At 41.0% G+C, this 140,580-nt stretch overlaps 2 protein-coding genes across 2 annotated transcripts in view; both read right to left on the minus strand.

The window, feature by feature from the left end:
• Nucleotides 1-26,505: 26,505 nt before the first annotated feature.
• Sim1 (SIM bHLH transcription factor 1) lies at nt 26,506-90,987 on the minus strand. The gene is made up of 11 exons (XM_055616060.1): nt 90,473-90,987; nt 81,763-81,845; nt 78,581-78,670; nt 78,003-78,111; nt 77,790-77,875; nt 77,015-77,214; nt 76,711-76,817; nt 75,917-76,064; nt 50,941-51,109; nt 29,196-29,595; nt 26,506-27,236 (listed from the first exon to the last, which is right to left on the minus strand). Exons 1-11 carry the CDS (start codon nt 90,645-90,647, stop codon nt 26,506-26,508), a joined length of 2,298 nt encoding a protein of 765 aa, XP_055472035.1. The 5' UTR covers nt 90,648-90,987.
• Nucleotides 90,988-130,986: 39,999 nt separating this feature from the next.
• Ascc3 (activating signal cointegrator 1 complex subunit 3) overlaps nt 130,987-140,580 on the minus strand; it is a 312,705-nt gene continuing 303,111 nt past the window's right edge. The window contains exons 40-42 of the mRNA XM_055616194.1: nt 138,763-138,972; nt 132,067-132,242; nt 130,987-131,763 (exon numbers count right to left, since the gene is read on the minus strand). Coding sequence (XP_055472169.1) covers nt 131,616-131,763; nt 132,067-132,242; nt 138,763-138,972 — 534 coding nt within the window. The 3' untranslated portion in view covers nt 130,987-131,615. The remainder of the gene's footprint in view (nt 131,764-132,066; nt 132,243-138,762; nt 138,973-140,580) is intronic.

Consider the following 140,580-nt stretch of genomic DNA (forward strand, 5'->3'; position numbering starts at 1 on the left):
TGTGTGTGTGTGTGTGTGTGTGTGTGTGTGTGTGTGTGTGTGTGTGTATGTGTGTGTGTGTGTATGTGTGTGACCTGTGGGGTAAGGGCCATCCTCATTCAGTAATGCCATGCTCTTTCTTTGCTGTGGCCATGTTTCTAGTTTGGCCATTCTGTGCTGAGCAGGTTGCTCTGCTCCACCATCTTTCCTTCTGATTTCATGAGTCCACTTTTTGAAAAGATAGTCCCATACTACTTTTCTTTTTCACAGTTGTTCCAGAGATGCTGTGGGCTCTGCCGACACCCCCCACAGCAGGGCAGCGCCCCTCACATATGGCACAGGTAGCTCAACTTACTTTCCTTATGAGGTAAAGTACATGTGTTAAACTTTAAAATTGTAACTGAAAGGGCTGGAGAAATGGCTCACTGATACTTCAACGAAGACCTAAATTTGAATTCCCAGCACCCAGGTGAAAAGCCAGGCCTGGCTACATGTGTGTATAGCCCCAGCATTTGGTGGATGGAGACAGAAAGATTCCTAGCTGAAATGGTAAGCTTTGTTTCAGTGAGAGGCCCTGTCTCTAGGCAAAATAGCAGAGAACAATTGAGGAAGACACCCAACATCTTCTTCTGGCCTACACACACACACACACACACACACACACACACACACACACACACACACTCTTAAATCAATGTTCCAAGAAAAGCTACAAAACAGAAAGTTCACCCAAGCATTCATGCTTTACACTATCGAGAGACACACTCAATACACGGGTCCTAGGAATTAGATTCTTCTTTGGTTTATGCATGTTGAGGAAGAATTAAAAGAGTTTTTTGTTAGAGGAAAAAGCTTTCCAACCAGGTTTTGCTCACTGAAGTTAGGGAACAGTTAATTTTAAAATATGTGCACTTAAGAGCAGCGTTTGATCTGCCAACAAGTAAACCAAGAATTCAGTAAAATGGAAAAAGTTTTAAAATCTGGAAGTGATATAAAATTGTCTTGAAAAATAAAATGCTTTAGTTGTGTGATAGTGGCATCGTTCCAGGTCTGATGTAAGTATAGGACCCAGAGATTTCCCAAACTAAGGTTATGTGGCTAGAGAAGTGTTACATGTGCTGGTCCTCGTGGATCGGCAACAGCCTTTCAGCACTGACCCATTACCAGTTTCCTTTGGGAGTTGGGGCTTCCCATAGTTCAAAGATAGTGTTAGTGAGCTGCTGTGTGCCTTTCAGAGTCACTGCTGTCATTTCAGCCTTCTCCATGACGTGGGTGGGGTCTTAAAAAGATGCTCTCAAATTGCACACACAACTCCCGAAGAGGTGAGTCCTCCCTTAGCTTAGCCTTCTCTATAGAGCCCACTCTGTATGGAACTGCAAAGGTCACTAGTGTGTCAACAGATTGGGAGCAAGTTCAGAGGTTAGGATAAACTGGAACTGGAAACAAACCCAGAAGGAGTCCTATGGGGCTGAACAAAAGCATTTGGTAGAAGAGCAGTCTGAATGTGATTATCACAGTACTTTCTAAGGAAAGAGGCCACCTGGAATTTGAGGAAGAAGAATGCACAGTGGGAAACCCTAAAATATGCTTTTCCTCTCTGAAGTGAGCAAAGGAGTCTTGACATCCTCCTCAGATGCCACAGCTAACTCTGCCAAAAAGAATTCTGCTTAGAGATAAGAAATAACATAAATCAGAAACCTAGAGTTCATTGAGTAAAAATTATTCATAGTCTTATTACGAATAAAATTAATAAATTGGTCGTAGCTAATGAAACACCATGCTTATTGTATATTCTGTATTTACTTGTTTTAATATGTGAATTCGTATCTTTCTTAAGCATTGGCACCACCTGCAGCAATCAGAAGAGCTGGTCCTGAGGCCATAAAAGCAGGTGAGCTGGTCCTGCCCCTTGCTAGCTACAGCACTCAGAAGAGTGTCCCTAGTGGCAGGGACTCAGGTGAGCCAACCTGAGGGGGAAAACATAGAAAGAGCTGGTCCTGCCACCCATCTGCTGTGAGGTTACCTGGTTAGAGGGGTGATGCTTTCACTCCCCCCTCAACAGCTGTTGTAGTAGGTAGTTGGGAGAGCTGTTCCCTAGGGCATGAGAGAGGGAGAGCTAGCCCTGTCCTCTCTCTGGCTCTATCACTCAGGGGAATGGAACCTAAACCTCCCCTGGACAGCACAGTGGAGCTGGCTCTGGAGGCATGGGTGAGGTGAGCTGGAGAACTTACCCTGCCTCCTGACACCATTGGGTGGCCTAGCTGGAGCAGTGCTGAAGAGCTCAGCCTGGTAGTGCAAGTAAGGGAGAGCTGGCAAGCTGAACAGCTCAGCTGCCATCCAAACCCAGATCCACCCCAAAGTCTATACTCTCTGTGAATGATTGGAACACGCAAAAGAGCCAGTCCTGCTGATTCAAAGCTGCAGGATCTTCATGACACAGGGCAACAACAGGGTAACCCGGAGGAGGCCCGGTGAGGATCCAGTATTGATGGTGTCACAGAAGTCAGAGACCTTAAACCAGAACAACTACTCATCATGTCAAACATTTGCAAGTAAAGATATATGGACAGAGGGATATACTTTACACACTGTGACATACTACAGCTTCTACGATGAGATGTTTTTCTATGCTTTGTTTTCGTGTATGTGTGTGCATGCCTGTATGTGTGTGTGTGTGTATGTGTGTGTGTTACAAGAGTGAAGGGTGGATACGAGGGGACAGGAAGATGAGTGGGACTGAGGTGCATGATGTGAAACTCATAAAGAATCAATACAAAGTTTAAAAAAAAAAACACATGAGTTGCACCAACTATTTCAGGCCTTCTCCACATGCATGTATTATGTTTATTAAACAGACTACATTTTTCTTTCCCTTGCTAGTGTGAGGGGCCTCTGAGGAGCTCATTCTGTGGCAGGCGCAACACCAGTTAGCACCATTTATCATCTGGTTGAAGATGTGTGAAATTTCTAGTTAACACAGCTCCCTTTGACAGTCTGGCATATGAAAAACCAGCTTCCACCGTTTGCAGTATGTGTTCTATGTATAAATTAACATATTATGACAGACGTCTAAACCACAGCTAATATTGACATTATCATATTATTAGGCAATGGTTCATCATGTGTTAGGAACTCTGTGATTCAAGCCTGCAAAAATGACACCCGCTTTCTATTCCTTCTTGCTTCCTCCCTCTGTTCCAAGAAGGCCTTAAGTCGCCCTTGAGCATTTTGCCATCTTACTGCTGCTTTGGCCAGCATTCCTTATTATGCTTTTCTGATATTCCTGTGGATTGTGGCCTATATTTGCTAAGTTTGAATGTGAAAATAACTTGAGAAAGGAAACTGTCAGAATATGATAGAGTACTAAACATCATGAAAGAAGGGAGGATCTAACGGCTTACAGAAAGAAAATGTACCTTCTGTCCCAGCAGAAAGCAGGACCCATCAGCATTCTAAGCAGGCTGTGTGAAACTTTCAAACAATGGACTTGCCCCTCTCCCCAGGCACACATATCCCAAGAGTTCCTCCACCCAGGTGCCTCCACACAGGAAGCTGGCACCACATCTGAGTTTTAATCACCACAGCAGAGAATGAAGCCGGACGGACCCTGTGCCGGCGTCTCCAAATTTTTCTCATGACTGAGTGGTTTGATATGCATTAACTCACATGGTTTTCTTTGTAGTTGATTTTTGCAGATATTTGGTCTTTTGACACATTCGTGTTACAAAGGAAAACACATGTCTTTGCCAACTATTTCTATAAGTTTACGATCCAGAGTTTTCGTATCTTTTTGTTTCTAAGTTAGCCTTTCTTTTAAAAAACGAAAACAAAAACAAACTCTTTTTTCTATTTTAAAGATGTTTTTCTATAAGGGACATATAACAATCACACTTAAAATTCCTTAAGATCAATGGCCATGTAGTGAGTATATTTTCACTTAGGAGATAAAAATGATCTTTAGGAGGATTAACAAACATAAATTGTGAGAAACGAATTCCTGTGGAATGAAAACGTATAGGGATATGTTTTGTCTACAGAATGGCTACTCCTCTTTTGCCGTTTCTGCTACTCTCTTAGCTCTACACAACCCATTTCCTCTGACAACTGGAGTCCAGAAAGAGAGGTAAATGACGTGAACCAGCATAATAAAGAAGTAGTCCAGACAAGTCAAAAATCAAATAGAAAATCCATAGATGTTACGCCTCAGCTAAGGTGGCCTAGTCCCGACAGCTTGATCTGATGTGTATTTACATCATTGTCAGTGATGTAATAATTATCCAATTATCTAAATTATTTTCAGTTATGAAAGTTATAGCATGTTGTAGCTGCATATCTTAAAGAGCAGCCAAAAACTGAAGTTCACCTCATTTTGTGATGTATTTCTGGAATCCATTATCAATATTGGTCCAACTCAGTTCTTTGTGGTTTTAAGATTAAAGTTCATGGTTCTACTTCTGGCTATCAGTGTAGATTCAGTCCGTTCCTAAAATCTGCTTTCATTCCTTGCCATGCAGCTCTGTCCATCTTCAAAATAGCCATGGCACACAAAAATTCACTTCTACTTTAAACCTCTGCCTTCCTCTTCTGGCACCAGCTAGAGAGAACCCCTGATTTTAAAGGGGTGTTCTGAGTATGTCCAGACCACAATCCTCTCCATCACGTGAACGTCAATTGGCTTGTAATTACATCTACAAAATCCCTTTCACAGTAGGACGTAGATTTGTTTGAGGAACCAGTGGATGGGACTTTTGATAAATACTGGGTCTACATCTTTAATTCTTTAATTCTAAGGAAGTTTAAAAGCCACCATTTTGTGACACATTAAGTCAAGCCTTGGATTTCTGCTCAGAGGGTTTCAAAATGATGCTGCCTTGTAAAAAAATGAACCATTCAGTGCTTTTATCAGTAATTTAAAATAACTGGTCACATAGTTGGTAAAAGGAAGAATATGGTCTCAAGTGTATTAGATGAGGTTAGGTATAAATAGTTTTCTTTTGTTGCAAAGACTAGTTAAAATTCTGGAAAGAGGTCCAATTTCACAGGCCCCATCCTTTCAAAGCCACACAGGCCTCAGAACCCAGAACCTCCCCCAACACAAACAGATCTGCATACGTGCTTCCCCTCAGCCATTTTTCTTCATTTGTTCTGCTTCTAGTACACATTCTTAGTTCCCGAGGAAATCATCAAACTATGCCATGGAAATGAAAGAAAAGTGTGAACTAGTTCTCCCTCAGGGACAAACGCTTAGTGGGGCTGTGGTTTCTAAGAACGAACCACTAGCCGGTAGAATGCCTTGTGGAGACCTTCCAGAGCCCATTGCACAAGTCTCATGACTTAGAGCTCCTCAAAACACTTTAAAATTAGCCCATTTCTTTTCTCTCCCAGCCCTCAGCTCTGTCCCACATATACACTGTGTGAATAGTTTTAATTGTAAATTTCCAAACAAATGTAATTAGGCTTTTCTTTCAGCCCTTTTAGGACATGTTTTTTCTAGCCTCGCGGTATCTGCCTCTAGCTCTTCCTCTGCCTCTCCAGTGCTGCATTGTAGATAGGCACCAGGATGCAGAGCAAGACAAATCTTAAAAACAAGGAGCCAGGCACGATAGAAAGCTCTGTCTCACAATACAAGCAAACAATACAAATTATATTTTCTATGGTAGAATGTACCACGAACATGATTTGACGTCACTGACAAACTTGCTCAGTTCTCCCTAACCAAAGCACAGGAAGTCATTTAGGAAACTCCCTGTCTTGGTTTCTGCAAAATGGTGGTTCAGATCATGAGCTCCGGAAACGCAACCACATCAATGACTGTTGTGAGGACTGGAGCAAGAATCTAGCCTCACATTTTTTGGTGTATTAAGTCCTCACAATGCCTGTAACAGTGGGACCTAATTCACAGGCCTGTAGTGAGGATCTGAGAACACTGCATTTAAAGTCCTCACCACAGAGTTTTCCACAGAGTAAGCTTATTTTTCATTATACATTACACCTTTTTTATTACATCATTTTTATTGCATAGAGGGTTAGACTGAAATTCCTCAGCGCCTTCCTCCACTAACAGGCTATGATGAAATTAGCATAATGTGTTACCATTATTTCCATTTCTTAAGATATGTTTTAAACATCTAAGATGTCTAATTTATTTTAAAAATTTTTGTCCAGAGTCTGTAACATGGCTTCCTTTCTCCCACTTTCCAAAGAACTTGTGGGTAGCAGACCTATTGCTGTCTTTGGTGACATGCTAAGCAAAACCAAGCACCATGTCCTTGAACCTTGTTCTTTCTCAGACCCTGGAAAGAAATAGAGTGAGAACGTTCCTGAGTTCTCTTTTGATACCCGCGCGACTCTCTCACAAACCCTTAGCTGTAGAGCAGGTAGGGAAGACCGCAGAGAAAAGAAGAGAAGTAACCTTAAGCGGACACGACATTGGTGGAGCAATCACTTCAGAGATTCATGCTCACATACATCTTGATTACAGCACCTCCAGTCCCAAACACCTGGTCTGGATCCATTTGTTGGGGGAGTATAATGAGGATCCAGGGGCAGGCAGGACGAGATGGCTGTTCCAGGGAGGGCTCTGTCCCCTCCCCCAGCCCTGAGCATCGGCAGAACTCCAGCTCCCGGGCAAGCCGCGGAGAGGATATGCTTTCTTGCAGTGTGGGATAAATGAATAACGGATGGGTGGCAAAAGAGGATATTCAAATATTCTCGGTTCTTTTTACTTTTCTCAGTTGGTGTTTGCCATGCAAAGGGTGAGAAACTTGTTCTTTTTTTAGTTCGCTGAAGGGTATTAACGTTTTATGGAGAGAAGATGGATTGGTCTTTTTGAAGTGCTTGCTTTGCTATTATTGCTCAAAGAAAGAAATCAGTTCCGCATTAAGCTGAGGCTCTCGTGGTAGCCTGGGAGGCCAGAGGGATGACATGTTTCCACTTTCTGAACTCAATACACACCCGGCTAGGAGAAAGTCCTGGGCTTCCTTGGGTCTGCTTAGAGCCACTTGCAAATTAGTGACTGTAATTGGATCAAAACTACCCAGCTGTGTTTGTTATGAAATGAGTAGAGAGAAGAGGCCCTCTGCCCCCTGTGGAACCATCGGAGAGTAGGGAAGCCTCAATCAGACTTCCGATTAGACGAATAGTGCCATACTCTCCCGGGCCTCAGAGAGCCCGCAGCTTTGACCTAAATGTTCCCTGGTGCTAGGTAATGAGAAAATGAAGGCGTCTTCAAATATGCACACAGATACTGACAGCTTCCATCGGGCTTCCCAGACATCATGTCTGAAAACCGGGTGCTTTTCCCTTGTTGTAGCTGAGCAGGCTACATTCCAAGAGAACACACGAGCTTTTCAAGCTAGCTCACCTACCCCATTCTCTCCTTGAAAGCTCTCTGGCCATCCCCCTAAAAGCTCCAGCGCTAATACTGTCCTTATGGTAGTTTCATGCCTTACATAAGCTTCTTGGCTCACGGCTGCTATGGCAGACTGGGTTTTCCCTCTGCATTCAGGCAGAAGCCTACCACTTTATCTATGCCCAGAGCCTCGCCTCAAATTACCTGACATCATTCTTACCCAATGAAAAGTCTAGCTCCTGGGAGCGGTGGCGCATGCCTGTAATCTCATCACTCAGGGAGGCAGAGGCAGGAGGGATCTATGTGAATTCAAAGCCAGCCTGGCCTACAATGCAAGTCCAGAAGAGCCAAGGCTACACAGAGAAACCCTGTTTGGAAAAACCACAACAACAACAAAAAGAAAAAAGAGTGAAAGAAAAGAGAGAAAGAAAGACAGATGAGAAAGAAAGAAAGAAAGAAAGAAAGAAAGAAAGAAAGAAAGAAAGAAAGAAAGAAAGAAAGAAAAAAGTCTAGGTCATGTCTCAGATAAGCTAGGTTTGGTAGTTCAAAAGTGTTCAAGCTTCAGTGTGTCTATCAGGGCAAAGGGGATAATAGCATATATGTGAAGAGCAAACATTAAAAGTGCCTTCAAGCCCCTGCGCCTTTGTCCATTGCTAGGGTCACTAACACCACACTCTGAACACTGTGGAGTTCGTATATGTCGGGAAATATATCCACCCAGAATGCCCAGCACCGTTAAAGACACTGACCAAATCTTGGCTACTGATTTGGACTTAAATGATCATTGATTTTTTTCTTAAAGTTCATAATTTCCGCAGCAGAGTTGTAAGTCACGTGAAGTTGGGAGACAGGTTAATAACATCATTCCTTCAAACTTCACTCCCTATAAAGGGTTTTATTCACTGGTGACATCTTAGCTGAAGCATCTTAGTCCTTCAGAGGACTCTTGCACTGTAGCCTGGAGGGAACAAGCTTGTACCCCACTGCTCTTTCCCCATTTCCTTTTGGAGGGTTTGAGTTTGAGGCTTCCTCTGGGACTCCAGGTCAAATGTATCAGTAGAAAACGGTGTATTTCTGCTTTCTCTCTGGGCACCAAAGCAGCATATTTTATAGTGAGCCACAGATGCTAAATCATTGGAATTCTTCTTCAGATGTTGCTAATTTACATTGTCTGTGGCAAATAAAAAGATAAGTACAATCATATTGCAAATACATCATGCCATGATAAATCTGTAGGCTTCTTTCCCTGAGTCTTCTCTGCCTCATGGAATTTATATTGCAGTCATAATAATGTCAGACCTACACTGTGAATATCTTCCTGCTAATTATGCCTAGTTTTTAAAACAGTCCCCATTTATGAAGACAGCATTATGGTATTCTTGATTGTACCCTAAATAATTCTGTAAGCATAAAACATGCTGAATAATGCTGGATTCCCACTAAAGAACTGTAATAAAAATAAAGCTATCACATACATTTCAATGTCATTTTCCTTTTTTACAAAAAATGCTTTCAATAAAATGCAGTGTCCTCTAAACCCTCCTAAATTAACAAACCCACAAATTTCCATTCTTTTAGGGCAACCTTAGAAACAGACATTACAGAATTCACACCAAAGAGAAAAATGTCAAAGTGATATTTCTAATAATTAGAATATTAATTGCAATAAGTACTATTTATTGAGTGAGCTTATAATCTCTCAGCTTCCATGTTTTGATGACATTGTTTTTACAATTCTTTATTAACTCTTCAAAGTGGGTATACTGTCCCCCATATTAAAGTTGAGGATACTGACTTGTGCTCTAAGTACTTTGCTAAGGCCCATTGCTAGGGTGACAAAGTAAAATGAAAAGATCTTGAGATCATAAGTATTTAAGGTATGTAACCTAATTGCCCAGATCCCAAAAGCTCCAGAAACAGAAATGGAAGACATATAGGTTCTCAGCCTCTCTACACATTAACTTGTTTTTTGTTTTGTTTTTTGTTTTTGTTTTTTTTTGTTTTTTTGTACACATGCAAGCCAGAAAGACCTAGTAGGCAGTTACATTGGGAAATTTTTTTTTTCAGAATTCTTATGTCAACTTCATAAAGTAAATGTCTAAGCGTAGTTTTCTAGTCCAGGTCAGCTGCTTCGGTCTGAAGAAGCAACAGGAAAGCTACACGCAAAATCTGTGCAAAAAAGGCTAATATGCATCCCTTCCTTAACTCATTCTCAGCCACTAAGGCCAAAACTTTGTTGCTGAAGGGTGTCTTAGAAAGGTAACCATAGCAACAAAGTCTACCCTCTAAACAAGGTCTTTCATGACTAGAGCAACCAGTGGCCACTTTGCTGTCCAAACTGTTTTTCTGGCACTTTAAAACCTTAATTCAGCTTTCAAAGCTTAATTGACATGCAGTTTGTCAGTGTTCAGTTCTAAAGAACTTATCTGGACCTGTAGCATGTGATGGCATCTGGAATGGAGGATAAGATTGAAACTCCTCCATCAGAGCAGTCACCTATGGTGGGATCTCAGCATGAATCTGGGTCGTCCTATGAGTGGACAGTAATGTCAATTCTGGGATCAGCTCACCCAGAGTGAGAGATTCCATTTTATTCAAGTGGACCTACAAACATAAATAATTATTATATGCTGATGATGCTAGAGTCTGATTGTTATCTATTATATACCAGAAAAGAACAGATTATATTTCTCTATAGTTTAAAATTTTTAATCTGGTGCTGTAAAAAATTGAAAGGCTAATAGCATCATTAAAAACTACATTTATCCCCACAAATATAGTCTTAAGTCTTACTTGAAATAATTAAGTGATCTGGCAACTTCTATATAAAGCATCCTGAAATTACATGAATAGCCCTTGTGTAATTCCACACCCCAGGACATCACCACCAACAAAATCTCACACTTAACAAAAAGAAAATTACTCCATGTGCCTTGGAGGAAATTGGAAACATTAGCTCAGATCTGTACAAATGAATGCTTTTCTGATCAATTATAACTTATTACATAGAATTTGGCCTGAAATTAATACTACAAGGTTTGGAGTATGAGAATTCTTTAACAGTTAAAAGATTTATATTCGTCATAGCCTTCACAGATTTTTTTTTTTTTCAGAGAGAAATGAAACAGAAAATCCAGTTCAATTCATTTCCTCCATTATAGCCCTCTTGGACTGACTGATTTAAAGCACAGATAAAGTCCCCTCTAGTCTCCTCCTCCCTGGTGCCTGAATCCAGAGAGACTCTCTCAATGTATGCTCAGCCACCAGCTACCGCAAGTCACTTAAGTAAACACATCGGCACCTTGGTGAAAGCAATTGCATGGTCTGAATACCATCAACTGACACTTCTAGCCAGTGACCCTCTCAGGTCTCAGAAATGGTCTTTTCAGATTCCGGGTCTTGAGGTATTGATTTCAATCAGCAGCTTTTCCTAAGAGCATCATTTCAAAAATAGCCCTGTCACAATTCTACTATCTCATCTTCGCTTCATCTGGGCTTTGTATTCCTGTTTGAAACCATTTCATGAGATGACACCAGAGGGTTTTACTGAGGCATTGATTGAGCGTGAATCATACATGAGTAATAGAATTTATTCTCCTGTATATGAGGAAATGTTCATATTCAACTTTAGTGGAGGGAGGTTTGAGATTTAACAAACAAAACATTTTTTCTCTTGAAAAGTACAACATTGATTTTAAATTCCACTCGAGCTTGCTGCTGTCCTGATGGTGACAAGTTGGTATCAATTTTACCTTTATGTGACATATAAATGACATTTAAGAAGAAAGGCCTAAAAGATGTGAGTGTGTCTATCTGTCTGTCTTTCTGTCCTTGTGCATGTATATACAATTGGCTTAAGTAAGAAACATAATAATTTCAGTATATTTTTTCATAAGGGTCACTGCATCTATTCTTTTCCCTAAAGTTGTAATTATAAGCTCCCCGCCCCCCCCAAAAAAAAAGAAGATAGAAAAAACAAATAAAAACCACACCTTCATTCAGTGAAAATCACTCCCAGACTTTTACTATGGGATTGCAGAGGTTCTTGGCTGGTTTTTCTAATTTTCTGGTGACAGAAAATTCAAACTTTTTTATTTATTTAAAGGAAATAAGTCAATTATAAATGCTTTTTTATGTCCAATGAATATCATAACAAATACTTTATATATGTTTTTCCTTTGATCCTGCTATGGACCCTTTGAAAAGGTAACATGGCTTGGAAGAAAAAACAAGTATAATAAATGACTTGTCTGTAAGGAACTGAAATCCAGGTCTTTGGGAAACAAATATATGGACAAGTTTAGCATTTACATTATTTGTTGTATGAGGGATTGGTGACTAAATGGTAGTTATAAGGTTTCTGTCCATGCAGCCACTCCTGAAGAGATTTGATAGACTAAGATCAGAAGGAAGGAGAGGAGGACCTCCCTTATCAGTGGACTTGGGGGGGGGGCATGAAGAAGGGGGAGGGAAAGTGGGAATAGGAGGGGAGAAGGGTGGGGTTTATGGGGGGATACAAGGTGAATAAAGTATAACTGATAAAAGTTTTAAAAATATTTTTTAAAAAAGGTTTCTGTCCGTATAAAGTCAACAACAAGAAATTGAGTTACAATTAACAACATAGTGGGAAGTATAGAGTTAAACAGTACAGAGCCAAATGTACATATACTTGTGTGTGTGTGTGTGTGATGCCAGTCATACTCATTCCTTGTTTAAACACCTATACTTGCCATATTATTAATCTTGAAGGTTTTCCTAAATTAAACTAAAATATATATGAATATTCTGAGTATCAAAAAGCACTTCATAAAATTTAAGCAATCGCCCAAAGAGAATCTATAACTTAAAAAAATTAAGAAAATTAGTTTTTAAATTATGAAATAAACACTGCTGTTTACAGAGACAATCAATAAATGAATTAAAACTGTTAAAATTCATAATATTTTTTAAGATTTATTTATTATTTATACAATGTTCTGCCTGCATACCAGAAGAGGACACCAGATCTCACTATAGATGGTTGTGAACCACCATGTGGTTGCTGCGACTTGAACTCAGGACCTTTGGAAGAACAGCCAGTGTTCTTAACCTCTGAGCCATCTCTCCAGCCCCAGAAGTCATATTTTAACAAGTATTACTTATATAAGTTAATTGTACAAAAAGAGCACTTTCTGTCTATTGTTAGTTCCAAATTAAACAAACAAACCAATAAGCAAGCGAACAAACAAAAATCCCAAGATAGAAAATGTCTATGTGATCTTTGTAAATACCTTAGAAGAAATTTAATACTACAGAAGCTAGAGAGAGGACCCAGCATTTTCTGACTTGATGACTCTCGCTGCTCTTTTCAAGGACCTGGGTTCAGTTCTCAGAACCACATGGCAGCCCACAACCTTCCTTAACGGCAGGGGATCCAACACCGTATTCTGCCTCTGCAAGCACGAGGCAAATATTTGGTGTAAACACATACCTCTAGGCAAGCATAATACACAAAATACAAATTTTAAAATACATGCACATATGTATACACATGTGAATCAACGCATGAAACCATATTACTCATCACAAGAAAGTTTTCTGCAGGCCTCCACTTAAAATCCCACCTCTCGGCCTGTACAACCAGGGCAGCGTTCAGGCTCCAGCAGAGATGTCTGTGCAGCGCACAGTTGTTAGCACAGAAGCTCAGAACTGGTCAAAGTGCGGTAAATAAAGGCTCAGCTACAAATATGACATCTGTCTAATACCTCTTCCCCAAAGTACAAGGGTACCTAAAGGTACCTTAAAAGTACTTAAAAGTTACCCCAAAGTACCTTAGAAGAGAGAGTAGAAATATTATAAAAAGTCAGAGGTCAGAGATGGCCAGATCCAAACAGTGTCTTTTGGATACGACAGGACTCTCTGCGCTCATGAACACACAGCAGCTGTGATTGTTTGTTACAAAATCTGCACAAGCTGGGCTCAGCGTAATCCCAGCACTCAGGGAGCCAGAGGCAGGTGCACCTCTTTGAGTTCGAGGTCTACAGAGCAAGTCCAGGACAGCTGAAGGCTACAAAAAGAAACCATGTCTCAACAAACAAACAAACAAAAAAGCAAAAAAAAAAATCTACAAAAGATCAACTCATTTAGCATTCTCCAAAAGTGTGAAGAGGCTCATGAGCCTCAACCCTAAGGAGGAGCTATGTACTGTTGGGGGCTTCTCGGGGCAGAAGAGTAATTTTTCTTTTAGAGTGGGTGTGGCTTCTGGTGTGTTAATCACACTCCAGTGAATGACCTCACACCCAAGAGATAGAATTCAATGATATAAAACATGGAAAAGGAATAATGATACAGTAAAAATTAAATGTGATAGGATATAGAAATGCAGAGGAGAAGAGAGATTCAGGAAGAGGTAGGTACCATTAAAGGCTTTTTTAAAAAAATATGTATACCTGCTACTGTAGAAGCTTCCTAAGATACATATTTATACATATACATATATATATATATACATACATATAAATGTATATAGATGGAGAGAGAGACAGTGAGGTTAAACTGAGTTATCCTATAACAACACGCCACCACGTGTTAGCAAAGAAAAGCCCAGTACTACAAATTGGCTACCTCTTTTTGTTGCTGGCCAATGCAGACTCATAACCCCCAAACATATCAGGCTATTGCCACTGCTCTTGGCTGCCTTCCAGAACTTCAAAATAAAACTCTCTTGCTGAAGATAAAATATATATGAATCATAGAGCATGAAGACATGAAGCTGGTGCTGGTCTCAAAGCTTCATCTCTACTTGATAGATTTCATAGTGCTGGAAAGTGTTATGAGAAGAGGAAAATAACCATCAGTCTTATCCAGTGGTGAACCTTTGAGTTCCAGAAATGACAAGTCTGGCAAAATATGCCCATTGGTGCAGTAGCATTAATTGGTATGGAAGTATCAACCATTTTCTGATTGGGTTTAACTCTCCATAAGGTGGATCCCATACCTGATATTGTTACCAAGAACTTATTGCTACCTAGGTCTGAGGCCCTAGAAGGGAACCTACTACTATTACCCTGATTAATGAACATTGTACTAAACCAACTACAAAGGACTTATCCCTAAATCCATAGGCAAATCTCAATCCTCATCAGAAAAGTTTCTTTTTGCAGTAGATGGCAATCAACAGAGACCCAAAATGATTCAACAAGCAGAGAATAAGAGCCTACAGAGTGTTCAGCCCTAGGTAGGACATCTATATAATTTCTTCTCCAAAGCCTTTGGGGAATCATTGGGGTATATCAAGCAGAAAAATTGTAAAAGCCAGAGGCTGTGGCTGACTCCAACAAAATCGGGTTTTCTGGATACAACCGGGCAGTTGTACAAATGAATCCACAGTGGTGATGGCAGCGACCTGGAGGAACTCAAGGCAGACAAAACCTAACCGTGGGATTAGGGGGTGGTCAGAAAGTCCTACATCCAGATGACAAGATATAGATAACTGATAGCAGCTGGGGGAAGGAGACAGAAAATTAGGTTTCTTTAAAGGTGTAGTCCCTTGTAGATAAATCAATGTGCAATGTGATGGCCTCATATCCAAGAGGACATGAACAGCACAAATTGGACTTGATATTATTTTTTTTTTTCAAATAAGGGAGATGTAGACCTGGGAAGAGTTGGAGGAGGGGGTAAAAAGTGATTCAAATATATTATATGAAATTCTCAAAGGAAGAGAAATTATTTTGTGCAAAGAAAACATGAAATGACAGGGGGCAGGAAGGTGCAGGAGGACCTTAGAGGGAGGAGAAAGGGAACATGATCCAAATTCATCATATGAAATTCTCAAAGTATTATGAATTTAAAAATTAAAACATTTTAAAATATAGGCTATAAAATATTAATAAAATATTAATAAGATTTGTCACTATGGAAAACAATCTATTTGCTAAGATATTTATTGCCCTAATGTAAAATATTATAAATTAAAAATGGGGGGAAAAGTAATTACTTACCTAATTAGTAAGTAAATTATGGAATTTCTATCTTACCAAGTAGCATAAAGAGAATTAACGAGGAATGTAGAAATTAGAAGCAATGATCCCATGACTTATTGTTAAATAAAAATAAAAAGGGCTTTTAAAGGAACATTTGTGTATTATGTCACTTTTTAATTTTAATTTTTATATTAATTAAAGTTATATCACTTTGTATCCCAACTGTAGCCCCTTCCTGCACCCTCTCCCAATCCCACCCTCCCTCCCTCATCTCCTCCCATGCCCTTCTCCAAGTCCACTGATAGGGGAGGTCCTCCCCTTCCCTCTTACCCTAGCCTACCAGGTATCATCAGGACTGGCTGCACTGTCTTCCTCTGTGGCCTGGTAAGGCTGCTCCCCCCTCAGGGGGATGTGATCAAAGAACCAGCCACTGAGCTCATGTCAGAGACAGTCCCTGTTCCCCTTACTTTTTACATTGTTCTTACAATTTGTCTCATTTGTTTGTATTTACAGTGCCAGAGATTAAGCCCAGTGCCTTGCACATGTTGGGCAAGCACTCTACCTGGTCTGTGTCTGTGGTCTAATGTTTTAAGAATCTTAGCAACTCATAGCACATAAGCCAAATATTTTAACAGAAATATGAACTCTGTGTGTGTGTGTGTGTGTGTGTGTGCATGTGAGAGAGAGAGAGAGAGTATGAAATATATAGTGAGACAGCCCAAAAAGGGAAGAGAAAAGTTTCTCAGAGTTAACGTTTGGCGTTTTCGTGAGAGCTGTTTCCAGACAGCAAAGTTTTCCCTTCAAAGAACGGTCCTGAGTCACTGCAAATGGAATACTCTGCGCAAGGACAAGTTTGGCACGTTACAGAACTAGCCAAAACCACTATCTAGTCCAGGGCTAGCATGTCCAAGCAGACCAAAGTAGCCTCAAACTAGTAGTCTTACAGCCCCATTCCCATGGGCTGAGACCGTTAGCATGAGTCACCGAATCTTGTTTACAGCATTCTAAGGAAAACGATGACAGAAATTCTTTAGGAAGAGGATCTTGAGAACAGTATTGGAGACGTCTTGCACAGAAAGTAATTGAAGAAAATTGGATTAAGAAAACTGGAGGGAAGAATGAATGTGTTTTATCTGATGAAATGATAGAAAGACTTGAGAAAGTTGTGTTTACCTTCTTTTCAAAAGTTCTATTGTATAATATAAATTAGAGAAATACATAATGTTTATCAGAAATTTTTAGATGTGGGGGAAAAAATTACAGGAAAGGGATCTGAGAAGGGAGAGGAGGTAGGACACAGATGTTCCAATTCACCAAAGGCGGGAGCTGCCAAAATGTCACATACATCATATCCTTTACTATACAAACAGCAGGTGAAAATCATTAACATGGGTCAGTCACAGAAGACCTGCTCTTCAGCTCTTAAAGTCATTAGGTTGAAAACAACTCCAAGACTCTTCTCACACAAAAGAAAAGTAAAGGCATAATGTTGCCTTACAGTTCTTGTCTTCCTGAAATAATTTGATATTTCAATACTTTAGAAACATACTTAAATCCAAGTTGTCTGGGTGTTGGTCTATATATGTCTCCCTATTATCAGAAAAGTTGTTGACTTTTCTATAAGAGATATCCAGAAAAAATAATGTTTGAAAAAAACGTAGCTTAGAAAATTGAATCTGTAAAAACAAAAGAGACAATATAATGTGTCCTACAAAACAAACTTTGTCGACAATAGGAAGAAAGACATAGGGTGACAGGCAGGCTATTTGGATATTTTTAAATTTTATAAATATTGAGATGTCAAATCATTTCAGGAAGAGAAGAGCTTATAAAGTATGGAGGATTATGAGGACAGAATTCATGTTGCTCTTTGGATTTAAAAAAAACATGCTGCTCTCCTATCAGTGGACTAGGAAAGAGGAAGAGGGGAGGAAGAGGGAGGAAGGGTGGGGTGGGGAGAAGATGAGAGAAGGGGGCTACAACTGGGAAACAAAGCAAATAAATTGTAAATAATAACAACAACCACAACAACAATAATGGAGAAGAAGAAAAAAGCTGCTCTGGGGTTGAGTCAAGAAGCTCACCAACAGGCTTTAGAGACTGACTAGAGAGTGGGTTCCATGTAGATGCCTGTGCATGTGGCCATGAGTATAACATGTATAAACAAGACAGCGACATAGATAAAATCTGGGAAGGAACAAAGGTGGACAAAGGAGGGGAAACGCACTGAGGAGGGCCTGGGAAATTACTCAAATGAGAAAAGTTCCTGTCACATAAGCATACAGACCTGAGCTGATTCCACTAGAGCCGCTATATGCTTGCCTGTAATGCCAGAGCTGGGGAGGACAAACAGGAGGATCCCTGGGGATTTCTGACCATGCCAGTCTAGCCAAACTGATGAACATCAGGTTCAGTGAAACCCTGTCTCAAAAAACAAAGTGGAAAGCTCCTGAGGAGGTACAACATCCATGGTTAACTTCTGTCCTACACACACACACACACACACACACACACACAGAGAGAGAGAGAGAGAGACAGAGAGAGAGAGAAAGAGAGAGAGAGAAATGACAATGCATTCATTACTGACCTATCCCATTTTTTGAATGAGTGAGCTTTGGTTGGATTTTTAAAGATTTTTTAAAATTTCAATTATGCATATGCATGTGTGTTGGTTTTGGGGATTGTGTACATAAGTACAGGTACCTGTGGTCAGAAGACGACATTAGATGAAGATGGAGTTACAAGCAGTTGTGAGCTGTACTACTTAGGTGCTGGGACCTATGAACTTAGGTACTCTACAAGAGAATCAATTTAGCCACTGATCCATCTGCCTTTAGTTGAATTTCTTTTCTTTCTTTCTTTCTTTCTTTCTTTCTTTCTTTCTTTCTTTCTTTCCTTCCTTCCTTCCTTCCTTCCTCCCTCCCTCCCTCTCTCTCTCTTTCTTTCTGTCTTTCATCCTTTCTTTCTTTTTTCTGTTTTTCAAGACAAGGTTTCTCTGTGTAGTCCTGGCTATCTTGAAACTCACTCTGTAGTCCAGGCTGGCCTCAGACTCAGAGATCTGTCTGTCTCTTCCTCCCAAGTGCTAGGATTGAAGGCATGTGTGCCACCATCTCCCACCTCCCAGCTTTGGTTGAATTTTTATACCAAGAACCCCTGCACAGATGTAGCCCATGGCAGCTCAGTCTCCAAGTGGGTTCCCTAATAAGGGAACAGGGGCAGTCTCTGACATGAACTCAGTGGCTGGCTCTTTGATCACCATCCCCTGGGGGGTTGGGGAGAGCCTTACAAGGCCACAGAGGAGGACAATGCAGCCAGTCCTGATGAGACCTGATAGGCTAGGGTCAGATAGAAGGGGAGGAGGACCTCCCCTATCAGTGGACTTAGAAAGGGGCAGGGAGGAGATGTGGGAGGGAGGGAGGGTGGGGTTGGGAGGGAATGAAGGAGGGGGCTCCATCTGGGATACAAAGTGAACAAATTGTAATAAATAAAAAAATAAATTTATAAAAGCCAAAGAAAGAAGGATAGAGAAAAAGTGGAAGCCTTCTGTGTAACAAAACAGAATCTTTAGTGGTAATCATGAAAAGTCATACTTATGTTTGAGCTCATAACCTGAAAACTGTACAATTCCTAATTACTACTTAAGTTAATTATATTTTACTAGTTGAAAATGCCTCCAAGAAAACAGGCAAACATCAGGGGCTAGGGACATGGTTCAGTGGTATAGTGCTTGTTTAAGCACACTAAGTTCTACCTAGTATCACAATTTTTTTAAGTCAAATATCACAGGGATCCTGTTAGACACTTGACTACAGACATATTAAACTCCGGACACCAGAGCAGAAAGGCAGAATGTAGCTGAGGAGACCGCAGTGTTGGCCTGGCTCTCTTAAGGCTGGTACTTGCAGCAGGGTAACTGGAGAACAGAAACCCCAGCCTCCAACCCAAAGCACTGGGGCTGCTGGAGTCACCTTTCATTGGGTTGACTGATTTGTTCCATGCAACCATCACTGAGACGAGGGTTTCCTTCTTATATGTATTATTATTGTTGTTGTTGTTGTTACTCAAAGAAAGCAGAACAAAACAAGGTAATGTTCTAGATCAAATGTGCTAGGTTCAAACTTTCATCTCTGCCACGTCAGGTTTCATGACGGAGAAACTTCGAGGCTCTGAATCTGTGTTCCTTCAGTGATAAAACGGAGAGCGCTGGAATCTTCCTCTCTGGTGGGAAGCGATCTCACTGACTTCTATAATAATCGGAGTTAGGTTTTAGTGATTGACACACCATGACTCAACAAGTGAGCATCACTCTTCTTCAGAATAAGTTTTTTCGGAATGAAAATATAGTCACCTCTACCATTTCTTCTGAGGTGGAGGCAGGGGCCTGGGCAGGTTCAGAAAGGTGCTGCCTTTGAATACACACGAAGGTGTCTTGGAGTGAAAAACCTTCCCTGGTAGCAGTGTCAAAAGGCAGGTGGTAGTTCCAATCTGAGCCTTAGAATGGGACAGGGAATATTCCATGTTATGACTATTTCAAAAACTTACATTTTTTCAAAGCACATAAGAAAAGTTATGTGAGTGCTTTTTACGCTTGTAATACCCTACAAGGAGGAAGGGTATTGATCTGTATCTACTTCGTCATGGCCCCTGAAGTCCCTTGAGTTAAAAGGGCTTGGTGTTCAGCTTAGGTTTATTGGGAAGTGACCCTATTAAAGAGGCGGGGCCTAGGAGGAAGTCTCTCAGTCAACTGAAGGCAGGTCCTCAACTCCAGCCAGGATGTGCTGCCTTGCTGAGGCTCCAAATCAATGGAGCCAAATAATTCTCAACTGAAATCAAAAGGAAAGTAAAATAACTTTTCTCTTTATAAGCTGATTGTCTCAGGTGTTTGTTATTGTGATGTAAGGCTAATACACTATTCAATAAATATTATGTATTAACTCGGAAGTGGTTATTTTGAGAAATGAGACAGTTAAAAACAAATTTATTGTTATGGCCAAAAGCACTAAAACAAGTGTTTGGTTTTTTTTGTTTGTTTTTAAACCATGTTGTAAAATATCTGGTAAATACTATAGTGATACATACCATATTGAAAATGATGGTATTCTGATATCTTGTCTAGCTTGTTTTTTTTAAGCTTTGCAAAACACAAACAGTATCATTCCTATTGAGTTAAAAGAGTACTGTCTAAGTTTGTTGAACTAGTCTGAAACACACTGTTGCAAATCATAAATTTGGGGTGATAAAACAAGAAAACCATGAGAAGCAAAAAATACTAAAGAATTACCTAGGGGAAAGAAAAACTCCTGGTTGTAGATTTTCAAAGCCCTTGGGATGCCAAAACAAAAAAACATTATACAGATGTGGTTTTTCACGTGCTTTTGAATGACCACAAACAGAATCATCCTGAACACTAGGGTGTTTTTCCTGAACACTAGGGTGGTTTTTTTTTGTTTGTTTGTTTTTTGGTTTTTTTGTTTTTTTGTTTTTTGTTTTTTGTTTTTTTTTTTCCTGTTAGACAGTAAAGAAGCACAGTATACCTTTGAGTTTTCCATTTAGAAAAACAGAGTGAGAAGTTCCGCTGATACAGAGGTCCTGCACAGGTCTGCACCAGACGGGTCCTAGAGCTACGGGGAGAGGTGGACACAAGCCCCGTCCCTAGCCCAGCAGCAGTTTCCAATTGATAAGCACTTGCAAATGAAGGTTTAGTTTTTTCAAAGGTAGTCTCCCTGGGAAACAAACCACTCCTAAGGGCAGGCTGATGCCCAGCAATAGATTGACACCACAAAACTAAGTCTCTGGTATCTTTGCAGGTCCTTCCCTCATGCTGATAAATCGGCATATTTTATTGTTGCTGTTGTTTTGGGTTGTTTTGTTTTAGTTTTTGGGGTCCCCCTCCCATGTTATAGGTCCTTTCTATGTATATTACGGCTTCCAGCTTGGAGTTTTTATGAGATTCTTTTCCTGAGTATGTGAATGTGTACGTCTCTGTGTCTATATGCAATTCTTGTGCTTTTGCTTTACTTGTCTTTCTTCTTTGCTTTTCTCGCATTCTGATTTGTTTGGTTTTAATTTATCTTACTTTAGTTTATTATCATTCCTTTAGATGACTGTTTTTCAATGAGAGAAAGTATGCTGATCAGGATGGCAGGTAAAGTGGGGAGGGAGAAACTGGGAGGAGTCGGGAGAGACATAATCAGAATATACTGTGTGAAAAAAAAATTAGCTTCAATGAAAGAAAAGAGGAAGTTCTGCCGAAACATCCTGATGACACACTAAGAAACTACACTTGGGGTCTAACAACATAGACCCCTTTCGGGAAAGTTACTGTGTGTGCATAACCTTCTGCTCTTGTGTGTGTGGCATGGTGTGTTTTCAAAGTTGCATGACCCCACCAAACCTGGAGCTAAAATGGCTGTCATTTCTGGAGCGCATCAGTCTGGATGACAAATATGTTTTGTCCTGTAAAGATTCTTCTTTCAAAGAATAATTCAGACCCCAACTGCATATTGGTAACTATATTTTAAACCAAAAGTTCCTCACATAATAAATACATTTTATGCACATTAACTTCAATTTTACTTCAGAAAGCTATTTACAATATAAATAATTATAAATGAGGACACTTTGCAAGATATCATTGACATAGCTATTATTTCCTACTTTACATTCCAAAGTAAAAGTTCAGATTACAAGTTTATACTACAGTATCACTAAAAACTATACATTGCAAGAGGGTATTTCGGAACCAGCATCTTCTCTCACAAATATAATCCTTTTAATAGAATGTCAGTCAAAAAACAAGCATAAAATATTTTATTTTTCTTGAAGTGCCTCTTCTTTTTTTTTTTTTTTTGAAATCCATTCTTTTGAAAAGAAGTTACAATTATTGTAAAAAAAATTTGTCCGTGCCAATTTCATTTCTTTTGAAATGTAAACACATCATAATTTTGGGGTAAAAACTGATAGGATGTGTCTAAGGTTAGCAGATTAGGACAAATTCCTCTTACTTAGTTTATGAAGGCAAGTTCACACAGCAAACCCCAGCAAAGGAAACTACAATGCTTAGTTTTAAAATTACCAATTGCAATTTCTTGTGCGAATCATCATACATTCACATTGCATATAGCACATTTTTAAATTCTCAAAGTAAGATAAAAGTGATTGTGTGCGTGTGTGTGGGTGTGTACTTTCTGCACACAGACTTAGAGAAGGAACTCGGAACAAATGTCCATGTGGAATTGACTGTCATCTTACCTTTAGAATTTAAGCACTACCCGTACAACCTTTGTACACAAGAAATAAGTACCACACAAAACTTTCCCCCAAGAACATTTTCAATTTATGATACACTTGCATGTATCCACAGCTGTTGTCACCCACTTAAAATTTAGAACATCTTATTTAGCATGTATTTTCACAGTAAGAGCTAGCCAACAGATTTTACCTACAGTGAAATTCTTATTCACAAAATAACCCGACATTTACATGAATGCTCAATTACTTATTTGGAGGAATTACATTCTTTTTTAAGTCAGTCAGAAAACCGGGATGTCTGCATATATCATTTGAGTGACCTAAGAATCCAAATCCAGACATTCAGTTTTTTGTTTTTTTTTTTTTTTTTTTTTTAACAAGAAGGACTGCATCACAGTGTAAACTACACCAGGCAAGATTTCCCAGTCAAATACTCGGTTTTCACTCTGTCACTACCAGGTACTGCTAGTACAAATAGATTAGTCGTTAGCTGGTTTTGAGAGAGGGAGACACAGACAGAGAGAAAGAGCAAGAGACATAGTTATAAAATAGCAAGTCTGTATTCAGGATGTTTCCAGATGTACTGTCACTTACTTTATCTAGATGTTGGGTGGGGCCCCTTTCATTTTATCTTAAATATCTACTCATATTTTCCAAATAATCTCGTATTAAAATTAAACTCTATGTAAAAAAAAAAAAAAAAAAAGAAAGGGAAATGGAACATATTATTTTTATTAGGAGATCCCATTAAAGCTTATTTTAACTGGGATTCTTTGCCCAAAGGCAGTATGTGGCAGCAGGGGCACAGGCAGCATTACGAACAGTGCTCACTGGGAATACTCTAGCCCTATAAACGATAACCTGGAAATAATAAGTGGTTTTCTATTTAAACACTGAAGGAATCGTTTATTACATCCTGTCTGGTTTTGAATGTCCAATCGGTTCTGTTGTAGTGTCTTGTACAGGCAAGAACAGTTTAGAAAAGCTGTCTCATTAGATTTTGCATGTGATATCAAAAGATTTGTGGGGCTGAGGCACACACAAATGTCTGGCCACGGTGTCTCTGACCTTAAGACTACATCTGAAAAAGAATACACCAACTGTATGTTCTCAATAATAATTTTAACAGATTTTTTTTTCCCCAGGAAAATTTAGGGAAACATGTATTGCACTGGTCATACACAGTTTTAAATTTTATCTTGGTAGAGCAAGCAAATTGGCATCAAAGATATTCTTACTATTTCCAGATAGAATGGGCTTTGTAGAGACCAATGAGCTGTGTGTGTTATAGTAGTATAATTGAATATAACATATTTTTATGAACTCCCAAAGTGATGGAAAGAAAGATGCTTCTCAGGTTTTCCATATTTTTTTAGTAAAGATAGGAAAATCAAGAATTAAAATGAAGCAAATTTAAGTTTAATTTTAATTGAATAAGTTATTTGAAGTGTATTTATTTTACACCCCATATTTTTAAGACACAGATAACACATTCTTTATGAGAAAATTTGTTCCTCTACAGGACAAAATAATGTGGATTACAAATACATTTTATATATCTACACCAACAGCAAGAAGTCATCTAGTTGTAAAAGGTCAATTAATTTTGGGTCCTTTATAATAATCATGCCATTCTGTAAAGCAATGTAAGCTATATATATTGTGAGTCTATGAGGCCCTATATGCAACATTATAAAACTGCCACTGCAAAATTGACATTTGTTTCATTAAATGGTTTATGTGTTTTAAGTGGGCCAATCTACTAAGATTTTACATCAAAATGTAATGTAGATGATTCTGTCTTCCTTTAGGAAATATTAGTTATGGCATTCTGGGAAGCATTGTTCCTCCTTATTAGGATTTGTCTGTTGTGGTCACATTTTATTCTTGTATGAGTTATCCTCCACATAACTACTCAGCTGGCATTCCTTTACTGACAAACACCTCTCAGAAGGTACCTCTGAGGCACCAATGTACACCTCCCCAGAAATAGGACCTACTTGTACAGATTCTTCTGCCCAGAATACATATTCTTCAGATATTTGTGCCTGATCCACAGAATTCTGCAAAACCTTCACCATCCTGAAAACATTTTTCATGTTGATATTTTATTCAAATTACCTGATCTTTGTGTTTCTTGGAAATAGTTTTCTCAAAACTACTAAATATTTTTCTTACGGAATTCAAATTTTAATTTTCATTGTCCTTTGAACATGTTGAAAGCATATTGAAGAACACAAGCTGTTTTCTCACTGCCTTGCACCTGTCTTCATTTTCACTAACAACATCACTCTGTTATACCCAAGAAGTAGTTGTTTGATTTTATGTAGCCTCTTCTCTCATGTCCAAACAACCCAATGTTCAACTCTCAATTTATTGTCATACACACTGTCACCAAAAATGACTGTGTTGAGCGATGAAAATACAGTACTAATCCCTGAGTGTCCAATTCCATGTAATGTTTTCATAATTATCAAGTCCTTCCAGTACATTCTCCTCCTTAAATATGGCAAGAGTAACAGGCATGGGGATTCTAAAAAATATGATCTATGAAGCTTTTCTAACCACACATGTCACTTTTCTTTGAATACTAGAGAATAGTGCATTAAATAAATTTAACTATTTTTTCTTCCCCCTCATAAAGTTCTACCACCTACATTTGGCTGCCATCTAAGAGAAGGTTGACTGCAACTCTTCCTGCCTGAAAGAGCCCACATATTTCTTAAGTAACAAAGTATCTAGACCTCTGCTAGGGTATGAAAACTCCGGAACCACCAGTCTTAACAACTCATAGCAGAGCTTTAACTGCTTAGGAGTTTGCTTTCAGCGGACCAGTGACTCACAGAACCGTGGATAGGAGCTGCCCTTCAGACAAGAAAACCAAGGTGCATAAACTATGAGTGGTGCATCTGTACTCCCAAAATTAAGTGACACGCAAGGTCGGAATTCAGATCCTGCCATACAGCTCACTGGATTTTCCACTGTGCCACATGGACAAATGGGCAAGTGTGTCGTTTTCGTCGTTTACAAACAGCGAAGGAAATCAACATTTTCCTGTGGCTTCCCTGTGCACCCTTTGAGCCACCTGTGTATCTCCCCAAGCTTTTATCTTAGGCTCTCTCATGAGGCTCTCCACTTGCATATCTGTGCTTTGTAACATTTTAAAATACTTATCTCGTTGCTGTGTATCATTCTACTACCCTGTAGGCCACATTTTTTTTTTTAATGTATCTCCCAAAATTTCATTGCTGTGACTCAGAAAAATCCTTATTGTTGTGTCAGTGCATTCCTGGTCCCTGTCTAACTCAAAAGCAAGGTTGAGTATCACCTTTTCCTGGTTGCCTATAATGGGTGCCAGGTGAAAGCACATTCGTGTACCATCCTCAGAATCACCTCTCTAATTTACGCCTGAGCCAAATGAGTGGACTAGTTTGAAACCATGAAGAAATTTGTTTGCAAGATATATCTCTCTTTTCCTCATTATTTTGGGAACGGATACTTCTTTAAGAAGCTTTATGTGGTAGGTAGAGAAAAGTACCTATTTTGTGTATTTATGCATGAGAAGTGTACATGGCGGTTTGTGAGCAGCATATTATACACATATATATGTGTATAATAAATTCTACTAGATTGTCACAACACAGTGGTTTCATTCATAAGCCCTTCTATGTGGTATATATGCTTAATTTGTATTAGTTTTTTTTTTTCAATTCAAACTTGTCTATAATTGTTTCTCTGTAGTATGTGGGCAATTTCTGTATTCCTTTTAGCTCATTTATCTGTGTACAACTGAATCTTGGCACTATGTTTTCTTTGATTTCAGAGGAACGCATGTCAAATAGCCAGAAATTTTAACTTAGCCTTTCTAACAATCTGTGGCATGGTAAATGCTGCTAATGGGGTATTAAACGACAAATATGTTCCAGAGACCCTTGAAGAACAAGATCGTTTAGAAAAACATCAGCTTCCGTTGGTTATTATAACAGATGTTCCCTTGTGTCCTTGCGCTGGGTCTGGCTGCATCCTTAGATGAGAAGTCACATCAAAGTGTGAGCCATTGCAGCCCAAGGAATAGTTTCTAATGGTCTCACTGTCATATAAATGTTCCAGGGCATATCCAGTTAATGTATAGGCATGCTTATCAAAATACTGCCGGTGGGAGCCAAAGCAGTTTGGAGAGATGGCAGGATGGTCCCCTGCTGTCTGATGAGGAGACATATCTGAGTGTAGATAGTCTTTAGCCAAGATGAGACTGGACTTTGTAATGCGATCAGAACTCGGGCTACTTATCCGAGACAGTGCGGTAGGGCTGTTGTCATAGTCATTTTCATGAGGGCTGAGCATTTTGCCCTCTCTCTGCTGCACATGCTCACATGGCGAAGTGCTGGCAAGAGCTGAGCTGCGGCAGACTTCACCTGCCGGTGGGGGCTGTTGATAGTTTGCAAAACACAGAGAGTGCTTTTTCCCGGCTCCGTTAATGGAGGCCAGTTGGTCTGGAGGGGCTTTCCTTAGCTGTAGTCTGTTCTCTTCCTCCTTAATCATCTGCTGGGTGGCTCTTATGAGAGTTTCAATTTTGCTAGGTTCATGAGGGCTGTTTTGATACTGTTCGGTGCGGAATCGGTCACCTGATTCACTGGCTGACCCAGGGTCTGGAGAGCTGACCACACTATCTTCATCCCAGTGACCTCGACCTACATCACAAAAAGTAAAAAGTAAGTGGTGTCAAAATTCACACACACACACACACACACACACACACACACACACACACACACGTATTTCTTTCCAAAAACAAAACAAAACCTTACATCTTTCATTTAATGCAATATTGGAAACAGAAACAAGCCTATATGACACAATATTCACATTTGTACTAGAATTCAGATATACGTTAGATTCATATGTAATTGGTGGGTTTTCATTGCAGATAACATTTATAAAATGTTTCTGAGAAGAAAAAAACCCATGAATTAAAATGTCAATTAGTGAAACAGTAAAATACAGTCATATTTTCTCCATTTACATATCTTATTAGACCTACACATCTACAAATACTATGGGGAAGATGAATACAATTTGGCTTGTGCTATTTTCTAGAGAACTGTCATGTTTTACGGATGCATGGAAAAAAAAGTCAGTTTAGTTTAAAGAAGACAATTGTATAATCTGAACCATTATATTTTAAATAAGTCACTGAAATTTTTAAATAACTCTCGGTTTATTTTAAATGAGATTACACTAAAGCTCTAATGTTGTTTTTAAAAAAAATAGGAGTTGATAAAAATGCTTGTATATGGGTGTATGAATGGATGGATGACATAGCTGTAGAGATATGTTGTAATAAAAATAAATAAATATGTTGCTGTCAATAGTAGAGCACATTAGCTTCCAAGGTAACAATGGAAACTCTGGTTATTGCTGAGACAGAAATAAAACTACTCATTTCTGAAACAAGGTCTGGAATAAATAAATATTAACATTTTTATAACAACTTTTTTCTGAACCAAAGAGGCAAGTCTGACACTGACAAGAAATGCATGCAAAACACATTTCATAAACTAAATTATCCGAAGTCTGAAGTAAAATAGAAAAGGCAGGGACATTTGAGGGAATGCTGCAGAAGAGCCTCGTGTCACCAGACCATTACTTTCTGCTTTTCTTGTTTTATTTCTAACATTTTCTTCCAGCCCATATAGGTTAAACCAGAGTTTTACTTTTCACCTTTATCTGCCAAGTAATTGCCCTTTGCTCTGGGTTCCTAATACCAGACTACAGAAATGTTTCTTGGTTCATAACAGATTGTTTACTCAAAGAAGGAGCAGAAAAATAAAAGGCAACAATGGAAAAAAGTTAAAATTGCTCATAGAAGTCTCTGCAGCGAGGACTCTGTGTGAGGGCACGTGTTGTAGCACATTTCTCAGGCTAAAGCAGGGAGAGTATCAAAAGGGCTTTTATAATGTCACTGACTTTTAATAAAATGGGGAGATTATCAAACACCCTCCTAGATTCACATTTAGAATGACCAGAATAGACTCTTCTTAACTCAATTTCTTTGAAGAAAGTAATTACTAAAAGTAATTTACTTTGTAATTTACAGAATAATTTAGTTTGAAGAAAGTATTACCAATTATTAAAGCTTTAACACTAGTGTTCATTTCTCTGGGCTGGTGAAGCTGTGTAACCACCCCAAGGTGAATCCTGGTGGCTGCTCCACCTCTTTCAGCATGGTGTTTTGGTTGTCATAGTGATGAGAGGCAGGAACTGGTACTTGATTCCCAGAGAAGCTAACCGTCTATGATTGAACCTGTAGTCTGCTAAGCAAAGACTGTCCTTTGCAACACAACAATAGATAGTTCTCTCACTGATAAACAGTTGCTGCGTGGAAACACTGAGAATGGCACTGAAACGAACGAAATCTTCGAGGCTTAATTTTTGTTCTTTATGGTTTTTAAAAAGAGAGGTGAATTTCTTTCTCTCACCTGTCACAGAGAGGTTAACACTACCAAATAAATACACTTAAGCTGGATGGACTTAGTTTTTAAAAATCCCACTGGTGTGGGTTTCTATAAATCAAAGGTAGAAAAACCACAGGGGTCATTTCCTCTGCATCCAGCCTTCTGCTGGGAATCTGCTGTCCTTGAGGCTCTTACCGTGGATCCTGTGGACAGAGGTGATGTGAGGCATGCTGTTCTCATAGGCTTCTCTGCTCTCCGGGGAGGCCTTGGTAAGTGGCAAGGCTGCTCTGGAGCCCCACCAAGGGTCTCTCCCAGCAGGTGGTGCTCCCAAGAAGTACCTTCCTGCCTCACAGCGGCCTCCCTCACAGGCTTGGGTGTGGAAGTGCCTGTCTTCCACCAGCCTGGAATGGTCCAGCGCAAAGCCATAGCACAGCGAACTGCGGTCTGAGAACTGCCTGTAGGCACAGGACACTTCGTGCTGAGAGCCAGGCCTCTCGGCGTCCAGGAGCTGTGGGGAGGCAGTATCAGTCAGGGGACTTCCACCCCACTGGCTGTCATGGTCAGATTCCGATCTTTCAGTGTGGAATCCCGAATACTGAAACCAAAGGGTCAAGGGACAACATCAATAATAAACAAATTAGCTAAATAAAAACAGCCTTCATTCTGCAAGAACCCAAGGTCCCAGAAGCCTGAGGCAGCCAAAATAAGACTCATTGTATCATTAAGGTTCCCATTAACTTTGAACAATTTAATCAGCTAAAACCATATAGAAAATGCTCCTGACTGTTGGAAGAGATAAAAAAAAAATAATAGCAAACATCAGTGTCCTAGACACTGAATGCAGTGAATTACCCAGGTAGTTTTCATAAGCCTTCAGTGCAATGCCTGTGTCTCTAGTGCTATGGATAAGGGTGCTAAGGCACAGATTAAATAACTGACCAACACTATCAGGAGGGACTGCATTACAAAACCAAGACCCAAAGGCAAATCCTTCACCACCACCCAAATAGACTTGCCTAAATAAGAGTCAAAAAAAAAAAAGTTTCCTTTGTATATCAATTTGTTTTTCATGTTTCTTCCTAGAAAAACGAGATAAAAACTAAAGCTTAAGGTACCAGGGTTCCTAGCCTTAATCTTTTTGTTAAATTTTATTTGTTTGTTTATTTATTATTAATTGTATATGGGGAGAGTGTGTATACGAATCTGAGTGTGAGAACCTACAGAGCCCAGAGGCCTTAAACCCCTGCTGCACCGAAGTTACAGGTTGTTTGTTGTAAGCCACCTAACATTGGTATTGGGAATTGAACTTAAGTCATCAAAAGCATTATCAGCTGTTGACCAATGAGCCCTCTCTCCAGCCCCTGGATAATTTGTTAACTCTCTGAAACTTGTGCCAGGTACATGGTCAGAAAAGCTACTAAATGCTTGCCTAACTCCAGTGCAATGCCACTTTGAAAGCCTTGGCCCATATAAGCTGAGTTTGGTCACAGTTTTGTTTCTGAAGTTACACATACGGGAGGAACGCTGGCCATCTGTCTCTGCTGAAATTCAGCTGCTCACCTTCTCCAAACTCTATCCTCAGCTGTTAAAAAACAAAACGTGAAATTGGAGCTAGCAGGATGGCTCAGTGGGTAAAAGCATTTGCTGCCTAGAAGTGAGTTCAATTCTCAAATCCCATAGCAGAAAAAGAAACAACCCCTACATGCTGTCCTCTGAGCTCCGTGTGTACATGCTCACACGCAATGTGTCAGATGCACATCCACACTCTCACACACACATCACGCCTATACACATAGGTGCACACAAACACGCATGCGACAGTCAGAGAGTTTTTTAGTTCAAAAGGGAAGCAAATATAATCCTAGCCCTCCCAGGAAAGTGTGCTCAGTTTCAGGATTCCTTCTAGGCCACTAAACTTGGTAGTATGTTAGCATTCATGGTGCTGGAAGGACCATGCCGCCGAGGGAGCAAGGTAATCATTTACACAGCAACAAACCACGGGACATACAGTGGGGGCCTGCCCGCAAGATGTGCTGCTTAAATAGTGGCACAAAGTGGCGCAGAAGCTGTAGGAGTGACCAGCCACGCTTTGATTGGATTTAAGGCCCATTACAGGATGTGGAAGTCATGCCTGGCACTGCTAGGGTAGTTAAGCACAGGCACAGGCTTGGGTCTAGGGGAAAACCGAGCATTATGGGCTGATATAAACTCACAGAGACAGTGGCAACATACACAGGGTCTACATAAGTTCAAGCCAGACCGAGTCCCAGCACCAAGAGACAGTGGACATGGGCTTCCACTCCTAACCAAGAAACTATATGCAATCGACACCTCCTCCCCTCCGATCAGTCTTACTGGTTATATTAACCACACTTAAAGGCAAGCCCCGTGCCCAGGAGTAGTTGGCCAACAAAAACAAACCAAATGGTTTTTGTGTAGACTTTTTTTTTTCCTCATATTGCTTTATTTGAGCATTTTTAAATCATATTGGTATTTTGCTTTACTTGTATAATTTGGTTTGAATTTTTGTGGTGTGTCTGTGTATCTGTGTATTTTGGTGTGTATTTCTTGTTTTCTTTGTTTTTGTTCATTTGTTTTTTAAAGAGAGACCAAAAGAGCATGGAACTGGATAAGTGGGGAGGTGGAATGGGTCTGGCAGGAGCTAAGAGAAGGGGAAAGTATGATTAGAATATATTGTATGAAGAATTTTATTTTCAATTAAAATAAATTCAAATAAATAAATGGCAAAAAAATCAACATAATATGGTACTAGTTTCTGCCAATTATGGATTCCTAGTACCAACCATGATTTAGATAGGAGAGATTATCTGCTATGCACGTATACCTGAACACACAATCATACACAAAGAAAAGGAAAAAAAAAAAAAGGAGAGATGAGAAAAAAGCACAAACCAATGATGACTCCAATGTTATAGATGCTGAAAGCAAAATGCAAGTCCAGAGCACACTTTCTCTCTTAGGCCACCAGGGGAATAACACTGATACATAGGAAAAGGGATCTGGGCTCCACTACCTTTGTCAAATAACCTGTGCTGAGCTTTTTATAGGACAAAGCAAATGCTCCACCTTCTACCAGGCCCCACCCTGAGCATGACTCTTCTCAGCTGAATGCAAGCAGGAAACTACCCAGAGTGCTTGGGAAGAGAGCTGAGGCACCTCTGTTCTTGGCAAACAACCAAAAACTAAGGGTCACACTCAGGACAAAGCGGGATGCAAATTCCAAATTCAAGAATTCCAATAGTTAGGAATGGTCATTCTGATTATTATTTTCATTATTTCCCAAGTGCATAATATGAGCTATCAGCATTGTCCACTAATAAAAAAAAAAAAAAGTCCAACTTGTCTTCTTGCAGGACTGTAGATGGAAAATACCAAAGCACCCTGAGTCTCTACATCACAGCTTTCACCTGCCACAAGCCTTTTCTCCACCAGTCTCTTCCCACACGAGACCAACTTCTCTTTCAGCAAAGCAAGGGTAACACATCCTGGTCTTCCTGAGTGGGGAACTGAATACATTTGTGTTTTCTTCAGCAATGCTTGTCTCAGAAAGACTCAGACATCTGTGCTGTTCTAAGCTAGCAGTTGACCAGACATCACTTGTTTTTATAAAAGTATAAACTAGACCTATTTTTGAAGTACTCCAGTCAAGACTTCTGAGCCCTGTTGAGTGGAAAAAGCTTTCCTTGAGTGTATATGAGAAAGTAATGTCACAGCAGAAAACAGTCTATGAATTGCTCATGAAGAAAATCCAACAGGAGGCAACCCAGGCATACATGAGGTACATATTTCAACAGCACCTGAAAAGAACCTGAACGGAAGCCTCTTGTCAACAGCCTGGAAACCACAACAGTAAAGACACTGCCAGGAGACATTCAAGCAAGCAGAACAGGTGGCTCTCTCAACCATGAGCTTAAACCGCTTTGACACCAAAGATCAAGCCTAGCCATAAATGTTTTGCTTTTCAAGGAAAATGTGTGAACTTGGACCAGCACACAAAAATAAAATAAAACTCTAAAGTTACTCTCTTTTTTTTGTTTGTTTTTAAGTGTGTGTCTGTGAGTGTGTGTGTGTGTGTGTGTGTGTGTGTGTGTGTGTGTGTGTGGTGTGTGCTGTCTCACTGTATACTCTCTACTATGCTAAAACTCACTATGTAAATAAGCCTGATCTCAAGTTCACAAAGATCTGCCTGCCGCTACCTCCCTAGCGCTGGAGTTAATGGCCTGTACTACCATTCCTAGCCACAGTTAACTTTGTTGTGGATACCAAAACCCCATTGTTTGATTTGAAATATTTCTTTTAATTTGTTGAACTCTTATTTATTTTTGAGACTATATTATAGTTACATCATTTATCCTTCCTACCTCCACCTGGCTTTATATTAAATTCATGGCCTATCGTCTCTTTTTCTTTAACTGTTGCTATACACACACACACACACACACACACACACACACACACACACACACCACTCCTAAATATATAAACTCAGCTCATACAGTTTTATTTGTGTGTATATGATCTCATGGCTCACCGCTTGGTTTTGGTGATTTGAAATATTTCAAGTATTTATTAAATATTTGGGGAAAATCATCAAGCAGACAAAAACAAAGGCTGCCAGTGGCTGCCTTGAGTTCAGGGTACAGTGAGTGCTTCCAGAGGAAGGCTCAGTTCTACCTCAGTTCTCCTTTTCCATTTATTGCATAGACAGGGGCTTGGGCAGATGATTCAAGTTCTATTTACAAGAAGAGGGACACAATGGCAGTAATCTAAGGCTGAATCAGAGTTGCCTCACTTAACGAGCGAGGCATTAGGTCATGAGGGAGAGAGGAGAGACTTGTTCCCTCACACATTCCTCCTGTGACTTTCAGGAGTATCTTGGCCAAATGCAAAACGAGAAATGTAAGGCATTACTCTAAATTAAATAACATCAGCCAACATCTGGAGCTAAACACATACACACATACATTCACACATGGGTGCGTGTGGAATTAGGTGCTACCTGCAATTAGGAATCTGATTTTTAAACATTTAGAAATGGACCACAAATATCTACTACCTAGCTGGGTTGTAGTTCGGTGGCCTGGTGCTTAATGAGCATGTATAATGCCTTAGGTTTCACATGCAATACCATAATACATAAATGAATGTTGTGAAACTGAATAGATTTTAATGAAAATTTTAATAAAGGAAACTTAAAGACAGTAGAAGTCCATCTAAAAGAACATAGATTAAAAGGAATAAAGGGAAAATGGTTGAGAAGTTTTTTAAAGTTTGATAGTTGCTTGCTTATATGAATAGCAAAGGGATTAAATTTGTTAAAACGACTGGAAAAAGAACAAAGATAATGTGTCTATGCAATATCAAGACACACTATATCACTACTAATAAATTTCTAGAGATATAGGTGGTTGTCGGAACACAGTCCAAGAATGAAGTCAAGCAAGGAGAAATATGAGTGCTTGTGAGAAAACTCCAAGAAAGCAGGACAAGTCCTGTGACCTCAGTTTCTTCAAAACCATGAACTTGTTATTGGCGTGTTATTTTTTGTGCCCCTCCCAGGCATAGTGGATAGGAGTGAGTTTATTTCTGATTATTCAGATTATTGACAACTAGCTACTAATATTTGTTTATATGCTTCTATGGAAAAATAAGCTTGTCCTCCACCTATGGCTGATACTCTGAATACCATTGGCTGTTGCCTGAGACTTGAGTCTACACCATTCATCATCTCCATTCCCCCAGGTCTCACGACTTCTACAGCAGTAAACAGGTGACCAGATTAACAGAACATTACAGAGTACTCAAAACTAGGCCCACAGAAATAACAATTTATGCTTCACAGTTTGAAGGACTTTGGGCCAGAATAAATAGTGATGGAGTAGCTAATTACTTCATTATTGAGCAAAATAAATAAAAAAAATAAATAAATAAATAAAGGGCCTTAACCTAAGAGGTCCAGTGACAATTATTAAAGAATGTCAGTGAGGTTAGAGATGTGAATCAGCAGTTAGTGCTCTTAGAGGTCTGGGTTCAGTTCCCAGCACCCCTGTGGCAGCCCACCATTGCCTCTGAGTCCAGTATTAGAGAATGCAACGTCCTTTTCTGCCTCCATCAAGTATCAGGCACACGTATGACACATACATGCATGTAGGCGTTGACATGAAATAAAATAAATCTTTAAAAAAAAAAAACCCCAGAAAGGCCATAGACTTAATAGTTTTTTAATAACATGTAAGGAAATCTTCAAGTACTAAGCCTAGATAAAAAAGTTCTGAGGCTTGAAAACAAAAGTCAAATTCCATAACAACAAAATCATGATTGGTTGGAATATGTCAAAATCTTGAAACTCTGTTTTTTAAAAGTCTCTACTTTGAGGCTAAAAACAAGGGGAAACATTTGTAAAAAAAAAAATTCAACAAGAGACTAAATATGCACACTAAACAATTAGCTACCCAAATTTAACAATTTTTAAATGGGTTAAAAATAGGAAATAGCGATTACTAGACAGGATATCCAGGTAAAAAAAATAATTATATGAAATGGTGTTTATCATTAGTGAACAGGCAGGTGCAACTTAAAACCACAGTGATATATTACTGCATAGTCATCAGGTTGGCTAAAATTACAATAATGCTAACACCACACACTGGCAAAGATGAAGGAAAGCAAGGTCATACGCACCATGCTAATGGCAATGTTAAAGAAGACAGACACGCTGAGAAACAAGTTTTACATCTTCATAAAAGCCTAAATGTACAATTACCAGATGCAACCTGGCATTCCCCTCCTCCGCAAATGAAGACAATATTCATATGAAAGCCTGCATATGAATATATGTAAGTGCATGGCAGTGCCTCTACCTTCATTTCCAGGCCCCCTCTGCCTTTAAAATTATTTTTGTATGAATAGAACTTACCGTCTCACCAAGTTCGAGGTGAATAGTTCAGTGGTGTTACTGTATTTTCATAATGCTGTGCCAATAGCAGCAGCCTCCATCCCTGGACTCTTCATCTTGGGATGCTGAACTCCACAGCCACTAAGTGATAACCTGCTCCTCCTTTCTCGCCCCCAGCCCTTGGCAACTGCCATTCCCCTTTCAATCTCCATGAATTTAACAATTATAGATATCTCACACATATCTTTTTGTGGCTGGCTTATTTCACTTGCCCTCAGGTTTATCCATAGTGTAGAGTGCGTAATAATTTTCCGTACGTTTTAAAGTGGTGTAATGGTTGATTGATTGTTCACATGACAGTTCCGCCTGTCCTCTCATTATCCGATGACTCGGCCAGCTTTAACTTTTGGTATGGTGCTTTAATAAACATTTGCATACAGAGATCTCTCACTAGGGCCCAGTAACTTATACGGGCCTCATTTCAGCTTGCAGGAGGGTTGTGAGCAAAAGTGGGACTGCTGAATTAAATGAAAACCCCGCTTCACATTTTTGAAGAAAGCTGTCATGCTGGTTTTCCAGAGAAGCCATACACATGAGGCATTCCTGCTAACACCACACACACGGAGTCGCCACTTATCTATAGACTCACCAACGCTGGCTGCCTCCTCTGTGTGTGCATCTGCGCGTGTGCACAGGAACACATGCACACGCATGCGTTTATCACAGCCATCGTAACGAATTATGAGCCTGTGTTCCATTGAGGTTTCCATTAGCATTTCTGTAAGATTGGGGATCTTGAACCTTCTCGTGAATGTGTTGAGCACTGCATCTCTTCTTTGAAGAAACAGCTAACAAAATCCTTCGCCTGTTTACATGATTGCTCGCTTTTTGGTTTTGGCATTCTTATAGCAACTTTTTCCCCCCTCTTTCTTTAATTTTTTTTTTTTTTGCCTTCACAATTCCAGGTGATTACTTCATGACTGAGCTCTATCCATAATCTAACTCTAATTTTAACAGCCAAAAACTAGAACACACTAGCAAGTCTTCAGACTGTGGGTGGCTAAGTCAATGTAGTATCTTTCTACTGTGAATCATTATCCAACAATAAAAGGGAATTAATAGCATTAAAAAAGTATTAATACACACATCAACATGGATGGATCTCTAAAGAGTCCTGCGTAGGGCAGAGAGAGACAACCACGGGGAATTGTTCGATTCCAGTTATATGCCATTCTTTGGATATTATTTTATTTCTCAGAAGAGAATGAATCCGGAGTTTTATACGTGCTGGAAGTTCTCATATCCGCAGCCCTCTTTTTACTCTTCTATTAAAAAAAAAAACACATTCTCATTATGTTGCCTGGTTTGGTCTTGAGCTCACTCTCTAGGCCAGGCAGGTTTTGACATTGCAATCCTTCTGTTTCATCCTCCTGAGGGTAAAGGACTGAGATGCCAGTTACAGCTATAGAACATTCTTGTTGGCAAGATTAAAAGTAAATACAAAAATCTACAGGTGCTTCTGAGGGTTTAGGAACCAAAGTAGGTACAGAAGAAAAATGACTGTGACTATTAGAGGGAAGTTTGTAAGATTCTTGTGGGGTAAAATGTTCTGTGCCGGGGTCTTTTCTGAGACTGATACTTACTCCAACCAAGGACCATTCATGGAGATAACCTAGATAACCTAGAACCCCTGCTCAGATGTAGCCCATGGCAGCTCAGTATCCAAGTGGTTTCCCTAGTAAAGGGAACAGGGACTGTCTCTGACATGAACTCAGTGGCTGGCTCTTTGATCACCTCTCCCTGAGGGGGGAGCAGCCTTACCAGGCCACAGAGGAGGACAATGCAGCCACTCTTGATGAGACCTGATAAGCTAGGGTCAGATGGAAGGGGAGGAGGACCTCCCCTATCAGTGGATTTGAAGAGAGGCATAGGAGATGAGGGAGGGAGGGTAGGGTGGGAAGGGAGTGAAGGAAGGGGCTTCAGCTGGGATACAAAAAGAATAAACTGTAATTAATATAAAAAATAAAAATTTAAAAAAATATTCTGTGCCTTGATAATAACAGGGCAATATCATAGTTACAATAATGTAGTACAGTTTAGTGAGATGTTATTATCACAGATATTTGTGATAATTCTGCTAAAATTGCACATAAATTTACAACTTTATCAATTACATGATCCAATTTCACATAAAATAATATTTGTAACAAACTTAAATTTTACTTAAAATGGAAATGAAGTAAACCTCCATAGGCTCAATAGTTGCATGCTTAGTCCCCAGTTGATGAACTCTCAGGGAAGGATTAGGAGGCATGGCCTTGTTGAAGTGGTGGTGGCCTTGTTGGGGACCTTGTGTCACTAGGGCTTTGAGGTTTCAAAAGTCCACTCAGTCAGAGTCTCTCTCTCTCCCTCTCTCTTCCTCTCTCTCTCTCTCTCTCTCTGCTTGATGCCTGTGGATAAGGATGTAAAGATCTTAGCTGCTTTTCTAACACCTTATCTCCTGTCATGATGATGATGGACTAAACCTCTGAAATTGTAAGCAAGGCCCCAAGTAAATGTTTTCTTTTGTAAGAGCTGCCTGGGTCACGGTACCTCTTCACAGTAGTAGAACAGTGATGAAGATAGCAAGGAGCTTGTGCCTGGTTCCCTTAGCCATTCTTGGCGTCTGTACCATAATCACGAAACATGATTTATGAGCTACCAAGCATCTATCTGCTCTTCTTTGAAAAGTAGCACTATGTCCTCCTATAACATAAATCTGAGAAACTAAATGGTGAATTTTCTATTTTAATTAGTTTACAGCCATCAAAGAAAGTTCACTGAGAGTTAATTTCCAGTTAATTTTACTGGAATTTCTATTTTCATTTCTTAGAAAACATGCTGTCATTCTAGGTATGCTACACCTTAATTAACCCCAGACTTTCCATTTGAATTTTCAAAACAAGCATTCATGTTTTCACATTTAAAAACAAATCAGATGAAGAATGCTCTTGTTCTCTTAAAACAGGAAACCATATGCCACCACCAGCTCCCTTTTGGGATTCGGCTCATGAAAGAATCATCCCTTCCAGGAAAGGCTGTATCTCACAAGGCTAAAGGTCTAAGCCATCAGTTAAGTCTTGTGTGCATTCAGTGGAAACTATTTGCATTGCAATCTGCCAGCTGATATGAAAAATAGAGTCACCCTCCCTTCCTCACGATATTCACATTAGTACAGATACAATGGTGTGCAGACAATAACCTTAACATGTGACAAAAATGATAAGCACTTGAATACAGAGAAAATGAGTTGAAAGAAGGGAAATATTTGCTTCCCTTTTGATACTTGGAGTCACTACATTAGGTAGATGAACTTTGACTGATTTAAGAGAACTCGGACTCTGATTTGCATGTGTTAACTGATGCCCATTACAATAGATACCCTTAGAAAACAGTTGGTACCTCTCCAGCAACTTAGGATTTCACAGACAATGTTATTAAACGTTAACATCTTAAAGGTATTATTAACCTAGTCATTGTCATAGAAAATATGCCTTGAAAAATAACAACCATGTGCCCAAAGTGACATGATTATGAATTTTAAGAGGGAAGGGGCAATTCCAGAACCGTCCATCTTTCCACTGTCCCCTTTAGATGTATGCAGATTAAAAAAGAAAAGGGCAAAAAGTTCTACCTTTAATGTTTAAACAAAAGGGGCTGTTTCCAAACTGAGACACCCTACTAAGTCACCCTTGTATCCCCTGGGTGGTGCCCAACAGTCACTGAAGTAGTCCTCTCAAGTGCTAGAAAGAAGTCTGCCTCAACAGCATGTTCCAGACAGGTGCTGTGCATTCGTCTGCATGTGGCAGTAACAATCCAGCTCAGGAAAAGCTGCCAGATGTTCCAGCAATAGATGTTACAGTTATCTATCCTTATTCTGGCAGCTCATGGAGGTTTTATCATTTTTAGCTGTAAAATGTATTAAGAGACCCTCTGATGGTGAAGCCCTGTTTCCCATGAAAAACTTTCACTCTATCAAGTATGAGCGGCTTTCCTCTTGATTTGTGTCTGAACCATGAGAGAGAGAAAAAAAAAATCACAGATGCAGACTGTATTGTACTGAGAACATATGCATGCTTTTAAATCACTTTTATCTTACTTTTACTAATGTAACCCTGAAACATAAAATATGTTCTTTTTTTTCATTCACTGTTATGGGAGGAACAGATGGGGAAAGAGTTAGATTAAAGTGGTACAGCATGTCCATTAGAATAAGCCCTGTGCTTGGGATGCCTCCTCTGCCAAGAGCCCTATTTACTGTAAGGAACGGCTGTGGCTGATACACAATGGAAATGGCCAGAGGTTTTCTTGGGGGTTAGCGGCAAAACTAATGGCAGAATTAAACAAGTTTCAAAATGAAAAGAATCAAGTACTCGTTCTAGGCTGACTGAAGTCGTGTGCCTGTGATCTTGTCACTGTGCAACAGGCCAACAATAGAGTTCTTTTCAAAACTGAGAGAGAACTTAGGGCTGTGAAAACTCAACTGTAATTGCGAAAAGAATTCCAAGTGCACATGACTTTCTGCATTCCTGATATCCTTCTAGAAAAAAATCTTGCTACCACTGCTTTAACTATAAAGTAGTACCATAAGAACAAAGAGCAAAGAAAGGCTAAGTGTGATGTTATTTCTATACAAGTATCACAAATATTTAGCACTGGAAAAGAGCCCTCTGAGGAATTATTTAACATATCATATGGATCCAAAGAGTTTTAAAATAAATTTTTTGAAAAATAATAGAAAATATTCTCCCTTCTCCTCTGTCTTCCTCCCTCCCTCCTTTTTTCTATCCCTCCTTCCATCCCTCTTTCTCTTCTTCTCTCCTTCCCTACTTTTTTAGTGTATGATGCTATGTTGACACTAGACAAACATTCTACCATTGAGATTTGTATCACCAGTCCAGAGAAAATATTTTAAAGGAAAAAGGGTATTACTCTTGAATTTGAAAGTATATAGTAAATAGACCCATCCATACTACAAGTGATTGGAAAACAAATATAAATCAAGATTAAATTATTTCTTCCTTCATTTTAAAAAGTGGTACAACTATCAACTTTCCAAAATAAATATTTAGGAATGGGCTAACAAAACTTCAAATAAATATTTAATTATTTGATCCCTTTATGATATAATCTGTTATTTATTGTGATCTGTTGAAAAATTTAATGCACATTTTAGTTTCATTCAGCTCAAAACTATTCTGGCAATAAATCTTTCATGCCTGTAACTTCTCTGATATAGCTCCGGAAATAGAAACAAAACATTTTTTATAATATGTCTGAACTATTATTTGAAGTGTCACATACCTCTTTTTTATTAAAAATAGATTTTTCTATACAATATATTCTGATAAAAGTTTTCCCTCCCCAGCTTCTCTCAGTTCCTCGTCACCTCCCCACCCATTCAAATCCACATTTTTTTTTCTTGCCCTCTCTGTTAGGAAGAAAACAGGCATCTAGAAAAAATAAAATAAAATAAAGAAACCAGAACAGGGAAAAACAAACAAAGAAAAAAGAGCTGAAGAAAAGCATTTCCCAAGCTACTCTTAGCTGGTCCTACATTGATAGATTGGAAAGAGATTAAAAACTTCTACACACTGCAAATTTTATCGTATTTGTAGCTTTGGGAAAAGAAATTAAAATTTGAAGGCCCTCTGCTGAGTTAACTCACTCTACCCTATAGACTTATACAGAAAGATAAGCTCACAATTTCTCCTTCTAAATATAGAAAACTCAAACAGGATAGATGAAGTAGCAAACAATATGCATTAAACCTTTCTATATCTTAGTTGAGCATCATAAGGGCCTCTGAAAGCCTCTGCCATGCAGACTGTGAAAGCAGATGCTGAGCCTGATGGCCAACTGACAGGCAGAGTGAATGGAATTTTATGTAAGAAGTGAGAAATAGTAAGAGCTGGAGAGGACAGGAACTCCACAAGGAGAGCAACAGAACAAGAAAATTTGAACACAGGGAACTTCCCAGAGACTCATACTCCAACCAAGGACTACTCATGGAGATAACCTAGAACCCTGACAATGCAGCCACTTCTGATGAGAACTGATAGACTAAGATCAGAAAGAAGGAGAGGAGGACCTCCCCTATCAGTGGACTTGGGGAGGGGCATGCATGCAGAAAGGAGGGGGGAGGGTGGGACCAGGAGGGGAGAAGGGAGGGGCTTATGGGGGGTTACAAAATGAATAAAGTGTAATTAATAAAAGTTAAATAAAAAAATAATAATAAAAAAGACATGTAACATGGTAAATGAACATTCTAAAATTATTACACATTTATAACTATATCCATCATTTCTCTGGGTTAATTATTTAAATCTGGTATGAAAACTTGAAATTTCTTTCATCAGATTTCAAGCACACATTATAATGTTGTTAACTACAATTATCATATTTAAAATTAGGATCCCAGACATGTCCATCTTGAAACTGAAACTTTGTACTTTTTGACCAACACTCCTTACTCCTCAGCATCTGGCAAGCACCATTCCACTCCATTAAATATGACTAGGCTAGATTCAACATACAAATGAAAACATACAGTATTTTCCCTTATCTGCTCTATTTTGCTATGTTTATATTAGGTGATATTAGCCATTCATACATCATTAGACACTTAGGTCAATTCCATTTCTTCACTATTGTAAATAATGTTTTGTTTAGTTTGAGACACTGATTTACTTTTCCAAACATAGATAACAGAAAATGGGACTGCTGGCTAACGTGGTAGCTCCAACTTTAAGTTTTTTAAGAACTCCTATACCATCTTCCGCAATAGCTGCTCTAATTTAAATCCTTCTAGAGGCACACAGGGTGTTTTGCTTTGAGTCATGTCTTCAACATTTTCTATTACTTCTACAAACTTTGTAGTCTCTGGTCTTTCTTTTAAGTCAAGCTATTTTTGTACTTGGTCTAATGTATGAGGTCCAATGCAATGTTTTGATATCACAATCAAAAACTGTATATCAAAATCCAATTACCCAAACATTTACTGAAGCCTTTCCTGGCTGTGTGCTCTTGACCTATTAGTCAATTATTAGCTGATCTGGTAGGCATGGATTTATTTCTAGGCCCTGTTTTATGCTGATATGATGTTTTGATTGCTGTACTTTTGTAAGATAGTTTGAAACCAGGCAATCCAGCTATGCTATTATTTCTCACTGTGATGCTTATCCTTGCTCTAGTGATTCCAGCTCAGCACAAATTTTTTCTGCTTATGTCTTATCTTAATACTGATCTTTTTACTTTTTATTCATATGTGTCAATTGTACAAGATAATGGGTTGAGTACGGCACTTTCATACACACATTTTGACTATATCAAAAAAAAAATCTTTCAGCTTTTCACCATGAAATATGATGTTAGCTGTGGGGCCTATCAAGTTTGTTGTTTTTTTGTTTTTTTGTTTTCATTATACTGAAGTACATTTTTTCCCTAACCAATTTTTTCAGAGCTTTTTGAAATCATGCTGAATTTTGTCATATTGTTTCCCTGACCTTGCTTTAATAATAATATAAATTTTAAGCTCCACTGTGGTATATCACACTTACTAACTTGTCCCATCTGGTCATGTATGATCATTTTAATGTACTCATCAACTTACTGTGTTAGCAGAGCTGCAAAGTCTGTTTCTTTGTTCCCAATACTGTCTTTTATTCTTGAGGTGTCTTTGGCTGGCTGTGGCATAGGTAAGAAAAGGATCTGGCCTTGTTCAATTAGTTTGACAACTTGTTTTCAATTTTTTTTAGACAACTTTGAAAACATTCACATATGATTTTTCTGTAAATGTTTGGAAGAGTTTAGTAGTGATGCCATGTGATCGCGAACTTGTCTTTCTTGGAAGGTTTTTTTTGCAGGGGAAGGGTGGGTTGTTTTTTGTTGTAGTTGTTGTCGATTTGTGCATATACGCTTTGTGTGAATGTATGCCAAGTGTTTGAGTGCCCACGGAGACCAGCAGAAGGCACTGGATACCCTAGAGCTGGAGTTTTAGGCAGTTGTGAAACACCACATGTGGGTGCTGGGAACCAGACTCTGGTCCTTTAGAAGAAGAAGAAGTATTCTTACCTGCTAAGCCATCTCTCTAGCCCTTTGGGAATTTTTTTTTTTTTAATGCTGACTTACTCTCCTTCCATAGGTTTTCTAATTCTTAATGAGTCAGTCTTAGTAGGTTTTATCTTCTAAAAGAGTATCTGTTTCTTCGAAGTTAGAAATTTTTATGTATAATTGTTCACAAAATCACTTAAAATTCTCTATATTCCTGTAAACATACAAATACCCAATTAAAATGTCTCATTGTACTTAAAATTTATTTGCTTTATTTTTACATGTTAGTCTAGCTAATGAGTTATCAGTTTGGGAAGGCTCTGTTGCCGAAGACACCACTTAATAACAAAACTGAACATGGAGGAATTGAGCTGGTGTCCAACACTAACAACCACGGTCCTTGAAGGTACTCTGCATACCAGCAGAGAAGAAAAGTGATCATCAATATCACCCAGCTATAAACCCTGCAACCAACAAAGATAACCTGCCCACAAGATATACTGGTACAATAGTGGCAAAGTATTATGGAAGTTACCAACCAATCTTTTTTAATTGGCCACCACATGAGAAGGAAGCTATCTCTAGCATTGTTAAAGTGACCAAGAACCTAGAGCTAAAGCAAAACCTACTACGATTATTTTCCTAAAAGATCATAGCAATAAAATGATTCTTAAAGGCCTACTGCTATGCCCATAGACCAGACCCTCACTCAGACCTCATCAGAGAAGCTTCTTATAGTGGATGGCAGTTAACATAGAGAACCATGGTTAGGCAATAGGCAGAGATTGAGAGGCATTGGAATACTCATCCCTAAATGGGACGTCTATATTAAGCTTCTCCCAGCAAGGCTCAGGGAAGAAGTAGTGTGATTGTAAGAGCCAGAGGTAACGAAAGACTCCAAGGCACCAGCACCTTCTGGATACAACAGGATGGATATACATAGGAACTCAGTGACTATCACAGCATACACAGGACTTACGTAAGTTCAAGCCAGTTGAAATCCCAGCACAGAAAAGTAAAAGTGGCCAAACCCCATGAAGCTAAGTGCAATGAATACCTTACGGCAAAGGAAACATTGGTTTTCTCCAGGGAAGTGACCGTTCTCCACCGGAGGGCTCCTCCCCACAAGTTGGCCAACGCGAACCAGACTCCATGGTTTTTGTGTGCTTGGTTTTTTTGTCTTGTTCGGTTGGAGTGTTTTTGCTTTCTCGTTTGTTTGTTTATTTTGAATTTTTGAGAGAGATTACAAAAAAAAGTATACTCTGGTAAGTAGGGAGGTGAAAAACAATCTGGGAAGGAGTTGGGGGAAGAATATGATCAAAATATATGAAAACAATTTAGGTCAATAAAAACAAAAAAGAGATTTCTCAACTTGGCTGATTTAACTATGGTTTCCCCTGCTTGGCTTACTTGTAATCTTCACTTTCTTCTTCCTTCTGTGAACTTCATCTTTAGGTATAAAATTAAATTAAAGTCATCCCTTTGTTTCTGTTGGGTTTGGAAAGCACTCTGCCCTAAGCTACACTCCAGATTTGTATTCTTTTTTACAGATCTCGATATTTATAAGCTTCCTCTTAGCATTTTTCTTGCTTTCTCTGGTAAAGCTTGCCATGTCCTATTTCCATTTTCATCTGTTTCAAGATTTTTGTTAGCCTTTGTTTCCCTTTGACTTGTTGCCTGCTTAGGAATACGTTATTTAATTTCCACATATTTGTGAATTTTTTCAATTTTCTTCCTGTTATTGATTTTTTGGTTTTATACCACTGTGGTCAGAAAAGATACTTGATATGATTCCAGCCTTCTTGAATGAATTAAGGGAAGAGTAGGCAGAAGCCAATACTCTGAATGCAACTGTCTTCCCTTCTCCCAGACAGTTGCCACAGGAATGAGAAGGCAGAAGTTTTGGCTTTGAGAACCCATGGCTGACCACATCTTCTACTTCTGCTCTAGCAGACTAGCATTGTCCCCCCCCCCCCCATCTAACCTTGCACGTGGCTTCTAAAGCTCACTTTATTGCCTACCTCAGGTGTTCAGTAAGGGAAGAACTTGACAGAAAACAAAGCAGAAACCCAAAGCAGAGGTCTCACCATACTGAACAACATATTTTCTAAAATAATACTCAGATTTTCATATGTGGAGATAATTTAAAAGGGTCATGAAGGTACCTGATAAACCAGGGTCAGATGAAAGGGGAGGAAGACCTCCCCTATCAGTGGACTTGGAAAGGGGCAGGGAGGAGATGAGGGAGGGAGGGTGGGATTGGGAGGGAATGAGGGAGGGGGCTACAGCTGGGATGCAAAGTTAATAAACTGTAATTAATATTAAAAAAATTCTTGCAATACTCTCTTGATAGTTCTACAGAAGAAGACAAGTCCTAAATTTGTATGAGGCCTAATCCTAGTAATATAAACTAGCCCACATAGTAAAAGACTTGCTGGGAAGATGATTTCACTTTTATCCAAGTAAATTACTAGTTTTAAAAATTAGTAAAGAATTCTATGTTGTCATGTTATATATAAAACATCAAATGAAGGATATCTATACAGTAGTGATAAAAGTACTATGTGTAATGGAATTACTTTCTTGCAAAGTTATTGGTACTTTTTTTTCTGTAACTTCAAATGTCTGATTCCCAGTGTAATTCAACCAGTGTATTATTGAGGCCAGAAAAGCCTTTTCCAAGAGAATTTCTACCTTCACCAAAAGAAATCCAGACTTCTGGCCCTGAAAATTAAGGGGGTTCTGTGAGATTGTTTAAAGAAACAGATGTCAAATAAAACTTGCAAGGGTTACAGTGTGTCTGTAGCAAGTGGTTAAATACTTTCAGATTTCAGAAGCATCCGCAGTGTAATGCATACCTCCTTATTAGGGATGACACGCGCATTGGTAACTGCTGATTAGAGAAAAGGTGAGAGGATGATGCAGTAAACTCAGCTGGCATGCACTGGCTGTATCAAACACAACTATAAACACACCAATATAAAGACTTTAAAAGGAAACTCTGAAGTCAGGAGGCAATTTACTCATGATTGACACGGGTAAACCATGGCAAGATAACGTTCATCTGGTATTAAAGTAGTTAGGACTAGTTACAAAAAAAAAAAAAAAATGTGGAAAACATCATAGCAATCTGTAACACATAGGGTCTGAAAAATAAATCCTATAAACTTAGTAGCTCCAATTCAAAAGAACTATACCAACTGCACTGTTATATTTACATATATAAGACCAGTAACAATAAAATAGTACGGTGCTGTCACAGCAGCCCTGAAGCTGTGCGGAGAATCCTAAGAAATTATCCATAATATTTCCTGTCACAGTTTTTCTAAAACCATTCAAAACAATTCTATTTTGACCTTTCCCAACTCAAGTAACACACAGAGGTTCAAGGGTGATTGAGTCATTCATTAAGCAGCCATAATGTAATCAAGTCTGAAATCATTCCCAAGGGTTTCTAATACCAAAGAAGGACCTGAGGGTTCATCTACTCCTGCACCCAAACTAGGGGCTGGGAGTGAATTATAATTTGTGCATATCCTGACTGTTCACAGAAGAGTGTGTAAATAATTCAAAAAAGCAAGATTGCTGCTTGCCATTCATTAGGCATCTGCTAGAAAATTTTAATGTGCCTAATATACATAAATAAAAGGGGGCAATAAATAATATATAGTCATTAAGTTGTTGTTAACCTAATAAGAGGCACAAGCTATTACCTTGTAGGCTCTATTTTGTTCTGTATAGCACTTCTGAAACATCAGTTGAGAATTTGCAGATGGAAATAACAAAGAGAAAAAAATACTTTGAAAAATGAACATGTCGTGTTTTTTTTTTTGCAAGTTCTTTACAATGAAGTTTTAATAAAAAGTTCCATCATCATTATTCACCTATTAGAACACATGGAGAAATTCAATATAAGTTTGACTAGAAAAGTTTTAAAAGTATAATTTCAAAGTAATAATAATATAAAATATGGCCAAAATTTATCTATAACAAGAAGGGGTACAGAGCAAGGATAAGGAAATTTAACCATTCTTTCTTTTATGTTGCTTCAAGTATATAATTTTAACACATTTTTATCCACTCACATCAGAACTCTGTGACTTAGCCCTGAATAATTTGCCTTGCTTTACCATATCAATCTTCTCAGATTCTATCCCCCCATCAAAAAAAAAAGTACTTAAACTACTTAAACTTCTTGGTTTAGCATATATTGGCACCAGTCTATTTTTCTAAACATATCACTCATCCATTCAAGAACACCAGCCTTCCTCACTCCATGCCTAGGCCCAATCACACCAAAGACATGTTCTTGTCTTCCTCAGGCTTGGCCTTCCTGCTTGCTCATTCTCCTTTTTCACTTCCGTATGGCTGGTCCTTCTCCCACAGTCAGATAATCGCCACCTTTCAGATGCCGTTCATACAGCCCTCTAAATACAGCATCTCTCGTTACACTTCTTACTCTAATGTATAACGGACTACTTTAACGTTGGCGAAAATTTTAAGACTGTTCCTTATGCCACTTGCTTCCATTTTACCCAGTCCAAACCCCGAATCTCACAGTGATCATCACCACAGCGTCTTCCTGAAACAGGTTCTCAGCTCACACGTGCTGAGTTGAAACTCTATAAAAACGATGCTATGTGAAACTTAAAGACTAGCTACTCCTAAAAAATAATTTGGACCAAATGTTTTTGAAAAGACACTTTTCTTTGAAATTCCTGGAGTCTTAAATATATCTAAAATTGGAAGAGTTCGAAGTTGCTTTCTCCCAGCAGAAACAATGAATGACTTTCCCTGGCTGTCACACTTCTCCAGTGCACTCCTGGAAGACACTGTCACACCAAAGCAAATGCCTGTTCACTTGTTAGCCTGTGCCAATGGCTCCTTGAAAATAAAAATGGTGTATTTCATTCCTGATGTGTGTAATATTCCCATATAATAGGAACTTAAATAATGATTGCTCTATCACCATGATTATCTAAAACAGACAGAGCCAAAGAATAACCTTTAGTAGGCACATAAATGTTAGGTAAGATTAATTTATAGTCAAATGTGATGCGTAAAAGGAGGCAGACAGCCAAAATTCTGCACACCAGATTCATCCAGCTATTAACACAGAAATAAATACACAAGAGAAATCCTATCTCAACAATATGTGTATCTTTTGCTTTGTTTTTGTGTGTGATTTTAAACATTACAAAACATCGTTGAAGAAAATACAAGTCCAAAGAAAATAATGAGGAATTTTCTACTCTCCACTTAAAAAGAAAAACAAAAAAAAAAAACAAAAAAACAAAAAAAACCCTCCACAATATGTTTAATTTTCAGAGTAATTCCTCATTAGCCAAACAGGATCAGGAAGTCATCTAATAGGAGAGCATCTACTGTTAGAATGAACTTATAGAAATTTTAGACATTGAGAGGTGAGCATGAAGCAAAACAGATCATGCACTGCGGTTTAGGGCATTCAATGAGGAGAGAGGGAGAAAGAGTCCATATAAGTGTGTTAATTCCTATGTAACAAAGAACAAACTCCTTCTTAATTTAGTGTTTCCTAATTTAAATTCTTCTTTCATCTATGTGTCCAGCGTTCATATATATTTGAGGAAAGGGCTACCCAGAGGATAATCCATTCCTAAAAGGAAGCAATAAAACTCACTTTCCAAAGCACCAGATGGTAATATAAAAATCTCCTCACAGACGCTACAGAAAGCAGCAGCTCCCATCGGTGGTGTCTTTAGTCATCTTATTTTATGCCTCACAAGTAAAGTACTCAGCTATCCTGAAAGAAGTCCTGCGCTGAAAACATGAAAACCTCATGGGCTTTCCCGCTCTTGCCAGAGTAAAGACATCCCATCTTCTGTGAAAGATTCCAAGCCATGTGATCTGAGTCTCCAGTGGCAGAAGTCACTGTTGTCGCCTCTTCATTATTCAAACATTAAAATAATGTTGCAAATAGTAGCGCTTTTTTCCACTTATTTATTTATTTAATCAGTTTACAGCCTGATGCCAGCCCCATCCCTCCCGCTCCTCCCAGTCTTTTTAATGGCCACTGAGTAATAGTTCACATTTATACATATTGACAAAGTAACAGCTCTGAAGAGAACAAAAATAATAATTTCAGTATCCCCCAGATTGGCAGTTTTAATAATAATAATTTCAAGTAAGTATAGAGCCCAGAAAGCCCTTTGGTTTCCTACTAGCCCAAGAATAATCTTCGGAGTTATTCACAGTGAAATTCACCTCCATAAAAGGATGGAGGTAAAGTGGCCACAGGATACAGAGTCAGGAATCCTTATCCGTGTGCTACTGTTCCCAGGCAGGAAGCTGCACATAAGCCTGGCCAAAACCTAGTTCCTATTTATCACACACTGGTCACACACACACACACACACACTCACACACAAAATTCTTTTCCCTCCAAGAACCATTTCTCTTTAGTGTACCTTGCAGTATTTCAGAGATACCTCCTTTGGCCATCATTACCACAGTACCTTGTAAAGAAGAGAGGTTTGTTTCCATCCTGTCATCTGGAAGGTTCTGTCTGTGGGCAACTCTCATTCTTGAAGCACTTTTTTATTCTGAGCTTCAAACTCTTTATCTTTTTTTTTTTTTTAAGTTCCCATCTTAATTTAACTTTTCTATGCTGAGCCCTTATTTCCTTTATTTTATTATGCTGGCTAAATCTACCAAGTTAATCATTGTTGGGAGTAAGGGAAAGCAGGAAGTGGAATCAATTGAAATAACAAAGCAATTGTGATGATGAAAGCTCAATTCTCATGAACACCAGCACACAACAAAGTTAATTCACAATTCCTCTTAACAGTTTTAATCTATCAACAACACGTGATTAATTCAATTTTACACTTCTTCAACTTCAAGATCAAACCAAGTCACAAGGAAAAGGAAGTTGTAAAACATCCATGGACTTACCTGAGGGTATGGGGAGGTCCTGGATTTTGACTTGGTGCTTGAAAGCCGAGACTTGGCCCCCTTCCTGTTGTCAGTGATGGTGGGTGTGGAGCTGCTGGCATAGGAGAAGGTAGGTTTAGAGGCTGAGATCTGGTCCAGGGAGAGCTGCAGCCCTTTGTATTCAGTATCTCTGCAGGAGTGAGTAACAAAGCCTTTAGTCAGCCACCACAGAGAATAGATTCATGTGTTTCTCACCAGGAGAGACAGTACTCTATGCATAAAAAAAGAAAACAAAAGTTAGTCATAGAGCTGGCTAAACAAAATAGCTGGTTTATTCTAGAAAAGCCTCACATTTAAGAAATGTGTGTGAATTAATTTTATTATACAAGATAAACCTCTCATTTAACTACTCAGATAAGTATTTGTAATTAAAAAATCTAAACAGTAAGTATAATGACTCAGAAATCCAAGAGAAGCCTACTGAGTTACTCTAGTATACCTCAGAAAGTCCAGCAACCCTCCTCCTGAAAAGGATGGGTTTTAAGCGGTAATGTGATTTTTGTGTGTGTGTGTGCCCTGGACGGTGAGATATGAATTATTAAACCTTCTCTAAATGTTTCCATATTAGTGAACTCAACAGACAACTGACAATACCAGACTATCAACAACAATATCACTGTGATAAACATTGTAAACGTTCTTATAGAAAGATAGTGTCAAAGCATCTAAAAATCCCGTTCAATAGGCTAAATGTACTCTCAGAGTACATTTTCTCACTAGATTTTTTTCTCCATTCCTTCATTCATCTAGAAACATGTATTGAGCTTCTGATATACCAGATTCTACACCAGGTAGAGACATGAGAATGAAGACAACTATGATGTGTAGGAGATTATAATCCATTCAGGAGAAAAGCAGACACACTGCAAACTCATACGAAGGGATCAAGGAGCTGATGAAGTCCACGCGATCCTGCCCACAGGTGTAACGTCAAGGCAGTCCAGACATCATCAGATGTCACCTGAAACCTCTAATTCTGTTCAGAGAATAGCCATCCTTCCCATTAGTTCCTCAAAATAATTTTTCAAATACTCTTCATCACCACTTATGGGAGAAATTTCTTATGGATTCCAGAACTAACAGGAATGTGCCAAAGTAACTGACAATTTTTTTTCACTCTCAAAACTTTTTATCTATCCATCTATCTATCTATATCTCTTTAATGGGTTTGCATTTTCAAAAGTTTTGACATTATTTTAATACTCTTTAAACAAGGTGAGTATATAAAATATAATACATTCAAGAATGTATCAGGCATATTCTATAGGATAAATATTCATTTATCCTATTATCATTTTCCCATTCTAGGGGACTTTTCCATTTGCCTGATATTGCTAAAGTATAATTAATTACTTCAAAATTACTGTGTGCAATGATTTTTAAGTGTCCTTACTATGAAAGACATAACATTATAAGTATTTATACTAAGAATGCTTGATTTAGCCACTGCACATAGCAAGAACCCCGCTATGTTCTATAAATATGTACTTATCAATTCAAAAAGCCAAAATCATAATTCAGGCCAGTTTCAGCATCATCACTGGCAGTGCAATGACACATATCAGCAAACTACAGTAGCATGCCATCAGACACAGTCAGCATCTTCATCTACAAGTTACACATCCGTGAAGCCAAATACCATTGGATTTAGAGTATTTCCTGAAACCTGTGCCGACTTTTTTCCTATTGTTCCTTAGACAATACAGTCCAATTGTTTACACAGCACTTATATTATTTTAAGAATTTTAAGTGCCTAGAAAATACTAAAGCATATAGGAAACTTCATGACTTGGGTGGCTGTGGGAAAATCCTAGAACCAGGACCCTATGGAATCCGACGATGACTATTCAAATCATTCAATGAGAGTAAAAATATTCTTCTACAAGAACAACAAAGATTTGAAAAGAAGTCATACACCTTGTCTTTCAGGTTCTGATCACCTTAGTGTCAGAAGGATCTCTAATCATCTCCTTCTGAAGACAATGTCCATCATGTGTAGTCCTTAGTCAGAAATGCAATGTGTCCTATAGTACAACTCCTGATTGATTTTCCTTCTAATATATCAAAGTTTTCCTTCTTCAGCCCCTCACTTTATCTAAACAGTAACCCCTAAACTAAGATTCTGATTTCTGGGCTTTTTCCCCCAGAATCTTACACCCCATATGTCCCACTGAAGCTCTTCCTGCCTTCTGGGCTCATTCAGTTTACACTTACTGAGTGTCTATGCTGGGGGCTCAGTTCTAGAGGGTTTGCAGAGAACAATGGACTCAAGGCCTCTATCTCTCAAGAAAAAGGCACCAGGGCTGATCCTGAGGGAAGTACAGAGGAGACCAGAAATTTTTTTCCTATTCTAACATTACTTTTCAAATGATACTGATTTCCCCCAGCAGACTGTAAAGTTCTAGAAGACACGAACAAAGAGATATTTTGTTATATCATCAGGGCAAATGCACAATAGATCATATAAATGGAAGAGAAAAACAAGGGTACAACTTTTTAAAAGATTTTTCCCTAGCCAATAAATACTAATAATTTAAGCTAAACTCCCTTCCCTCCCTTGCTTCCATTAGATTTGGTCCAAATAACACAGTCAACATGACTGGACATGATAGCTTGTGCTTATAATCCCAGAATTTAGAAGGAAGAAGCAAGAGGACTCCCATGAATTCAAGACTAGCCTAGGCTACAAAGTAAGGCACTATCTTTAAAAAAAAAAAAAAAAAAAGTGTTGCATTTTATACACAAATAGCTAACTTACTAAAAAAAAAGAAGTCAAATAAGGTAATCCTATCTACAAAAGATATTTTTAAGTAAAACAGTTAAGAATAAGCTTAGCTGGAGAAGTGAACATCCTGTGCAAAAACATTACAAAGCATTAAACAAATAAATTGAAGAAGACACAGAAACTGAGAAGAATTCCTGATGTTCAGGGATTGAAATAATTAATACTGCTATAATGTCCATACTACCCAAAATAATTTAGAGATTTTGTGCAATTACCACCCAAAATACCATTAGTAGCCTGGGAGAATAAATCAAGGATGGATTGCTTGCAGTCTTGGGCACAAAGAACAAAGCTAAAGATACGGCAATGCCTCATCTCTAACATGCTACACCACCCCTACCTAAGAAGCACTGGCAAAGGACACCTGCTAGGAGAGGGAAAATCTGCTCCAATGCAGTGATACTTGATATATCAACCACACCCCAGGTCAGGCCGACTGCTCAGGAATAGCGGACCAATACAAAATGAACTTCGTTTGTGTGTCTTTATTTTGTTGTGGTAATGGTTTGTTGTTTGGTGGCTTTGTCATTTTTGTTTTCTGTGGGTTTTTTTTTTGTTTGTTTGTTTTTCAAGAAAAAAAAACATGAAGTTAAGTGGGGAAGGAGATATGGGAGAACTTGGTAGGAAAGAAAGAATATAATCAAAATATATTGTATGAAAAAATTTAAATAATAAAAATGTAATTTAGAAAATAAAGTTATTTATACCTGCAAAAAGTAAAAGCATATATACTACAGGTTTATGCTAACAAAAAAGCATGGTGCTGACATAAAAACATGTGCCTAAGCCCCTGGGACATAATAGCCGGACCACAAAAGCATATAAGCATACAATGGGAAAAAAAGTACAACACTTCATCAGTAAAGGCAAAACTGGGCATCTATGTATGGGAGACTCAAAATTCCTATACTCACCACATTAAAAAAAAAAACCTCAAGATTGATCAAAAACTTAAATGAAAGGTCTGAAACTGTGAGATAACTAGAAGAAAATATAGAAGAAACACCTTAAGATGTCATGGTAGGCAATGGTATTTTATTTTGTTTTTATAGGATCTCAAAAGCATAGCCAACAAAAGAAAAAACTGAAAAAAAATGAGACCATATCAAACTCAATAGCTTCTGCCCACAAATAAAACTACCAAATGAATCTACCAAGTGAAAGAAAATATTTGGAAATTATTCAGCTGACAGATGATTACTAGTAAAATGTATGAGAAACCTTATGAGAGAAACTCCCAAATATAACAATTTAAAAATAGACAGAGTCTGAATAGCCAGTTCTCAAAAGAAGAACTGGAAATGATCAACAAGGAAAAGAATTCAGTAACACCATCTATCATTAAGATCATAAAAAGACATCATCTCACTTCAGTCAGAATTATTAAAAAGCAAAACAAAATAAACAAACAAAATAGAAAATTCTACTGGGAGTGCAAAGAAATGTGAACACTACCTCACTAAACTGCTGATGAGAATACAAATTAGTGAATGGTATGATGGACCCTCAGGAAACTACATACTGAGCTACATGCAGCCATAGCACTTCTGACTAAAAGTCTAAAAGAAATGAAACCAGCATATCAAAACAGGGACCTGAAATCCTATGCTTATTGCATCACTAGTCACAATAGCCACTACTGAAAAGTTCATACACAGAGGAGTGGTCAAAGAAAATATCACACACACACACACACACACACACACACACACACACACACACACAAAGAGAGAGAAAGTATCATTTTGCCACAATAAAGAATGAAATCTTGTAATTTGAAGCCACATGGATGCACTGAAAGACATTATGTTAAGTGAAAATTTGAGATGGTAGGCCAGGAGTGTAGCTCAGTGAGTAGAGTGCTTACATGTTAGGCACCGGGTCCTGGTCAAATCCCTGGTACCATGTAAACTAATCACAGTGGCACATGCTTGTAATCCCTCGCTTGGAAGGGAGAGGCAAGAGAACCAGAAGTCTAACATCATCCTCGGGCACATGTCAAGACTGAGGCCAGCCTAGGCTATACAAGATACTATCTTAAAAAAAAAAAGTATCCAGACAGAGAAAGACAAATATGTCCTCTTCTGCACATGTAGGTTCTCAGAGTAGAACAGCCACTTCTTAAGTCTAGGATGGGAAGAGAGAGGAGAGGGAAGGGGAGCTGAAAATTTGGTATTTAAGTGTTTTATAGCATAAGAGGATAGCTATTCTTCACAGCCTAATATGTATTTATGAAGAACTAGAAGAAAAGAGGTCAAAAGCTTCAAATATATATTAAAAACTTTTAATTACTATTCTATTGCACATTGCACACGTGTTAAAATATGAGAATGTACCCCATAAATTATCATAATTATCATATATTCATGGGAAAATCAATCATTTTTAAAGTTATTCTAAAGCTTTTGAATAGCCTGTTTGTCTGTTTTTGTTTGTTTTGAGACAGGATATGTAGCTCTGGTTGTCCTGGAACTCACTCTGTAGATGAGACTGGTCTTGAACTCACAGAGATCCACCTAAAGTCATGGTGCACCATGCCTGGCTTGCACAGCTTTCAGTAATAATCACACTACAAATTAAATAAATCTAAACAACATTTTAAGCCCAATATATAGTTTAAAATTGTGCACATTCACATAATTTTCAAATGTAAGAATTATATAAATACTCTTGATGATTTAATGAAAATGTTGTTCTGATCCTCAACAACAATAACAACAGAATTAAAAAATAATCGCCCTAGGGGCTCAAGGCATGACTCAGCAGTCTAAATCCAGAGGACCCAGCTCTAGTTCCCAGCACTGACCTCTCAGCGCACAACCAGCTCCAGCTCCAGGGAATCTGATGCCCTCTCCTGGCCTCTGCAGACAGCAGGCACGCATATGGTGTACACATGTACATGAAGCAAACACTCTCATACATGAAATTAAGAAGTCTTTTTTACATTTCTAAAATAATGATAACCGCTTAAATTTAGCAGAAGAGCACAGCATCAAGCAGTCTAGGCTGCCATTTCTGGTCTGTGATTCATACAGACGCAGTGAGGCTTACAGAAAGCCATGTGTGAAAACCCTGCAGCCGACGCCAAGAGGAGCAACTGCTCAGTCAACAGTGTTACTGTTAATTCCTCACTACGCCACTCTACCTCGCTTTAGATGTATTTCTTTGCTTTTCATCCCAAATGCATTTCAGTTACATTTCAGTCTTTACGTTCTGCTGCGTGCGGTCAAATACTGAGGTAAGTTCTTCATCGCTAAGTAGGCACATGGAATCGTTAGAGCAACACAATCACGCAATGTAACTCAGCCCTCCTGTTCCTCTCTTCAAAACTCCAACAGCTCCATAGATATGTTAGGATGAAAAGAATAATAAAAAAAAATACCCACTTAAAGACATTTCAAGTGCGGTTGATGTGCTGCCAAGAGTAGTTCTGAACGGCAGACTTGGGAAGAACAAAGCATTTGTTTTACTTTTAGATTTCTATTAAATTGAGTATTTCATTTGTACCACTTAAAGGGCTAGATGCTATGGGGATTACATTACAAGTCCCATTTCCCTCCTGCAAACTCGGACACCAAGAGAAACGTGGCTCTATTTCTTTCCTTGTCCTCTAGTGAAGCAATTCTGGTACTATGCGTGTCCTCAGGATTACATGTGTGCTTAGTGGAGCCATTTATTGAACACTTCCCTCCTGAGGTAAGACACACACACATACACACACACACACAAAACAAAACAAAACAGCTCCCTGCACAGTCATTGGATTCCAAAGAGTTTGGTGAGGGACATGAGTAAGGTGATTTTAATAACAACAAAAAAAGCCATGACTGTCCTTCAAGCTTTCTGACAGGTGCTATATAGTTGGGCCTTCACAATTTGTCTTTTTTAAGGGTAGCTCATACTGACCCCCAGACACAATTGGCATATTGAAAGGAGAACTATTGGTATATGGTACTTGATATATTCTTCAAAAGGCTATTGAGAATGGTTTACTTTTTTTTTCTCCTTTCAATGATTTGTGCAACAGCTACTGTCATTCTTGGATACCTCATTCTCAAAGCAATGAGAGATGAGTAACACGTAATCATTGCGACTTGTGGCTGTCAATCTCACCCATATTTGCAGACCAAAGGAATTTTCTTATTCTATTATGGACAGACAAAAATCATTCGGTTTTCAGAATTAGCCTCCCAGTCTACTTTAAACTTTAACCATGTACATATTGGGAGTGACTCAAATTTCAATAGAAAAATAAATGGGGCCACATTCATACTTCACTGGACTTCCGCAGCCCTACCTCTAGAATGCACCACAATCATCCATGAATTCAATGCCAGCTCAATGCCAATGTGAAAAGCTCCCTATGAAAGCTTTGTGGAGCTAGTGAAAGGGATTCTCCACCTCAGATAATTGCATTAGCGTCGCTTCTATCGTTGCAGCCAGGACACCTAGCTTAATATTCACAAGTTTGCAAGAATGCTCAGGTTGTTTCTAGATTCCTCACAAGAGTGTTTTCGACAACACCACGCTGTATTGTATTTTCTTCTTAGAAAACTGAACTTCTGCTTCTGAAACAGCAATTTTGGATCTGCAGGTCATCCTGGGGCTTCTTTGGGGACATTATGCTTCATGGCAATTCTTAAAAGACGCTGCCAGATTTTCTAACGGGGCTATTTTTTAAAACAGCTGAAATTGATCAAATTACCCAGGCAAAACGTGAAAACAGAGACACACAACTGATTTGGCTCCAAAGGCCCTGATTGAAATAAGCAGAGGATTGTATTAAACCATGATCAGATTAAGTGGGAATGACTGTGCCTACACTAAACTTTTTAATTGGATTTTAGAGTCACTCTTACACACAGTGCATGACCTTCTCTGTATTCCGGCAGAGTTGCTGCCTAGACATCAGTAAATCCTGGCAGCAGAGAGACCTGCTTTATATTTCATATTCAGGCTCCCACAGAGCCCAGCAGAAAGAGATGATAAGGAGGATTCCGTACTGAGAAGCTCAAATACGAAGACAATCTGCTTGAAAATTAGGCTAAGGCACCTTTGGAAATGCGATAGTCTCATATAAATGAGCAGACTCGTGTTTGTGCCATTGTCATTCCCCCCAAACTCTCTGCTTTTATAAACAGTTCCTTTTCCTAAAACCCATCTTTCTCCACCACTTTGAAAGTCTCACCTAACACTCTGTGGAGTAGATGGTAGCACGTGAGGAAGACTGTCTACAGAGTTTACTGTGCATTTTTATTTCAAGAAAGATAGCTATGGATGTAACCAATCGGCAAACAATACCAACCAAAATGTACAGCAAAGGCTGTGTAACACATGGAGAAGTAGCATCCTCACAGCAGATATACGGTCCTTTGAATTAATCCATGAAATATGTTGAGATGGTGCTAAGTGCAGACCTGCCATTATGCTGGATTTGTTTTGTTTTGTTTTGTTTCATCCCTACAGGCCAAAGCGATTTCTTCTTTTCTCTCTTAGTTCACAGACAGAACACTGTCTCTAACACTCTTGGCACTTCCATCAATCTGTGTCACTGTGTGGTGAATATCATATCTTGACAAAAAAAAAAAAAAATTAAAAAAAAAACCTAAATTTCTTATCACATAACAACCTTTATTTTATAATGAACATATCTTATCTCAAGCTCACTTAGTGATTAAGAAAGCAATTCTCATTGTAATCAGCTTTCACTCATCTCAAATCCAAGTGACCAAAAGTTCGAAACTGCTACAAATACAGGATATCTACTGAGCAAGTGAGTTTATGTGAGACCTTTGGAAATTCCCAGAGTACAATAAACAGTGATGATTCTGAAATCCTGTTAGGTCCTAAGTAGAAACAAATCCTACTTTACTGTGTAGTAAATTAACTTATTTTATCAAATTATATTTCAGGTATATATAATATTTAGGAAAACTAAATGCTAAAGCCATTTCATCCTAAACTATTTTTCTAACTACCAAAATTGTGTGGAAGGAGATAGGAAAAATAAAATTTGAAATCCCCAGAGAAATAAATTCTATAATCTGATAAGGAATGTAGTAATATCTCCACAATAGAAAAGGATGCACAAATTGCTTAGGAATAGTTCAAAGGTTTAGTCTCATAAATAATAATAATAATAATAATATATATATATATAATAGCATATATGTCTGTGTATACATATATATATACGTATACATATATATGTATACACAGACACACACACATATATATTAAAGCAAGCAACTGATCATTATTTTGCTTTTAATTTGTCAGAGCTATTTCTCTTTTGTTTTTATTTGTTTTTTTAAATCCTTTATTTATTACAACTTATTCACTTTGTATTCCAGCTGTAGCCCCCTCCATTGTCCCCTTCCAATCCCACTCTCCCTTCCTAGTGAGGGGGACAGGGGATGTGTCTGACCTGAACTCAGTGGCTGACTCTTTGATCACCTCCCCCTGAAGGAGGAGCAGTCTTGCCAGGCCACAGAGGAAGACAAAGCAGCCAGTCCTGATGAGACCTGATAGGTTAGGGTCAGATGGAAGGGGAGCAGGACCTCCCCTCTCGGTGGACTGGGGGAGGGGCAGGGGAGGCCTAGACTCAATTCCCAGCACCCATATGTCAGCTCACAGCCGTTTGTAACTCCAGGATCCAGCACCTCACAACACACATGCATGTAGAACATCAATGCACATAAAATAAAAATAGATCGTTAGAAATAGAAAATAATTTTACAAAAGTAATCAAAAACAGGTATCAAATATCTATATGTTTATTTTCATTTCTTATATTTAGTTAGAAGTATAAAGTAACCAAAATATAAAGAAATTACTAAGTTGTGGCATAACCTTGTGATAAAAATTTATATAGCCATTAAATAATTTGACTCAAATGATGTAAAAAAACACAATAAACAATGTTTTTTTAATAAATTAACAAGTACTATATGCATAGAGAGAAGCGATGAACTAAAATGTTAAGGGCAGATACCTAGAGAACACATCAAAATGTCTTTTATTACTTTATAATTCTCTGTACTATCATCAGTTTTCTATAATTAACATTTTTGGCTTTTATAATCAGAACAAATATTTTATAAAACACTAATTAAGGCAAGTTTATTCCATACATTGAGTAGTTCCCCAACTTCTTTTACTTGCAAAATTTTGTATTTGTACATATTACATACAAAAGATGAAACACTATATTTAATTTCTTTCTTCGTCTGTTCAACATCTTAAGAATAACATTTATGATTTTTAATTGTCCAAACATATGTTTTCTTAGTGTCTAGACATTTCACTTCTGTTTTGATATATTTTTCACTCTTGATACTTTACAGAATTTTTTGTCTCTGAAATCTTCGTGTGCATTATTTCAACATTGAGATGAGAGAACTAATTTGAGACTACATTTCTTACTATGAGAAATTTTTAATTTTTATGTTCAGAACAACATTCCCTAATTTGATGCTAAAGTTTAAAGTATAGCTGTTCATCCTTTAGGTTTAAGACCCAAGTTCTGTCAATTTTTTTCTATTTTCTATTTTCTTGGAAGACAAGGAAGATTTGGGGTTTTATAAGACAGATCAAAAGGAATTAAACACAAAAAAGCCTGCGTGGTTTTTTTAATGGAATAAATTAAAACATGATAATCTTCCCCTTCTTTACCTTAACTGCTCATTTATTTGTTGTTTATTTGCTTTGGGTTTTTTCTTTCTTTCTTTCTTTCTTTCTTTCTTTCTTTCTTTCTTTCTTTTTTGATTTGTTTTTAGAGACATGGAACACAGTTTGTCTTCAGTTCACTATGTAGCTGAGGATGATCATTGTGCCTCTGCCTCCTCAGTGCTGGGATTATAGGCATGTACCACCATGCCTGGCTTAGGTGATGCTAGGGATCAAACCCAACATTTTGTGCTTGCTAGGCAAGTAATCTACCACCTGAGCTATATTTTCAGTCCTCCACTCCTAATTTAATTCACTTCTAGAAAGAAGTCAAATATAAAGAAAAGATAGTCAGGCATGCTGACATATAACCAGAGTTCCAGCACTGGGAAGGCAGAGGCAGAAAGACAGTGAATTTAAGGCCAAAAAGAAAAAGGTCTTAGTTTAGGATTTATTGCTGTGAAGAGGCACCATGACAAAAAAAAAAAAAAAAAACTTTTATAAAAGAAAATATTTAATTGGGGTTGGCTTACAGTTTCAGAGGTTTCAACATGGCGGCAAGCATGGCAGTGTGCAGACAGACTTGGTGCTTGAGGAGCCAAGAGTTCTACATCTTGAAATAACCGAAAGCAGAGACTGGATTCAACACTGGGTGGAGCTTGAGCATAAGAGACATGCTTCCTCCAACAAGGCCACACCTACTTTAACAAGGCCACACCTACTTTAACAAGGCCACACTTCATGGGCCAAGCATTCAGACACATAAATCTGTGGGGGCCAAACCTATTCAATGCATCACAATTATTAATAAAACCAAGTTAGATAAGTCAATGAGAATTCTGTGAATGAACATTGTTGGGGAAAACTGTATCTTAAACTGTGCCTTCTGCAAGACTGATTAACTAATTAGCACTTACAAACTATGGAGAAACTGGAATGTTGCAAATCCAATGTAAAATTATCTTGGGCCAAATGACCCATTTTTAATACCCTTAAATACTAATTTATTACCCACCTCTGAACGTGACTGCATATTAGTAACTCTTAGGTTATGCCCTTTGGAATGCACAGACTCCTAGTTTTCACCAACCAAAAGCCTATGAACGCTATAAGGTAGCAGCTGAGACCTATAGCTGGGATTCCCCTGGTTTGCTGTAACCTACCTTCCTGATGTATTTGAAAATGTATGTTTGTTCTGTTACTCTAAGACTACATTGAATTGTTATCATACTGGAATGTGACATTTGGTACAACCTAAATCTATGTTTCTGAGTCATGGCCACTCAAATTTGGCTCCAGAATAAACTATAGTTTATTTCCTTTGAGGTGACAGTTATTTTATTTGAGTTGAAAATTTCTATCAACCCCTTCTTATTTGGCTCTATCCTAATGGGAACCTCCTCTCACCTAGTTTTTATCCTCAGCAAAACTGATTTCTAAAACTTTAAACATATCCTCTAGCAGAGCACATAAAGATGGCACAACTATTTTTGGCTTTAGAAACAAGAAAGAAAAAAATAACCTGTAGTCAAGAGACCCATAATCTTCCCATGCCACTGGAAAGCTTGATTCCACATTCAAGGCTACAGGATCCCCAAATTCCACCCGCACAATCTCGTGTGAGGAGACCACGGAAGCCAAAGGCATGGCACTGTTGGGAAGTCCTCCCTGCTCTGCACATTACAAAGCTGGCATTTGTGTATTACAGAAACATAAAGCCCTAGACTTTGAACTCTCCCGGAAAAAAAAAAAAAACAAAAAACAGCAGAAATGATGACATGATGCACACGTCATTGTTTGTTTAACTTAAATATTTTAAAGTCTGTCCTGTAACATTTATTCTTGATTAACCCTCTTCTGGATAGTTAATCATTAATGATTTCTTTACAGTCGCTGTGCAAACAGTTCACTCCTGCCGATGACATATCAAATCTCAGGGACATGTTCTTTAATTGGATTCATTTATTTCTAATCTCCTTAAGCCCTTACTACTGTAATGCTTGACTAAATATACATTAAGCTCCATTATTTAAACAGCTAAAATAAATTTGAGATGTATTTTATGAGTAAAATTCACAATTTATCAAATGTGTACCTCAGGCATCATTTTAAATTGTCTGGCCAGGATCTTGTGTTAAAGAAAGAGGCAGTCTCTGACATGAACTCAGTGGCCGGCTCTTTGATCACTTACCCCTGAGGAGGTAGCAGCCTTACCAAGGCCAACAGAGGAAGACAATGCAGCCACTCCTGATGAGACCTGATAAGCTAGGGTCAGATAGAAGTGGAGGAGGTCCTCCCTTATCAGTGGACTAGAGGCGGGGCATGGGGGAAGAAGAGGGAGGGAGGGTGGAATAATTGGGAGGAGAAGAGGGAGGGGACCACAGCTAGGATAAAAAGTGAATAAATTATAATAAATAACAATAATCAAAATAAAAAATAAAAAAGAAAGGTTTCAACGATTGGTAGAGAATTTGGGCTTCCTGCTGAAATGACTAATTTTCATTTTGTCTAGGTGAAGCCAGACACTGCAATGCTACAGAAACTATACAGTCATCAATAGGCGAACAGATAGCTGACTGTTGTTATAGTTCACAGGATTTGAGAGGCTTGCCATGACAATGTTTCAGAAGTGGTCTACTGGCTAAAATTAAAATCCATTTATTTCTTTAACCTTAGATTTTGGGCCCAGAAAGAGATGATAGTGTATTTCCCATCTCTTATCCTTGTTTGATTCACCTCATGACTCCTCTCCCTGAAGACAGTAGCCCCCAAACTTTCAGCACTCCTAAGAAAGCATATAAGTGGTTTGCTTTTAACAAACCTGCTGGAATCCACTCTTTTTCACTTATAAGCAGGTCTAGGATGAAGTCCAGAAATGTTCATTTTTTACTTGTTCCCCAGTGGTTATGATGATGGGAGGGGAGGAACACTTTTGAAAACCAGAGCAGTTGTTAACCGTGATTTAAAAAAAAAAAAAATTAAAGCAATTGAGTAAAAAGGGACTGCAGAAAGATAGAAAACCAGTGCCCAAGAAAAGAGTTATCACTGAGATACTTTCTCCAAACCTGGCTGTTTGTTTCCTCTCAAGTTGCTGTTCTGCAAAGCTACTGTTATGTCCTCAAGGAGATTCTCTTCCCTGTTGTCACCCTGTTACTAGTGATCTTGTTCTACTCCTCTGACCTTACCCTCCATACCCTGATGATCTCCAGTCCCTAGCTAAGACCTTTCCACTCTAAGTACTGAAGACCGGAATGTGACTTTTTCAGGCACATCCAAGTGAGAAACCCCGCAACACACAACTGCATTCGCTGCCTGCAAAACTGCTTTCTCCAACATTATCCGAGTAGCTCAGGCTGAAACTCTAGGTGTTCTTGATTTCTCTCATTTGCTCACATTGTATGTATCTGATATTTCTGTAAGATGCCTCTGGTCTACCTATAACAAACACTCAGAAACTTGAGCCTCCGAAGCTTCTAAATGTCATATAAAAGCCTGGCATCTCAGCTAACATTTTGTGTCACAGAACAACCCTGCCAAAGAGGCTGGGATGCAGCAGGCACCTGGAAAATATTTGCTGAGTATTTACACCATCCCTAGCTTGCCCTAGACAGAACTTCCATCTAAAACAGCCCTTATCATCTTCTTAATTATCAAAACAGAAATTGAGCCGATTCTTATGACAGAGATTTATTTATAATAAAAGACCTACGGAGTCAACTGAGAAAACACACAAACGGAGAGGAAATTAAACTGTAAAGTGCCCTGAGTCGTCTAGTATTTTCCCCAGTTTTCAATTAGCTTCGATATTAGAACACTTCACCTTACTCTTGCTAGCATTTTGCATGCTCTAACTGGAGAAGTAGTATCAAGTCCTCCTCTTCCATCTTTGTGTACCTCAGTCTTCCAGCAGTATGATTTCCACAGTGAAGCTAAATACTGTGACTTCCATCATTGTGAGTCCCCCTCATCGCTTGGAAAAATTAAAATTAACAACTCTGGGTTGAATTTCCTTAGACTGGGATGGGGGAAAAGGCAGTTCTTCTCCTGCTGCATATTTGCAATAGTGATTGCGTGGGTAGCTGAAGAAGTAAATCGCCTGGGTTTTCACCCTTCAGTCACCAGAATACTTTACAGTAACCACAAACCCAGAAGGAAAAACAATGAATGAACAACGCCAGACCACAAACCCCTAAGAACACTGAAAGCCACAGATTCTAGCTTGCAATGCTTAGAAGGGGGCACATGAGAGCCACGCTTTCTCAGGATACATTACCAGAGAATGATGCTATTGTTGATGAAATGTAAAAAGTGGCAAGGGACTAAGGTTTAAAAGTACAAACACTGAAAGAATCCTACCTTAATGGATCCCTTTATGATATCCAGTTCAATATAATGAGGCTATTTCTAAGATCTGGCCAGCAGCCTGTATTAGCACAGCTTTACTGATATGGATACAACAAATTCTGTTTGAACAAGAAATCCCTAAGAAAGGAAGATCTATTCCAAGGGTTCTAGCCATTTCACAATCAATCAAAAAAAAAAAAATCGTAATGGTGAAGACAGCAGCTCCTATTTGAATCCTGATAAAATCGTAAATGTTCTAAACAAATGTCATTCAATGGGAGACATTTATCAACTGCTATTTTTTTTTGAAAAAACATTACTTTTGATGCTTAGATTGGTATAGGGGTGTTGGAACAGTCTCTGTGGAGACCTAAAATTAAAACAAAGAATAACTCTCTAGACATTGGCAAAATATCTGCAAGATGTCATCAGTTACCTCAGGAAATTAGAAATAGTGCTACCCCAAGATCCAGCTATACCACTCCTGGGAATATCATCTGAAAGATGCTGGACATTTGCCCAGCTATGTCCACAGCACCTTTATTCATAATAGCCAGAATCTGGAAATTACCTAAATGTCTCTTAACCAAAGAATGGATACAGAAATTGAGAACATTTACACAATGGAATAAAAAGCCAATGTTTGGCCTTTAAATGTAGAAGTAGCAGCTTTATTTTGCTTGTCCTAATACATCAGCATTTTCTTTAAAAAGTGCACCAAAAATACCAGCCAGTGTAGTCCACTCTGGCTCAGTGCACTGCTTCCACTGCTAAGTATCCTTCATTCACTGAGGGGCCTGGTCTCACTGAGCCCCTTGCATCAGCCATTCCAGTAGGAGTCCACCGTTATCCTCCATCTTCCTAAGCATGGTAGTTAACAGAACAGTTCTCAGAGATAAACACAGAAAATTTACAGTGCCTGGGAAGCATCCCTCATAAAGAAAATAATTTTCAAAATGTTGCCGAAACCAGGTAGGCATGATGGCCCATGCCTTTAATCCCATCACTCTGGAGAGAAAAAGAGAGAGTTGGAGGCCAGTGAACACCTCCAAATAGGCTGACCTCCCAGCACTACCTCCTGTCACCTGGTCGGGGAGGACTCTGACCACTCCTGTGCTCACTGGGGATAGACCAAGCTGTGCTAAGGCCCTTTTGCTTTCTTCTTTCTTATGTAGATAAACCTCTCCATCATCAGCAGGTCTATAGGAAAGTTAGGCAAGAACACTGCTTGTACTTACACTTTTCCATTCCTACCCTCCCCTGGCCCCATAAGACATTGGTCATTCATTTTTGTATCCCTCAAACTTGGCTTGGCACCCGTCAAATCTCAGGTGCTCAGTAAACCTTTTTTCACAATCTTTTATAATTTAACTCATTTATAAGTTTTAAACAGTTGAAGAAGGGTGTAAAAACACATCAAAATGACTACTGATTTCTTATTCTTAAGCAAACTCCTGCCTTCCAAAAACTCATGCTTTTCTTCTTTCAAAGCCCAAAGGTCATACAAATTTGTGCCAAAAAAAATAAATAAACAAAAAACAAAAACCCTTTTTAGTAAAGTAAACACCCTACTAATAGACATTTTCTCCAAGTTACTTTGAACTGAACACAGTGCCAATATGGTCACACATTATTTCATTTAATAGTCAGAATGACTCTAGAAGGTAAATTGCCCACATTTTACATATTAAAACTGCAAACAGTAGAATTGAGCAATTTGCCAGCTCACAGAGCTAGTGAGTGGCAGCACGGAGAATAATCACTAGACTCTTAGCTACCACACTATCTTGTATGATAATAAGTAATGATAGCTCATTTTATAACACATTTTTCAAATGCCTTGTCAGGAACTTTCAGGGTTTGAAGCATCGTAATAAGAAGCCTGGGGGTTAGACTGCACCACAGTCTCATGCGTTAGAGAGGCAAACGCGGCCTTCTGGCCCTGCAGTATAGATCAAGTCACACACTGACCTTGTACTTCCTTGCCTCTCTTCCTGAAAAGTAACTTCAATATAAAACTACTGTATATGGCACTTCTATATATTCCTTTCAATAACATTTACATTCAACCTAGAATTCTGGTATCTCAGACTTTCAAAACTGTGTTCTGTGAATAGGTGCAAAAATTATTATTAAATTAATGTTGAAGGTGCATTGCTAATAATTTGGAAAAAGGAAGATCCCTGAGAAGAACAGCTTCCAAAGCTGATAGATAGCTAAGGCGCAACTCTAGCAAAACAGTTCAGAGTGACGGACAGGAAACCTTACTTTCAGCAATAGCAGAAATAACAGTTTGCATATCATTTCGAAGTACTTGCTTGAGAGAAAAGCTATTCTGCAAATAAATACAAGTCCCTGGCCTGTATCAGAAGATTAAGCCTGTTTCCAACACTTTAAATTCCATCCCTTTCCCTGGAGCTTCCTTCTCACCTTGGACTTTGTACCCTCAGCAAATAGTGCAAGGGTTCCTAGCTCCGTTTCCAACTAGGCTAACCTGACTCCTAGAGTTAGATAGGTCTCTTCTGTTTAGTTAAGGCAACTATAGACTACATGAGCTTGAGAGATGCCCAGAATTTTGCTCACATATAGCTATGCACAGTCTTTGTAGAGCAATGAGGATAAAGGGCCCCATTGAACATCATCAAAAAGGCAAACATTTCGTGGTTCATGCACTTGAAATCATAGTTACTAACATCAGTGAATTACAGTTACCAACCCAGTGCTGGTTAAGTGAGAGATCCAGGAAAACCTTGGCTCCTCTAAATGTTCTTTTTCTCTGGGAAAGTAACCTCCATCAGGTATTCTCGGCCGTCTTGGCACAAAGGAGGCACTGAATAAATTCTGGCTTCCCTCTCTCCAAATAGATACCTCTCCTGCCTTTAGAGCACATGACAGCAACAGCAACACCTGGTGAGCCTAAATGAAAGGTGGGGAAATCACACACATGGGGCTCAACATTTATAGTGAAGGTAAAACAATATTCTAGGAAAGAGAGCTCAGGAGCCCTCATGGGTTTGGAGGAGCTCAAGAGAAAGGTAGACTGGCTCGGTAAAATGGCACAGATAGAAAGAGATTTCTAAAGAGCTAGCAGCTTAGTTGTATAATCAGGCTATTTTGTATATAGTTCAGAAAATAAAATTACCTTGCTGAGCTAGCACGTTTATACCTCAGTTTACACCTCCCATGTTTTTATTGGTATAAATATGATATGAGTTTTAAAAAACCAAATATTATAAGATGCTGTTATTGGCACAGAGCCTTTAGTTCTAGTTTCAAGTAATGAGGAATGAGGACAGAGTGGGCATACAGTTATAATTAAATAGGAAGAATAAACTCTGATGCTCACGTGATGAGGTAGTCACGGTTAACAACAAAATACTTAACGTTTCAAAAACTATTTAAGATTTTTCATGATGTCATCACAAAGAAAAAAGTGAATATTCGACGTGATAGTTAGCTCATCTAGCTGAGAGCTCTGAAAGCTACAATAATGCCTGGCCTCATAAGCTATTTCAACTAGTGCAATTGGGGCACAAGCGTTATATGAGTAACCAGCTACTTTCTGTTGAATCTATGGTCTACTCCAAGAGACAGAGCCCATATTTGCGACTGCTGTTGGAGCAAAGAACCTGTGGCAAGTTAAGTCATAGGCCCTAGGCAAAACTAGTACTGTTACTCTGCTGAATATACATTCTATTAAAATCACTCCAAATAAGGTATTCCTATACCCACAAATCAGAGCCTCTCTCGACCCTTATCTGAGAAGTTTCTTCTTGCAGAAGAAGGCAGTTATCACAGAGACACTAAGATTGTGAAACAGCCAACCCTAAATAGAACATGCAATCACACCCCACAAGACACAAAGATCATCTCAGAAAACAGTACCGAAAGATTGTCCAGAGCCAAAGATGATGGACAACTTCAAGGAAACTGCTGTCCAGACACAACCAGGCCGTTCCATGTATGAACTCATGACAGTGGTGACAGCATGCACAAGAACTGCGCAGGCTAGGACAGATAAAATCTCAGCATGTGAGGAGGGAGCTAAGCATGTAACCCCGCCACTAGCTCAGGAGCTATTGGCATTTGATAGCAAATGCTGCTTACAGAGGAACAGTCAGTGTGTCTTTGCGTGTGACAGTTGGGCAACACAAATTAGGTTCAATGGGTGTGTTGGTTTGTTTATTTTTTAACAATTGAAAACAATTCTTTGACATTGAGTAGATAGGAAAGTGAAGGGAGAAAGAGTAGACTTGGGAGGAGTTAGGGAATGGGGATGAATAAAATCAAACAAAATCTCAAAGAATGAGGATTTTTTTTTTTTTTTGAGACAGTGTTTCTGTGTGTAGCCTTGGATGACCCAGACTCACTTTGTAGACCAGGCTGGCTTCGAACTCATAGAGATCTGCCTGCCTCTGCCTCCCTCCCGAGTGCTGGGATTACAGGCGTGTGCCACCTCGCCTGGCTTTGTTGTTTTGTTTTGTTTTTTAATTCTTGGTTTTTGAAAGCCAGAGTAATGGCACAGTTGTTTTTCCAGAGGGGCTGAGTTTGACTCCCAGCACTCACACAGCAGTGCACCATTGGTTGGAACTGCAGTCCCTGGGGAAACCATGCCCTCTTGTGGCTCCCAAGAGCACTTTATACACAGGTGCATGATAATAATAACAATAATAACAATAATTTCAAATATTTGTTAAATCCCTGGCTCCATCAGTTTCCTCAAGTGAGAAGTGAGATCTGTGATCCAACCACTACACAGAACACTCAAGAAAAAGAAAATTAATCAATCAACCAAGATGGCACTTAGGAAGAAATGTGGGTTTAGTGTTTGTTTCTTCATAGAACACTAAATTTCCAAGTTCATAAAAGATGAATTCAAAGCAAATGCGGTTAGGATTCTGTTGACATTCTACCATTCAGGAAGCTGAAACAGAAAGACTGGGAGTTTGAGGACTACTCAGTAAGACCTTTTTAAAGGATGCAGAGGGTGGAGGAAGGAGAAATCTGCCTGTGGCAGTGCATGCACTCTGGAGGAAGAGGTAGGCAGATCTTAGAGTTCGAGGCCAGCCTGGTCTAGCAAGCAAGTTCCAGGACTGCCGTGCTATACAAAGAAATCCTGTGTGGGGAATAAAACAAAAACCAACAACAAAGATAGTTTTAATTATGGTGTAATAGAAAATGTTATTAAGGCTAAGATTAAAATGGATAGTAGTGGGCTGGAGAGATGGCTCCGTGGTTAAGAGCACTGGCTGCTCTTCCAGAGGTCCTAAATTCAGTTCCCAGCAACTACCTGGTGGCTCACAGCCAACTGTGATGGAATCTGATTCCCTCTTCTGGTGTGTGTGAAAACAGCATTCATATACACAAAATAATAAATCTTTTTTTTTTTTAATGAATAGTAGTGCCATGTACATGAAAAAAAAAGCCTAAATCTCACAGTTCTGGTGCGGTTTTAGGTCTTTTTTTAAATAGAATTTGCTGGTAGTTACAAATTACTATTAATAACAAGGTATCTTCAATCTGTTTCTATAATTATTAAGGTACATAAAGGATCATCTGTGGGCAATTTGATGTTCAATGTTGTTGTGACTGAAATTAAATTCAATTAAGCATAGAATCTACTTTGTGAGTCTACATTAATATATAGTTAATATTTTGAGCCATCAAAAAGATTAACTCTACACAAGTACCCACAAACCTGAGGTGTAAGAGAGAACTACTCGATACGTACTCTAGGGTCCTCCTTCATCTGACATCTGCAACATCAAGAAGGGGCGACTTCTGATGATTATATGTATTGATCACCAAGTTTCAAAAGGAATTTCCTAAATTGTGTAAGCAACAGAAATACCAGTGGTCCTTAAATAAATTTAAACAAATTTGAATCTTCACCCTGAAATTAATTCAGCACCATTAACCTATCTGAAAGAACAAATGAACCTGAGAGGGTTTTTCTTTTTTATTTAACATTTGCTGATTAAAGCAAGGATGTATAAAGCTTTCTATTTACCAAATATTTTAACATTTTAAAATTCTTTTTAATTGTGAAAGTTATGAGGCCTCTCACAATATTTAACTAAGAACCGTGTGCAAACAAGAACAAGAAGCTTGGGACCTGCATTAACTACAATGTGGAGCACATTTTTCTCTGACATGAAATATTTCTCCTTCAGCATTGGCCAACTTTTCTCCAAATTCAAGGGAATATTTAGTAGTTTGCCACAAATCTGGATTGTCTCCATGTGCTGCTTTCAGTAACAAAGAGATTGAAGTTTCTACATAGAAAACTACTTTCTTCTACATGATCTATAAATCATTCTACAACACCACTTGAGAATTTCCACTAAAAAATGGTGCTCTAAATTCTAAATTTAGTAAACAAGCAGATCAGTCCTCTTTACCATCAAAAAAAAGGGGGGGGACTGAAAATATTAAATCTGTCAGATCATTCAAAATCTAATTTTTCTTTTATTTCCCAAGCATGATATCAAAATAGTATTAGTCTATAATTCTTATTAGAAATCAATTTTAAAATATTCTGTGCTTTAGGGTTACAGAATAGTCTCAAAATAGTGAAAATACTATCAAGAAGACTCACAAGGATCATCTGTCAATGAACACTTGATAAATATTAGTGGTAGGGTGATCTTAATGACACCTATAAACTAATGCTAATTGTTAGCTTCAATAGGCAGTAATTCAGACTGCCATAAACGTGCCATCATAACTGGCACAATAGCTAGGCAGGACATGTAAGGATGTTAGAACCACAATGTCCATAACTTTTTTAAAAATTATTTAGTAGGAAATATATACATAAAAATTGACCACATACAGCCATAGAGAGACATAAAAGAAATGTGGAAAATGTCAACCGTGTACTATTTTTTTCAGCACCTAGGTCTTAAAAATGTTATAGTTTAAAAGATTATTGAACTCCACTGATTCATCTTGAAAGTAGAAGAATGTTTCTTAATTTTAAAATACACAAAGTCTATAATTATAAAAAGAAGCAGTATTTTCCATTTTCCTTTAGATTAGTTTTTATAGTTTATTGGGTGTTTTACATTTTCAATTTTCTTTGCATTAAATACTAATGTTTTCCATCTGAACTAGCTATGAATAATTACTACTACCAATTAAACTGAAGTACATATGAATTCCAGACTCAAGTCTTCATACAATGTACTTTCTTTTTGTACTTTACACTTCCAGGCCTCTCCCCAGCAATCACTGTAGCTAGCTACTTTCTCAATTTATTTATCCTCTTAATACTAAGAACGGGGTGTCTCTAGCACTTAACACACATAGAGTGAACGTCCACTATATAAGATTTTTTTTTTTTAACGTGGAAAAGAACTCTCCCAGATTATTCATGTCTTACAGAAAATCATAAACTAGGGTGCCTTTGTGTTATTGTGGGGATGATGCTACAAAAACACTGTGGATGTTACACTGGGCCTCAGACAGTGGAGAAGCTAAGAATATCCATAGTTACAGTGTCTTCTCGTTTTTCTCTCCAGAACTGTAACATACAGCACTCATATAGAAACCAGTAAGAAGGTAGGCAATACCTGTCCTAAAAACCATGCAGCTGCTCCTACAAGCACCACTGCAGATGCTTATTAAGGTAAGGTTAAGGAGATTTCTGTCCATTGGTGCTTTCAGTAGATAATAATGACTGATTTTTTTTCTAAGCATATTTTTAAAATACATTTGCCATTAGGAAATTAGAAGAATAAACTACCCGTAAACATAGCTTCTAACACAACATTACACTCTTATTTGATCATTGATTTCTTAAATTTTTCCTCTACTTTCATGTCATGAAAATCACTTCAAAGTGTACACTATATAAATGTTTACATTTGGAAAACATCTGGAGTGTCAAGTTATTTCAGAACTTGCTTGGTGTTTAAGGGCGCTGTAGGGGTGGTGTGTTTAGAAAAGATTCATCTCACCATTCTCTGGCTGCATGGATAAGTAGCCTTAAGAACAAATGTGGTGATTCACCACTACCATGGAGAATCAATAGCCATCTATTTAATTTGCTAAGACAATGTAAATTAGTAACTTCCAGCCAGATGTGTGATACACACATCAAACGAAGAACAACCTGCTCATTGTGAAATCTTGTCAACACACACAGAGCCAAATGATGACATTTCATCTGAAGCAGTTTCCACATTTGCAGCTATAAAAAAAAAAAAAATGTTCTGAGGATTTTCACAGGAGGAATGGGAGCTTAGGCTCATGAAAAAGGGTAGCCAACTTCAGCTTTCCATCTTGTGTGCCTGAACATGTGTTACACTTCTGTGTGTTCCTTACTACTTTCAATGGAGGTACAAAATGTCCAGTAGGTGTGTGCCACACCAGTTTTCCTTCCATAAATCATGTATGTAGAGTCATTACATTCTTTTAAACTTGATGTAAAGTTGAGGCTCTAATTCTACAGTTCCCAAGATGTGTGTAAAAAATTACACAGACAAGAAAGAAAGAAAGAAAGAAAGAAAGAAAGAAAGAAAGAAAGAAAGGAAGGAAGAAAGAAAATAACACTTACCACTGGAAAACAAACCACAATATTTCAAAATTATTCCAAACAAATTAAGCTTACCCATTGGGAAGTTGAATTTCGATTCAGATCATTTATATGGGTCTGTGTGACTATATGCCCTGCTGTTTGATAAAGAATAGTCACTAGCCATAGGCACCACCAGAGAACAGAAAAATGCTTTTGATATCTCAGACATACAAAACACTTTCTTTAAAAATGTTCATTCTTTTCCATGGTGTGCAAACATAATTTTTCGCCCTTTACTACTTCTGTTTCACGGGTTCATTTTATAAATTGTGCCTTGCCAATTTCTTGTGTTTTTTTAATAATATGAAAAACTGTGTCCATTGGATAAATGGTTTGTTTCATGATACCCAAAATAATGTTATGTTTTTACTCTGTATTAAAATACACTGTTTTTTTTTTTGCTGTTACAAACATTAAACACTCCTTTTCACATGGTTTGCTAAAAAATGAGCAATTAAAATATACTTAACAACCAACTATTATTCTTTTTCCCATCTATTATTCTTAAGTAAGCAATCCTTACTTAAACCAAATCCATTTTCGGAGTCTACCGTATTAGATTTTTCTTCTTAAACAAAGCACCGAGTGTTATTGCTAAGCATATTTCCAGCAACTATATTTTTTGTTTGACAATTTAAAGCAACGTGGAATGAATCCAACTCTCATCGTGTTCTATTCCGAAGAGCATCCTTACATCCCTTAGCCAACTTCCTAACGTCAAAACATTTCTGCTAAGTGTCTGCTATGTCATTGCTTCCAAAGTAAAAAAAAAAAAAAAAAAAAAAAAAAAAAAAAGTCCCTAAAATCACAAGTTTTCAGCCATTTACAAAAAATTATAAACTGCACACAAACGATTTCTTTATAAAGACTGAATCGTGCAACTTGGCCTTCACAAGCACTTGCACAGAATATGCTTTCTTCAGCAGGCGCATATTAGACCACGTGACCGGCTGCTAAGGCATGGTTCTGGAAAGAACAAGGTTCCAATGCAGCCCCAACAGCTGCCCTGTCCCGACCCCGCGGACCAAGGGAAGGCGCAGGCACAAATTCCTGCAGCCTAACCCGAAGCCTTTGCTTTCTAGGGGTTAAAGCGAGACCAGCTTGGTCACTCAGCCCCGCTTTGTGGTTCAAGGAAAGAAACACTCTTTCGGAATCCTAACTTTGATTGAAGACTCTGTTTAAAATTAAGAACTTCAAACCCCAGATCTGAAAAAGTGAAACAGATGTCCAGTTTGTTAACGGTAAATGGCTCCGTACATCGGATCCTTCCCTCTCTCCCTCTCTTTCCTCTCTGCCGCGTTAGATTTTATTGAATACGGGGTTCGCTTTAAAGGCTAAGAGAGAAAAGAAAGCAAATATAGGCGGCATTGGGAAAAGAAAAAATAAAGAAAGAAATAAACAACTCCTAAATCTTCTCCTAGAAAACAACCTAGGGAGCCTTCCAAGTCCTCGACCTGAGGCTGGGCAGAGCAGCCACCGTCAAACCGCGGTCTCCCGGGGGCCGGGAGCCTGCCCGAGCACACAGAGACACGCGCCCCGGGCGGGAGGAGGCGACTCACGTGAGGACGTAGTTGACGCTGACGATGCAGTGCGGCCTGGAGGAGCGGCTGTTGTGCACGATGGTGGCGTAACTCTGCACCCAGACCCAGCCGCCGTGCTTCGCCAAGAACCTGTAGTACTTGGTGGTCACTTGCCCCTTCACCAACACTAGAAGACAGAGGCAGGTGGCGGTGAACCCCGGCCTGTCCCCGACAGGTCCCGAGGGCTGGGTGCCTTGAGCGCACACCCCCTCGGTGATGCTCAGGAGGGGGAGATCACCGGCAAACCCCCCCCCCCCCCCATCCATGGATCGCCCGGTTAGACGGCGCTGAGTCTTGAGCCCCACGAATAGATATCTGTTATATGCTAAGGGCTGGCATGGTCCCTCTTGGTCCACACCAGCAGTGGGGAACACGCTACAAGTTAAGGGTTTCCCCAGACCCGCTCTTTCTTTTGCAGAAGAGGAATCCCAGCTCTAAATCCTTGGTCACAGCAACGTTGTATCAGAAGGCAGGTGAGTTAATGCGCCCGGGCAGAGCAGCCTGGGTTGTTTAAACAGTTCTCATCTTTAGTGCTGTTTGCAGGTGGAGAAGGAAACCCCACTAGGGGAACGCCCCCTTGGCCCCGGACTCTTTCAGTATTAGCAGTTCCATTCAGTTAGAGACTCCAGCCCCGGCCCCAGCAGACTCTCTCGGAGTCACCGGGACTTCAACCACCTCTACCCTCTAGGGAGAACTCCCCGCAACCTGCTTGGACTTCCGTCCTGCAGCTCCGTAGCTGTCTGGGGGGGGGGGGGGGGGGGGGGGGGGCTTACGTAAGTGGTGGGCGCAGCGTAGGTGGAAGGTGTCACAGCCATGCACGTGGTGGTACAGGGTCTTCTCGATCAAGTCCTGAGGTTCGTACCCAGTCAGCTCTGCCACCCTGGGGGGAAAATCCCCTAAGGATGAATGGAGGACTTTCCATCACCCCTCACCTGGGGTTCTGTCCCTCCTCCGCCCTCCCCACTTCTCAAAACCTGGTCAGGTGCCCCACCTGCAAAACCGGCTAGTGATCCCAAGAGAAGGTTCTCCGCCTCCCGCTGCCTTTCTTTAGGGTCCCCTTCCCCACTGCCCACCCACCTGGAGTCCAGGAAAATAAGCTTCATGTCCAGGCTGGCACGGAACATGAACATGTTGCTGTGCAGTTTGATCTCCGTGACAGCGCTCGGAGGCAGGGAGTGGCCCACAGCCACCAAGCCCACGTTCTGGTAGCACCCGTCGAAGGGCGACATATCCAGACTGTACTGGCGGATCTTCAGGTAGCCGCTGCAGTGAATGACCTGGGGGGGGAGGGGGGAGGAGCGAGACTCAGCAGAGGTCCTGAAGGAGGCGGAGGAGTTGAAACGCCTTAGGGTTCTACTTGGCCACATTTGCTTAGGTGCGCCCACACTCCCCCCCCACCACCACCACCAAAAAAAAGTGACTGAAGAAAGAAAGAAAAAGATGCAGATGGTAGCTTCTCACCAAACCCTGCCACAGGTGACTCAGGGCAGGGATCCTGCTCCCCAAAGATGCTTTTATTTAACTAAAGTCTCTTTTAACTGAAGAACCCCAGCTCGCAGCTAAGGCTTTGGTTCTTAAATTCCATGAGGACCGAATAACTGTGGGGTCCAAAAGCTTTACATTCCTTAAGGCCCTTTTCTAAAAGAGCAGCGCCGCGTCCCGATCCGCCGAGACTTAGTCTTCTAAGTGTCCCCTAGGTGCCCACAAAGTTTAATGACCACGGTGAAGCTTTCAGAGCCACAATTCTGAAGACTTGGACACAGAAGTGTGGTCCTGGGGGCATGAACCAACCACCCTCACCCCAGAAGCCTTAAGTCTGCCTGGCAGTCTGCCTGGCACCTCTGCCACACACCTTGTAGCCACCGCAGGTGAGGCCAGCATTCCGCTTGGCCAAAACACACTTCATCCTCAGAAAGAAGGAGCGTTCGATCTCGTACTCTGCGAGAAAGAAGGGGAGTAAGGCTCTGGAGGAGAGACAACGGGCAACCCCAAGCAATGATCCTGGCCAAAGCTAAACGGGGTGAGGGGAGCCCCCAAGATGACTGAGCCTGCCTGCCTGCCTTACCCTGTACGAAGTGGGAGTGGTAGGGTTGATGGGCTGTGAGCACCGCTGTCATCTCGTCATGGTCAGCCGGGTGGATGTATTCATAAATGCTGTTCCCAGTCAGCTCTACCTGTAAAGAAGACGGTGTCACTGTCTCTGTAGAGGGACAGTGCCCTGGAGGAAGCTGATAACTTGGGTCAGGAGGTCAGAAGGACCATAAGGATGGAGGAGGCTCTGTTACATGCTACCAAGAGCATCTAATCTAACTCTTGGCTTCCTCGCCTGTAAATTAATGTCAGTACTGACGAGAACAATGTCAGTCACAGTCACATCCCTTTCAAGCCTTGGCAAAACGACATAAGTATGTAAACTCCTCCCACCAGGTCTAGCCTATGGTAAGAATCCCAAAAAGTAGCAATTGTTTGAGTCTGAAATAGCCGCTAAAGGGCAGGGGAGTCCAGGAATCAGGGGGATGAAGTCTTCCTATCACCTGAGGGATTTTCATGGCCCAAATGCAGATATAAAATGATTGGGGGAAGCCCTCCCCCACAATTCCAGCTGTGAACATTGCAGGCTGGAAGGGTGAACCACTCACCTACCTGAGAAAGGCCCAGGTGAACTGAAGCTGTCTCTGAAATGTACATGATCTTGCCATCGGGGGCCACCACAAAGATGAAGCCATCCAGAGTCTGGGGAGGTAGAAACAGAATGAGAGATCTGAAGAAATGAAGCAAGGAGAGCTGACATTAGAGACAGTCCATACAGAAAGAATGTAACAGACTGTCCAGAAATAGGACATAGAACGACCACAAGGATCTCCTCTTTAGAACTTCCCAGTGCAGTACAATGACAGGTCAGGGAGAGGCTATGGACAAGTCTAAAGCCCTATATAGACTCAAAATCCACTGAAGTGGGGAAAAAAGAAAATCTGTGGCAGATGCACACAAAAGTTCTGGGGGTGAGAGTTGAATCCCAGCCTTCAACAGGAAGTAGGTTATGTCCTGATGGTAGTGGTTCCTGTAAGAACCTGTGTCAATATTGAAGGGTTCCATAGTAGCAGTGATCAGTCCTAAAGAGAGAACTAGCTAGGCTTGAGAAAGATCCAGTGTGGCAGACACTGGCTGACATGGGAGAACTGGCAATTTGAAGTTCTAGACAGAAGTAAGCTGGCCAAGACACTGGTAAAAGTCAGGAGCGGGGGATTTAGGAGACGAGAGAGGCTTTTCTGAGCAGCCAGTCTGTAAAGTAGCGTTACAGTGTGTGCCTTTGTATATGTTTACACTGGTGCATCAAGCTGGCAAGCTCTTTGTAAAGAAAGTTCTCAGACCTTTCCCTGTCCCCCCCCCATCTCTGTGCATGATGCAATGGAGACCTAGGGTAACTCAGACTGCTCCCAGGGAGCTCAGAGGGACATCTATCCTGAAGATAAATATGTTCACCACACAATTAAGTAGGTAGTACCGAATAGGAAAGAAAGCCAGAAACTTTCACTAGACCCTTGAAGAGGAAGAAGCATGGACTAAAGAGAAGAGTATCTCAAGGAGAAGAAATGGTACAATGAACTTAGAGGCTGAGGGGAAGGTTGATTTGGAGTATTAAGAGCTGGTAAGACTGGTATGAGATGGGGCTACATCTCCTATCTTTTTGTTTGTTTGTGTTTTTGTTTTTGTTTTGGAGTTTGGAGTTTGGAAAGTCAATCTGAGGACCCTGTAATTCACCCTGCAGGCATTGTGATCCCATTGGATGTTCTAAGCAAGAGAATAATGTATTTTCATATGTTCTTTTTTTCTAGCAGGATGACCTACAGGAGTCAGGATGAGGAACATATGCAGGCCTAAAATCCGGACTAGAAAGGGGAGCATTCAATTTCACAATGATAGTAAATGTAAATTTTATGTTAATTCGATGGCAGACAGCGTAAGCTTGATTTCCCGGTTTCAGTAAGGATATTAAACAGAAGACAGCACCATTAACCAAGGCTGAAAACTTGGAAAATTTGAGATTTTACTGTGATCCCATGTCATCTCTCCAATTGGAAACCCAGATGCTGTGTAAGTAAAAGTCAGAAAAGGAAGATAATACATTCTTGTCTTAAATGTGTCTAATTGGCAGCGGGGAAACAAAAGTTGGGAGCCCAGGAGGTGGTCTAGACTGGAGACCAGCTGGGGTCACAGGGACTAAACAGTTCCAGTGACATGTGCCGGTTTAGATGCTGCAGGAGGATTTGTCTAAATGACATCACAGCCAATAGTGTGAAATTTTAAAAAGAGATAGGCAGAAGAGAAGATGAACCGAGGAGGTCATGTTGTTGTAGGTACACAGGAAAGAGGAGAGTGTTGCCATTAATGTCACTTCCTCAAGTCTTTGCCCAAAGGACACTTTCCACTGAGCCCTTTCTAACTGGGCCCATTCCGATTTGGAAGGGAGGCCCCCTCCTTTCCTTTCTTGCTTTTCTCCATCTTCTGCACCACCAGAAATTCCACGGCACACTGAGAATGGAAACATCCAAGAATAAAAACATCAGGAGGGCAGGGCTTTTGGCGTACAGCTGAATTTCCTGTGTCTGTTAGGTGAACCAGCTCAGGTAAAAAGCTTGAGACATGGTGCCAGCGTGGACCCCAATGAGGGAAAATCAAACTGTCAGAATGTGAACATCAACAGAGAGGGGAGTGAAGAACCCCTGAAGTTCAGGGTGTTAAGGAAGATCTACCAGAAGCTTAGTGAAGAAAGGAAAAAAAGCAAGAAAAGTCTAAAGGGCAAAAGCTATTTGGGTTTTGTTTTCCTGCTCATACAGCTGAGAAAGATAAAATAGGAACAAGAAGACACAGCATAGGAGACCAAGGTACTTCATCTGTGGTCAGATGCTTCAATGAAGGGAGCTAAGGCTTTTCTAGATAAATTCAAAATGGAGGCAAGGTCATTTGGGAAACCAAGCTCTCTCTTTGTTCATTAAAACTAAAATCTATTTGGTCTGTAGGAGGGAAAGGGAAACATAGCAATGGGAAGTGAAAGACCCAGCCACTGGCTTCCTGCTGGCTGGTTCCACTAGGCTCCTTAGTTCCAGGCTACCACTCTAGAATACCCCAGTGGACCTGAATGGTAATAGAGGATGTTGGGTGGGGGTGGGAGGTGCGAGTGTGGCACCTAAAAACGCCACTGGGGGTTTTATTTATTTATTTTTTAATGTTTGTTTTGTGACTTAAGCAGCCAACAGGCAGTTAAAAACCCTGTGCACTGCAAATAACAAAGCAATGGCCACCCTCACATTGTTTAAACTCATTACTGGGGGTATGCATGTGTGTGTTGGTGGATTTGTACAGAGCTTGGACCAGAAGAAAAAAAAGAGGAGCATTGGCAAAAGGATGAAGCCTGGGGACTACCGGGAAGAGACAAAATGAGTTGCAGACACAGCTGGATCCGGAATGCACCGGATTAAAGCACTGAGGGCATTTACTGCAGATTCCGGGTTATTTCCTTTGCAAATTCTTCATTTCGGATGCTTCTTGGGCCTTGCCTCCATTTCAGTTGTCTTAGCCCAAAGGCGACAAATGGACAGAGAGAGAGCCCTGCTAGGGCCTTGCCAGGCTGAATTGCAAACGCAAAAGTCTCCGTCGTCACTCTGCCTCCCTTTCCGCCTCCAGAGGCAGGCACCGCTGACCCATTCTTACCGAGCTAGATTAAGAGCTCTTATCTAAGGGGAGCTATTGGCATGCCCCCTTTCCCCCTGAGAAAACAAGAACGCTCATGGTGCTCGGGGCGGCCAGGAGTCTTGAGTCTGTACCTGGAGCAGATGAGAGCCGAGTTCGCGACCAACGTTGTCCAAGGGGCTAGTTCGACTGGTGTGGCCCCAAGCCTCGCCAAGCCCTGTGGAGACACACAGCCTTTACCGAGAGAACCCGGGCCTAGGGGCAGTCAGGGGCTAGAGTATAGTTAGTGTGTGTGTGCGTGTGTGTGTGCGTGTGTGTGTGTGTGTCCTCTCTCTCTCTCTCTCTCTCTCTCTCTCTCTCTCTCTCTCTCTCTCTGTATGTGTGTGTGTGCCTTGCCCCTTTCTGGATCAGATTTGCATCTGCCGGGTGGGGGTGGGGGGATCTGTTTCGCTTGCAGCTCCTGTTCTGCAGGAGTTCCCTTGGCCCCAGCCCTGGACGATCCCAGTATCTTTGGAGTGCGTTTCCTGTTGTGTTTAGCTCGGGGCGGGAGCTATTTCTCGCTCCAAGTTTTCATCCTCGTTCTTCCAAGGAGCCCGAGACTCCTCACACTTTGTCAACGCAACCGTCACCCAAAGACACCAGAGGCCTCGGGCCGCATAAATTCAGTCCCCGGAGGCCTTTCTGATTGGCTGTCGGGCTTTCTAGACGCGGTTTCCCTCAGCCTGACCTGAATATCCCTGGAGAAAGTCCTGTTTGTGGTCAGCTTTCAGCTCCCCTTTCACCAGCACTCTAGGCAACGTTTCCTTCTTTTCCCTTGAAGCCCTTGTCGTAACCCCTCTCTCCAAAGAACACCAAGAACTTTTCTGGAGTCGGTTATCTTGAGACTCCAGCCATTAGGCACTATTGTCGCTTTATTCTGGACCTAGAGGATAGTTTAGTTTTTTTTTTCCTACTTCTCCAGTACCATCTATCAACAAAGACAGGCCATTCCTTCTTATTGTGTTGGCAGGTTAACCTTTTAAGCCTTTGGCACCACATTTTTGCAAAGACATTCTAAGACACGTTTTTGTAAGACTCCCCATATATTAATATAAAATATAGTCTACTGCCCACACGAAGAAAGAAGTAAAAAAATAACAGAAAGCGCATTTTCAATTATGTATGGGTATCTTTTAACTGTTGCTAATAAAATTACTTCAGTAGTTAAATCCCTCCGTTTTTACCTCACGAACAAGACTTAACTTCTTAAAGGTGATTTATTTGTTAGGAAGAAATACTCTGAAACACACACCGTGACAAACATGCTCGAATTGTAATACGGAGGGAAAAGGGGGGGGGGAGAGTTTTTCATGAAAAAACATTCGGTTAGAGTTTTTTTTTTTTTTTTAAGGTGTCAGCTCGACCCTGCTTCCTAAGCAAGTGATAGAAACCCTGACGACGAGCCCCTTACGCTCAAATGGGGTCTCTCCGGGTGTTTGCTCACCTAAATAAATCTAACGATCTCCGCAAACACTGCGGCCCCGCTCCCGCGACCGCCCTCCCTCCCTCCACTGCGCTGCGTGGTTCCTCCTCCGACGCCCCAGCACGCCCGGCTCCCCTTCCCGAGCGACCCGGTGGCTCTGGCCCCTGTCACCTCGCGAGCCAGCACGCGAGGGCCGGGTCACGGCCACCTGCACACCCCCCTGGGTGCGGTCGCCTCCCCCCTCCTCCCCTCCCAGCTCATCCTCCTCCTCAACCTCGCCCCCCATCCGGAAAGAAGGAGCTGGCGTTGGGCCGCCCTAAGGGAAAGGGGGAGGACCCTGCTGCGAGCGCCCGCCGAGGGCTCGGTGGGCGCCGACCCTGGGCCCCGCGATCGGGAGGGCCCTCCAGGGAGCCGGGGCTGCGGTTGCCCGGCACCGGTCCCCGCAGCCCCGCAAGCCAGCCGAACGTGCGTTTTAGGCAAACAGACGTCTTTAATAGAAAAAAAAAAAAAAAAAAAATCCGAGGGTCGCCCCGGAACCTCCCCCGCACTCTAAAGAACGGGAAACACCCAACAGAACGGAAAGAATCGCCGGGTGGGGTCGCGGGCTTGGCGGGGGGCGTGTGGGGAGACCCCGCCGAGGAAGTCCAGACGCCTGTTTGGCTCGGCCGGGTTGCGCCCTCATTAGCATGCGCCTGCGAGGGGAGACGGGGCTCGCCGGCAGGTTAATGAGCAGCCCGAGCCGGGGCGGGGGCGGGCCAGCCCCGGGGTCCCTCTGCCCGCCCCGCGCCCCCCGCACACCTGCGAGGAAACCTGTTTTCTCAGGGGCTGCGGCCCCCGTCCTGCCGGCAGGGGGGACCTGTCGCGCGGTCGAGGCCGGGTTAATGTTTCCTGGGGACCCGGCTGCCCTGACCTCCTGAGTCTCACCGAGGGGGGCGGCCCCTCTCCAGGGTGGAGGACCCCCTCCCCGCCGCACAGCGAGGTTGCCCGTCCTCCCCCCCCCCAAACCTCAGAGCGCTGCCCCCGACCCTCTCACCTCTGCCCTTCGGGGAAGCGCCCCGGCACCCAGTTTCGGTTGGCCGCGGGGGTAGCTGAGCTTTCGTTCCTGCACTTGACCTACCGCAGAAAATTCGCAAATCCTTTGATTGTCTGTTTAAAATGAGGAGGAACCAGCTCCCTTTGCGGCGGGATTACAGTGAGAACAAGATCTAAAGGTTCCCTTGTCGCTCGGGGAGGCAGAGGGAACAGGGGTTTTGCAGAGGAGAAAAGGCTCTCTGTGAGGGAGGCGATAACTAAATCAGGTTTCAGACAAAAGGATTTTCCCCAGCTAAAGTGGCTGAAGACAAAGGAAAACATAATCTAGTTTGGAAGATTTCCAAGATATGCCACATTAACCTCGGCAGATAAATTTTCTTCTCTCAGGCCCCTCACTTCCCTTAAAGTCTGGTTTATCATATTTACATAAGTAGTATTAGAAAGGATGTATCTATTAAGAATCGAAAGGGCTAGCTCACGTTTCCTGTGCAAACCCAAGCAAGTTTCACTGTGGCTTCACCCTTGGTGCGCGGGGAAGCCATTTCCATTTAAATACCCCCTGACCCAAGGATTACCTCAATGGACTGACTGCGCGGGTTTTGTAATTTCCTGAAAATGAGATTTCGATTTATAAAACAAGAAACCAATTAGTAACCAAATGAGGCGAAGTAGATCCACTAAAATTGACCTAATCCCACAGGCACCATTTAGGCCCGTTCTCGGTGAATGAATGATGAGCCCCAGTCTAGCGTGCGCTCAACGCATCATCCAGCTGTGTTATTGCAAGCAGCAAAAATAAATTGATCGGGCTTTTTCTTCGAATGAATTTCATGCCCTTGACAAAATACAGATTACGGATCAGGCACCATCGCCTTCTTTGCTAGCCGGAGAGAGGAGATCTTGTTACAGCGGACCCTTCTTTCTTTCTTTACTCCCTTATCTTACCAGCAAGGCATCTCCATATATAGAGACATAGATGTATATATCCGTGTGTGTGTGTGTGTGTGTGTGTGTGTGTGTGTGTGTGTGTGTATTCTCTCCACAAAGTCTAGTATGTCTCTGAGGCAAGAGGAAGGTCTCAGGGGTGAGACATGCTCTCCCACATCCTTCCTAACTTCAGGTCCCCAGAGGCCAGTAGTTGCCACTCGGCAGAGGATGTGAGAAAAAGAAAACCCCAAACCCCCAAAAGCCACAATGGTGCACGCGGGCTGAAAGCTCTGCCGCGACGTCCCTGGGACTGCGTCGGGCGGCCTCCAAGCTCTGGCTGGGCGCCGGTCGGCAGCGCAGTTCTCTGGGGGACAGGGAGACGCGGAACGGGGGCCCCAGGCAGGACCAGCCCTCCCTGGTGCGGTCCCAGGACAGAGCGCATCGTCCAACACTCAGGCGAGCGCGCGTCTCTGCTGGCGCCAGCAGCTGTGCCAGGCGCTGGGCAAACGGGTCCCCACGGAGGTCCAGGCCACCCGCTTCGGCAAGACCTGCACGGCTGCGTGGGCCCACGGCGCGCGCCCTGCCCTGGCCCGCCCGCCTCTCCCGGGCCCGAGGGCTCCCCCGGGCCTAGTTCAAAACCAGGGGGGAGTGTCCTGAAGGCGTCCCGAGCCTTTGCTTTACTTTTATGGACTTCACTCTTCGCGCAGGCCCCGGCCTAGTGATGCCACCTCCGTGGAACACCTCACCTCCAGGGCGAGGTCGCCCTGACGACCTCTGGTGCCCTCCCGCCAGTGGGGACCTTCTCTAAGTTACCCGCCCCCGGAGCCGGCGCCCGCGGCTGCTGCCAGCACAAAGGGTGTGTCAAGCCATGGTGTCCAGCAAAGCCTGGCCTTGAGGTCGGAGAGACATCGCCGGTTCTTGGGGAGCCCAAGACCCGCTTGGTTTGGAAACGGTGCCAGGGCTTGAAGAAGAGATGATACGGCAAGAGGACCCTACCCTCGCCTAGTGGGCCGCGAACCTTCCGCCGTGGGAAAGGCGTGTTAAACGGGGTCTCGCCTAAGAAGCGACCCCGGAGTTTGAACAGAATCAACAGAGTGTCAGAAATGCCAGCGTGCCAAACCTGAGGGAAAAGTTCAGCCCATTCTACTCACTCCGTTAAGACCTCCGGAGAAGCAGGACTGATCCTAAACAACTGGATCCAAGGGACTGGCGAGGAATGACCCACGCAAATAATTCTCCGGTTATTTACTGTTGCTGTTCTCCTTTTCTTTGAGAAATACCTAAACCGACAGGGGAATACCGCAAGAATCCGGGAGTTTTCGTTCAAATTTGCACTCGACTGTAAAAATTCAAAGCTATCGAGATTTCCCCGGAATAATAATAATAATAATAATAATAATAATAATAATAATAATAATAAACCTCCTAAAAATAAGATCTATCCTTATACATTTAAGCGTTTGCCGTAGAAGGACGGTTGCGCCCTGTTTGAAAGCATCCCCACCATAGCGTGTCACGTTACATTTGTTGATTGTTTTTAATTAGTGATACATCCATTTTCTTTAAAAAAAATATTTTCCATTGATCAAATCTACAAGTTCTAGTCATAAATCTGCCTTGCACACAGTTTAATTCTGCGCCCACTTAAACATCAAAACTGGAACTAAGCAGAGAAAACCAGACTTGAGCATAAACTGTGCTTAAAGGAGGCTTTAAATGAGAAAAACTTGTGTTAGAAAATAAACATGGAAACCCAATGCTCAATCATTACCCTGAGCAGCAAGAAAAACAGACTTAAATCACAAATCCACGTGGGAAACTGGGCCTTTTTTATTCTCTGTTTTTTTACTACAAAAAAAAAAATGCAGTGATTAAGGATTTCAGGTTTTGGATGAATGTTGTAGGTCTTGGGAATTTTGTCTATAAACATTGACTAATTTCAACTCTGTGGTTACTTTTATTTTTTTACATAGACATTTTGACAATGAAGTGTAGTGATATTAACAAAATTATAAAAAGTTAAAGATTTGAAACCATATTTGATTTTTCAGCTTATTCAGCATGGCACTATGTCTCTGGCCAAAACTACAATAGAGCTGGGTGACAAATCTGTACTTCTTTGAAAGCTGAATTTGTCCTGTTTTGCATGTAAATAAAGTCATGCGGTGGTGTTGTTTTCAATGCCTTTAAACCGTCTCTCTGGCTTTGATTGCAACAAAGACATACATTTTTACACCCTTCAGTTTGTCCTTTTCAAGACTGCTTTTAGAATGGGTGATTCAGTGGAGCACAAGCACTTTCCTGATCTCACTGCGCTCCTCCTTGATCTTCCTTTTAACTATTAAATCTCTAACTCTTGTTCCCTCCCCTTCCTCATCTTCCTCTACCTACATCTCCACCTCTTCCTCTGCTCCGGGCCTCCAAGTCAAAGAACAACAATTCATGAGTTCACCAGCACACCCAGTTTTATGCTGAGTTCTTAGTTATCCCAAATACCCGTGTCTTGTCCCCACCTCCTCCTTATCTTCTCCTCCCCCTCCTCTTCCCTCTCTTCCTTCTCCCTCCCTCAGTTCTCACTCAGCTGTTCAGTATAATCTACACTGAATACACAAATAAACATGGGCCCAGACAGCAGCTACAATGATAAGGGTGTAAGGGTGTATTTTCTATTTCCCTCCCCACCCTTTTATTCCAGAAGAGCGTGGAAGATTTTCTCGTTTATTCTCTTACCCTATAACCTCTGGGCATTACACAGTAGTATACGTGAAATGTATAGACAAAACCAACTTTTTATGCCTATAATCATGCCATCAGATTTGGAATCACTGGAGATTAAATGGTTTATAAAATCCATGTTAAACGTGATAGGCTATTTACCAGGATAAAATAGCTATACCTACTCCTAAGTTTTTATTGAAGACCTGCTATGTGGTAGAAAGGCTTCAAGATGTATAAAGTAACTTCAAATTCACTTTAGTGTCACTAAAAAGATGACAGCGGTAAAAAGTGTTCCGTTCCCCCATGCTTAGGTTGAACCCTAAGTAAAGGTTAAACCCAAATTTAGCTCCACCTGCAGGCAGTGCCCGGCTCTGCGGCTTGCCACTATTTTGCTCCTTTGAAGACCGCTGAGTTTTGTAATTGTTTCTGTTTTCTTTAAAATCTGAAGGGGCTCTATTTCGTTTTGGGGTTTCTGAAGCTCAAACATTCTCAAAATTAAAACCTCATTCCTAGGTGCTGACGATCCTGTCTAGCTCGTCGGGTGGGTGCAGCGGGTGAGTTATGAACTCCACAGAAGCTGGAGAAATAAATGATGTGCCCAGAGTTCACACCTCGTCCGTCCCCTCCTCCTCATAAACCCACACTCCTCCGTAAGCCAGAGGAGGGGGGGCAGGATTCGGGACGAGGGGGCTACAGAAAGCACAATTGTCCGGTCAAGCAGCCAGAGGGGATGGCCTGCACACCAAGGGGACCTCCGTGAAAGTCTTTCCCGGCAACTTATTAGAAATAACGAGGATTTACTTTGGGCCCTTCTATTTCCTTATAACGAATTTTATTTTTTATTTTTAAGGATTAGCGCCTTCACAAGAAAGCTTCCTCTCTTAAAACACAAAAACAAAACCACCAAAGCTACCCAGCCCGATCCTCTCCAGCCTACCCCCGGGCTGCCCTGAGCCGACTAGGGGATCTGGTGCGCCGGTTCCAGAGCTGTGCCGAGTGACTGCCGGGGGAAGCCGGCCCTCTATTCTCCTCCCGCGGTTCCTCGCTGCCCACCAGCAGCACCATATGCTGTTTCTGATCAAACAGCGAGCGACATCGGCAGCGATAATTGACGAGACCCAACCGAAATCACGCAGAAAGGGAGCCCACTGAGACCGCAGTAGCTGACAAATCACTGCTAATAATCCTGTTAGGAACAGCTCAGCCGGCCGAGTTCGAAATCGCTTTATTTTTATAAAGTAGGCGCTGACAGTATAAAAGACAGGGAGATCTCTTTTTTAAGCAGAAAGGCAGTGTGGCAGAGTGGTGATTTTCCCAATTCTCGGCACAGTCTGGATATGAGGTGTAAGTTTTAATGTACACAACCTTTCTCCTTTGTTCTTGAAAAACAAAACCAAAAACTTTTTTTTTTAATTTAAATTTTCTAAACTGTAGTTTCTCTCTTCCCTGGATTTCAGGGTGAAAAGAGGTGTGCAAGGAACTCACTAGACAACACCACTGATGGGTTAGAGATTAGAAATAAACTGTTTAGAAGGGGTTTGTGGCGGCCCTGACGAATTTGAAGCACTTTTGCAAGCTTAAAAAAAAAAAAAGAAAGAAAGAAAGTGAGGTGAAATTTCATCCCCAGTAGTAACTACCCTCCCATGCACACACATCAAAAATAACACCCCTCAAACACCCAAAACCAACAACGGGTCAAAAAGAAGCTCTCATTTGTAAATAAACATGCTCCTTTCTCTAGAAGTTTTGTTTGCCTGGCAATCATTCTTTTACATTCTCAAAACTTCCTCCCCTAACAAAATATTTTTCTGTTCTGTTTGTTATTGGGGTGTGAGTTAGGATGAGCAGATGGAAGATCAAAGTGTCCCCTCCCTGGTGAGTATTCACTTTCCCGACTAAGCAGAAATAATTTCACACACGACCATGCTCTGCTTCTCACAGCGAATCTTGGTCCCTGAAATTCCAATTTTAAATCATATCTGCTGCTCAGTTATTCTAACTTCTAGGCCCTGGGAGGGTTTTTCTGGATTTGTCAGTCGCCACTGAGGAGACAGCTCTGCCTGTTCTACTCTCTTCAAATGTTGAGTGTTTTGAAACAAGTGTATCTTACAGATAACACCAAAGCCAGAAATGCAAGTCACCAAGCTCCAGTTCAGGAATCTCTAAACATCTTAAAAACTCAAAACCAATTTACTAAGAACAGCCAAGCGACTGACGGAGTCGGGGGCGTGCTATTTTGTGCACACGCCAGCTCCTCTTGAAGAATTGTGGTCCTTTTGGAGAAATTATTATCTGGCTTACCTAGCTGCATGTACATAGGTCTAATTTATATCTAGCAAAAATAATCGGGCAGGAGCACTCCTGTTTTCTACTGGATACATTTCTGATGAGAGGAATAAAAAGAAAAGTCGTGTTTGGATTAGCAGTACTTTAAACAGCGCCAAGTGTTGACAAAAGCACTATTGGGCTTTTCCCCCAACCAAACAGATCTGCTGGGCTGGAGAGGAAAGCGTGGGGAAGAGGAGAGAGACCTCGAAAAAGCACGGGCGAGCCGTTCAGCGCTGACTGGTCAAATACCGTGGTTCAATTTCCCTTTTCAGAGACCACGACCCGCGGTGGCAAACACCAGCGCATTCCTCTGCTGGCTAGGACAGGCTCAGCCCCTCCTCGAAATTCAGTCTCGGTCAGCGCGGCCGCTCGCTTACCTTCTGGAAAGACCACTCTCATCTTGAGATAGCTGGTCGTGAGTCTGATGATGGATGCCTTGTCCAGCTGCGAGGTGATGGCCGAGGGTAAAGGCAGTAATTTAGCCAGTTCATAAAATTCACTGTTTTCTTTCTCCCTCCGCGTCCGGGCAGCATTTTTAGACTTTTCTTTCATCGTGCCTCGGGCCCCCTTTCTTCTCAGAACGTAAACGCCACAGACTCATCCAAAACCAAAAGGTTAACTTTCAGTTAGAGACAACAACCCTCGGTTGGGAAACATAACTTCGCACGAAGAGGCTCAGGTCTGCCTCGAGGAGACCCCGGGACGGCGGCGGGAACGGGACGGCGCAGCGAGCAAAAATATCTGCTGGAAAGACGCGAGGCGGAGGTAGGAAAGGAGGCGGCTGGTTCTCGGCAAATCCGGGCGCTCCTCTGGGGCTCCAGGGAGACAGCGTCGGCCAGCGTTTTCATCTGTCCCGCGGGGAGAACCCGGGTCCGAGGAAAAATCGACCTTTAGAGCACCTGACGCTTGGTTTGGTTTGTTTGTTTGTTTGTTTGTGGCCCCTCTGGTTCGTGGCGAACAGGGATCCGGCGGGGTAAGTTCCTTCTGTCACTACGGAGACAAGAACACCAGACACTGAACCATCAGCGGCTCGACTGGACTCCAACCCGCCGCCGCTGAGGGCCGGGGTGCCCAGATTCTGCCCGTCGCGGCCAGGCGCGTCCGCGGGGCGCGGGGCGGGCAGCGCACGCCGTGCCAGGCTCTGGGGGAGGTGTGTGTGGGGGGGTCCCGCCGGGCTGAATTCCCCCTCTGCCCCCCGCCCCGGCAGCCTGCGCCCCCGCGGAGCTCACCGCTGGGGTGGGGGGTGCGCCCCGGGGACCCCCGCGGGCACCGCAGCGGGCACCGCAGCGCCGGGGCTAACAGGTGGCACGCGCGACCACAGCCCGTCGCGGGCACCGCCCCCGGGCTCCCCGCGGGTCACCTACCTTGGGTGCGCGGAGGCCGCGGAGGTGCGCACCCCGCGCCGCGCTCATGCCCGCGCCCTAGCCGAGCCTCCGCGCCGGCGGCCAGCCGCTGCCCGCTGAGCGTGCCCGGTCGCTCATCCCCGGGCATGCATGGGGGGGGGGGGGGGGGGGGGGACGGACACTTGGGAGGCAGCGGCGGGAGGACGCGGTCCCGAGTCCGAGTCCTCCGCGGTGCTCAGGAGCCCGCGCCGTCCCTATCGGGGAGCCCCGAGCGCCCCCCTGGAACTTCTTTAGAGCTTACCCGGCTCAGCTTCAACTTGGCTCCCAGGCTCCCTCCCCCCCGCCCTCCCCCGCTGCCACTCACGGGCCACCCCTCCTCCCATTGGCCAGGCGCGCCCCGAGGCCAGGCGCTCATTGGCCCCTCGGGCTGGGGAGGGGGGACGCCGGGGGCCCCCCGCGCCTCCCCCTCCTCCCGCCGGCGTCCCGGTTCGCGTCCCGCGCGGCGCCGGGCGGCTCGGTTCCTAAGGAGCCCCTGGGCGCGGGGGTCGCCGCTGTCCCGCCGCCCCCGACCCCGGGGCCTCCCGCGGGCCGTGCGCCCCTGGCGCAGCCCGGACTCGGCGCCCAGCGCCGAGCCTTCCCCGCCTGGGCCGGCTGCGGGCAGGGATGTGACCGCAGCCCGGACGGCGGCCAGGATTTGCCCGCGGCCACGAGCCTCTCGCCTGCAGGATCCCGAGCCGGACACCCACGCTGGACCAATTTTTCTTTTCTTTTCTTTTTTCACACTGACACCACTGTGACAAAATCCGTCGCTAGATGAAATAAATACCTGCCTTTAAGTCCAAAAGCAAAAAGAACAGAAAAGAAAGAAAAGAAAAGAAAAAAGGGGTTTGGGACGGGTCAGAGACGGACAGCTCCGCTGGGCAGTTTCCTATGGGAAACAGCGGGCGGGTAGAGGAGATGGGGCGTGGGGGCGGGGAGGTGACATTTGAGGCCAGAACGTTGGAATAAGCGCTGCACACAGAGAGGTGTCCCACGGCGCTATTAACTAAACTGTTGGGCAACTCCGCCGGTTTATTTCGAGAGACAAAAGACCGGCTTGACCGTCCCTTCCAGAGAGAGCACAGACTGCGGGAACCCGAAAGGCGTCCGGTTCCCCCACCAGCCCGCAAAACCAACTTACAAGTAGTGTTCCTGGAAACCTGTGGTCTAGAGACCCTCCTGTTTGAGACGCCTTCTCTCTAAAACCATCGAGAGAGAGAGAGAGAGAGAGAGAGAGAGAGAGAGAGAGAAAGGGCAACAGATCGCAATGAAAAATATCTCAGTTTCCCTGAAGACAAGGCAGCTCACAGGTGCCGTCATCGCCCGCTTTGCTCCTCTTTTTGCCTCTGAGAAAATAAACTCTCTGCAGAGAGAGAGAGAGAGAGAGAGAGAGAGAGAGGCGTGTGTCATCCCGACGCTGGGCTCACCTTTAAGGGCGCCCCTGGGGCCCCGAGAGATCTGTCACCGCCCGCCCCCCCCCCCCCCCCCCCCCCCCGCCTCCCAGGGGCAGCGAGGGAGCCTCTAGGACAATGGGAAGCGTTCCGGGGCGCGGGGAGTAACCACGCAGCTGAGCGACTCCTGGAAAGAGGTGAAGGTTTTGAAGAGGAAGAAAAAGAACTCAACCAAATACCGTGTAGGTGTTTCAAAAAAAAAAAAAAAAGGGGGGGGGGAACCAGCTATCAGGGCTCAAATCCGGGAGGAGTAGTGTCCCCCCCGCCCCGTGGCTGTGGCCACTTAGAGGCCTAACTCCGGGCAGGTCCATCTGAAGGTACGCCGCCAGTGGGAGGCAAGGGTGCCCTGTGGCTCTCCAGAAAGACCAGGTGACGTCGTGTGTGTGTGTGTGTGTGTGTGTGTGTGTGTGTGTGTGTGTGTGTGTCCCCTTTCCTCTAACCTGCGCAGGGCTGAGGATGAGACCAGTCACCAGACCGAACCATGGCAGGTACCTCAAGGTTAAGCAGCAGTTTTCTGCTCGGACCTCGCTCGCTCGGGACAGCGTCTGCGCCGCCCGCCTTTCCTTCACAGCCCATCTCTACTTCAAACGCGGCGCGGGCTGTGTGGAGGCGCCTCCCTGGGACCCGAAACCCGACCCTGCCCTCCGTGGGGGTTGGTGGAGGCTTCTCCAACCGACCGACGCCTTTGAAGAGGCGCTCGGGGCCAGGAGGGACAGAGCGAGGACAGGAGTCTCGGCGGCAATAGCAACCGTCCTGGGGACCCCGGCCAGTTCCTCCAACGTCCCCCCAGGAAGCCCGGCTGGTACAGTCAGAGTCGGGGTGACCGCTCCTCTCTCCATCCTCAGCGCGCGACTCTCCAGCGGAGTGACTTAGCCAGGAGGCCGGCCACCTGCTCTTCTCAGCTCTGCGCTCAGGTCGGGGCTGGCACCGGCCCCCTCGGCTTCCACGCGGGGCACCTGGGCCCCGCCCGCCAGCCCCGCCCTCGCAGACAGCGGGCGCACCAGCTGGGGACCGAGCTCCGGGTGTCACCCACGTGCCTGCGCTCACCCCCGGCGTGGGAAACGTGAAACAAGTTTCCCCGAGTCCGAGGGCCAGCCCCGTCCGCTTCTTTGCCAAAGAGAGAGGAAAGGGGACGGCCCTGGCGAGCCACCACCGGTGCCGAACGGTCTAGTCACCTCCCCGGAGCACGGAGACTTCAGGAGCAGAGATCTCAAGGCCCCAAACCACACCGCCCCCTCTTTTCCTGCCCCGAGAGGACTAACAGCCGGGAAGGGTGGCCGCAAACTTCTGGAAGTCCCTCTCCCCGGGGGCCCCGGGAAGCTGGCCGGCGGGACTGTGGCCGCAGCGGCGGCGCAGTAGGTTCCCGGGTCGGTGCGGGACCCGGCGGAGCCTGTGCTGCCAACCGCGTCCAGAGGGCAGGGGAGGGGCCTCGACCCGGAGGGGGCTGACCTTTCTCCATCTCACCTGAATTTTAAGTCAGAGACCACGAACCTGGGGTTGTTGAAGAACGAGTGAGCGCTGAAGGGAATCCCGGGACAAGGTACCCAGCTGGGTCTCGGCTCAGCAGCCTGCGTGGTGATGCGAACTCCAGCCGCTCGGCAGACTGCTTTCATGCTCCCCCCCTCCCCGCCGCCCCAGCCTCGGTGCCACAGCTCTAGTAACTACATCCTGGTAGTTCCTGTCAGACCGCCAGAGAGATACACGCGCACTGTCACACGCGCACACGCTCCATTTCCTCAGGTGTACAAAGAACATAGGTATTTTAACTAATGGCGAGATCAAGACGAAAAAGCACATTTATAATCGATGCAAAGTCTGAAGGTGGCCACATGAAGAAGCTTAATATGTTATATGCAGCGTTCAACTGTCTACTTCGGAACAGCTTAGGGAAATACTAAGGTCTTCAGATATAGTAACATTTTTTTTTTCTTCCATAGACTATATGGTGATTTTAATCCTATCTTGGACCTACATCTTGAACAGCTCCTGTGAAATTGCTGTGATGGACCCCTTGCCCCTCCCAGTGGGGCAAGCCTGTTATAAAAAACAAACAAACAAACAGAAACCTAAAAAAAAAACAGACTCAAAATTAATAATTTAGAAATTAATAATTTAGAATTATAGTAAATGTTGCTTCCCTAATCAGGAATCTTTGAAAGCGGACAGGAGGGTGGGGGAGAGAGAATTTGAGAGAGAGAATTTCCTGAGTTTTTACCCAGGTATCTGCCTTTATTGACCTTCAAAATATCAGAAAACTACCTGCTTCAGGAGCTAGACACTGGAAAATAATAGTCACCAACTTGAAAAACAAGAATGGCAAATGCAAGTAAGGCTTTTGTACTGTTTCTCTGAATATTCTGAATATTTTCCATCCACATTTTGAAACCACAGTCTAAAATACAACCTTGGATTGGCTGCAGAGCAGTGAGTGCTGCTCCTATTGTTCATCGCTGTGTAGGGAGGCACAGATTTTATGCTTTAAAGTAAAACATTTGTTAAAAAGCTGTAGAGGCAAAGAAAACTGATCCTGCTCCTTTGCAGACCAGCTGATGGGAGCCTACACTTTCCACCTTGCTTCTTCTCAGACCTTGAGCTAGGAATGGTGCATACCTAATTCAGCCAACCGGACACTGGCAAGTTAGAGGAGTGGTTCAAAACCCGCTCCTTAATTGTCAGATCTCTAGATAAGCTGGCTGAGACAGGCCAGTGATTTCCAGGCAGGGAAGGACTGAGCCTAGCCAGTGGCCTGGGAAAAGGTGAGAAGTCTGACGATTGGGCATCTCCAGTATGCTAAAGACAGCCTCTGGGGCATTGAGGGTTGTTGGACTAGCTTTCTAGAAGGTTTTCTCCTTTCCTGAGCTCCAGTTGGGTGTTCTCTCTCTGTCTCTGTCTCTCTCATATGTTAGTTCCAGGGCACTCCAAACTATTCTACCTGCCTAGCTCTGAGCTCTTTAGAAATTGAGGGTAAGGGATTTTGTTGTGCTGGCTCCCTTTCAGACCTAGGCATTTCTCTGGATAACCTGCGGTAGAACTGGGGCAGGAGACACTTAAGCATGGTCCTTTAGCCCCACACTAATTTAAGAATATGAAATTCTACGGCAGGGAGTAGAATATGACACCCTGCAGTCTGGACATACGAAGAAAAGAGTGGTGACTTTAGCTAGGGGTGCCAGTGTAATCCTTGACACTTAGGGCTACTGGGACCAGTGTCGTCGTCGATACTGCTGAGACTGCCATTGCTTAACTGGACTAGGCTGCTGCCCTAGGATAGGAACCTCAAGTAGCCTTGACCCTTCCAGGGACCCCACCTCACGACGTAAAGTGGAGAGTAGTGGAGAGTGAATGTCTCTTGGCTAAGGACTGCCTTCTTGAGTCTACCATGGGAGTGCCATCTAGGGAGTCTCCAGGCTGGTTAATTAAAACACTGAAAGCCAAGACCACTTCCATAGTTTGTCACTTGCCAAGTGCTGCTGCTGTGGCCAGCAAAGGAGCTACATTTGGAAACTCCTGTATCAAGTGGGAGGCAGGGGTGCCCTGAGAAGCTGGAAAGGTGGAGGGTCTGCAGTGATTGTCCTGCTTTTGGGGGATAACAAGCATAAAGCGACTTGGCTGTCTAGGTGAGGCCCATGAGCAAGGAGATGTTCTCTGCAGATGGTTCACTCAGACTGCCACTTCAGAAAGGAGGGAAGCCCCAAAACAAGGTCCAAAAAGTACCAAGCCATCTAGGAAGATCACTTTCCTGCCCGCTTCCTCCCTCCGTCCTTCCCTCCTGTCCTTTTTTTCCTCCTCCTCCTCCTCCTCCTCCTCCTCCTCCTTCTTTTCTGACAGAGTCTTACTATATATCCTTGCCTAGCCTGGAATTTACTGTGTAGTCTTCAAACTCACTGAGATCACCTGCCTCTGCTTCCTCTGTGCAGGGAGTACAGGTGTGCATCACAGAACCAGCTTCTGTGGGGGACTTTGGCCTCAGGAAAACTGGTATCCTCAGAATGCTTGAGGGTTCAGGGTTTTTAGCTATGCTACAGTGAAGACACAGAGTTTGGGGCAGGCCTGTGTGACACACACTGGGGAGAGAGCAGATGGCCACTGGTTCTCCCGATGGCCTCATTTCTTTCCTCTAAGGTTTTATTTTCTGTGCATGGATGGGTCAGTGCACATGTGGAGATTAGACGGAAACTTATGGGAGTATAGTCTTTCTTTCCACCCTGTGGACCCTTATGCTTGAACTCAGATCCTCAGGCTCAGCAGCTGACTCCTCCATCCATTGTTCAGCAGTTTTTGTTGCTGTGTCTTTGTGTTGCCTAGTTTTTGCAATACTGGGCATTGAACTCGGGGCCTCATGTATTCAAGAAAAGCAACTGGAGATATACCAACTGCACTATATCTCCAGCCCCTTCCCTGTGTTTAAAAATAAAAAACAACAGTGAAGTACTCCACGTGTGTGTGTGTGTGTGTGTGTGTGTGTGTGTGTGTGTGTGTGTGTGGTGTAGTGTTAGAAGCAGGGGATTGTCACTAGAGAAAGAGAAAGAAGAAGCCCTGGCTTGATGCATTGGCTTTACATTTCCCCTGGAAAAGCTGATGTCCCCTCATCTCAAGTCACATTATGACATCTGAACTATACTGACAATTAGGTATTTTTTGGACATACTTTCATGGGCATCTTCTTCATTGAGAAAATGTTAGAAAGTATATTTTATACCAGGTGGTGGTGCATACCTTTAATCCCAGCACTTTAGAGGCTGAGGCCAGCCTGGTCTACAGAGTGAGTTATAGGACAGCCAGGGCTACACAGAGAAACTCTGTCTTGAAAAACCAAAACATAAAATAAAAATTTTATTTTACAATTGTGTTGATACAAAGATGAGTACAAATTAGGGCAGATTCATTGCCATATGATCACTCTTCTTCTATTTATTCTTCCACTGATTATGAAAAGTGCCCTGTGGAAAGAGGTGGAACAAGGCTGTTTGTTCAGCTCCACTAAGGGGTGGAACTTGTCCATGCCTCAGTGTTCCTCCTAAAGTGTCCTCTCACCCCAAAGCTGAGTAGGAAATCCAGATGATTAGTTTACCAGAGTCATGGCTTAACACCTAGACTACCTGGAAATTCAGATTATTAGACGACATTTAAATGACAGTTTGTGTCAGCCGTCACAAAGCCACTTACTCTCTTAATATTCAAGTTTCCTTATGCATCTTCAAGAAAACATTACAATTGATTTTGATACATTTTTCTGTACCTTTAATTTTCACTTTCTATGACAGTATTCGGACAGTTTTCTCATTCTCTCTTTTTTAAGCATCCATGTCACATTCATTTTAAGGACATGTACTAGCAAAAATCATTTAACCTGTCATCCACTGGGATTTTCAAAATTATTTCCTCTTGTCATCACAATGTTGCCATGAACAGCACCATACCCACACCATTTACCTATCTACAATTTCTTTAAAGTAGAGTGGTGGGGTCAAAGGGTACATGGCTTTGTGCCTGTGATCAGCATTGCTAACTTGCTATCCAGGAAAGTTTTTCTAACTGACACTCCCATAAGCAATGAGGCTTACAATGAGCCACATTTTAACTGTTTCCTTTCTGGCAGGTGAAAAAATAGCAGTCAGCATTTGTTAGAGAGACTCAGTCTAAGAGCTCTGTGAGTTTGTCTCCAGTGAAATATCAACTCAGAAACACTGAAGGATGTTGACTTTTTGGTTCCCACGTGGACCATATACCCCTAGGTAGAAAAAAAAAAAAAAGACAGGGCCTAGCTTTAAATTGTGATAAAGGTGTTTGGATCCGTGGGAGCAATGCTTGCTGATGACACTGGCAAATAGAGACAGGAATGCAGGTTCAAAGTTCAGGAGTCATCTACCCACACTTTAAAATATACTTATATAACACACACTTAGCATTCTCTACCGCAAGACACAGAGTGAGATAAAGACGAAACATAATTCCAGTGTTCCTTCATCCAGCAGATCTTCTGACTAATTAGAGTCAATTATGTTGTACATATGTTAACATACTTTCTAATTTCTGAATTCTGTGTGTTTTGAAATTCAGCTTGTCCCAAGTTGACATTTGATCAACCTATTTCTGCATTTTACTTGCAATCTCGTGGGGATTTTGCCACAAAAACAACTCAAGGATGAGCATATGCCACGCTATCACCTCCGATGATTGGAATGAATAACATGGAGGAAACAAGGGGCTGGCTTCATCCTAACAAGCACTTCTACCGGAAGGAAAGCCATAATGGCTTGGTTAAGAATCTAAATAAAAATGATACATAGGAGAGAAAAGAAGACAACACACGCACACAGCAAATGCGCATCCCGTCAAGGCTTAGATCTGCCTTTGTATTTATTTTCTCTCCTGGATATCCAATAACGTGTTTGTGGTGATAAATATGCCATAAACCATCATGTTTTCTCCCTAACTAATCCAAAGCCACAGGGAAAAGGAAACCTAGATAGCAATAAAATGGATATTAAATTTTCTACTAACTCTTCTTAAAAATCTTAATTGCTTCTTCACTTGGGGGTGTGAGTACATTAGGGTTATAACCCAATTTCTTATTAGATGCTGAACAACACTCTTTCTTGTCCCCACCCGAGCCCCTCCCATCAGAAAAGACATGATAATGAGAAACTATTCCAGCAGGAGGAGCTGGTTTAGACACAAATGGATTCCATGGCAACTCCTGACTCCGCATGACTTCTAATAACAGGCGTTTCAGTTGGAAATTGTCTGTCTGATATTCTGCCCAACGCTGGTGCTTTATGTGGGGTTTTCCCTAGTTTACATCTCAGCAACAGAGTCTTAACCTTCCGTCTCATGGATAAGCAGCTGCAGCAGGGAGACGTCACCACCTGTAACTGTGAGGCAGCTGGTGATTTGTCAAGTATTTCTGGCCCAATTTTCAGACTAGCTGACAGAGACGAACACAGAATGAGAAATGCCCAAAGCTGGGACCACATCGTGTAGAAAATCTGGTAGGCGTGTTCTGCTGCAAAAGGACAGAGAGTCAAATATTCTCATCCAACTGCACTCCCTGCACCAACCAGGCTCCTGACAGCACGTCTTGGTGCTGGGATGCTAGTGACAGATCACTGCACTGGAGGAGAAAAATCTATGTAAGACATGAGTAGCCAAAATTCCTCTTTCTAATTAAAGAAGTGAAAAAAGATGGTGTGGTGTTGTGCTCTGCTGGTTTCCCATGGATATTAGTAAACCTGTCATGACTGTGAAGAAAGCTGCTTCAGGACACAACTGTAAGACCTCATATCTAACCGTTTCACAATTCTTTATTTTGTCCTGGGCGGGTGGGTGACCCTTAGCTCAAACAAGTCAAGCTACCTCTCTTGGCTAGGTTGCAAGGCAATGATAGAATTATGTGCAGAGATAAAGATGAGCTTGTATTCCTGGTCCATTTCCAGAGCTTCTGGGTCCTACTGGGAGGGCTGTGTCTCCTTTGTAAGCAAAAGTTGACATTTGGCTGTGCCTGAGCTCTGTATTCTACTCATAGTGCACTTTCCCCTGATTTGTATGAAGGTACTGTCTGTCTGGTTTCATGCCATCCCTGCCAGCGCCTCCTGCCTTGCTCATCCAAGGCTGTGTGTTGCATTGGAAGCAATCATGCAGGAATTTCAATGGTGAATGGGTGACCAAGAAACTTTTATTCCAGGTGACTGAAAGAAGAGACGTGACATAGAAAGTTGTGAAGACATATTCCAGAGGAAATGGGAAAATAAAAAGTAAATGTTACAATGGAGAAAGGGAGAAAAAGTGCATCATCACTTACAAAATACTTTGAAAATAAATTGGCCAAATCCAGGGTTGGAAAATATTTTCAAAATATCTGAGTATGTCCGCTTTGAAAATGCTACTAAGTAGTTCATGCGCTTCAATAAGGAAACTTTAAAAAGTCTCTCTGGCTTTGAATAATTGGAAAATTGAGGTCAAGTGGTGTTGACTTGTAACTGACAATGCTTCTGCCGTCAGTTCCTCAGTGACCACCAACCCTGTAGCTTCTGAGGAACATTCACATCTTTTTATAATGAGCCGAACCCTGGCCAGTAAAACGGTGTAAGCACACAGGGTGACTGGGAAGTGTGGGTGCACAAGGGAGAAGGGCTCATCCCGGTCTTCATGTCCAAAAAGAAGGAGTTGAAGCTTCCACGAATTTGTAAGCCCGAGAAGAAGGGGACAGATGACATTTCCCCCTGTTTCCAAATGGGAAAGCCAGAGGACAGAGACCTAGTAGATTTCTTAGAAATATATGTATATGCATATATATATTCACACTAATAGTTACAATATTTCTAGGCAGAATGTTTGCAATAATCAAACATTCCTAGACAGTTCCTTAAAAGTTGCAGAAGACCAAGGGGAAAGAAATTAGATGAATTAAAAACACAGAGTAACTAAAGGTGAATACCCCAATTATTATCTATCTATATCCAAATCTAATATGATCTGAAGGAAGAGGCCCAGACTTCTTCCTAAAGCTTTTTTTTAAAGTAACTTTCATTTGGAAACAATCACAGATTGATAGGAAGTTGTGGAGAAATGTGTGGAGTGCGGTATCCTTTTCATCTAGCCTGCTCCGGTGTTAACCTTTTTGTAACCATGTTTCAGGTTGATGCTGGTACTGTTCATAGGCCTTTGGTTATACAAGTACTCAGTGTGTGTGTGTGTGTGTGTGTGTGTGTGTGTGTGTCCCATGCAGATTCATCACATGTGACTGCTTCATATTACTGGTTTTTGGTTACATATGTACCTGACCCTATATCTAACCCCAGTAGGCTTAGTTTGAAAGTTACTGTTTAAAAGCCACAGGACAACATCTCCCACAAAGAGAATGTGACTGTGTCAACATCGTAGATCCATGAATCTGTTTTCGTAATGGCAATAGAATTTCAGTTCTGTAAACATTTATTTGGTATCTCCCATGTACAAGGTCCTGCTCTGGGCACTTGGAAACATTCAGCAAACAGAACAATAAAGCTTGTTTATATGACAATTACATCACGATGCAGGGAGCAATAGAACTAAGTTAGCAAAAGCAGATAATTATCAAGCAAGGCGTCTGTTAAGTGCTGTGAGAAATGAGAAGGACAAGATGGGGTCGCCGTATTAGAAGAGTGGATCTAGGAAAAGGATACAATTTGAACCAACTTGAAGGAGGCAAAGGAGTTAGTTATGAAGATATCAGGATAAAGGGAATATCTGTTCCTAACATATATGCATGAGGGCATCTAAAGCATCCGTGAATTCCAAGGAAGGCAGAGTTCAAAAAAATAGAAGAGAATAGGCAGGACAGTGTGGGGGTGGAGGAGTGGGGGGGGGGAAGCCATCGTAAGATTTCACTCAGAAACAAATAAGGGAAGTTTTTAGAATCTTGAGCAGAGCCTTGAAAGATCTAACTTTATTTTATGAGTTCTTTATGGTTCTTGTGAGAACAGTTAGAAAGGAAGTGAGATTGGAGGTGGCCACTCCAGGAAAAAAACCGAGCCTCAGCCTGAAGGAGTAACGGCAGTGCTGAAAAGTGGTCTGGACACGCTTGGCAGGCTATCCAACAGGGATTTCTGATAAACTATATAGTCTTGGTGTGAGTGAGAGGAAAGCGAAAACATGGAATAAAAGTGGCCTACGGTTATGTAAGAAGTGGGAAATAGTAAGAACTGGAGGGGACGGGAACTCCACAAGGAGAGCAACAGAACAAGATAATTTGAACACAGGGAACTTCCCAGAGACTCATACTCCAACCAAGGACTATTCGTGGAGATAACCTAGAACCCCTGCACAGATGTAGCCCATGGCAGTTCAGTGTCCAAGTGGGTTACATAGTAATGGGAAGAGGGACTGCCTCTGACATAATCTGATTGGCCTGCTCGTTGATCACCTCCCCCTGAAGGAGGAGCAGCCTTACCAGGCCACAGTAGAGGACAATGCAGCCACTTTTGATGAGAACTGATAGACTAAGATCAGAAAGAAGAGGAGAATCTCCCCTATCAGTGGACTTGGGGAGTGGCATCCATGCAGAAAGGGGAAGGAGGGTGGGATCAGGAGGGAGGAGGGAGGGGCTTATGGGGGGATACAAAATGAATAAAGTGTAATTAATAAAAAATTTAAAAAAAAACTTAAAAAAAAGTGGCCTACGGTACAGGTGGAGAGCAAGAGAGGGAGGGGTAAAGATTAAAAAAGAAAAAAAAAAAAGACTGTTTGGCCTTGTAGCCAACAATTTAACAGTAATCATTAAAATTTAATCTGGTTATATGCTCTGGTTCAGCAAATATTCTAAAAACTTATTCTTCAGTAACACACAGAGTTGCAGCTGTGTAACTGTATCCTGATCCTCCTGATGGCAGGTGTGTGTCACCACACCTAGCTTTAATGCTGTCCTAATGAAACACATTTTGTGAGATGGTTATATTTTAAAAATTAAAGTCAGAGTAGGGGGTTGTTTTCCTGATAATAAGCTAAACTCTTTACTGTCTTGCTAAAAGGTTTCAGGAGGTCCTGTTCCTCACTCCGGAAAACATGCCTCTTCTGGTTAGGGCTTAAGTGTGGTTGGCTAGGGTTAGGCCAGGTTTTAGGCCACCGAGACCATTCTAATATGGAAGGACCAGCTCATCTCTGAGAGTGACATTCCACTAAAAAATTTCATAGTCTTGCTCACAGGTTGTGGATCCCTTTGTCCCTTTCTGTCTTTTGTAGCAGAGACAAGATTCACAATGCAGCTCTACTACCTCTGCTCTGGGGCTTCTGACTTCGTGTGCTCTCATCTGTAAAGTCAAGGACAGTAGCTGTTGTCAGAGAGGGCTTGTATCAGATGTGCTTGCAGGTGGAAGGCCGGCCTGTCTGCGTTCTCAGGTAGGAGTGAGTCTTTCTAACTGGTATGCTGTAGGAACTCTGCAAGATGTATTCTGAATGAATACATTTGGGAAATTCCATAATGTTTTTTTGCACAAGAATCTAATCATCTTATAAATTATTGTGTGTATGTGTGTTTCCATTTTAAGTTCGCATGAGAATTTTTTAACCCATATTCTTTTAGGTTACTCTTTTTTTTTCCTTCAACTTTTACTTTCATCTCCATCTCCAGTGGCATGTGTTAACAGGGGCGCTCAAAGACAGATGGCCAGCAGTACAAGCTTGCCACCTATAGGTGGACACTTTCATTACAAGGTTTTCCCCTGAGTGGGGAACAAACTGAGTGGGGCAACAAACAAACAAAACAAAAACCAAACCAAACCAAAACAAAAGAACAAAACAGAAAAACAAACAAAAGAAAACCCCACAAAAAGAACAAAAACCCAAATGGCTCTCCACGTTTGCTCTTATTATAAGCTCAAGAACTATATTAACTGGGATTTTAAGCAGTTTAACTTTTGTGATATGAAAATTTCTTAAATAGTTTATTATAGCTTCCTGTTTAACCAAAGTATCTGGAATTTATAACACAGTGGTCGATATGTTGTTTAGAAAGTAAGCCGTGTTCTTTATCACTCTGCATGGACTTGTATGAACATAACTGCTTTTTAAACACCTGAATGATGCTGATCAGTAGGGGAGTAAGCACATGTCTTGTTTTATATCTGAGCGTCACCTTATCTTGGCCTGACCTGACAGTCTGCTCTTCTAATTTAAGTTCCTTCAGCTTTAATATATTAGAATTTATAGGCAAAAAGCACAGCTTTATCTAACATTTCAAAGACTGTACTATGGGAACTGGAGAGATGGCTCAGCAGTTAAGTGCATTGGCTGTTCTTTCAGAAGACTCTGCTTCAATTCTCAGCACCTACATGGCAGCTTACAACTGTCTGTAATTCAAGTTTCAGGAGATCCAATACCATCATACAGACTACACGCAGGCAAAATACCATAAAAATAAAAAATATACATATTTAAAAAGACTACTACCTATTACACCCTGGACTAAATACATTCTTATTTGTTCGTCTTGAAGAAATTATGAATTAGGTATCATTATTAAAGTTAAGAACAGCAGAGATAGGAGAGAGAGAGACAGAATCCTGTAAGGTCAAAGTTTGCCCAAGAACAATCTGTCAAGCCCGCTGTTCTTTTACTCATTGTATATCCCAATAAGTGTTGTCCCATTATTTATTTTATAAAGATTTATTTATTTATACAATATCCTACCTGCATGCCTACACACCAGAAAAGGGCACCAGATCTCAATATAGGTGGTTATGAGCCACCATGTGGTTGCTGGGAATTGAACTCAGGACCTTTGGAAGAACAAACCAGTGCTCTTAACCTCTGAGCCATCTCTCCAGCCCGTGTTGTCTCTTTTTATTTATCATATTGTCTATATATAAGTGTTTTGCCTGAATGTATGTGTATCACATGAATGCTTATTGTTCTCAGAGGCCAGAAGAGAGTGTTGGATCCCCTGGAACTGGTGCTAGAGATAGTTGTGTGCCACCATCTGGTTGTTGGGAATCAAATTACAGTCCCGTGCAAGGGCAGCAAATGCTTTAAACCACTGAGCCACAGTTCCAACCCTATTGTCTCTTTTCTTATAGTCCCTTTGGAAGTTGATTCAAGAATGTTGCCATTACTACTGATTTAGATATAACAGAGTAGTCCAATCTGATAGGCTGATGTGAATCAAAGAACAAAGTTGGCCTTATTCACACTTGGGGACCTCCAATAAGCAAATGGTCAATTTTTTTTATTGTTTTTTTTCTTTTGTTTTGGTAATGATGTAACTCAGGGTTTTCCATACTCTAGCACTGAGCTATACCCCTAGCCCTAACTAATATTTTGTACTACCAATACCCAATGTTAATTGAAAACTCCATTCTCCACATAGAAAGACACATTAGCATGTGCTGTGTGTAGAGATTACTGAGGGAAAGCTAAAATAGAAGACACATGAATTTAAGGCTACCTTGGTAAGACTTTATCTTCTAAAACCAAAACAAACAAACACACATAAAGATAAAGTAAACCAAGAAATAAAAGAGTTCATCATCCGAGGCAAGAGACTGAACATGGGCAAAGCACAGAAAAGTGAGATTCAGGAAAGTAAAGGTAGTTTTAACCAGAGAAGAGGGGTTGTCTCTGGAATCTGCAAGAAACAATGGTACATGCAGCATTGGAGACTATATGGAGGAAGACTGTATCAGGTCAGGCAAGCTGGTCTCATCTCTTGAGGACCATCATCTCCTCTATGCTTAGAGAGCTCCTGGGTAGTGGTCTCTACACTCAGGCATCAGCTATTACCTCATTCTCATGGCGATCTGTGTTTCCTTCTTGCTCAGGGCCTGCCAGACTTAAATTCACATACACATCTATTGGTCATTTACTTTCGGGGCCTCAGATTCAGCATGTGCACATGAAATTCATGTGTCTCTGTGGGGTTCCCGAGTTCAGCTTACGCCTTCAGTGCGGCAGATGTTAGTAGGACCTCGGCAATCACAGGAGCACCTTCCTCAGCTTCAGGGTTGGACAGACTGGAATTTGAATTCTTACTGTCATTATTACTTGGGAAGCTTTGGCCAATACATGATTTGATTAGGTCTTTTAATACCATCTGAAAAATGGGAAGAATGCCCACTACTGCAGGAATTCAATGAGTTAATCAATACAGCAAAAGATCTTGAAGCAACATCTTTGAGGGGAAGTGATGTAAATGATCATTAGTCTGAAAGGTTCTGCTGAGTATCATGGTAGTAATGCAAGCCCCTCCCCATCAATACTGCTTCAGATTCATTTTCTGCTCTGTTCAGACACTGAACTTTCCAGAGTTCTCAGGAAAGCTGGATTACCTTCAGCTCCTGGCTGGGTTTTACAGTGGATAAATGAAACAGATAAAGGTTAGACTGTTTACTGCCATGGCTTGTCCTCTTATTGTCATGCTTCTGAGTAGCCATATTCTTCCTGGCCACAATTATGATGTCTGCCTCTCACGATTTTTGCAATTTCAGGAACCCCTTCTCTTCTCTTACCTGTCAGAGTCGGGGCAAGGTGTTAGTGTTGCTTGGTGATTTGTCATCCTTTAGTAAAACCTATACCACTATTCCCCTTTTTAAAATTAAAAGTTATTATGTTCATATTACATAATGTATGTGTGAGTGTGTGCCCTCACATGACTTAGTGGACCTATGGTGGTCAGAGGCCAACCTTCTGAAGTTGTTTTTCTCATTCTACCGTGGGATTCAGGCATTGAACTCAGTCATCCGGCTTTTACAACAAACACTTTTGCTGGCTGAGCCATCTAATAGGTCCCTTGACTATTTCTGTATACAGTTTTCTCATTAAATCATTTTTAGTTAAGACCTGTGTTTATGTACGTGTGATTCTTCTGTAATCTGCCAAGAACAAGATTCCTTTTGAGAAAAAAAAAAGATTACAAGGTAGCCCATAGTGTGGACTAAGGAAAAAAAAATCCATTTTTAAAGGAGAGCACCACTGAGCAGCTGGCCAGAAGTGTCAGTGAGTGAAGGGTAGCGGGAGCGCAGGTGAAGTGTGTCCTTTGTCCTGTGCATCATGCCTACTTTTTCTCATGGCCATATTGTCTGGGTGACACTTTTGTCCACAATATGCTTTGAAAGAAAAATGTCCCTTTTAGATGTCTTAGGAATTGAAAGATGAGTCCCAAGGACCTAGAGTTTTAATGCCTCAGATGAAGCATTCATTCTGTTTTGCCTCTTTTTATCTTCAGGTCCCCCTCAGGTCTACTTGTAGTTAACACTGCATTGAATAGGGACTGAACTCTCTCTCTCTCTCTCTCTTTCTCTCTCTTCTTCCCTCCCCCATCCCTTTCTCTTTCTCTCTCTGTGTATATGTGTTTACACTAGGATAAAATAATTTCTCTACATGTTACCACAGCACTTCACACAGTTTAAGACTGATAATACTGACCTTGAGCAGAGACAAGCCATTCCAGCAAGGGTTTGGTTGTATTGTCCCCAGTCTCTGACCTGAGCGCTCCATCCCCATTTTGCAGAAGCCTAGCTGTGTATCTAGTTTGAGGTACTGGCTGGAATGTAGATGTGGTAAAAGGAAATGGCAATGGATTCTAGACTGTGGCAGAACCAGGTTGTGACACAAGGTCATGGGTTAAGAAGGGCTTTAAGGAAGGTGAGCTATAGAGAGAAGCTGGTGATATCAGTTGCTCAGTTTTGTCAGGGTGTCACAGTGTCCACAGGAGGAGAAAATCTGGCTTTTCACCCATGATGGTTCCACACCCCTTAGGAATCAGAGCAAGTTTTCTAACCCTAAAGAATTGTGCAATACATTTTTTTTTTAAATAAAAACTTTTAAATAAATGATTCCATTACTGGGCAGTGGTAGTGGATGCCTTTAATCCCAGGACTTGGGAGGCATAGGCAGGCAGATCTTTGTGAGTTTGAGACCAGTCTGGTCTACAGAGATCCAGAACAGCCAGAGCTACACAGAGAAACTTGTCTGGAGAAAACAAAACAAAACAATGAAAAAGGAAATCCACTCACTATTCAGACTGTTGAGCTAGCTGATAAATTTGCAAAACAGAGAAACTAAAATATTTTATTCTGAAAAAATAACTATACAACTTCGAGGGTTTTTTGTTTGTTTGTTTGTTTGTTTGTCTTGTTTTGTTTTTGAGGCAGGGCCTTCATTATGTAGCAGTGGCTGGATAAAATTATGTATACTAAGATAACCTGCAACCCACAGTGCTGGCATTAGGGGAATGTGTCAGTGTCTCCATGCCTGATGATAATGATCTACATTTTTTACTTGGTGGAGGTCCTTGATAGATTTGTGCTTCCATAAGGCCTAGATTGCAGCAGACACTCACAAAGTATGTAAGTTTATTGTTTATATTTGCTTTCTTAGATATCTTTCCTCCTCTCTTATTAAATAAATAGGTTGTCCATAATTTTCCCCTTTAAGCACCTAACTCTTGATCCATTCCTGAGAAACATAGGAGCTCATTTTGTAGTTTGGAGACTTAAATGGAACAACTTGGTTCAGGTTGGCTGCAGATGTGGGAAATGTGGTCAGTGATCAGCCATGTGGCTTTCATCAAAGATACCATCCCACAGTGGTCACTTTTCACATTACACATATGTTTGGAGGAGTCCTCCCTAACCACAGCATGCTCCACACTTCATTCTCTTCCTTCTGGCTTTACGTACCTTCATCACACTTTACAGTAGAAGCAGAGCCTGCCCGGGTAATATGTAGCAAAAACAGGAGCCACAGGCAGTACACACATTTGCACTTTCTAAACTCAGACAAGATCTTTCTCCCTTTCTGCTCCCCTGGCTCTCACCTCTGGATTTCAGGACGAGGAAATGCATTGTAAAGTCTACTCCAATGGGTTTCTGGATTAAAAGAGAAGGCCTAACAATGCTGTGATAATCTCGAGCGGGGAGTGAGACCCTACCCCAAGTAAATGCTTTCCTTTTTGTTTTTCATGTTATGATCTGATGAGCCTTGACTAGGCTCAATTAAAAACAATGGCACCGTCTTCAAAGGGGAACAGCAAGCCCTGAGAATGGGCTAATTCTGCTCTAGGTTCCCAGTGTCTATCTGCTCTTGGCACGCCCCATGGGAATCAACAGGTGCATGTACAAATATAAATGAACAGGCTTAACGAGAAAACACTGCTGTCTGAGGGGTTTTAGACGACTTTACTCTGTGGTTTGGGCAGGGACTATGCATTTCTTTGCCAGCACACAGATAAACTTGACTTCGAGATTCTTATCTCTGCCATCACTACATAAGACCTGTACACCTCTCCTCCTTCCCAACAGAAAGAAAATCTTGAAAATAAACAGTGAGAAAAGTGGGGAGCTGAGGAAGCAAAGGGAGGAGGCTGGCAATTCAATGCTCACTGAGTCTCTATTTCACTCCCTTCTAAAGAGCACATTTTCGTATGTCCAAAACAGAGAGAGCAGAAGGACTCTGAAAACAACCTTATCTCAATTAAACTTTCTCCGTGTTGGTAATTACAGGACAAACCACTGGCATTATCTGTGTTAGATCAGCATATATTACTACCCTCTTCTCAAGTAAGGATTGAGATATGAGACATCAAGGAGTCCTAAGAAAATGCCACAGCTTGTAACATTTTGTCTTTTCTTTCCGCACTCTCCCACTCTTACATACTCACTCACCAGAGGCAGGTTGTATGATCCTACAGAAAAACTCCAGACAGAATTCATTTTTTTTTTTCAAAATAAGATGTTTCAAACCTGTAGTAAACTCGTCACTAGGATGGGCTACATACTACTGTGACCGAGAGCCTAGGGGTTCAGTTCAGAACCTGCTTTCCTATTCTTCAACATCCTGAGCAAGTGAATAAGCGGAGACTAGTTAGAATAACTAGTCCTCATTTTTCATTGTAGTAAGCTATTCTATATGCTTTACAGTTTTAAATAACCACCAAACGAGACAACTACAACTTTTCCCTAATCTAGAGGCAGAAGCTTTGATATACAAAGAACAAGTATCTGAGCTTAATTTACAGATGACAGTAATTAGACAATTGTGAGTCAGATAAAATTCTCCAGGTAACTGTGTGTGAAAAAGGTAAACACTCACATTAGCAGTGGGCCAGGGTCGAGCCCTCCATTCTTCTTGTCCAGAACCCAAAACGTTTTGATCCTCAGCCCTTTAATATTGGGTTGTGTCAGGAGAGGAGAAGGAACTCCTACCCCTAGCAGCTGATGTTCAAAGACTCGAGGATTTCTTCTTGTCTAACGTGCCCTAGGTTCGTCCTGTGGTACCCTCCTGTGACAGAGCCCAAGGGAACACACACCCTGCTAATTTAGCATGATTCCAGCTTCAGATGGGGTTATAACAGCTGACCAGTGTCCTTCAGGCATCCCTGGTAGCCGGGGTAACTCCACTGTGTTCCCAAACACTTAGCTAGGATCCCATCAGCCTGCAGAGGCCTCGGTGGAGGAGGGGTTGCGCATGTGCTGTCTTCTCTGTGATAAAACCCTCTAGCTGGGACCACAGGGAGAAAAAAAACAAAACAAAACATTGAGATGTGGCTGCAGAAATGGAGGCAAAAGTATGTATAAACACTGAGTGGGGAAAGAATTTGCTTCTCAGCCCTTACAGTGGTATGGCAGAGCTCAGCACTCCATCACCTTGGTAGTCATGCTCTCGGGAAGCAGGCAAAAGGCTCCTAATGAGCTCCTAAATTAGACAAGAAAGGCGCCCAGCTAACCTCGACAAGCTGTTGGCCTCAGAAAAACAGAAAACTACAACCTAGTCCTAATCTTAACAGCTTATGAATGCCAGAAAATGATGTAAACCAAAGAGAAAGTGTATCAGGCAAATCTGTGGTGTCCCCCTCCCCCCAGCAGCTAATTGGCTCCACAAACATGAAGAGAAACAACTTTCTGCACTAGAAAAGAAACAAATCCCTGATCCTAGGTGAAGGGGCACGAGTAGCATCAGTTATGAATGTTTAATTAAAATGATGTGAAAAGTGCAAGATGAAGAGTGAGATTTAGGTTCACAGAGAAGAGAATGACTTTTATACCACTGAACCAACCCTGCCCCGCCTCCCCCCCAAATCTTGGGAAGGCAGTTCTTATTCCAGTGAAGCATGTTTTCAAAGTTCTCTTTCAGAAAAGATTTCAAAATTAATTACTAAGAAATTTCAGTCTCATTTCATTTTTAATGCAAGCTGTTTTACTTTGTATTTTTAACTTAATGTTGACCAAGTCAGGTTTTAGATATTCTAAAAATCAGATTCTCCCTTGAAGAATAAATATTTGCTACCACTGGAGAGAAATATATTTGAGGCTCAGAGGAGACTTCAGAAAGACGATTTCAAAAACATGTAGAGAATAACTGCATTGGGGAAAGAAGAGCGGCCAGCGGGAACAGTTGCTGTGAAGAAAAGAATAGCTATGAAAACAGTAGCTATTATATTTTCAAAGTGAGATTGCTTTATAATCAGCTAGATTCACTAAGGTCATTCTTTAATTAAAGGACTGTTGTTGAAATTTATACAATCTCCTTTAAGACACAAGAGGAAGGGCATACAAAACACTGCTTTAAGCTTTTTCATTTTTATGAGACGACTTCACATTCCTTGCTGTGGCTGTAATTAATGACTAAGGAAGATGTGTCCCATGCACAGATCTTCCATATAGTCTATTCTAGTCTTTGAAATCTAAATTTTAAAAATTTATATATAATTTTACGTGTGTGTGTGTGTGTGTGTGTGTGTGTGTGTGTATACCAGTTGTGTGCGATTGACCATAAAAGCCAAGAAAGATTGTTGGATATTCTGGTACTGGAATTATAGGTCGTTGTGGGTCACCTGACATAGGTACTGGGAACCAAATTCTTGTCCTCTGGAAGAGCAGGCAAGTAGCACACACTATTCATCCCTGAGGCCTTTCTCCGGCACCGACTTTAGAGAATTTAATTGCTTTCTCCCTCTCTCCTGAAATTCTTTCGTTTATATCAATGATTTCTTTATTTTTGACACAGAGTCTTGCTCCGTAGGTTATTCGGGCCTCAACATTGGGATTCCCCTTGCTTTTGCCTCCGTGTGCCAGGATTGTACATGGGCTCCACCACCCCTGGCATGAAATTTGGTTTTTAATTTTTTAATTTACTTTTCAAAAAAAAAAATCATTTTCTTCCTTCACTTTCCTTCCCCTAACGCCTTCCATTTCCCCTGCCCCCATGCCCTCTAAAATTCATACCCTCTTTTTCTTTAATTGTAATATATATAAACACTTAAATATTTAAATACGCCTATCATTTCGTTTTGAGTTGCTTGTATGTATACGATCCGAGGGCTGACCACTTGGAATTGGATAAAGTTAGGTGGCTAAACTCTAGGGAAGACTGAGTCTCCCTCTCTCAGCAGTCCTTAGTTGCTTGTAAATTCTTTGTCTAAGGTCGGGGCCTAGAAGAGTTCCTCCTTCCATGGTGGCATGTTAATTGATATCATTTTTGTTCAGGTCTTGTTTGGGCAGCCATATTGCTGAGGTATCAAGGGTGTTGAAATAATTTTCTTGATGACAGCACTTGTCTACCTGAGAGTGAGGGGTCTATTTTGCGGTCTATTTCTTGTCATCTATGAAGATGACAAGTTCTAAAGGGATAAATGGAAGTCTGAATCATATGAGAGCCTATGAATTCTATTTTGAAGATGTTTCCTCGGACAAATATTAATCATAGTAATATGATAACTGATTTCAACTCTAAATAACTCTTTCCATTCTCCATCTCCACTGTATCAATGTTGTCCTGTCTCTAAAAGGCACACTGACATTTCTAAAATCACTGGAAAAATTTCAAAGTCCTGAAGTTTTCCAAAGTGCTGATTTAGGAAGCTGGATTTCTTGGTGCACATTTACAGAATTTTTCCACAGGTTTCCCATTCACGTGGTGAACCAATCAGTGTGGATAAAATGACTGTACAAAGCTCTGATTCTTATGCCATTATGAAATCACTAGTTCAGCATAAGCATGCATACGGTGACACACACACATAGACAGACAGAGAGAAAGACACACAGAGAGACAGGGAGGAGAGGAGAGGAGAGGACAGGACAGGACAAGGACAGGACAAGGACAAGACAGGACAGGACAGGACAGAAGGAGGGGTGTAGGGGAGGGGGAAAAGGACCTTGGATCTCAGAATATTTGCATGGAGGATGAGAGGGTAGGTATCTCTAGGTAGTTTTATGCAAGTAAATACTATGCACACAATCTCTTTAGATGCTTCTTTGCAGGGCAAAGAAGGCTATTTGGGCTCAAAGGACAGAAACTATCAAAACATGGACAGCTGGTGAGCTTAATGTTACATTTATGAAACTGTCAGTTTCCACATGTTAAGTTCTAAGTTGCTACTCTTTAAGGTCAGTGTACTTGGACGGACACTCTGGGTCAATATTTTGAACATACCCTCACTACACATTTGTTGCATGTTTTTAGGACATTAACTTAGCTTCTCTGGGAATCTGAGTGCAGAGAGGGGAGGAATGTCAGCCTCACAGATGTTGATAGGACTCAAACCATCAGAAATAGCCTGCATGAGTAGTTGCTTTGAACATCCAAGAAAGAAGATGCTATCTTGCCATATAGATGAGCAGCAAGGTTCATGGGACAGAGCCATACAAACAGTAAGGTGCGCTGGTGTGGTCCTACCTATGGGTCCGTCTGATTTCAAGTTCTGTGTCCTTCCTGATTCCCATGGGTGTCATATGTGTTAATGTCTCCTTAAGAAGACTTCATAAAGCTAGTGACAGTGGGGAGAGGGAGAACAGGGAGAAGGCAGACTGAGTAATGGTCTGTGGAAGGCACTGCTGTTTTATGGGGACATGCTGGTAGAGGAAAGATGTTTTCAAGCCCATGCCCTTAATGCCAGCCAAGGTCAATCCAACAACAATTTGCAGTGGAAAATTACACCCAGCAAATTCTGCTGTCTGATCCTAATTAGGAACTAACCTCTTTTATTAGGTAATTTTTTCTTTATTCCTTCAATATGGGATGGATCATAACAGATCATAACTTGTTAATGAAATAATATTAATACATGTTGTCTTATAATTTGTGAGTTTCAAGAGAAATGGCCTTTTATTTCTAACTTCTTATTCCTTCCAAATCATTAGTGACTTAAACATGTTCTGCTGGTTTTATAATAAAGGCTTGAGCAATGAGACCATCTACTTTTTCCAAAGCCTTCTTTCATATCTGTTGAGGCAAACTTTGTGGTTTCGATTCAGTGCTCACTGGGATTGTTCATTTATTTCTGAACAGACACTTAGTGGCAGTCTCTGAAGTAAGGGTCTCAGCACCAAAGAAGCTTAAAACCAAATGAAATCAAGGCAGATGGGATGCAGACAAGTGGGATAATGGGGGTAAAAATACCCCAGAGAATACAGTCTTGTAACTCTGATGCCATGCCTGGGACTCATTTCTTTTGGCTCCTTTGTCTCATGAAGTTTCCAAGTGTGAAAGATTGAGTGTTTCAGGAATTCTAGAAACACACCACACCCCCTCATCTCTTTCAGTGACACATTTCTCATTTACTCTACCATAACTGCTTGGATTCAGGGTCTTGGCTCTTAAGTTGGAAGTGGTTGAAATGATTTGGCTGCCCATTGCAACAGCATAGAGAATAGGTCTACTAAAGCGCAACTGCTTGAGCTTTCTATGTGCCAGGCCTTGGAGTAGAAGACGAAGAGATGAAGGTTACTCCCCTGGTCCATAAAAAGACCCACAACCACTTTCAGCTTCACAAGTAGCCGTAGCCATGGATGGACAGCCACAGAATGAGCAGTGAGGCCCCCTAAGGTTAACCTCTGACTGACACTTGAGGGTAAGAGAGAGGTCCACAGCCAAGAAGGGATCAAAATCTTCCCTTTCATGGAAACTAGCAGGCTTGTGCTGTGGTGTGTTGTAGCATAAGGAATCAGAAACACTGAGGTAAATATGAAGCATCACAGCTGAGGCAAAGGTTGTGAGTGTTACAACCTGGATGCTCCCAAGGTCCTGTGACACTACAAGGCAGAAGGAAGAGCTTCCTCTGGTTTCCATCAAAGCACATAAAACAAACTATGACTTAGAACTACTGAAAATTATTGTTTCCAAGTTCTGGAGTAGTTAGAAGCCTGAAATCAAGAACCTGGGTAGGGAACTATGCTTTCTTTCCCATGGAGGGAGAAACCTTTCTTGCTTCCAGTTTTATGTGGCACCATATCTTCTCTGACTTGTGGTCCCAACACAGTTCTAGGCTTAGGTTCCTTGCTCAGATAACATCATCTTTGTGTCTCTTTACAAGACTCTCTCCAAATGAGTTCATGTTCTTTGCAAGGAGAATTCCAGACACATTGGACCAGGGATCGCACAAATGACTTAATTTTGCACAGGTAATCAGCTGTGTTAAAATACTACCTCTTTATGGGTCTACAGAGAGAGCTCTCAGTGGCCAAAAGCAGTTACTGCTGTTGCAGAGGATCAGGGTTTGGTTTTCAGCATCTTCATAGCAGCTCACAACCATCTGTAACACCAGTCCCTGGTTATCTGATTCCCTCTTCTGAACCCATGTGCCTGCCTGCTTCTATAGGCACCAGTCACACATGAATAAATCTTAAGTTGTGGTGAAATTTGTAGAGAAACATTCGTACATGTGAAATAAAAACAATCTTCTTAAAAATTAAAAAATACTTGTGTATGTGCAGGTTTTTTTTTTTTGCAACACATTATGACTTCTTGCATCTTTTTTATTTTATCCTCATTTGAAACTGCTTTACTGGAAAATTACTGTGTAAGCATAAGCTAATAAACAAACACAAACAAACAAACAAACAAAAAATCAAATGTAGTATTAAATAGTAAGTCTCTCCCTCCAGTCTCCTCTTCTGAAGTCGCTGCACATAAAACTTTTGTATAGCCTTCCAGAATTATTCTATAGAGAGCATTGAGTTCTTTAGACAATACACATTTAGCAGGGAACATGCTGTTAAAGGAATTGAAGTCTGGGGTGAAGGCTGTAAAAATATTCCTCAGCAGGGTCTGTTAGACATCAGGAACAGACTTTTACTGCTGAATGCATTGCCTGAAAAATACCTTTAATTTCCTAGATTCCGTCTTTACTTTGCTCTCATTCCTATCAGCTTTCCTGCCCCAGGAAGACATTTATCTGCCTAATGACAGGCAGGAAGGATATTCCATAACCTCACTTTGTTCTTTTGACCTTCACTGGAGACCCTGCAAATGATCCTTTTAAGAGAAGATGGGACATTGAAAATAATGTGTTCTTGAGAACACTTTAGTTCCCTCTGTTCCTTTGTACGCTTTAGTGACCAGGTTTACTGTTAGTTTCCACATATTCCACAGATCTGTTTCAAGCACTTCTATATGCATGGTGAGCTAGACCACTGAGTCCTGACAGAGACTCGTGCTGTGGAGGCTGAGCCAAGGACACAGCATGTGCCTGATGGAAGCGCTGCAGAGAAGGGCCACAGACACCGTCTATGGCTGACTTTTGTTGTCTTTTCTGAATTGTCTGTGTGGTTCTCCTACCAGCCCACAAAGTCAGGAGGGGCACAGGAGGAAGCGCCTGACTGGAAAGGCCAGTGAGCACTGCAGAGAGATCAAACACTCTGGCAGTATGGATCAAACTTAATAAGCTAGGGGCTGATGGCAGGGAAACAGAACTCCTTTCAGTGGACTAGGAGATGGAGGTGGGAGGCAAGAGGGAGGGAGGATGGGATTGGGAGGAGTTGAGGGAAGGGCTACAATTAAGATGTACAATGAATAAATTGTAAAAAAAAAAAATAAAATAAAATAATAAAATAAAAAAAAAACCATTCTGGGAATCACTTTGGGGAATTAGGTCAACTTTAATTCTAGAGAACAAAGGCTATATACCCTTTGGGGAATGGGTGGGAGGTTCCAAGGATAGGTGTACATAATTGGTTGGAACTAGGCAATTTCAAGGATGCTTGATATGCATTAAACAGCATGCTCCTATCATATGAATGAAAACATAGCACCTAACTATCCTAATGGTGAGGGGAGGGGTGAGTTAGCAGGGAGCTGTGTCAGAGACCATATATCCTATGTGGTTAGGGGCATCTATGTCTAGAGACGCTCTCCAGATGAAGTCAGGCAGAGAGCAGGAGGCCCTGCTGGGGAGAGGGAGTCCTGCACCTTAACACTGAGCTCAGAATGGCTGTCCAGACTGGGAGGACAGCAACCTAAAACAGCAGGGTCCTTCCCACATATCTGCATAGCTCAATTTTAGTTGAAAATTGCAGCTGCGTTTAGTATATCAGTCTGTTGATGCATGTAAGTTCTATCTATATCACCTATCTATTCATCTATTATCTCTAAATCTGCTTATGTATCATCTATCTAATCTATCATCTACCTACCTATCTCTATTATCTATCTCTATCCATCCATCGATCTATCATCTATCAACTATTTATCATCTCTTTATGTTTATTTATACATACTGAGAAAGATTCAGGTTGCTTCTAAGATGATTTAAACAATGAGGCAGCAATCTTATATGATTTTTTTTTTCTTGAATAAATCTTAATTGTGGTAAAATGCTTTCTGAGATGTTTGGGCAAGTGTCACATTCCTTTAAATAGAGGTGCCATCTCACTCCCATTTGAGTATGCACCAGAAATACACTGTTCATGGGATGCTATTACATTTGCATGTCTAATTAAAGCCTAGTTTTCTTTAACACTTTCATGTTCAGTGAGACTGGTGGTGATATTGGAGGTAGCTTGCTTCTTTGTTAAAGAAAGGAGGTAATAACTCACAGGATTTTCTTTTCCTGTCATTATGAGAGAGGGAATAGAAAAAAAAAACTTAAAGAAATACGGCTTGGATGCGTAACCAAGTCTGCTCCCCCAAAAGGAATATCATTTTACCAAATCTACTCTGAGAAAGAAACAAGTTTTAATGTCAGCTTTTATAGTCTGTAAGTCAAAAATAGAAGAAGACTTTTAAAACCTCTGCTGAACCACAAAGCATGCACACATGCTAGTTAATTCACGATGACATTTTAGCCAGCCCTGCCTTGCCAGGAGTGATAACATAGGCCCTATTTTCATTTCTTCGGAGGTTAACCGAGTCCCAGACAGTCTGGTAGCTGCACTGTGGGATCTTTGGGCAGAGCCTACTACATTTGGGTGGGTAAGAAGGGTGAATGAGTGTGGGTATAGGCGGGAGGGGGCTCTGCTTCCCTATCCTAGAGAAGCCTCCTGGGAGGAAACCTCCCACTGAACTATGAAAGGAGCAGCAGGTTTTGCAGTCAAACCAAAGCGCGGGGCTACAGTCATGGGAGCATGCTAAGCAGCTCCACTAACGCATGCAGGGCAAACTCATGCGAAGCTGCTGGCTTGTTTTATAATTGTGTCAGCTATAGAAGTTCACTTCTGCAGTGAAATCCACGGTTTCATCGTGATAGATTATTGTTTTCAAAATAGGGACCCGGCACATAGCTCAGTGGAACAGTGAATGTTTATTTAGCGTCTTCAAGGTTCTGGGTTCAACTCCCATATCAAAAACAGAAACAACAACAAAGACACATTTCTTGTGTCTTTTTATTTTTTTGATTCTAGGGATTGAATCTATAGCTAAGCATTCTTTCTACTATTAACTCCTACTGCCCATCAACTTAAAAATGAACAAACTGTGATATATTCATACAGTAGAATAAACTAAAGCTGTGTATCGAAATAAATAGGATAATAAATAAATAAATAAAAAGTTTAGCATTATGCCAGACACTAACGTATTTAGTTATCTAGGGCTGTGAATAAAATACCTCCAGACACACCAGCATAACCTAATACACATTAGTTATCTTGCAATTTCTGTTAGTCAGGGATCCAGGAGTAGTCTAGTTGGGTCATTCTGGCTCAGGATCATTGCTAACCCAAGGATCTGATAACCTGATCCACTGATGATCCTGATATCCATTTCCATATTTTGTTGATGGCTGTTGGTTGACCTTATTCGGTCTACTTTCGTAAAGCTGCCTTAAGACCAAGCCCGATCCAGCTGTGGGTTTGCCCATAAATGCTCAGTCTAAGAATGACTAAGGGGCAGTACAGTACTAAATATAGAAATTACGGCCATTTGATAATTTGATCTTTGACGTGACACCACATTACACAGTCTCTCCACTAGACATGTTCTCTAAGTGCAGCTGAGGCTGAGAGAAAGGGAATCGCCTGAGGATGATACTGCTGGCATAGAAAATGTTTCCGTTCATTTCTGAAGCACACTTTGATAGGTACCAGATAGCATATGACTTTTACAATAACATAAATTTTTAAGATAAAATACACACGTATATACCATGCTATACACTTTGGTATGGAGTTCAGCAGCGTTGCATGCACTTAACTTCTTGCAACCATTACCAGATGCACCCTCACAACTCCTCAGAGTGCACAACCAGAATTCTGTACTGTGGAATGTAGCTCACCATTCTCTTTCCCTGTTTCTATAAACCTGGATGCTTCAAGTACTCACTATCCATAAAATTGTGGTATTTTGTGGTTGTTACTGGCTTGTTTCATTTGTTGTAATATAGTCACAGTTCATATTGTGACTTATGCCAATAAAATTTCATTTCTGCAATGGGAACAATGTTTCTATCAACATGTATATACCCATACCTTTTCAAGACCCTACTTTGACCTTTGGGGGTACATATCCAGAAATAGGTAATTATTTTCTTTCTTTCTTTCTTTCTTTCTTTCTTTCTTTCTTTCTTTCTTTCTTTCTTTCTTTCTTTCTTTCCTTCCTTCCTTCCTTCCTTCCTTCCTTCCTTCCTTCCTTCCTTCCTTTCTTTCTTTCTTTCTTTCTTTCTTTCTTTCTTTCTTTCTTTCTTTCTCTCTCTTTCTTTCTTTCTTTCTTTCTCTTTCATTTGTTTCCTTCCTTCTCTTTCTTTATTTCTTTTTTTTTTTTAATTTCTTTCAACTTCCATACTGTTTCCCACAGTAGCTATGACATCAACTAAGAAGCAGACATGATCTGGACCTAGGCCCCCAAAACACACACCCAGCCAACTGACAGCTTGGTCTTCATATGGGGCACCTGGCCAGTGGAGGGAGGCCGTGTTGCTACAATGTACTCAGTTGCCTTCTTTTGGACCACTTCTGCCTGGCAGGTCTGCTTTGTCTGGCCTTGGGGTATGAAGATAAGAATAGTCCTGATGTGACTTGATGTGCTAGAGAAGGTTATTACAGGGAGAAGGGGGGCTCCCCTTTTCTGGGGGGAAAGGGAGAAAAAAAGGGGGAGAAGGGGAAGTGGGGGACACTTGAAGGAGGGGAGGAAGGGTATACCCTCAGGATGTAAAGTAAATAAACTAATATATTAAAAAAGATCAAATATTTTTACGTACAAAAAACACACTCCCATAGTGTATATAATAGTGTATGATAGCTTGGATTTTTCTGTCTTTATTATTACTTACTTTCTAGATTTCTTTTAAGAAGTATCCCTTTCAGGACTGGGAAGATTGTTCAGAGGTTAAAAGGGCATACCTCTCTTGCAGAGGACTGGAGTTTGGCTCCTGGAATCCACATTGGGCATGGCTCAAATTGTGACTCCAGCTCCAGGGTATCCTGTGCCATCTTTGTGACTCCATAGCCACCTGCCCTTACATGAGTGAATGTACACACATACACACACACACACCACTTTATAAATGAGTTTACTAGCATCTTTTCATGAGCTTATTAGTGCTGTATAGCTCCTAATCTCCTTCACTCCTGTTTTTCTTCCCTTTCCTCCTGTCTCCCCTGATTCCTTTTTTTCTTGAGACAGGGTCTTCCTCTGCAGCTCAGGCTAATTTAACTTGCTATATAGCCCAGAATGAACTTGAATTCAAGACCCACCTCTACTAGCTTACTGAATGCTGAGATGTTGTTTTGTGTCATCACATTTGGCTTATTTTCTTTGGAGAAATGTCTGTCAGATACTTTGTTCATTTTAAAAATCAGGCTATTGATAGTGTAATATAATAATTCTACTTTTTGATGTTTTTCAAGACAGGTTTCTCTGGGTAGCCTTGGCTGTCCTGGACTTGCTTTTTAGACTATCCTGGCCTAAAACTCACAGTAATTTACCCAACTCCCTGAGTGCTGGAATTACATGTGTGTGCTGCCACACCCTGCTTAATTTTTCATTTTTTTTAATTTTCATGAAGACTGTTTTTAATTTTATTGCTGTCTTTGTTTTCAAACCAGTAACTTCAAGTTCAATGCAAGACAATTATCTTTAATTACAGTTGTACTTTTCTGTTTATCAGGTGGAATGGATCTCATTTTCCTGTCTGCTGAATTCATAAGATATGTAATTACAGCTCAGGAGTACTCTATATTTCCCCTTTTAACACCTCATCATTGTTATGTCATGTTTATCTGATTTTATTAAAACATTTTTGTCTTGAAGAATTTCCCTAGTTTTAAAATTATTACAGTTACTGGCAACATCTTTCTAATTCTCTTCTTAGCTAGTCTCCAGAATCGTAATACATGTATTTTCATTCTGATTGCTGATTCATGGAATTATTGGAATGCACATGCAAATTCCATCTTTGTAAACAGTTGTTATCTTAAACATGTGAGGATTGTTCTTAGATTTCCTCTGTAAAAGCTGATTCAAATCAATGTACTTAAATTCAGTCTGAATGACCTCAGAATCTGTCTTAAACCATTCAATATTTATGCAATGCATCCTCATGAGCATTTCAAATATATTGTTTGGAGATGAGATCAGGCCTCCAAAAATAATTAACACAGTGGGCAAAGATTAAACAAAATGACGAAGCTGAAACGGAAGATGCAGATGCGCAATCCTTCCCAGCATGAAGAGCAACAATCAATTCAGAATCAATCTCTCTAGGCGAGAGTGTTGCAAACAGCAGCAGGTTTGCTGTTTACCACTTCTAGCACTTCATAAGATGGACAAAAGCCAGGATCATCACGGAGGTGTATTACAGGAGCTGGGATTGTCCATGAAGAGTGATGTTTAGCTTATTGATTTCTTCAATGTTTCAGTTTCTCTGAAGACTACTTGTAGGGTAATGTGCTTTTTAGAGCAATGTATTTTTCAAAAGATTAGAAAATAAGATAGAGGTTTTATTGTCTATATTATATATTCCAGATACTAGCCCTCTGTCAGATATAGGGTTGGTGAAGATCCTTTCCCAGTCTGCAGGCAGTCATTTTGTTCTGACGATAGTGTCCTTTGCTTTACAGAAGCTTTTCAGTTTCATGAAGTCCCATTTATTGATTGTTGATCTTAGAACCTGTGCTGTTGGTGTTCTGTTCAGGAATTGTCTCCTGTGCCAATGAGTTCAAGGTTCTGCCCCACTTTTTCTTCAAACAGGTTTAGTGTGTCTAGTTTTGTGTTAAGGTCTTTAAGGTTTTGTGCAGGATGATAAGTATGCATTTTTGCATTTTTCTACATGTAGATATCCAGTTAGACCAGCATCATTTGTTGAAAATGCTGTCTTTTTTCCATTGTATGCTTTTGGCTTCTTTGTCAAAAATCAAGTATTTGTAGGTGTGTGAGTTTATTTTGGGGTCTTCTATTTGATCCCATTGATCCAACATTCTGTTTCTATGCTAGGACCATGCACTTTTTATTACTGTTGCTCTGTAGTACAACTTGAGATCAGGGATGGAGATACCTCCAGAAGATCTTTTATTAAACATGATTACTTTAGCAATTCTGGGGTTTTTGTTTTTCAATATGAAATTGAGAATTGTTCTTTCAGGTTTTGTAAAGAATTGTGTTGGTATTTTGATGGGAATTGCACTGAATCAGGAGATTGCTTTTGGCAGGATGGCCATTTTCACTATGTTAATCCTACCAATCCATGAGCATGGGAGATCTTCCCATCTTCTGATATCTTCTTCGATTTCTTTCTTCAGAGACTTGAGTTAAACACAAACAAATCAAGTAATCCAATTAGAAAAATGGGACACAGAGCTAAACAGGGAATTCTCAATAGAGGAATATTGAATAGCAGAGAAACACTTAAAGAAATGTTTAACATCCTTAGTCATCAGGGAAATGCAAATCAAAACGACTCTGGGATTTCACCTTATAACTATCAGAATGGCTAAGATCAAAAACTCAAGTGACAACACATGCTGGAGAGGATATGGAGAAAGGGGAACCCTCCTCAATTACTTGAGGGAATGTAAACTTGTACAACCACTTTGGAAATCAATCTGGCACTTTCTCAAAAAATTGGGAATAGTCTTCCTCAAGATCCAGCTATGCCCCAAGATCCTAGGCATATATCCAAATTATGCTCAAGTACACAATAAATACATTGCTCAACCATGTTCAGACCAGCTCTATTTGTAATAGCCAGAAGCTAGAAATAACCTAGATGTCCCTCAACAGAGGAATAGATACAGAAATTGTGGTGCATTTACACAATGGAATATTACTCAGCTATTAAAAACAAGGAAATCATGAAATCTGCAGGGAAATGGTGGGACCTAGAAAAGATCATCCTGAGTGAGGTAACACAGAAGCAGAAAGACACACATGGTATATACTCACTTATAAGTAGATATTAGCCCCATAAAAATAGGATAAACATACTAAAATCTATAGTCCTAAAGAAGCTAAACAAGGAGAACCCTAGGGAAGTTGTTCAATCCTCACTAAGTAAGCAAACCAGATAGACATTGGAAGCGGGAAAAAACAGGGAACAGGTCAGGATCCTACCACAGAGGGTCTCTGAAAGACTCTACCTAGCAGGGAATAAAGCAGATGCTGAAACTCATAGCCAAACTTTGGGCAGAGTGCAGGGAATCTTATGGAAGAAGGGGGAGATGAAAGACCTGGAGGAACATTAGCTCCACAAGGAGACCAACAGAACCAAAATACCTGGGCACAGGGGTCTTTCTGAGACTATACTCCAACCAAGGACCACACATGGACATAACCTAGAACCCTTGCTCAGATGTAGCCCATGGCAATTCAGTTTCCAAGTGGGTTCCCTAGTGAGGGAAATGGGTGCTGTCTCTGACATGAACTCAGTGGCTGGCTCTTTGATCACCTCCCCCTGAAGGGGGCAGCCTCACCAGCCACAGAGGAAGACAGTACAGCCAGTCCTGATGAGACCTGATAAGCTAGGGTCAGATGGAAGGGGAGAAGGACCTCCCAAATCAGTGGACTGGGGAGGGGCATTGGAGAAGAGGGAGGGAGGGCAAGATTGAGAGGGGATGAGGGATAGGGCTACAGCTGGGATACAAACTGAATAAATTGTAATAATAATAAAAAAGATGTCTATATTATTCTCTTCGCTTCTGCTAAGAACAGAACTATATAAGAACCTAGGGGCAAAATTCACTACTATTAATTGGTTAGAATTAGGTTTCAGAAATTGGGTAACAGTGTGAAAACAGTTATTTCAGATGAAAGATCCAATGCTTGCTTGTTTGGCTCGAAGATGTGCACATGCACCCTTGTGCAAATTTTCAAGCATGTGTTCACAGGGGTACCATGCACAACTTTTAGAATCCTTTCTTTTCCCCACGTGAGTTCCAGGAAGGACACTCAGCTCATCAAGCTTGATGACAAGCGCCTTTACCCACTGAGCCATCTTGCCAGCTCCAAATCTTGCTTTTAAATTTTTATTTTTTTACATTAATTACATTTTATTCATTTTGTACCCCAGCTGTAGCCCCCTCCCTCATTCCATCCTAGTCCCACCCTCCCTCATCTCCTCCCATGCCCCTCTCCAGGTCCACTGATAGGGGAGGTCCTCTTCCCCTTTCATCTGACCTTTGCTTACCAGTTTTCATCAGAACTGGCTGCAGTGTCCTCCTGTGTGGCCTGGGAAGGCTGATCCTTCCTCGGGGGTGGGGAGGTGATCAAAGAGCCAGCCACTGAGTTCATGTCAGAGACAGTCTGTGTTCCCCTTACTAGGGAACTCACTTGGATACTGAGCTGCCATGGGCTACATCTGAGCAGGGGTTCTAGGTTATATCCATGAATGAACCTTGGTCCTTGGTTGGATTATCAGTGCTTTTAAAGGCAGCATTTTGTTTTTTACTCAGTATACTTGAATTGATTTTTCTGCTTATACAGTGTTGGAAGTGCAGGCATCCTAGGAAGTTTTGGATATTGCTTGCAATGTTAAGGAATGTACAAAAATGTTTTAAAGGACATTATAGCGCTTGCTTAATCATTTTATTTCACTCTGTTGTAACATCCATTGTGATCTACATGCTCAGCCAATGTGAAGGCACCTGTGGTCTTGTTCTCAGAAGTTGTTATGCTTCTGTAGTGGTTCCTGTTTCTGCTGGTTTGAAATAGCCCCTGGCATATTTGTTCTTATAACTCAGAATGCTCATTGGGCATTCTGCCCCAACACCTGATCAAAGCATGTTCCCTAGGAAGTACCCTCAGAATGTGCCAATGAACAACGCACATTCCCATGTGTGCTGAACTGCACCTAAAGTGTAAATTTGCATTCCGAAAAATAGAAATCATGAAGTACAAAGAGCTCATTCAAAAAGGAACAAAATGGGGCTGGAGAAATGCTCAGCAGTTAGGAGCACAGTAGTTCCAAAGGGCCTGGGTTTAATTCCCAGCATCTATAAGGCAGCTCACAAATATGTAACTCCCATTATAGGAGATCTCTTCAGACTTCTGCAAGGCACCAAGCACACGTATGGTACACACACACATGCAGGCAAACCACCCATACACATAAAATAAAAAAAAAAAATAAAAAAGCACACACAGCTTTTCTTTACAATCTGTACCTATTCCCTGCTGCTCTCTTGTGAAACTGTGTCCTAGTAAGCAGTAGAGCATAATGGGTAATAACAGTAGCGAGCTAAAGTAACAACCGGTAGATATGCATTTTCAGTATGCTGCTCATAGTTAGGCTGTCCTTATACTTCCAAGAGCTTATTTGAAAACTAAATTGAGATTACTGGCATTCCTTTTTTTAAATTTTTTATTAATTACACTTTATTCATTTTGTATCCCTCCATAAGCCCCACCCTCCTCCCCTCCCGATCCCACCCTCCCTCCCTTTTCTGCATGCATGCCACTCCCTAAGTCCACTGATAGGGGAGGTTCTCCTCTCCTTTCTGATCTTAGTCTATCAGTTCTCATCAAAAGTGGCTGCATTGTCCTCTTCTGTGGGCTGGTAAGGCTGCTCCCCCCTCAGGGGGAGGTGATCAACGAGCAGGCCAATCAGATTATGTCAGAGGCAGTCCCTCTTCCCATTTCTATGGAACCCACTTGGACACTGAACTGAATGTAAACTTGTACAACCACTCTGGAAATCAATCTGGCACTTTCTCAGACAACTGGCATTCCTTTTTAGAATGTCTATTAAACACTTTGTTGCAGTATTCATTTATTTCAATAAGTATGTAATGATTTTCAGTCTGTCCTGAACTTGTGTTGAGAAAGAAAATGTTTCACAATGAAGATGTGCACTAGTAGCTTTCTGTGCATTAGTTTTTAAGCATATTGCAATTCACCTTTTCCTATTCTCACCAAATATGCTCTTGTGGAATTTAAGCCAATTTCAAGATCTTGTTTTTAATCTACACAGAATAACTATACATATTGATGAGGCAGTACATTCAACGTTTATCTGTTGCAACATACATTTATTATTTGTATGTGACTAGAACTCTAAAAACCTTTTCTTTTACCTATTCTGAAACACTTACTCAATACCGTTACCCTAGTACTATACTATGCGACAGAACATTAGAATTTGCCTATTTTAACTGGACAAATGGTGCTGGAAACTGGATGTTTCATTAGGATGACGTGAGACCTTATCTCTCACCACATATAAAAGGTTAAATGGGAGACTCAAAATGATAAACCTGTTTAAAACACATTTTATTCTTACCAGTCTAGTCAGCTTAGTTTCTTTTTTAATTACCCGCATACACAATGTTACAAAAAGCAGCTGTAAACCTAGATTCACACACCCTAACAGATTATGTCTTTTCAGGTTGCTACTTTGGAGGAATATCCACAAGTGCTTAAATGCTACCAAAACAAAACAAAACAAAACAAAACAAAACAACTAAAACCAAAACCAAACCAAACCAAACAAAAATTATTTTATGAACATCTCTTTGCTGAAGTGTTTGGTATCAATTCCTAAGTTATGAGAAAAGTAGTTTTACTTTTTTTCTTTATTAAGAATTTCATATACACATATAATGTGATCAAAGCTACCCTCATCCCTCCCTTCTGTTTGTATTTCCCCTACCATCTTCCCCTCCTTATTTCATGTGATTTTTTTTTTTTAATAAAGAAATCCATTGGGTCAACTTAGTGTTCCCTATATAAAAAATGCTCTAGCCTTCGTGAATGTGTTTCAGTGCTCCTCAAGTGCCCTAGTGCTGCTGTATGCAAGCGCTCTAAGCGACATCTATTAGAGCATGGGTAGCCTCTCAGGGCCTGCATCCTTGGAGAAAACCGACTGTCCTTCCTTTGGCAGCCATCACTCAGCACTTCCTCAGCTAGGGTTGGGAACTCATGGGCCCATAGGCAATCTACGCTGGGATTTTGTCTGTCCTGATCTGCAGGGCTTGTACGTTCAGCCACATTTGCTGTTGATATCTTACGTGCAACAGCTTTCTCACATCTGGCAAACACTTTTGTTAGACACCTACTCCCTTTGGTTCTTACACGCTTTCTGCCCCATGTTCTGAGATGATCCTTGAGTTTTGGAAGGAGGGGATATGATACAGGCATCTCATTTTTTTTTTTTTTTTGAGTTGATCACCCGAAAGTCTCTTATTCTCTGATTACTGACCATTAATTGCCATCTACTGCAAAAAGATTTTCTCATAAGGACTGAGAGATATATTAGTCAGTGGATATTAATATAGGAACTTAGGGGACAGTTTATTATTGTACATTTAGCAAGATAACAGTAGTAAATTTTCTTCTAGGGCCCATGACCTAGACAGCCATGAGTTTTAGCCCAGTTAACAGTACCAGCATAGAATCCATCTTATGGAATGGGCTTCAGTTAAATCAAAAGGTGGTTGGTGCCAAACCACTGGTACCACTATCACATCACTGGGCACAATTTGATAGGTTGGTTGCTGTAGATCACAGGGTTAACCGCTAGGAGGGATGAATGATGACTTCTTTCCACTGTGGTGATTAGGGTGTGTCTGTTTGTGAAGGAATGAAGGTTTTAGCACACTTAAGTGTGTGCTTTAGCATCACTGTGATGGCTAATCCTGCCAATCTGGTTAGACCAAGCTAGGTAAATTAATAAAGCACACCTCTGAGTGAGGAATCTGCAGGGATGACTGTGGAAACTTTAATCTAATCTCAGCTACATGGGAGGCTGAGGGAGGAAGATCACAGGCACTAGGCATGCTGGGCTACGGACTGAAGGCATCTTGCCCTGGCCCCTTCCTGTTTGTTGCTCTCTGGTTCCTGACTATGTGAAGCATCTCTGTTCCATCATGCCTTCTCCACCACAGTGTAGACATGACATCAAAGAAATAATGGAACTAGCTTACCATAGACTGAAAACCCTGAAACCACGAGCCAAAGCAAATATTTCCTCCTTTTAAATTGTGCATGTGAAGGTATTTGTTACAGTGATGTTAAACCAGCACATATCATTTAGTCTATTGCTGGGATCTTTGTTGAGTGATGCTAGGGTTATTCTTTTCTCAATAAAAAAAAAAAAGTCTAATACAGCATGATCATCCTTGAAACCATTCTCACACAACAGATGTACACACATGTAACAACAGTAAAGAAAAAAAATGGTTATCAACTTGGGGTGGGCGGGCTAGATGGAGAAAAGGGAAGAAAGTTTCAATTAAAAACACAAAAACACCACAAAATTTGAAAAGTATGAAAAAATTAGTTATTTGAGTTTTACCCTTTTTTCCAAAAAATCATATTCAGGGCTCCTCCCCCAGCTCTTCCCAGATTCACCCCACTTCCTGACCCACCCAACTTTGTGTCCATTTTTAGAAGTTATCTTTATTTTTTAAAAACCCATCAAGATAAGTTTATGCTGCCCCAATATTCTTTAATGTGCCCCCCTCCCCCGGAGTACTGTCAGCGCAACAGGGCCACAGAGCCACTTCCTTCAGTCACTGCCTTCTTCACTCTTTTCATTCGCTACTCAGGTTCGTATCTCTTGTAATCTAAGTCTCCTCCTTTAAAGCTTTTTAAACATTATTCTTACTTTTTATTTTTTTGGACTTCACACAGTGTACTTTGAACAAATTCATCCTGCTCTCAACTCTTCCAAGAACCGTCTTTCCTTTCTCCCCAACTTTGAGTGGCCCTCTAAATGAGACCAGTTTGTGTAGCCGACTTTCCCCAGAGTTGGCTGACCTACAAGGATCACCGTTAAAGAAGACTCCTTTCCCCAAAACTATCATATACCAATAACCCCTCCTTAGCTAGGTATGTATGGATTTTGCAATTGCCCTATAGTGTCTTAAAAGCTTCCTTCATGTTTTTTATTTTATCTGTTGTTATTTTTCTGCCATCACGGGGTCCTATAGTCTTTCCCCTTTCTCTTCCATGAAGGCCTCTGAGCGTTGAGGAAAGCGATGTGGTATGTATGTATGTATGTCTGTCTGTCTGTCTGTCTGAGCATTCCAGTCTCTTTTAGGTAAATAATTTTAGCATTATTTATGTGTATGCACGTGTGTGTATGTGCATGTGCCTGAGATGGGAGGCATGTCAGATTCCCTAGAGCTAGAGTTGTGTGGAGTTGCAAGCTGACTGATGTGGGTGCTAGGACCCACACTCATATCCTCTGTAAGAGCAAGACAAACCTAGAATCCCTGCACAAGATGCAGCCCACGGCAGCTCAGTCTCCAAGAGGGTTCCTTAGTAATGGGAACAGGGACTATCTCTGACATGAACTCAGTGGATGTCATTTTAAACATTGTCGAAATTCTTTGCCTCTAAAAGTGGTAAATAATTAATGATCCATGGGTCTTAAAAAGTAGCATTAATGAGACTCTAATATCCCATGACTCTAAAATGTAGGGAGTAATGAGTGCAGATAAAGTCACAGGTGAACTGAAACAATACCATTTTTCTATTCTAGTATACCTTGTCTTCTCTGGTTGACTTGGAGCTAAACAATTTGTTGCTTCTTCTGTTATTTCCTAACTATACTTGGGTAACTCTTCAAGATGTGTTACTTGTTTGAACAGATATATTTCTTTTATCTCAGGTAAGAATCTACCTGTAGGGTTGAGTATAAAGACAAGATTATTGCTAGGTTTGGCTGTGCATGCATGGAGCTCCAGCACGTGTGAAACAGAGGAAGAAGAATCCTGCGTTTGAGGAGAGGCTAGGCTAGGTTATATAGCAAGACCCTGAGATGTAAAACTGAACCAAACCAAATCCCAAAGACTCAAGTTATGAAGTATATTGTACTTTCCTCCTTGAATTTGGAAATATATCAGAGAGATGAGAAATAGTTTTGAGAAGTGAAAGAAAAAAGAATAGATGAGAAATGGGGAATATAATGGTATGACAGGAGAAAATAAAAGAGGCCTGGGAGGAGTTCTCTGTATTTTATTTCCACCAGTTACAGTCCTCACATTTTCCAAGATCAGTGTATGTTCTTTGAAAAATCTATATAATATAATTTCATATCATATATTATTATCATGTATAAGAAATCTGTGAAATTATTTCTACATGTGATCAAACCAAAGCATGAATTTTGGTAATAAGACCCACTTTGTATGTCATAGATTTGTTTTATGTTGCTTAAACTCCTCACCTGTCACACCTCAAAGTCATTCCCTAGAAAAAGGAATTACACACTCAATGTGTTCCTTAGAAAAAGGAACAGCTGATATTCATGTAAACAGTACACTGTGAGAGGCAAAAATTGGTAATCCAAAACTGTCTCCTCCAATACACACAACTTAAAAATGATAGTATGCTTACATATCTTACACATAAGGAAACTCACGAAGCTGTTACAAAAAGCAGCACTTCCTAAAAGGTCTTTGTGGCTAACACATTGCTGGAATCATCACTGCAGCCATTGTCAATTTCCTAGATGTTTTGAAGTTAGAAGCTGATTCTGTCAAGGCAGACACCAAGTAATTCAACTTGTCCACATGACTAAACAAGCAAGACTCTTGGCCACTTCTTTCAAATGGCCTGTTTGGGTCAGGTTACTCTACTTCCAACTCAGTGAAGGTATCAGAGATCTTTGTGTTGACCTGTGTGGAAATGTTTGCTTTTGTGACATTGAGATAAATGTCATACTGCTGGTCTAGGCCAAGGTAACAGTCACTCATGAGATACAGGGTGAAGATATATCTGAAATATAAAAACAGAAAGTACATGAGTGAGAATGCATTTATGAAACTATGTTTAAAATGCACCATTAAAAGACAACTCTGGAGATAAAATGTAAATTTGCAGCCACATTTTAACCTTTTTTGGTTTTATGAAGCAAAATTGGAGACTGAGCAATTAGTCTGAACCGGTATTTAAGCATGAGCATTAATAGGTAGGGGAGACCTATTAGAGCGGTCATTAGCATTTATTCCAATAAACACAGGCTTTTCAGGACAGGGAAGCACCATCACTACCTTGGAACTGGTGTAAGATTCTGCTTACCTTCCAGGTGTTTCAGGAGTAAAGAAAGAAAGGGAAGCATCATGATGAGTTCGAACAAACCCTACTCGTTTTAAAGCAATCAGTTCTCTCTTATCCACCTCTCCTAATATCAAAAACCATCCTTCATCTTTTAATTTGGGAAATCGAGGCGTAACTGCGTGACTCTCACATTTCCCCTGAAAATCAGAAAAGAAAATAAAAATATTACAAATGCCCGTATTTCCTAACCTTCTGGCTGTGGTTATAAGGCTATGCTGTTTCACTTGAAGGCCATAAATACATTTCAAGCACATCTATCTAGACATTTACATATTCTTCTTTTCTCATTTGGTTTCTTTTCTGTGTCTTTAGTTCCCTTTCTTTAAGGTTCCCAGAGGATATAGGACTACTTTGTGGCTATGACTATCAAAACATTTGGCCCAGCTAGAATAGAAAGCTGTGAGTCCTGAATACAGTTTTTATGCCATTTCTAAAATAAGCACTAATATTCCGCAGACATGAAAAATCTGAGGTCCAAGTTTACATTTTGATGTTCTATACATCTTCACAAGTTGCATGCACCAAGAACTGATGGTTACGAGAAAAATGAGTAAGCAAATGAGCATTTTAGTCAGACTAGACAATGAACCTCACAGTAATGAACAACAAAGGCAGAACTCTGCCTACGAAGAAAATCTACATAAAAAACATTTATTATTATTATTATTATTATTAATTTTTTCTGTTTTTGTTTTTTAAGACAGGGGTAATTTGTGTAGCCCTGGCTATGCTGGAACTTGCTCTGTAGATCAGTCTGGCCTCAAACTCACAGAGATCTGCCTGCCTCTGCTTCCTGAGTGCGGGGATTAATGAGCTGAGATTTTCTAGCACTGCCTGGTAAAAGGACATATTTTAATGTGGTTTAATGAAAACTTTTTTCTCCAAGATGGCAGATGACACTAATATACAGATTGTTCAAATCTCTAGGGAACAAGTGAGGCAAAGTTGGACAGCAGCTATCTTATGAGGTGATAAAACAAACGCTAGTTTTAACAGCAAAGAAATAAAGAGCAGAGGAGAGAGGAAGGAGAGACAAAGGGAAGCCAAGACTACTCTGTCTGTCCAGCTATGTTATCAGGAGTGACCAAGTAGATGAAAGTCAGAGACTTAAACTGTAATCAACATTGGATGCACCACTGAGCATATTTACTGTCTAACAAGTAAAGAATAATGGAGTATGCAGACTGGGAATATCCCTTCTTCCTGATGCCTGATTTGTCGAACATCATCAAAAAGCTATTTTAGAGAGACTACCTTTCAGACAGTGGCCTGGGAGTTCTAGAGGCAGAGGAGAAACTTGTGTGGCTCATTCTGGGGACCTAGAGCAAGTGCCATGAGCCTATACTTTGAAAACTAGTTTGCAGATTTCTTGAAGATTGAGGAGATAAACTTTAAGCTTATCTGTAACAGCGTTCCACAAAGCAGAAACATAGACTGAGGTTTAGACAGAGAAAGACTTATCCTTCTACTATGATACTGAGGAACCATAAGACCTGAAGGATGGGTAAGGGACAGGCCCTAAACCTATTTGTACACTAGTACCGAACTGAGACAGCTTGCACCTGCACCTAGCTAGTTCTTTACCTGCACAAAGTTGGGTGATGAAGATTGGGCCTATTTCCTTTAGCACATGGGCTGAATGAGGGCTTATCTATAGTACTGTACCTCCAGTCCAGTGGGAGAAATGGCACTTCACTCATACTACAACCTAGTCTCCTTGAATACTGCATATACTTCAACTGAAAGAACACAATTAAAAAGAAACAATCAAACAAACCAAATAACACCCCACTTATGACCTAAGCCCAGATAGGGGAACCCCAACAAAGAAACAATAAATATGAACAATCATGGTAATGTGATTTCTTTGAAAATGGTCAATTCCCAAGTATCAGAGGTCAAAGAAAAGTAAATTAGATAGCCCAAAGAATTCAAGGATTGAAGGATTATAGGAATATTTACTGACATAAAATAATTGATTTCACTAAATATATTTTATGTCAGTGAATCCATTACAAATAACTCAAACAAACAGCTGAATGAATTAAGGCAGCCAGAGGCACTCAAGAGGCTGGAAAGACTGAGAAGACCTGAGTTTGGATCTCCAGCACCCATGCATGAGAAGCTGGGCATGGTAGTATACGCCTTCAATCTTAGAACTGAAGAGGTGGCTGTAAGAGTTTCCCCAGGGCTTGCTGGCGAGGCAGCCTAGCTACTCAGTAAGCTCAAGATAGTGAGCGAACCTATTGAAAAACAAGGTGGAAAATAAAGTGATGGATGGCTCCTGAGGAATAACACCTAAAACCTCCACACACCTGTTCGTGCATGCACATGCACGCCATTAACCCCTTCCCAGAATATATGAAAGAAAGAGGAATTAAAAGTACAGAAATATGCAAAACAATTACATTTTTTTGAAAATTAAAGCAACCAAAAATTAAAAGCAACTAAAAATTAAAGCAACTAAGTCAAATTAAATCAGTGAAAGTTTGGCCAATAGACTGGATTAAGTGTAAGACACAATAACAGAGCCAAAAGACAAAATAAATTAGAATAGTCAGACAATGAAATAATAAAAAAGTGTAAATGAAACACAAACATCTACGGAACATCATTAAAAGACTAAATATATGAATTAGGAAGACAGGAGAAGGACAAGCTAATGATACAAAAAATATTTTTAATAAAGACAACAGATTTTCCAAATCTAGGGAAAGAGATGTCTATGTAGATATATGATGCCAAGCAGACAAGCAAAAAACAGTCCCATGTCATATTACAGCTAGAACATTCCATAGACAGAACAAAGAGAAGAACCAAGTCACTTATCAAGTTAAATACATCAGGAGAATGGACAATTTCTTAACAGAAACCTAAAAGCCAGTAGTATGTAGTTATCACCTACTTTAAGTTCTGAAAGACAGTAATTGTCAATCTACATCACAATATACAGCACTTTTTAGAGTCAAAGTAGAAAGAAAAAGTTTCCATGCCAAACACAAAATAAAAAAATTCGTGACAGTTAAGCCAGCACTACAGATACTTGAGGGAATCCTAAAAAGGACGATAAACACATCCATGAAACAAAACAAAACAATAAATCATGTTAGAACAGCAGTCAAGCTAACAACAGGACAGTATTACACATGACATGATCAATGACATGACAGGAATCAATATACACCTTTCAATAGTAACCGAATGTTAATGATTTCAGTTTTCCCCCCACAAGAGAGAGAGTGGAAGACTGGACTTAAAATCAAGACCTGGGGGCCGCGAAGACGGCCCAGTGGCTAAGGAGTTTGGCAGATGAGAGTCAGGACTGGAGCTTGGCCGGCGCGGACCCACATGCGCACTCAGTGCCGGTCGCAGCTGCCTATTATCCTCGCACTGGAGAAGCTGTGACAAGGGGTTCTTGCAGGGGGATCTGCTGGGTGTGCTCAACCGCAGAGTTCGAATGAGGGACTCTGGGTCAATATATAGTTAGGGTGAGCAAAGAAGACATCCAAAGATCATGCTCTAGGCTCCACACGTGCAGGCATACATGCGCACGTGCCTCTGCTGCATACCACACTCACTCAACCCCAAGCGACTCATATACTTGTTGCCTCTAATAAATCTATCTAATTATCAGATACACGACCTTATTTTGTTGAAAGGACAAGAAGAAGAAAAAATTCGAAGCTCATGAGAAACTAGCAAGCTAGCAGGTGAAACTTCTGCTGAAAAAAAAAATAGATATCTATGCAATGGAAGTTTTGGTTGCTTTGCAAACTCAGCCATATTATGTGAGTATGTCTTAATCCCAAGTGTGGGATTTTAGTGGGGTTATAGCTTGACCACACCTGTTAAGTGTCTCGTGCGGGGTGTGGCTTCTGCCAGCTGCTAATGGCTTACCTCCATATGTGGCATGGAGAAGGATGTGGTTAGGGCTTTTCGGATATAAATTGACAGCCCAGAAACAGAAGGTGTGATGTAGTGTGTGGTGTGTGGTGAGGAGCAGTTTTGAGAGACCAGAGAGACAGGCAGTGTGGAGGTTTGGAGCAGACAGAGTGAAATGCTACAGGTCATAGCGTCATGGATGAGACTGCTGACTGTGCCTGCAGAGACTGGTATATAGCCCTAAAAGAACCCTTTGACCTTAATCAGCCAGGGGAAGTAAAGAGGCCCTCTCTCCCCACTTAACTTCTCTCTCCTAGGGTTGAGAAGTTGAGGCCTAAACACCCTGAATAAAGGTTTTAAAAACCAGCGCTACATGTCTAACTACAATTAATGAGAAGACGTAAAGAAGGTCACTTTACAATGATAGAAGGAGGAATCCACCAAGGCGATATTTCAATGCTAAGTATACACATACTAAACACTGATTTAAGTTCACAAACAAAAACTATGGGACACAAAGGAGGAAATTACCTTCAGTATAGTAACAACTCCAGATGACTTTAGTCAGATCCTCTAAATAAAAGAAACAACTATAAAAACCAAAATTAAAGGATATTGTAGAACAAATGGACTTAACAGACACATACAGAATTTTCTGCCAAACATTGTAAATGCTGCTTGTCTCAAAAGACCATGGAACTTACATGTACTAGGACATGAAAAATTAAAGTAATTTATTGTATTTTGTGATCAGAAAAAAAGTAAAACTAGAAGTCAGTAATAAGAGAAATTAAAGAACACACACAAACTTGAGAATGAAGAACACATTACTGAATCAAAAGATTCCATCACTGAAAAACAAGGCAAGGAACTAAAACCTACGCTAACAATATAGTAGAACCTGTGAGATACAATTTAAGTGGTTTCAATAGAGGAGTAATAACTATAAATACAATAAAAAACAGAAAAATATTAAGGTCTCAGAAAATAAGAACAAGTCAATCCCCCAAATGGATTAGATGTAAGGAAGTACTAACTATCAGAGCAGAAAAAAATGATATGGAAGTTGAAAAAAAAAAAACACAACAATATAAAGAATCAACAAAACAGAGCCTATGAAAGCATAAACAAGATAAACTTGACAAACCCTTAGACAAACTGAGCAGAGAGAGAGAAGAACCAAACTACTGAAAATAGAAATGAAAAGGGAACACCACAACAGACACCATTAAAATTCAGAGGATCTTCAGGCATACCTTAAAAACAAACAAACAAACAAACAAACAAACAAAAAACCAATTTCAACAAACCAGAAAATCTAGAAGAAATGGATACTTTTCTTAATGTATGTGACCTAACAAAATTAAACCCAGAACACATAAACACAGTACCAAGCAGTATGATGAAGCAGTGAGTGGTAAGAATGCCAACTGCACCAAGCCAGGCTCAGATGGATTTCCTGCTTAATGGTACCAGACCCTAAGAACTAATACCAAGGCTCCTCAAATTATTTCATAAAAGAGACAAGTGCTACAGAGCCAAGTTCCAGACATACCTGAGGAGTTGAAACTGTAATTTTAGCAATCTGTAACATATATAACTTGGCACAATCCAGGATTGAATGTAGATATGACAACATTTGAACAATACTTGAAATTTCTTTTGGGATTGATTTCTATAAAGATCACCTATTGGTTTTGTATGACAATGTCCTTATGACATTGTATACTAATACCAAGAAGCTCTTCATTAGACTTTTACAGGCAGAAAGGTTTTTTTTTTTTTTTTAACATTAGTTGGAAATTGAATTTAGGATTTTAGCACAATTAAATCTCTTTTTTAAGGAAACTATTACAGTAATTTCACTATGATTTTATGTTGCTAATTAATACTATCCTCCATCTATGATTACTAACAGTCTTCTAATTTGGGATAAGCAATGCCAGAGGCAGACCAATGATGTTTATACTGATGAAGTTCTGTGTTAGAAATCAAACAGCAGTACTTCAGGGAATACAAACTTATTGACCATTCTGTGTGTGAAAAACCGAGAGCAAAAGCTGCTGGTTGTTGACAGCAGCAAGGCCTGAACCCACTCAAAGAAGACTATTATTTCAGTTATGACGGCACTAAAAAACCATCTGTCTGTACTATGTGAGCTTCTAGGACTTAAATGAATTTTAGTATCAGACTAAGAAAATAGCACAGTGATATATAATAAAACTACTGAATGTTTCTTCTCTGCATGAAATTGACAAAGCTTTCTTAAATGCAAGGAAGCAGGCAGATGTGGCAACTGAGCTCAGAAAAGCGCAGTTTCTTATTAGGATGCAGAGAATTAAATAGGAACGCTTCAACTTCACGTGCACTTAAGTGTGCTGTAGGTCCTGCACATCATCTTCTAGGGTAGTGCTTCTCAGAGTTTAAAGTACTAAGAATCCTGTTAGGCACTAAAGGGAGTATCAGATCACTGAGATTCTGTTTTGGTTATTGTGGAGTGGGGCCAAAGAATCTATACTTTAAAAGACACTCCAGCTGGAAAAGTCTGTTTGTGAATAGTGCTACAGTCAATGTACGTGAGGAATATTCTGGACATGAAAAATGGCACATGAAGAGAACTGATTAATTTTGAAAGACTGACGCTTGCTACTAATGCCAGTTGAGAAAGCAGGATTCACAAATGACACGAACACATTGGTAACAGAAAAGATATGTGTGGTAGTGCATGCGGATACTTGGTGTGAGATATTTGAGAGTGGAAACCAAATACTACACCTTGTGGAACCCAAAATGGACTCTCTGCAGTCTGACTTGAAGCACATACTCCTGATTAGCATGCAACTTGATCCATTTGTTGTCATCTCGTTTGTCTGCTGTCTGAGTTGAGATGGAGAGTTCATTATGCCCTTCAACTAAGTTATCCCATGAGCCTTTAACACTTATGCCAACATTTATCACTGGCAAGCGAGATAAAAAATTCCATGCCTGAATAAAAAAAATAATAAATGAACAATTAGTGGAAAATGCAGTGAACAACTGAGAAATGGTGGGCTTCTAGAAGGCCCGTCCTCTAACTTTGCATGAAATCTGTTGACGCAGCTGTTTAAATAACGCAGAGATCCTTCAAACTTTACTTAGCTTATGCTACTACTAGGATACTGCCAGTGATATGACCCATTTGTCCACTCAGATTTTTCTAGTTTTTCTTATACTTGCATATGTGGAAAGAGTATGCTTTCAATGTTAGGGTTTTTTAATCAACTGAAAAAAATTTACTACAATCTACACTTATTTCTTTATTGTGAATATCACCTGATACTGAGTAATTATTTGCCACACTAAAAAGTAAATATGATAAAAAATGTTTACTAGCAACTACTTTGTTTTAGAGATGTGCCTATGCAGATATCATGTGTGACTTTTAATGTGGAGAGCATTACGTGGGCATATAAAGACAATTTCAAAAAAATTGATGTTAGTATCTTTCTTAATGAAACACAATGACATAATACAACATTTTTGTTAACACTGTAAATCTGTTCTGTAAATTTTTACAGTACAATCCTATAATATCTATAATTTATAGGGAGCCCTATAATTTTAGGGGTCATTCTAGAAAAAAAATACCTTTATTTGCATTATTATTCCAACAGTACTAATTAAAACATATTTTGCCACTTTATTTTTCCTCTTTAAGACACTTGTGAATAATCATTCAATCAGTACTCAGCAATGCAGAACGAAAGAATGACAGTCTAGATCCCTGGAAACCATGTCACAAGAAATTCAAGATGCTAAGGTGACTGTTATCTTTTGTCACATTTACAAGTTTGTGGCAAGCTTACTATCAATCGAGAGCACTTCTTAATATAGCTTAAAAATTACATGAGGACTTCACTGATTTTTTTTTTTTTTTTGGTTTTTCTTTTTTTGATTCCTTACTATATACCACAGTTTCCTTATAGACTTGAATTGCTTGTTCACTATGGTTTTAGTGCTGCTTAGTGTATGTAATTGAAATAAAGCTCTGATGAGCCAAACCACCCTCAGGAATTAAAAAAAAAAAAAAAAAGTTAGTTCAATGAGATTTCCCCCTATAACTCGATCCTGTAACTTTTTATTATGAATTTGAAGTTATTCTGAAAGAGTTAGTTACAGAATATAGTTTAAGTATACATAAAAGCCAAGCCCCTGCCAGAACCAACCAGCCATCAACTAAGTAGAGCAACTGCTCTACTTAAGATTGGTTAACATGTAAAAATGGTCAAGGACACACACATAAAATATTACTAAGGCGTCTATTTAATGAGATGACACATATGAAACAAAATTTATTCTTATTTTTTTCACTTGCATAGTTAAATTAGTAACTAATAAAATGTTTTCTGGTTTTAGCAACTCATTGAAATTCACTCTACAATGCTCTTAAAAGTCTTAACTGGCTTTTATATGTATGAAATCTTCTGGAGAGATTTATTTTTATTTTTCAGCCTGTATTATGTACACATTTATTTATTGGGTATATATGCCTGGGATTGTATGTGTATATCTATCTATCTATCTATCTATCTATCTATCTATCTATCTATCTAT

The sequence above is a fragment of the Psammomys obesus genome, unplaced genomic scaffold (assembly GCF_907164565.1).
Source record: "Psammomys obesus unplaced genomic scaffold, mPsaObe1.curated_primary_1811, whole genome shotgun sequence".
Classification (NCBI taxonomy): domain Eukaryota; kingdom Metazoa; phylum Chordata; class Mammalia; order Rodentia; family Muridae; genus Psammomys; species Psammomys obesus.

Coding starts and splice junctions, on each gene's coding strand:
- Sim1 (XM_055616060.1), bottom strand. CDS start 90,647: ATGAAAGAAAAGTCTAAAAATGCTGCCCGGACGCGGAGGGAGAAAGAA. Junction 81,846..90,472: donor GAGAGTGGTCTTTCCAGAAG/GTAAGCGAGCGG, acceptor GTGTCTCCACAG/GGCTTGGCGAGGCTTGGGGC. Junction 76,065..76,710: donor ACGCTGCGCCCACCACTTAC/GTAAGCCCCCCC, acceptor TCTGTCTTCTAG/TGTTGGTGAAGGGGCAAGTG.